The sequence below is a fragment of the Pogona vitticeps genome, chromosome 2, assembly GCF_051106095.1.
Source record: "Pogona vitticeps strain Pit_001003342236 chromosome 2, PviZW2.1, whole genome shotgun sequence".
NCBI lineage: Eukaryota > Metazoa > Chordata > Lepidosauria > Squamata > Agamidae > Pogona > Pogona vitticeps.
Window position 1 is genome coordinate 193,176,967 of NC_135784.1, and position 140,638 is coordinate 193,317,604.

At 43.2% G+C, this 140,638-nt stretch overlaps 3 protein-coding genes and 2 long non-coding RNA genes across 16 annotated transcripts; 3 read left to right on the plus strand and 2 right to left on the minus strand.

Annotated features, from left to right (window-relative positions):
• Window positions 1-7,026: 7,026 nt before the first annotated feature.
• Window positions 7,027-20,362, minus strand: LOC144586460 (uncharacterized). The gene is made up of 2 exons (XR_013541304.1): window positions 13,510-20,362; window positions 7,027-7,943 (listed from the first exon to the last, which is right to left on the minus strand). It is a non-coding gene; the product is annotated as an uncharacterized LOC144586460 (long non-coding RNA).
• Window positions 20,363-21,557: 1,195 nt separating this feature from the next.
• On the plus strand, window positions 21,558-67,265 carry PIANP (PILR alpha associated neural protein). 4 transcript variants are annotated; one of them, XR_012084179.2, is made up of 7 exons: window positions 21,558-21,950; window positions 42,924-42,993; window positions 43,909-44,477; window positions 44,649-44,730; window positions 51,586-51,810; window positions 53,849-53,980; window positions 65,400-67,265. XR_012084179.2 is itself a non-coding variant. In XM_078384732.1 (7 exons), exons 3-7 carry the CDS (start codon window positions 42,977-42,979, stop codon window positions 53,868-53,870), a joined length of 915 nt encoding a protein of 304 aa, XP_078240858.1. In that variant the 5' UTR covers window positions 21,558-21,950; window positions 38,694-38,941; window positions 42,924-42,976; the 3' UTR covers window positions 53,871-57,153. The 4 variants fall into 4 exon arrangements, 3 of the variants coding, with proteins under 3 accessions (XP_078240858.1, XP_020659774.3, XP_072847887.2); XM_078384732.1 differs by lacking the exon at window positions 65,400-67,265 and adding an exon at window positions 38,694-38,941 and having other exon boundaries at window positions 53,849-57,153; XM_020804115.3 differs by lacking the exon at window positions 65,400-67,265 and having other exon boundaries at window positions 53,849-57,153.
• Window positions 67,266-67,758: 493 nt separating this feature from the next.
• On the minus strand, window positions 67,759-86,682 carry LOC144586461 (uncharacterized). The gene is made up of 2 exons (XR_013541305.1): window positions 86,060-86,682; window positions 67,759-84,704 (listed from the first exon to the last, which is right to left on the minus strand). It is a non-coding gene; the product is annotated as an uncharacterized LOC144586461 (long non-coding RNA).
• A 9,052-nt stretch (window positions 86,683-95,734) lies between these two features.
• Window positions 95,735-119,255, plus strand: ZNF384 (zinc finger protein 384). Of its 8 annotated transcripts, none has more exons than XM_078384733.1 (11): window positions 96,100-96,231; window positions 97,556-98,898; window positions 100,853-100,923; window positions 101,023-101,263; window positions 102,119-102,449; window positions 112,296-112,520; window positions 113,087-113,269; window positions 114,102-114,180; window positions 114,966-115,124; window positions 115,305-115,628; window positions 116,545-119,255. In XM_078384733.1, exons 3-11 carry the CDS (start codon window positions 100,858-100,860, stop codon window positions 116,602-116,604), a joined length of 1,668 nt encoding a protein of 555 aa, XP_078240859.1. In that variant the 5' UTR covers window positions 96,100-96,231; window positions 97,556-98,898; window positions 100,853-100,857; the 3' UTR covers window positions 116,605-119,255. The 8 variants fall into 8 exon arrangements, with proteins under 8 accessions (XP_020659824.3, XP_072847888.2, XP_072847889.2 ...); XM_072991791.2 differs by having other exon boundaries at window positions 97,556-97,683; XM_020804165.3 differs by lacking the exons at window positions 96,100-96,231; window positions 97,556-98,898 and adding an exon at window positions 95,735-95,858.
• A 15,666-nt stretch (window positions 119,256-134,921) lies between these two features.
• On the plus strand, window positions 134,922-138,650 carry LOC144586462 (uncharacterized). Of its 2 annotated transcripts, none has more exons than XM_078384737.1 (4): window positions 134,922-135,299; window positions 135,786-135,887; window positions 137,609-137,687; window positions 138,153-138,650. In XM_078384737.1, exons 1-4 carry the CDS (start codon window positions 135,195-135,197, stop codon window positions 138,395-138,397), a joined length of 531 nt encoding a protein of 176 aa, XP_078240863.1. In that variant the 5' UTR covers window positions 134,922-135,194; the 3' UTR covers window positions 138,398-138,650. The 2 variants fall into 2 exon arrangements, 1 of the variants encoding a protein (XP_078240863.1); XR_013541306.1 differs by having other exon boundaries at window positions 135,206-135,379.
• Window positions 138,651-140,638: the final 1,988 nt, after the last annotated feature.

The window sequence follows — 140,638 nt, forward strand, 5'->3', positions numbered from 1 at the left end:
CTCTGACAGAGGGTTATCCAATTTTATTTAAAAAGCTCTAATCAAGAAGACTCCACCACTTTCTCAGGAAGTCTGTTCCACTATCATACAGCTCTTACCATCAGCTAGTCACTCTTTATGTTTACTTGGAATATCCTTTCTTAGCATCTAAATGCAATGGTTCAGGTCCTCCCCTCTGGATCAAAAGAGAACATGTTTGCTTCATCTTCTACATGAGCATTCTTTACATACTTCAAATGGTCTGCAGTGGTTCCCAACCCTGGATGACCCAGGTGTTTTTGGACTGTAACACCCAGAAGCCTTCACCACCAGCTGTGCTGGCTAGGGTTTCTGGGAGTTGCAGTCTAAGACCACCTGAGTTACCCAAGGTGGGGAACCACTGATCTATAACATCATCTCTTCCCAGGCTAAACCTATCTGACTCTCCCAACTGTACCAGATCCTTTACCATTTTGTCACCCTTTTCTGAATATCTTCCAGTTCATCTGTATTCTTTCTAAACTGTGGTACTCCAAACTGAACACAGTACTGTTTTCCAGGTATAGTTAGAAGAATAGAGTAGTATATTTCTTCCTTTGATCTGGACACTATCATCCTGTTGATGCACCTTAGCACTGTGCTAGCCTTTTTGTTGCAACATCACATAGTTGACTCATATTTAACTTAAGATCCCTAGATTGCTTTCAGACATTATGTTGTGAAGCCAGATGTTACCTGTTGTATATTCATGCATGTGTTTTTTTTTCTGGCCCAAATACAGAACTTTACCTTTGTCCTTGCTGAAATTCATTTTATTTGTTTTAGCCCATTTCTCCAATATATAAAAAAGCATTTGATGCTCAGCTCTGAAACTTAATGGATTGACTGATATTCAACAGTGTGAAAAGAGCCTGTTTCAAGCAGCACAGAGACTAGTTGCCTAAGCAGTAGTCCTAGTGAGAAGAAGGGACAGCAAGACATCTTGGCCTGGCATTGATCAACAAGTAATATGAGAACATGCTTGCTGTTCAAGAGCTTTTTCCTTCAGTTGAAAGGAAAACATCATTGGGTGTAAAAGGAACCCATCACAGAACTGAAAACCAGAGCCTTTCCTGTGTCTTCTGAAGAGTTCCATAATGAAAGATCAACCTTTATGTAACATTGCCATGACCCCTTTTGGCGACCTTTAATTTAAAAATGGATGAACGGACCAGCCTTCCTCCAGAATAGTCTGCCATGTTCAGGGATGGTAGCCAAGCTGTTGTTTTCACACAAGGACCAACTAACAATTTGTTTACTAAGAAAACCAGAATAAACACTTGTGTAAGCCAGAGCTACTTGGTGCATCCAAAAACAGCCACCCCACCTCTCTTCCTCCGCTAAAAGGAAGCTCTGCTTGCATTTGTGTTATGTCAGAATTCCCATGAATCCTACTACTTCAAGAAGAACAAAATGTGTTATATTGGAAAGCTATCTCCCCACTCTACTCGGTGGTGGTGGGCAAAGCATTTTGTTGCTTGAAGCAGGAAATATAAATGGCATTCCTGTCCATCAAATAAACCTTGAGATATTCCTTGTAGAATTCCCACCGACACAAATGGGAGCTGCATGCAAGGGTATGTTGGTCCTACATGCATCATACCACACTGCCTTCTAATTGCCTACAGTCTCAGTATGTTATTGCTACGACATCATCTGCCCTTAGAACTGCAGGGGACACAAACTATTTCTTCATCTGTTTGGAGTAAGTGATCTACATCATCACCCACCTCGTTCCAGATGGATGCAAGAAAAGTCACAATGTAAATGAAAATTTTAAAAAAATTAATGCCAAAACACTTGCACTCTTTTGGATTTGGAGGTGTACTACACACAACCCCAGTCCTTGACAGGGCTCCTCTACCTTCTCTCTCTCTCTCTCTCTCTCCCCCAAGCCTGCTTCTCCAGCTGCCTTCATTTCAGGTTTTATCTCTCCATCGATCCACTGCTCTCACATTCTCTGACACGCTTGCTGCTTTTCATTAGTCAGATAAAGCCAGGCAGTCTCAACATCCATTTTGGGCTGCCTCGGCCCTGGGCTCCCCCACCTTGCTACTTTCTGGTGCCTTCACCAGAAGTCTCCCCCTCTGGTCCTGTGAGGCCTTGTAAATCGCCCCCCCCCCAAACTGCCTTCCATAACTGCTCAATGCAACTTTTCTTTATTTCCAATTTAATGGCACACTATATATTTTCCCCCTTCATAAATCTCTGCTCCATAATTTAAACACTAGAAGAACTGGAGGAGGGGGTTGATTTTGATTTGTATGCCGTGCTTTAAGTGTGTAGTTTTGTGGTGGGTGGTAGGCCATTTCTGAGGCCTGCCTCATCAGGTGGCCATGATGCCAGTGCTGACATAACATAGTCACACTCCTGCGCGTTCATACTAGCAAAGTAGTACTACTGCTACTAACATAGCAACAACAACAACAACAGCCACTTCTACAACAACATCCCTGGCAATCGCCTCAGTCAGCAGATATGGGGTGTAATGAAAAGTCAGCAAATTATGGGTCAATTACTTGTATTTGCGAAAGCTTTCATGGCTGGGATCTAATGGTTGTTGTGGGGTTTCCGGGCTCTTTAGCCGTGTTCTGAAGGTTGTTCTTCCTAATATTTCGCCAGTCTCTGTGGCCGGCATCTTCAGAGGACAGGAGTAGCACTCTGTGCTCTGGTGCAACTCCCAAACAAACTGCACCAGAGCACAGAGTGCTACTCCTGTCCTCTGAAGATGCCGGCCACAGAGACTGGCGAAACATTAAGAAGAACAACCTTCAGAACATGGCCAAAGAGCCCGGAAACCCCACAACAACTGGTCAATTACTTGTTGTACTTGTATTCTTCCTCCTAGAGGTGGGAGAGAAGTGCTTGTGGGACTTTCTATTTCATCTATCCTAAACATGTTTGCCACCTTTGGGTGCCATTTACCTTGACTTGAGGGAATGGGATACATTATTCGCTGTTCGGCCTCAGGCCACAGAATATACTGAGCCAGCCTGCTTTTATTGGCTCCCACCATCCTCTGCCTAAGAAGTATCCACCCCAACATATCTCATGGAAAGGTTGCTTCTCAGCTTTGGTTTATTGTGAAAATCAATATCATGAAAAAAAAAAAAACATAGCTCACAGGGATTTTTTTTCAGCTGCTGTGGAAGCTTGGCTCCCTTATGGATTTAAAACTGAGATAACAGAGGTGAACATAGGCAGGCAATCAGATCATGCTTCTGGCCAGCACAATACATCCTACTCCTTGTTCCCATGCTTCAGGTAGACTGCCCACTTTTAAAACCACACTCACTGACCCTCGCACACACACACACACACACACACACACAGCAGAGAAGCTGGTTAGAGGCAGCTTGTATTAAGTACTGACCTTCACAGACTCCCAAGGCTGCTTTACACACAGACACACACACAGACACACAGTCACACAGACACAGACACAGACACAGACACACACACACACACACACACACACACACACACAAAATTGGTGCAGGGCAGATGTGATGCTATTTCATATCTATTTTGGATTTAAGGGTTAGTGTCTTTCAAACAGGATTAATCAATACAGATGTGGGGGGAGAGTCCTTTAGGCAGAGTAAGACAGCTACTATGGGAAGCTGATATGGGATAGTATAAAAAGGCAGAAAATAGTGATTGATTTAATTTAATACAATTCCACTTGAAGTTCCAAGGCTAGAGGGGTGGTTCTTACATTTTACATTTCAGTTGCCAAAATAAGTGGGTATCCTTGTTTTTCAATGCACTTTGAATTTTGGGTGGGGTGCCTGGGCACCATTTGCTATTTTACTTCAGGCAGCAAAAAGTCCTGGGCCAACTCTTACCACTAAGAATTTACAGGCTGCATATTCATTTTATTTTGCAGCATAGTCTGTGCCACATGTCCCTTTCATCTCCTTTGTCTGTTCTGTCTCCAGTAAATTTCCCCTTTGAAGCACCATAATTGAACACAATGTGTTATCATTTGGGAATGCTGGCTGCATTTTGCTCTAAGGCCCTGCTTGTGCACTGGACAAGTATGTAAGAAGAAAGTGGGGTATGCCGAATAACTCCACCCTTTGGCACCAAAGCATACATTGTGAAGATTTGTTAAGAGAGAAACTTCTGGTATACACAATACCTATCACGAGTGAACCTCATCCAATGTTGGCGAGATGTGTGAGTCCTTATGCTTGCTTCCTCTCCTTATGCATTAGCTAAATTGATTGACCCATTGTTAGATAGGGATAATTATCAGTTGCAAGATTATTTCCAAGTAAAAGGTGAGTGGTTTGGAAATGAGATTTTTCTTTGGACTACAAACCCCAGAATCCCTCCTCTACACCCTGCCACATCAGCGTGGCCAGTGACTGAGTGATTCTTGGAGCCTTAATCATAAGAAGTAACTTTTCCAGGGTATGGGCAAGGTGGAGATGCTCTAACAATAACTAAGGTGTTCAGGGGCCCCCTTACCACTGAGCAGAGTTAAGGAAACTGCTGCAGCAGATAGATGTGGAAGAAGAACCTGGATGTGGTTCATATAAACATGCCATGTTATGGGCAGCAACTGTAGTATAAATGCACAAGCACTCGTTTATGTACTTTTCCCAGCATGGATATGAATTTCACAGGATCTACTTTTTAATGTTGCTTCCTATGAAAAGGATGTAGCTGTGGTTGCACTATGCAAACATTCCCTTCCTATCCAGAGCAGTCCTCTAAACTGCAAATCTCTATTTCTATCCACTTGTCAAACTACAAAGATAAATGGGGTGGGAGGGAGGAGGCTCATGTATGCTGCCTGGAGTTACTTGGAGGCAAGATGGGATGCAACTGTAAGAAATACATAATAAACAAACTCCTGTTGCATAGTTACTCCTGCAGAAGGCAAACGGCACAACTCATCATGGCTTCTTACTGCTAATAAATGAGTCCTTGTTTAGATTTTCTGATACACATCAGTCCTGTAGGTTGGCCTGTGCCTGAAAATTCAGTTGAGGACTCATTCACAGACAGCAAAAAGCCGCTGTGAGTTATGCTGTTTGCTTCCCATAGCAATGACTATGCAATAGGATTTTGACCAACATTTACAGAGTTAACAATTGCATACATAAAATATACAAGCACATGAAAAACAAATAAATCAATATTAGGTGAATACTCAAAAAGGAATGTAGGAAGAGGTCCTTAATGCCACTACCAATTCCTAGCAGTCTGATGCCATCACACCAATATTTTCTCCTCTCTTCTTGTATAATAATCATGCAAGGAATTGGATTTTTGCTCACCCTCTTCCCCAGTTTTCAGAAACTTTACATCATCTTCCTTCTTTGCAGTGAAAGAAAATTTCACTGCCGTTGACAGCAAACCTGAAGAAAAATTCTATGTGTGGGGCATAGAAGAGGCAAAGTATATTTTTAGATGGAGGAGCTGTGTCCCACATGTTAAGATATCTCAAAGAAAAATGACACTGTATTTCACACTGAAACTGTAATTGATATTTGAGAAGGACTACTCTTTTATGCAATAACAAGAATGCAGCAACAGAGCAAAATCAAGGGGTAGGTGGGTTTCTTGTTTTGGGGGGGCATGCCCCTCCAAAACTGCATCCTCTTTTCTTCCCCCCCCCGAAACATTCCTGGTGTTTGCATCTTTTGAATCCTTGCCTTTTTACATTGACCTTTTTCCATGGTTGAATTTCATCATCAGCTCTGTGCTTTTCCAAATTATGGTAAACATACATAGAGAAACTGAGAAGAGCTAAAGATCCCTGAGTGTCTAAAGTCTCTTATAAAAATGCCTGCCTACCTGAGGAACATTGCTATATACCTTGATAGGCATGGTGTAACAACAGAGCAATATATCTTGGAACTGATGGTGGCCCCCGGCCCATCGGCTGCTACGGAGGTGGGGTGGGGTGGGGGGAGAGATTGAAATAGACTCTTTGAAGCTGCCTGCAGAAAGAGCCAAGCACAGTGTATGGATTAGGAGCAGAGTGTGATTTGTCAATGTGGCTCTGTACATATCCCAGGAGAGCTAGAGATGAAAAGACTGGAGAAAGGGAGAGAAACCTAGATAATCTGCAACATAAAATAGAGAGTGTTGGCAAAGTCCAAACGCTGAAACATGCATTCAAAAACCTGCACATAGTGAAAACAAACCTCTGCTGCAGTTTCCAGCTGCACATCCAACAGGCAAAAAGAAGGCCTCAAATTCACAGCAGGAAGGAGACCATGTTTCTGCACAAATGTGGAGAAACTGGCACATTTCACTTACTGAGAATTCTGGCTTCCCGTACACTTCCAGCCCCCCCCCCCAATATATCTCATTTTAAAACTCAAAGATAGATTTAGAAATGGATGGAGGAAAGGCACCTGATACTCGGGGGGGGGGGGATGGACTGTGAGCTGATCAGGTGAGAGCACACCCTGAAAAATGGGAGGGAGCCCCTTCCGCACACCACAGTCACAGAGCAGCTCCATGAAAATATGGTCCACAAAAATGTGATACTCCACAGAGACTGCCAAAACTTGACATTAATTTAAAAAACACAATTGTTCTTTATTTCAGATGTGGAGCCGGAAATGGCAGATGCTGTCAGTACTTGTATGTGTAGGGTGTATCGATGTATGCTTCAGCTTTTGGCTTTCTCAAGTGTGTCCTGTTTTATGTTGCAGATTATCTAGGCTTCTTCTCTTTTCTCCGTTCTTTTCATTGCAAGATGTCCTGGGACGTGTACAGATCTTTTACACTGACACATCACGACTCCTGCTAATCCACACATGGTGCCTGGCTCTTTTTTCCCAAGCAGCTTCAAAGATGATCTCTTTCTGTCTCTTTCTCTGTAGTATCAGCTGATGGGCCAGGGACCCACCACCACTTCCAAGAAACACTGCTGTATTGTTGTTACCCCATGCAGGGCAAAGTAGGGCAATCTTCCTCTTTTTATGGAAATTTCAGACAGTCAGGCATCTTTGTCCTATTTCATAGGGCCCCCACACCTCCCATAGATTTCTTTCCATGTAAGTAAAAAAAAAAATATTTATTTAAAATAGTTTTACCCCGCTATTCTCCTTAAAAAGGACCTGCGGCAACTTACATCAGTAAAAGACAATAAAAGCTAAAAACAGTAACTATTACAAATATTTTTAAAGGACCAAACAAATACTAAAAGGGTAAACAAAACTAGCATCAAAAACACATTCGAAGCAACAAAGTACAACAATCCATTTTCTTCACATTTATTACCTGCCAAGAATGGTATGGCTAGGGAAAGTAGACCTGCTTGCAAATTGTTTCACTCCTTTGATCTATTAATTATGCTTTCTCCTTTTATTTGTTAATTATACATTTGGGGAATAAGGATCAGCTCCTGTAACATTCTGACCAAAAGCATGAGTGGATTCACCAACCATTCCCCTGATGTCAGAGTCACCACCCTCCTCTGCACTAGACAGTGACCTGTGTAGCTTTTACAATATAGCAACCTCATGAGTCTTCCACCAGTAATTCTCAAGTGTTGCTTTTCTTTTTAAAACGTTTCCCAGAATTGCTTTCCATTGACTCAGCTAGCTGGGGTTTCTGAGAACTGAAGTCCAACAACACTTGGAGACCAAAGATACCTGCCCTAGACCATCTTTTAACATCATTGCCATGTTGTTGTCTTGTTTCCCTTGTCAAGGAAATATTATTCATTATATTAGATCATAGGAACTGTGAGTCATAGGGACTGGGGAAGCATTCTCACCTAGTTCACTGTGAGGTGGTAGAAGTGTAGCTGGGCTATACCACTTGCAAAAGCGGGGGGAGCCCCCAATACTAAATATTCTTCTAACTGTTTGAAACAAATGCCAGGAAGAAGTTCAGGTTAAGCGCCTCCAAAGATGTGACCACAGACCTTCCACGTCATGAGTAGTTTGATCCTTAATTAAATAATCTTCATGTTAGTATGGTAATACTTATGCATCAGTGCAAATTTATTTATTTTTAATTTGAAAATATATGATCTACTATGTAATGTAGCACCACACTCATGAAATTATGACATCTTATAGCAACTTGTGTGACAATGTATACAAGAAAACAAACAAAAAAAATATACATTTCAACCCAAATCTATGGTTCATAGTAAAAACTAACACTGGTCCATTTTTGTGTTTTAAACATTTAGTTGATGTTTAAAACTGAAGAAGTGAACAAAGGGGAAACGGAGTGGACATGTACATGGGGGAGGACAGAAAGAAGGGAGCAACATGGGAGACAGGTGGCTGGTATAGAAAAGAAACCCCATCCTCCAAGGGCTCAACCTCACCGACAAAAAGCACCTCCGTTGTACCGTGTTAGGCTGAAGACAACTCGATTTAGATTTTTGCGTACAAACGAGGCACGTGCACAGACGGATACTCTGCCAGGGGAGTGAGTTTTTCTGCTGTCCTGCCAAAGGTCTGTTAATTTTGAGATGGATTCCAATGAATCGATTCCACATATGTGAATGCCCTTGCTCCACATTTCTTTGGTTTCTTGACAGCCTCCAGTCAGCCAAGCCAAGCCAAGCCAAGCCAAGCCAAGCTTTCCTTCCCTCCCCATTCAGCTTTCCCCACCTTCTTCTTCTGTCCTGCCCCTCAACCAACCTCTTCTCCTCGCCTCCTCCCAATCCCTTCTGCCTTTTCTTCCCCTCAGTCACCTGCTGTCTCCACCCATGCATTCTCCACTCAGCTGATAGCCAGCAGGTGCAGAAGCAGGTGCAGCTTCAGGAAGGGAAATTGGACCGCTGTTTCGGTGCATGCACTTTGTGCGTGGTGCAGGGATCTGGATTGTATGTGAGCTGGAAAGGGCAGAGGAAGGAGTAATTTTGTTGGAATCTGCGTGGCTATGGCATGGCACACAGAGTCAGCCAAGAGACATGTTGGTGTGATCTAGGATGCAATAGTCAGCTTCGCTGCCCTGCTCAACTGTGGCATGGCCCCAGGAGCCAGGTCAGAGTAGCACCACTGTGCTCCAGGATTCTGCAGCCTGGCTTCCCCACCCATCAGCTGGGCAGTGCAGGGCCTGCTCAGCCACAGTGACCTGGCTTTGCTGCAATTTAGGATGCAGTGCCCAGCTTTGCTGCCCAGATCAGCTGTGGCACAATGCCAGAAGCCAGCCCAGAGCAGTGCCAGTGTGCAGTCTAAATCTTTGGGTCCCAGTCCCAAGCCTTGTGTCCTGAGTCCTGGGTCGTTTGCCCCCGGGGCAGGACAAAGGACTCAAGACCCAAGACCCAAAGACTGAGACTTGGACTTGGGCCGGAAGACTTGGACTGGAAGACTTGCCAACATCCATGAAATTATTATGAGTTTAATGCAATTCTTTCACCTCATCCATGGTATTTGAAGAGTGAGTGAATAGAATGTGTGCATGGTTAAAAAGGGTGCAAAGGAAAGATGCAGCAGATCAGTGACAACGTATAATTACACAGGTCATTAGATACCACACTTTAACAACAGCCTTCTCCAACTTGGTGCTTTCCAGATATTTTGGACTACAGATGCTGTCATTCCTAGCCAGCAATCTTATTGTGGCATTTGTATACATCAGAAAAATACCAGGTTGGAGAAGGCCATTTGCACTCACCAAAGGCAATTTCTAGAGAAACCACCAACAAAATGTAACAGTTGCAGGCAAGGATGATCAACCACGGTATTATATTCCATTTTCTGTCAACCCTATGGTTTCTGACATTAACATCAATGACAGCCAGGAGGAATTTGGACATGATTTATTTCAAAAAAAAAAAAAAGCCACAGCTGATGACATCATCAGCCTTCTGCAGAGTAAGTTAGCACTGCTGCATTTCAGGCATTGTGTTGCTTTTGTTTTTTTCATTTTGAAAGAAAATATGTACAAACAAAAAAGGGATAGTGATGAATCGGCATGACTTTCTTTGAGGTCAGATGGACCTCCAGCTGTGGGAGCACTCTGGCACTGGAGCCATTGAAGAGAAAATTGGACAACCATCTGTCAGATCTATTTTGATTTTGATTCTTGCATTGAGCAACTGGAGCTGGATTGAATGGCCTTAATAGGCCCCTTTCAACTCCATTATTCTATGATTCTATGATTAACAGAGAACAAGCTGGTCATCACAAACATTCTTTTCCAATAACACAAGAGGCGACTTTATACATGGAAATCACCAGATGGGCAATATTGAAATCAGATTGATTATATTCTCTGCAGCCAAAGATGAAGAAGTTCTATACAGTCAACAAAAACAAGACCTGAAGTTGACTGCGGCTCTGATCATCAGCTTCTCATAGCAAAATTCAAGCTTAAACTGAAGAGAGTAGGAAAAACCACTGGGCTACTCAGGTATAATCTAAACCAAATCCCTTATGAATACACAGTGGAAGTAAAGAACAGATTTAAGGAACTAGATTTGGTGGACAGAGTGCCTGAAGAACTTTGGATAGAGGCTCGTAACATTGTACAGGAGGCTCTGGTCGTGGTTCTGCTGGACGATGGTGGCATCTCCCCCCCACCTTTTGCTCATGCCAGTGGTCATGGCATGGGACCATGGTGGAGAGGATGTGAATGTATATGTACACAAAATTGGTGAAGATCAATTATGGGGTGCTGTTATGTCTATTTTATGTTTTAGTTTATTTTTGGTAGGTTGGTGGGAGGCAAGGTTATACACAGGACCTATTGGAAAGAAAAGTTTTGAACTCACATGGGTAGAAAAATAAGACTTGCAACTTTAAACGTTAGAGGCCTGGGATCAACAGTGAAAAGAAGAAGAATAGAAGCATTGTTGAGGAAAAACAAGCTGGATATTGTCTTTCTACAAGAGACTCATCAATCAGCAAATGGAGTTAATGAGTTAAAGATGAACAATATAGACATTTATGAATTTTTTTGGAACTTCTAAATCTAGAGGTGTAGCAATTATAATTTTCAAAAACTGTGAATTTAAAGTAGAAAAGGTAGTAAAAGATTGTAATGATAGATATATAATAATGCAAGGTAAAATGGGGTTGGAAGAATATACTTTGGTAAATGTGTACACACCTAATAATAAACAAGGAGAATTTTATGATTTGGTTTTTAAAGAAATGGAAAAGGTAAAGAAAGGTTATGTTATTATGGCAGAAGATTTCAATATGGTTATGGATAAGTTAAAAGATAAAACTGCATATGGTCGGAATGATATTTATCGTAGAAACACAATATTAAGTAAAAGATTAAAAAATAACCATTTGAAGGATATTTGGAGAGAAATGAAAGGTGATGAAAAAAGATATACTTATTTTTCACTAGTACCTAATACTTACTCTAGAATAGATCATATATTTATATATCAAGATTTAATTTCTAAGATAGTCAATACTGAAATAAACCCTATTAAAATAACAGACATGCATTGATGTTAATAGAGATTGAAATAAAGAAAGATTATAAAGACTCTGAAAGGTGGAGAATCGATAATAATATTTTGCAGTACCCAGAAATAATAGAAAAGATAAAGAAGGAATGGCTAGACTTATGGACAATAAATGAAACAGGAGGTGCTAAGCCAGGCCTGTTGTGGGACATAATGAAAGTAATTACAAGAGGAATAATAATAAGAGAATCATGTAAATTAAAAAAAATTAAGGAGGGACATGTGAAAATATTGGAAGAAGATTTGAAAAATTTAGAAAATAGATTTTTTACAGAAAGAGATAGAAGAATTTTAATAGAAATTCAGGCTAAGAGAAAGGAATTAGATAATATAGAAATAGAGAAAGTTCAAAGAGATTGGATGTATTTAAAGAGACATTTTTTTGAATTTAATAACAAAAACCCAAAATTGCTAGCTAGAATGTGTAAAAATAAAAGAGCAAAAAATTCAATAGGGATAATTAAAGATGGAACAGGTAAAAATTGTAATATAATGAAAGAAAAATTGAAAAATTTTCACAAAATTTTTCAGAAACTGTATAATGGAAATAATGTAAAGAAAGAATGTATAGAAAAATATATAAATGATAATGAAGGGGAAGATATGGAGGCAGTGACAGATTTTATTTTCTTGGGCTCCATGATCACTGCAGATGGAGACAGCAGCCACAAAATTAAAAGACACCTGCTTCTTGGGAGGAAAGCGATGACAAACCTTGACAGCATCTTAAAAAGCAGAGACATCACCTTGCCAACAAAAGTCTGCATAGTCAAAGCTATGGTTTTTTCTGTCATGATGTATGGAAGTGAGAGCTGGACCATACAGAAAGCTGACCGCCGAAGAATGGATGCCTTTGAATTGTGGTGCTGGAGGAGGCTCTTGAGAGTCCCCTGGACTGCAAGGAGAACAAACCTATCCATTCTAAAGGAAATCAACCCGGAGTGCTCACTGGAAGGACAGATCCTGAAGCTGAGGCTCCAATACTTTGGCCATCTCATGAGAAGAGAAGACTCCTTGGAAAAGACCTTGATGTTAGGAAAGTGTGACGGCAAGAGGAGAAGGGGACAACAGAGGATGAGACAGTGTCTGCGAAGCAACCATCATGAATTTGACACAACTATGGGAGGCAGTGGAAGATAGGAGAGCCTGGCGTGCTCTGGTCCATGGGGTCACAAAGAGTTGGACACGACTAAACGACGACGACGACGATTAACATATGAAAAACCAAATATGTCAAAATTTCCCCCCACCACATTTAGGTAAACAGATAAGATTTTCAAGGTCAGTCATGATTAATGAAATATGTTAAACCTTTCCCTCTAATGTTCTAGTAATGTTCTAATCTTCCAATTTTATATGGTAATAAATTCAGGCTTGGCTGTACTTTTACACTTGTTAAGAAACACCGTGGATTCTAGTTGTCTGTCTGTCCATCTGTTGAGTGTCATTAAAGGAGAATAGAACAAAAATGGAATATGACAAAGGATGAGAGAACAGGACCTCCCTTGAGATGTTTGCAACCTAAAATTCAATGGATGGAATGTGAAAGAAGAAGGAGAGTTAGGGTAAGCAGCATAGGCATGTCTTGGCCAGAGCAGAGATGTGTCTTCCCATTGCTGGGCTGAGATGCCTCCATTGCTTTTTCTACAAATGACCTTGGTGAATGGAGAAGCAAAACAGGATGGTTTGTTATAGTTTCTTAAATTCATTTGCAGGAGCAGAGATGGGCCTCTTCATTTTACTGGCCTACCTGCTAGGGCAGTGGAAATTTTTTGTTTCAGACACTGATACAAGGACTCACTTTCTAATTATTGTCAAACATAGGGGGAGATGGTCTTCACAACCTGCACTCACCACCACCACCACCACTTTGCACCATGTTGCCTTCCCTGAAATGACTAAGCCATGGCTGGGGTGTAACACACAGAACTTCCCAAGCATAGTATAGATATCAGTCCCATGTGAGGGGCCTTGCAGCCCAGTCTGGCATCCTCAGAAGCTGTTCAGAGAACTTTCAGTCCATGTATGATGAAGCAAGCAATGGCAGGACAGTTAGGTAATTCCCCTACCTGGAACATGCATTATGTAATTCCTCCAGGAGTTGCTTGGATGCACGTGACTCAAGGATGCAACAGAATTTACTTGGAAAAAGTATTCGCTGCCAAACCCTTATTCTGCCCCAATTACTTATCACATTTTTTAAAATACATGACGCATAGAGAGGGCAGAAAAGGAGATCCCGAATGGCCTAAATTAGCAGTTATTTCACTTCTGCAGTCATGTGAAGTGTAACAAATTCTGCAATGTAACAGCTGTGGCCGGGTGCTGGTGAGTAAAGAGTAATCAGCGGCCCATCCTCCAGCAAGGAGAAACGTCATGTGATACTGATAATTACTGCATTTCACTTTGGCTGTGGATATCATGTGATTCTATGCAGGTGCAGGGAAGGGGCAGAGAACAGAAAGTGATGGTGGGTACCGAACTCAGCTTCCTGAGAATCTTTTAATTTTTGTTTTGAAAAAGCCAAGTTTCTACTCCTATGACTTTGCTGACAAGGTGATGAGGAGGGGACCAGTGAATAGATTTTAACTGGTCAGGGGAGAAAGATTTTCAGTGGACATGTTCCTCTCAATGCCTGGCAAGAGCAGAGAAAATGATGTACAAAAATAAAAAATGTGCTTCTTCTCTCATATAGTAGATGAAAGTCACAGTATCCAGTTCATCTTTGTGCAAGATGTAAGGGCGTGGGCTGGTGATGGCATAGAACCTTGGCTTTGAACTTGTGTCATAGTGTGTGAGCAACAAAAAGAGCTACCATTCATTGGTGCTATGATCTCATTGGAACTTTCTGAAAATACATCTCAGGCCACCTTCCCTGACTGTGATTCTCACAGGCACAGCTCAACCCATGGAGGTTTCTTAAGGCTCCAGACCCTTTCAAGACCTTTTCTATTCTTTTCCTCTTTTTTTGTTTTTTTTACTGTGTTGTTTTTTTAAGCAACAACAACAACAAATATTTTTAAAAGGAACACTTGAAAGCAAAACACCAAGGCTTCAGCAGCCTGTTATCTTCATTTCCCCAGAATGCCTCTGGGCCCTATCTGTGCTTTGAAGCAAGCCTGGCCACCCAATAAACATGTTTGTTTGTTTGTTTGTTTTTAATTAAAAGGGACTGTGTCCTGTTGATCTTACGCCGGGAGGAAGCAGAATGCAGAGTATGCTTTTGGTGGTCAGGCGGTGCAGCTCAGAGACTGGCATGTGAGACCGAGGGGACGATGGAGACAAATAGGATGGCATCAGAGTCATATAATAGCTGGCAAAGAGCATAAGAGGAAATATGGCGCAAGAGTATATGCACAAGAGGGACAATAAACAGACACACACATACATCAAAGTGTGGTCCAATAAATTGGATGTCTTGAATTTGCTTGATTAAAAAAAAATCCCACCAAACACACCATCAATTTACTGATTTTATCCATTCCATGCAATGAACTGTAAAAACCCTATTCAATGCTGATTTGACAGCAAGTCCCCATCGCTGCTAAACAGTACTAAAAACACATTTAAAGTGGCTGGATACTCAGTGGTGTATATATGTCTGCCTGCAGAGCCAGAGGTTGGAAGTTCAATCCCCCAGTGGGCCTCCTGTGAGTAGAGCCAGCTTTTGTGGCCTTGGGCAAGCTGCACAGTCCCTGGGGCACCCCCAGAAGAAGGGAAGGGTTAACTGCCTCTGTGTACCTGGAAAAATTGACTTGACAGCACATAACTATTATTTAAAATAGATTTAAAAGCAACACATTTGAAAACAGCAAGGCTTCTTGTTGACATCACATGTAAAGATCACAAAACCCAAAAAGGATCAGTGCCTCAGATGAATGTCTTGGTGCCATGGTGCCGAATGTATGATTTTTACTGTGCATCATTAGATCTCAACACCAGCTTTAATTTGGGTGTGGTTTTATAACAGAGTGCTACAAAATCACGCACACTGTATGTCTCTTTTAATGCTACTGGACTGGGCATTTATGAAACCCCATGCCAAAACAAACAGTGTGAATGTAAGCATATTGTGAGTGACTGGTTTTCTTGGGGAAGGAGATGGTAGGAGTAGAAAATTCAGGAAAGGCTCTTTACTGAAAATGTAAAAAGTGCTCAGGGGCTCAGAAAATTTCGGCATCCCTGAACTAAGGCTAAATCACGATGTACATGAACAAATAACATCAGATATCTGTAGTGGGGATTATTCAAGACAGTGTATCATATACATTTTTGAAGTCTCACAGAACTTCTAAAAATGGGAGTGTACAGTCACTCTCCAGTCCATTATCCCCAGTCCCTTCGGCACTCCCACTGAATAAAGTCTGGTGGCATATATCCCATGGTTCTTAGCTGATTTCCCCTGCATTGCAAGCAGTCATTATCTGTGTGACAACGGAGGTATTCTGAGCATAATAGGCGCTAACAGTGGGCTGTGAATCCATTTAAGATGTAGCCTGTATTCAAATTAATGAATTCCTACTTCTGACATTTCTAGAAAGAACTGGTTTATCTGGTAAGATAATTGTGAGGAATGCTGGAAATTATAGTCAACACCACCTGGAGGGCAATACTTTGACCACTCTTACCCAAGGTAAAATGATTAATAGTTCAGTAATCCTATTCATGTTTACTTAGAACTGAATTCTGTTGAGTGTGGTGGGATTTAAGAACATAAAAGCTGTGTTGTATAAGACAAAAGATTTATAAAGTCCAGTATCCTGTTTTTAATAGTAGCCAATATTGGAAGCTTACATGGAGGATAGTATCACCTTCTCTCAGTCAGAGGTTGGAAGTCACTAGCTACATGTAACTTAGTTACCTTTGTTTAATAGGCAATGTAATGAGTAATAACACAGTTACTTAGGGTGTAACTTTGTCACTTTTACAGGACAGTTTAAGGCCTTTAAGAGGAATTTTGTCAGAATACTCCAAGTTTCATGACATTCTCTTATCGGTCCTAAGTGGCAAGGCAATTGTTCTTTGATTTTGTCTTTCTTAACTATTTTTATAAACATTTCCAAGCTGCAATATCAGAATTGGCTACTAGAAAGAACAAGAACATTTTTTGATCGGGTGATAACACCAATGCAAATTGTTAATAACAACACTAGAAGTTATTTGCACCACTGGAATAGCTATAATGGTAATGATAACCTGGCTGCTAATAACCAGTGAGCTATAATACCAAGCCATTCAAAATTTAAACTTCGTCATGATCCTCAGCAACTGGTATTCAGAGGAATACTGTTCCTGAAGCAGGAGATGATAGATAGATATGATGACTAGAAGCTACTGATAAATTTACTCTCCATCAATCTGTATAAGCCCCTGTTAAAGAAGTATGAATGTCTTCAGCTGGAAGGCTTGTAGCGCCTGCCTGCTCAAAGCCTTGAAGAGATATTTCATATTACCTTGTTTATATATGTGTTTGATTGTAAAAAGAAATGATAAAAGTAAGTGATAGGGGAACATGGGGATGTTACAAATAGGTGACACCTATGCACACAGCACAAACTTCTGTTAATGGGCATGTCTTTGGTACACACAGGAAATCTTTTTACTGAATGAAATGGTAACTGAGACTTTGATACTGGATCAGGACTGAGTGACTTGAAGGCTTTGTTAATGGGCGGAGCCTGTGTTGGGGAGATGAGATCCTCAACAAGTGTGCCTGAGTTGTTTGGGATTCCCCCTTTGAACTCTCCTTGAACATCAGACATCCCTGTTCAAGCAACAGCTTCTGCCATCTCTTTAGGCAGCAAATCTTCCTCTGTGATCGGTCCTCCTGGTCTTTCAGGCTTGATCACACAGGTCTTTCTCCTGCCTGCAATAGAGGATGAGTTCCCATACATCTTTAGCAATTCTTGTGCTGATTACAGTAGCAGAGGTACCATGGCATCCTTTGAAATTGCATCCTTGTGGATAAAGTGGGAAGCAATATCACTTAGAGCACAATCTTTAGATGTCTACTCAGAAGTAGGTTCCACTGACTTCAGAGGGCTTAGTCACAAGTAGGTGGATACAGCATTGCGGCTTTAATTATTTATGAGTATTTTAAAAGGGTAGGAGGGAGTCTCAATGCCAATGCTTATGTAACAGACTCAGTTCTTATTATTAAAAAAGTGTAACACTGCAATCCTATGCAAGTACTGTATACTGAGAAGCAAGTCCCATTACATCCAATGGGGTCTGGCCAAACTACATGAATGTGGGATTGCCGTTTAAGTGTCTTCTAACATAGTCTCCCTCCTCCATACAAAACATTTTTAGAAATATGTATCTTACTAAAACGTACAAATGAATAGCACATTTGGAGAAAAGGCAGACTCTATGTGCATCTAATAAATAAACAAGCCTAAATATAGGAATAAAAACATGGCAGGATGTATTTCTGAGCATATCTGTATCAGTTTGCATTGTTAGGGAAATTCAGTCCTATGAATATTTTTCCCGGGGAGTAAGCCTTATTGAAAATTGAATGTGACCTATTGGTGCATGATCTCAGAAAGCAGAACAGAAATAAGTGGATGGAAACCTGGCAGTCTTTGTTATTCAGTTATCCTTATAGTGCAAGGTTAAAAGATTTTTAATCAACCGGTAATAAGGGCAGCATGAACGAGGGAATGGTCTTTTGTGCATCAGCTTGGTGGTCCTCCTGTGCTCTACACACCATATGAGGCTTCTCATAAGTTCCAGGAAACTGAATTTTGGCTCCCTGGGGTATTGCTGTAAGGCACTTTGGAGTCAAGAAGCTAAAAGAGAGGAAGGTAAGCAGCTGAGATTGCAAGGGAAACATGAAAGGTTTTGGTGGGGTTGGGGTGGGAAATGGATTTTTCAAAATTCATGAAATCGTTTTCTTTCCTCTAAAGCAGGGGTCACCAAACTTTTCATCATGAGGGCCACATCATATAGTTTACACATTTTCGAGGGCCGAAGGAACTCGCGCGCACACGCACGGGCTGAAGAGAATGGACCCGAGCCTGCGGCATTCGCCAGGGTGGATAAAAAGGCAAGGAGGCTGGATGTGGCCCATGAGCTGTAGTTTGGAGTCCCCTGCTTTGAAGTCTTGTGGCACAGTGGTTAAACTGGGGTACTCCAGCCAAGACTCTGCTAATGACCTGAGTTTGATTGTGACAGGCTCATGTTGCTGGCTTGAGATTGACACAGCCTTCCATTCATCTGAAGTCAGCAGACTGAATACCAAGCTTGGGTGGGTGGGGGACAATGAGTAGCCTGCATAATTAAAATTGTAAACCTCCCAGAGAGTGCTTTCAGTGCTATGGAGCGGTATATAAGCAGCACACTTTGATTTTGCTTTTAAAAAGTGAAAGGGGGGACAGAAATTAAATCATGAACAGGATTTTTATTCTTTTTTCTGCTAAGGCTTTATTGTAGTTATGTAACATATATTTAAAGAGCAATGAAACACTACCTTAGTAATTAAAAAAACTGCCCTTTCCAACTTAAACATAACTGATTTAGATGCTGGGACTCACAAAGAGTTAAGCAAAGAGTTAAATGTTAACTAACTTATCACCAATTTTGTCTTTTTCACAATTTTTGCTCCTGCTCTCACACAAGAAGGGCAGCAGCCCTATGCATTCATTACTGGGAGTAAGACCCAGTGGATCCAGAGCTTCTCCTGTCTGAGTAAACATATGTACAGTCAGACTGCAGGAGTGAATAGGAACACAGCCATTCTGCCACTGTCAATGGAGTCACAAGTCTGCTGCCTGAGGCAACTGAAAACAAAGGTGGCATTTCGCATTAAGCACCCTCAGGCCCACAACTACTTTATCAGCTAGTTGGAACAACCATGTTGTGTAGGACAAAGTGAGCAGGGGGAGAAGTGCGTTAAGCTTACGGATACTTTTGCACTTAGCAAAAAGGGAAATGACCTCTTTTCCTTCTCAGCAGGGTGGACATCCAAGTCACCCTCAGTAGGATAATGCACAATTCACAATGCCCTGAAAGCCTGCGTTGCAAATGAAAATTTTAAACACGTGGCATGATCCTTGTGCAAAATTCAGAATTAAGGGCGGATACTTTAACTGAAGTATGAAAGTATCAAAAATATGCAGGCTTTCCAGTCTGACAGGGCTATTTGTCTGGCTGCACATTGCAGAGTTGGGCTAGGAGGAGAGAAAAACTGGGGTAGTGGTGGTGGTGCACAGAGAACCGCCTTAGCTGGATGCTGAAGCTTAAGGATCAGTAGCTGAACCTGAAGTTCCAAGATGGAGATTGGCAAGTCAGTCTGAGCTGTGCTCAGGTTTCCCATCAGGGGAGAGCCAAGCCAACAGTGGTGTCTCTCTTTACTCTGTGAAATCATCTGTTGCTCTATATAGAAAGAACGGTGCCCCAGCTTCAATGAGCAGCATAAACCAGGAGGAACATGGCAATTCCAGTACCAGAAACACAAACAATCAAGGTGGTGACTGGACTTTCTGTTTTCTCTCCCGACTCCTCAAGCTCTGCAAGGCCTGCCCTCAGAGAGAGGCCTGCAGAACGATGGTGTGTTTTGGATATTTGAGTAGTCTAATAAAGGCATCGCCCATCCAGATGTTTGCATGATGAGGCATGCACTTCTAAACACGTGTTTGGCACATTCACACTCAGGTTTTTTCGATCTAAAATTGGGGTGCGGGAGGGGGGGGAATATAAAGATTCCACAACTTCGAAGAGCCATAGGTCTGGACTCTGAATTCGATAGAATAACAAAATGTACATGTCCCCTAAATCTTACTGGGGGGGTGGGGTGGCGGAGGAAACAAAACCCCCAAAAGACAGCGCAACCCAAAAACCCTTCGAGGCAGCAGCACGCGAGCGAGAGAGCGAGCGAGAGAGCGAGGAGGGGGCGCGCGTGCCGACTTCTAGCTACGCGCCGTACCCTTCAGGCGCGCGCGCGGGGAGAAGGTCTAGTCGGGCTCGAGAAGGGAAGGAAGCGAGGGAGACCTTCCGAGGGAGGAGGAGGGAAAAAATAACCCACTGGAAGAGTGGTCGACGAGGACGGGGGTGGGGGGCGCGGCGGGAGCGGAGCGAGGGCAGTGGGGAACTGGGGGGAGGAGGGGGGGAGGGAGAGACCGTGGGAGCGGACATGGGGTGTCAAAGGCTCTTAACAGGGGCACCAAACTGCAGAAAGGGGGGGGGGGCGAGAGGAAGCGTCCACGCGCGCAAGAGTCTAGGGCGGCCACGAAGGAAGGCGACTGGGGAACCGGGCTCTCCCGCCTTGTCCCCCCTCCCATTCCCGGTGCTCTTGCTCCTGTGGTGCACGGGCAGCGTGTGTGTGTGTGTGTGTGTGTGAGAGAGAGAGAGAGAGAGCAGAGTCTCCCTGCCTCCCTCCCTGCAGGCTGGCTCGGCTGGAGACTGAACTGAGGCGGCTTCAGCCACAGGTGCTGCCTGGCATGTCCCTTGGAAACGCCTCGCTCCATAGCAACGCAAGAAGAACAAGCTGGGCTGGGAGGGATAGAGACGCTTGGGAGCGTGTGTGTGTGTGTGTGTGTGTGTGTGTGTGTGTGTGTGAGAGAGAGAGAGCCAAATCTGCAGGGGCAAGACCAGGAACGGGGGGGGAGGGCGTCGGGGTCAGGGTGAGGAACACCTTCGTCCCCTGACAGCTCCTGGGTCTCAAACCTGCCGGGAGGAGATAAGAGCGACGTACCTACCCTTTGCCCTGGTCGGAATGAACTCTGGTCCTTGAAGGGGAGAGGGACGGGATCCTATCTCGCCTCTTCCGTTGCGGGAATGGGGGCACACACTCTGTACATGCCCAGAGGCATTCTCTGAAGAATCCTCATCTTGGTTAGGTAACGGGCCCGGCAGCAGATTGAGCCCAGACGATGAGAGAGGCGTAATGCCCCAAGGAGCATCGTCTCCTCCACCCCGTCTAAGCATCGGTTTGTCGCTTCCCCTGCTCTGTTCCTAGGCGCCCTTTTCCGCCTATGGAACTCATAGACACACGATTTCCCCCACCCCTCATCTCATCTCCCCAAAGGCGCCCTTTCCTCCCCGCTCTGGTGGCCCCACCCCAAACCCCGAGAGGGCAGCCAGCCTTCCCTCTCTGCAGTTCCCGGGCTGGTTGGAAGGAGACCGGCGGCGGCGGCGGCGGCGGCGGCGCCCCACGCAAGAGATCACGCTCGAGGGGGCGGCCTGTGGTGGCGGCGGCGGCGGCGGCGTGCAGAGCAGGGAGGGAGCAGCCAGCAGCTGGAGGGTTAACCGCGACCAGCAGCGAGCGAGACAGACAGACAGGCGGACAAGACAGCCGCGGAGAGAGAGTGTGTGTGGGGGGGGAGGGAGACAGAGAGAGAGGGAGGGAGGGAGGGAAGAAAGAGGTTGGAGCAGCCGGCCCGCCACCGCTGTAGCCTCTTCCTCGCCAGCCTGCCTGGCCATGGAGAGTGACGCCAGCTGGGCGAAGAGCAGCGGCCGCCGGACTCCGCCAAGCCCGGCCAGGTTCCTCGCCGCGCCCGTCAGGAAGGTGAGTCGGTCGCTCGCCCGGCTGCTTCGCTCCCTCCGCGCCCGGAGGAGGGGAAGAAGCTCGGCTCGCCCAGAGCCGGCGAGTCCGCCCGCTCTCTTCGGGCAGCTTCTTCGGCTCGGTTGCCCGCCTCCCTTCCAGGCACGTCCGTCCTCCACTTCCCACCAGAAGGACTCGGCACCGGCATCGGGAGGAGGTTGTGGCTGCCGATGCCTTCTCCCCAGGCAGGTCAACATTTCCAAAAGAGGCACTCCAGAGTGAGGGGAGACGGAGGGGATTTTTTTTTTGGGGGGGGAAGTATTGGAGAAGCGGGTCTAGGCAGGGGGCTGCATAACTGGATGGCGCTATTGGGGGGGGCACAGGTTCCACGAGACTCTCCGAATAGGAGTGGGTGCCCCCCCGATCCCCTGGAAAGGAAGGGGTCTCCGCGCAGATCTCCCGACGAGTTGCGAGGTGGGGGGGGGCTCGGGCGCCGCTCGGGAGGTCTCGGCGGGCTCCGCTATAAAAAAGATGTTGTACGGGAGGCGGCGGGGGAAAGAGGTTGCCTCTTCCCTGGATTTAGAGGCTCGGTTCTGTCCAGAGGTCTCCGGGAAGTCTAAGCGGGAGAGGGGGGAGAATCATGGGATGTCTGCTCCATGGAGCTTGCTGGACTTGGGAAGGATGTTCTGTGTCCCTGCAGCCATGGATATGTGTGTGAGACAGTGAGAGAGAGAGAGAGAGAGAGAGCGAAGAAAAGGAAGAGAGAAAGAGGGCGAGTCAGGGGATATTTCCTTTGATCGAGGGAAAGGTGTCCCTTAAAGAACAATTTGCTGTTCCTTCTGCAAACCAGCAAACCTTCCCCAGCCCCACAATGAGCCCCAGGGGCTCTCCCTTCACACACCAAGACCTATTACTACTGACCTGTTGTTCTGCCCAGAAACTACTGTGGTCCAGGGGGAGGCAAACAGGCACAAGCGGAGGGGGGGGGGCTGCCTGCCTGCCTGAACCCGCTTGTGCAATCCTTGGTGTGTGTGTGTGTGGGGGGGGGGGAAATGAGCGTCCCATGAAGGGTGCAGACCAACCCAGCTCTCCGTGAATGCGCAACACATCAAGACATGTTACCGTTATCTTGAACTTGTGGGCACAGATGGGGATTCAGCCCCCTTGGGCGGCACCGTCGCTCTGGTTTAACAGCCCCTTTTCTGAACTCAAGACAACACATTCAGTTTCCGAGATTTGCAACGTACTCCCCCCTCGGCATTACTTGGAAAGTAGATCTCGCTCAGTTCAGTAGGATTTCTGTGCCAAATAGGCGAACAGTGGATTATATCCTCTCTCTTGCAAGCACCGGAAACCCAAAGCTCTCTCTCACTCATTCCTGCGCTTGTGAATTATTAGCTCGAACGGTGCGAGTGTTAAAAAGAGTCTGGGCTGTCTGCTCCACAGGTAGGTTGCAGTGGGGTCGGCTCTGCCAGCCCTCGAAAATCTGACTGCCTTCCCCAGCAAGCTCAGGATTAACACTTCCCAGCTCCTCACCCTCAGCAGCAGCGACACCATCGTAGGTGAGAGACCAGCCAGCTAGACTTAGCCTTGGTTCGCAACATCAGCTAGCAAATGCTGCTGAATTTCTGTAAACAGTACATTAGCCATGAAGTCACAACCCTGCTTTTTGGAAACAGCAAGACTCAAGACTTTGAGCAGGGATAGCCATGGTCTTCTCAGCCCCAGCTCCTTTCTGGCTGTCAGATCTGTAGAAGAATTGCCAGCCTGGATCAGACCAAGGGTCCCTCCAGCATTCCCTTCTTCTGGGGGGGGGGGCAATTGGGGACTGTGCAGCTTGCCCAAGGCCACACAGGCTGGCTCTTCGTCCGGCATTGTTTCTCAAAGTAGCCAGCAAAATGCTTGGCAGAGTATGATGTAATTAGCTATGCTTTGTTTGCCTAGTAGCAGCATCTGGCAGTCAGTGGTACACTACTTTTAATCCCGGAGGCTCCCTTTGGTTTATCTTGGCTAGACCCGTCTGCCATTAATTTTCCGATTCCCTTTATAAAAAAAAACCAAACAAATGAACAAACATATAGAGAAGCTGCCACTGCATGCTGTAGAAATGAATTCTGTAAATTAGTTTCGTATGTGTTTTGTGAAGAACTGCTCCTAAAACGATTGCCAATCAATTTTGCTGGGAAAGGAAAGGGAGGTCCCTTATTTACTCCCACACCTTTCACAATCTTGTACACCTCTGTCAGAATCTTCCCATCCTCCAGGGTGTCTTCCCTTTCCTTTTCTCCAGAACACTGGAGGATCTTCTGCAGCAAATTGTCAGTCCCACTTTGGGAGCTGGCCTTTAATCCTCCCACTCCTCCCGATAAAGGGTAGCAGCCTATTCATCGCAGCACTTGGGCAGTGTGGGATTTAGAACAATGGCACAGGATCCCACCCACCTTCCCTAGGCTGCAGGGCCGGTGGTGTTCTTTCTGCCTACGTTGCTATATTTATAGGGCTATGGAGCGTCCTGGCATGCAGGCAAAAAACCAGAAAAGACCACTGAAATTTAGAGATATTTTGGAACTTGAAGCAGAAAAACCCCAAATGGAAGAGGTCTTCCCTTCAACAGTTGATATAAGGCACAGCCAAAGAGGGCATTTTTGGCTGGGGACCTACAGAAATGAACAACAACAACAAAAAGGCACAGGGGTGTTCTTCTATGGCTTTAACCTATTCAACAGAGCTTACACAGAACTGCTCAGTGGTTTAAGTCTCTGGCTGTGGAGCCAGAGGTTGAGAATTGGATTCCCTACTGTGTCTCCCTCACAGGGGCTGGACTTGATGACCCCCCCTAGGGTCTCTTCCAGCTCTTCAGCTCTAAGATGATTACTACTATTATTAATCTCCTGGCTCCTTTTGCCCCCACATCACACCCCATGAGATAGAACTATCTTTTCTTCTGCCACTCGGGGTAGTGAGCATACCCCTCTTTCATTTCCAGCAGGGGCTTCTCTGAGAGTAGTTCTGCTTCATTGAAAATATACAGCAGTCCTGATCTGAATGTTCAAGATACTTTAATGCAAATTCCGACACACTCCTTGAGAAAATTGCCACAGTTAATGATATCCCTGGTTATTGTCTGGTGTTTTCTAAAAAAAAAAATGTATATGAAGTGTATGCCTTTCCTTTCACAACTGAATTTCCTTCCTCACGTTGAATCTTGTTTTTATCTACCAGATTCAAGATCTGTTTACTGTCAGAAATACACAGAAATTCTGGAAGCCTAGACAACATATGAGACTCATAGATAAATATTGTCAGGGAACAGTCAACTGTGGGATTAATAAGGGAAAGCGACACCTCACTGATTTATCCAAATTCTCTGAGGATGTCATGCAGTATGTAGAACAGGGTAAGCCAGTTGATTTAGTGCAATTGGGTTTTGACAAAGCCCTTCATCAGAGGCTTTTAAGAAAACAAAGTCATGCTGGAATAAGAGGGACAATCTTTTTGTGTGGATTGGTACAGTAATGAGTTTTTAAATATGGGAGTCCAAGCAAACTGTTCTCTGTGTTTTTTTTTTAAAAAAAACTTTCCTACAAGGGTTTCATTTGCATAAATCCTGCACCTTTTGATGCCCTAGTCAACCGTATCCACTGGGCAGATGGGGGGGGGGTATTTAAAAAAGCAGACAGTAAATGTAACCTTTTTTAAAAAAATCACCGTTTGGTTGTTCTGTCTCAAGTGCCTAACCATCTTGTGTTGCTTCTGTGTATTGTTGAGATGTGCTGTGTTGAGGGATAGAATGATGATGAGGTGGGAATGCCTAGCTGTCAAACTGAAAGAGCAAATAGGAGGTTGGAAGCAAGCACTTGTATGAGGAAAACGCTGTTAAACATATTCAATTGTGACCTCAAGAAAGGAGGGGAGGAATACTGAGGGGAAAACATTTACAGCAGGAAAGCTTTCAAGTCCAGAGGAGATAACTGTCTTCTGGAAGGTCATTACACAACTGGGTGACTTCGGCAATAAATTGGCAAATGAAAATTGGTGTGGGGAATTGCAAAGCAATACACATGTGCTGGACTGTGGTGGGTGGGGAATGAAGGAAAGACATCCTTGTTATAAATATTGGAATAAAGGCAGAGCGCGTATTTTAATGTCACTCTGTGAAACAAGGGCCCATTCACACTTCTTAGCACGGTGTCCAACACTGAGCCACTTTTACCAGCATCTCAGTCTGATGATTCTGAATAAAGAGGAAGGATATGGCGGAAGGGCAACGAACAGATCAGCAGAAGGGATCCCTTTTCATAATACTTAAGCTTAAAAATATATATTATAGGGCAAGAAAAGAGTGCCAAGGAGACATATGAGATAATGACGTTAACAGGAGAAAGTTGTTAATTTTGCCTTAACGGGGCTCCTGAAGAGGCAGAGAGGAATTTAAATAAATACTCAAGACTGCTGTTTGATCTCTGAATAGAACATTGTCACAGACATTGCTGTCGTGTTAGAATGTTAAATTGCGGGTGTGGTGGGTTCCCCCCCCCCCAGAAAAAAGGATTAATAGCACACCCTTGCACATGTCCTATTCAGAAGTACATCCCATTAAGTTCAATGGGGCTTGTACCAATAAAAATGGGGATAGGATTACAGTCTTGAACAGACATCCCTGGAGAAAAGCAAGGTCAGTAGCTGTTAGCTAAGATAGTAATAGAATACAGACTTGTGCTCAGGTGTTTCTAAAATCTCCCAGTGGTTAGAAGCTATGAGTAAGTGGCAGGAACGGAGTTACTGCTCCATAGTCTCAATGGTTTCTGTGTAACATTAAGCCTGTATATGTCAACTGTTCTTTTCCAAGTGAATGGGCTGTGTATTTAAGCATGTATATAATAATGTTTAGTGTTTGTATTGGAATGTTGGCTGTTTAAAGCGATGAGCCTAGATTACACTGTCTCTACAATAACTCTATAAAGCTAGGTTTGTAATGTTATCTCCATGCTGTAGATCAAAAAGCGGTTGAGGGAATCTGAGAGAGAGAGTGGATCGACTAAAGCCGTCTGATCCGGTCACAGCAGAGGAGAGATTCCAACCAGGAACTTTTCTGATTCTTAGCTCAGTCTCTAGGGCTATGATCCAAAACCACATATCTAGGAATTGTTATGTGCCATCAAGTTACCTCCAACATATGGCAACCCTATGAATGAGTAATTTCCAAAATAGCCTGTCCTGCCCTGCTCAGATCTTGTAAACCCAACCCTGTGCTTTCCTTTAGGGAGCCAGTCCATCTCGTATTGGGTCTTCCTCTTTTCCTGATGCCTTCCATTTTTCCCAACATTATTGTCTTTTCCAGAGAACCCTACCTTCTCATCATGTGCCCAAAGTAGAACAGTGTCAATTTCAACATTTTTGCTTCCAGAGATAATTCAAGCTTGATTTGATTTAGGACCCGCTTTTTCGTTTTTCTGGCAGTCCAGGGTATTTGCAAACTTTCCTCCAGCACAACATTTGAAATGAATAATTTTTACGCCCATCAGCTTTCTTCACTGTCCAGCTTTTACATCTACAAATGGTGAACAGAAACATAAGAGTGTGAATGATCTTGGTCTCTAGTGACACATCTTTACATTTCATGGTATTTACCATTCCTTCATTGCCACCCTTCCAAGCTTCATTCTTCTTCTGATTTCTTGCCTGCAGTCTCCATTTGGACTCATGATTGAACCAAGGTATCCAAAATCTGTAACTACTTCAATTTCTTCATTGTCGATGCTGAAGTTGTGTAGTTTTTCTGTAGTCATGATTTTTGTCATCGTAATGTTCAGCTACAGTCCTGCTTTGGCACGTTCTTTCACTTTCATTAAAAGTCGCTTTAAGTAATCGCTCTTTCTGCTAGTAAGATGATGTCACCTGCATATCTTCAATTATTGCTGTTGCTTCCATCAATTTTCACATCTAGGAAACATAGGAGTAAGCCCCACTGAACTCAAAGAGACTTGCTCCTTAGGTGCCTATAGGGCTACTCTTATAAATAAGTGCTGTATAGCTCTAGCTTTCAGCTGCAGCATCCCTACCACCCAAAAGGCACAATCTTATGTTTGCTCACCCAAAGATCCTGCATAGGTTTAATCCAGGGACCAAAGAGACACAGAACGTGCAGCTGGTACACAGTTAATACCACTGAATGGTCTTAGAAGCAGGGGTGTAAAGATTCGAACCAGACTACAAAGTTGCTCAAAACAGCAGCCTCAAGAGGACTTACTGTACATCACTTTTCACACACATGTACCATCAATTTCTGGGCTTTTGTGTACAATCTTTTCACACTATCCATGGGGGAGTTGTGCTAAGCCTGAAGAAGTGAAACTTTATCCACGAAAGCTTGTGATTTGTTTATTTTTTTAAAAAAAATGGTCCAATAAAAGGGTTTCACCTGCTCTTACATTTGTGAATACACAATATCTCACTGGCCTACCAAGCAAAGATATAAGGTGAATTAATTAAAAATCTAACTAAAATACATGTTTCTCACTCATATGTTGTTTATTGTTGAATTTCTAAAAAAAAAGTTATTGCAAACATCTCCCAAATTTCCTCCAGGTTTTATGAAGACTACTCTTAATCCCATAATGAACACTTGAAATTAATTGCCACAAAATATGGAGAAGCCACAAGTTCAGATGACTTTTTAAAAAATAAATAGACAAATTAATGATAAGCCCCAAGTCCTGAATGAACCAGACTAATATAATTGTGAAGCGTGTGGGGGGTGGAGACAGAGAAATGGGGTCACAAAGAACTGCATCTGAAGACAATCGTATGGCATTTGCTATCTGCATTCTTGGCATAATGTTCTAGCTGATTTATCTATAATAATAAAAACAGAGCCAAAACTATTAACACCATTGGACCTAGGTACCTGAAACCTATCATTCAAAAGCCATTCGTGGTTTTTTGCCTGAGGATTATGTCTAGTTTTTAAAATGCATTAATTAGTTTCAATTAATATTACGGTATCCTGTATGTTTGAGATTTGCAGTGCCATCTTTACTCACTAGGTGGCAGAGACGCACCCTCCTTTCTTCTTTGGGACATTCTCCCTCACTGGCATGGAGTGAGGAGCCTGCTATTACACCGCTCTGAAGAGATACACCATGGTTGACAGTGTGTGTCTAGATGCCAGAGCTTGAGCAGCTAGTAAGGTAAAGCTAAAGGTTCCCCTTGACATTTGTAGTCAGTTATGTTCGACTCTAGGGGGCGGTGCTCATCCCCGTTTCCAAGCCGTGGAGCCAGAGTTTGTTCGAAGACAGTTTCCGTTGTCACGTGGCCAGCGCAACTTAGATTTGGAACGCTGTTTACCTTCCCACCGTGGTGGTACCTATTTATCTACTCGCATTTGCATGCTTTCAAACTGCTAGGTTGGCGAGGAGCTGGGACAAAGCGACGGGAGCTCACTCCGTTGTGTGGATTTGATCTTACGACTGCTTGGTCTTCTGACCCTGCAGGACACAAAGGCTTCTGCGATTTAGCCCGCAGCGCCACCACGTCCCTTTTTGAGCAGTTAGAGCACACTGCAAAAGGAATAGGTACAATGTGCCCACTTCTTGACTGCTCAATGGATTGTCTTAGAATGGATTGAGGCTTGGAATGAACTGATTATTCTAAGCCTTCACCGTATCAGACTAAAGGCTGCTGTCATTCGCATGAGGCCAGGTGCTTTCACTAGCCAACCTTGCTGGATCTGAAAATTGCTCTCTAACAACATCTAGAAAGCAGGAGCAGAAGAACCAATGGGGGTGGCAGTGACAGCCCATACATACAGAAAGAAGAAGGGGAGGAGCTGCTCCTACCCCAAGCAAGACTTCTTGCTCCCCATTCTGCTTCTCAGTGCCTATCTGTGAGGGATTCTCTAAGCCAAGGCACTGTAGAAGAGGTGGCTAGAATGATGTTTATGGATGATTTGGGCAGTGGGGGTATATCCTCCACATAAGAACATAAGACAAGTTCTGCTGGATCAGGCCAAGGGCCCATCTAGTCCAGCTTCCTGTATCTCACAGTGACCCCACCAGATGGCTTGGGGAGCACACGAGACCACTAGAGACCTGTCTCCTGATCCCCCTCCCCTGCACCTGGAATTTTGAGGTACCTTCCTTCTAAGCCCAGAGATTATACATCCCCATCATGGCTTAAGGGTTTTTAAGACAGCATCTTAAAAAGCAAAGAGATCACCTTGCCGACAAAGGTCCGCATAGTCAAAGCTATGGTTTTTCCAGTAGCGATGTATGGAAGTGAGAGCTGGACCATAAAGAAGGCTGACCGCCAAAGAATTGATGCTTTTGAATTGTGGTGCTGGAGGAGGCTCTTGAGAGTCCCCTGGACTGCAAGGAGAACAAACCTATCCATTCTGAAGGAAATCAATCCTGAGTGCTCACTGGAAGGACAGATCCTGAAGCTGAGGCTCCAATACTTTGGCCATCTCATGAGAAGAGAAGACTCCCTGGAAAAGACCCTGATGTTGGGAAAGTGTGAAGGCAAGAGGAAAAGGGGACGACAGAGGCCAAGATGGTTGGACAGTGTCATCGAAGCTACGAACATGAATTTGACCCAACTCCGGGAGGCAGTGGAAGACACGAGGGCCTGGCGTGCTCTGGTCCATGGGGGGCACAAAGAGTCGGACACGACTTAACGACTGAACAACAACAAAAATCATGGCTTGTAACCTGCAGTGGACATTTCCTCCAGAAATCTGTCCAATCCCCTTTCAAAGGCCTCAAGGGCAGATACCATCACCACATCCTGTGGCAAGGAGTTCTACAGACTAACAACATGTTTGGTAAAGAAATATTTTGTTTTGTGTGTTCTCACTCTCCCAAGAATGGATGTCCCCTGGTTCTGGTATTGCGTGAGAGGGAAAAAGAGCTTCCCTCGATCACGTTATCCAGCCCCTGCATAATTTTATACGTCTCAATGATGTGTCCCCACCCCGCCTCAGGTGCCTTTTCTCTAGATTAAAGAGCCCCAAACGCTGTAGCCTTCCTCCACGGTGTCTTGATTGGAAGGACCACCAGACAGCCAAGCGTTATTTGAAGAGCCAGCTAGCTTCTAGCAGGGGACAGGAAATCCTGAGGAGAGCACAGGAGCAGGAGCATCTCATGGTCGCAGCACCGTTGCACTGCTCTCCGCACTCCACCACTTGAAATAACCATCTCAGTTACCATGGTAGGGTCAGCTCTGGTGGAAGACCGCAGTTGCCCACCCCTACTTTAAAAGGTTGTTTTCTAGTGGAATTTGGCCTTCCATTCCAAAGTTAGCAGGGCCAAAGGGGGGTTCCAGATTATCTGTGCCTTGTAGTCCTTGCCAGTCATTACTAGCTTGGGTTCCTTCCCTCTGACAGGGACTGCCCAGCCCTACCCCTCACCCCCTCATTATTGCCTTCTCGACATAGAGAGCAACATGTCTGTAGAGGAGAGGTTGCTCTTTGCGTGGAGGCTGTTCACAGGAACAAGCACCCCAGTTTTCCAGAGGGTCTTGCCCATAGGTAATGCCTGAATAGGATGTCTGCAGTTGTCACACTTGGGTGACTCCCTTTTAATGAGGCATCTCTAAAGTGGTGAGGGTATCAAGTGATTGTTCTCCTGTGATTCTACCATATCTTCCAGTAGCTTGGTGTGCATATGTATACTGCACAGATCTAGCACTTCGAATTTACTTAAAGTGCAATGGCTCCATCCTGTAGAGTCCTGGGATGTATCATTTCGAGAGGTCTTCTCTGCCATAGTTCAAGAGTGAGTGCTGGAGCTCTCCATCTGGGGAATTCGAAGTAGCTCACAAATCCTAGCTCCCATATGTTAGAGCCATGAAAATTCATATGGAATCCAACTGCAAGAACTGTGTAGTGTGGATAAACCTTTAATTCTTTTTTCTCAGGAAGAATAGCACAGTAAGAACTATAGTAATAGCTACAGATTTGGGTCACCTTATGTTCCATCGTGCTTCAGAAGCATGGTTTTGATGCTTATTTTGGGTGCCTGACCCTGTTGCTCGACCTCTCCTCTTTGGCACATGACATTTTTTTTTATTATCATTAACAAACATTAAAATATCTAAGCAAGAGTACTTAAGTGAAGCCGCACTCAAGGAGAAATGTAAAAATAGATTTGTAATAAATACGTGCCTTGGCATCATTTTAATGACATGACTTTTTCTTTTAAGAAAACCATTATTTAAGTTGCATTAAAAGACTAGATTTTAAACAAACTATATTAAAAATGTTAGCTCAGTAGAAGTTTAAATGGAAGAGCATGTTAATGCAGACTTAGAAACTGATTTTATAAAATTAAGCTCACTGCTAAAATGGCATTGCCGTTTATTGTTCTGGTGGTCATGATGCATCCCTGATGTGACACAGTAGGGATGTAGTCACACTCAGAAGAAGTGCTATAATCTTCCAAGTGCAGGACCAAATGTCCTTTGTATGTAACCTACAGCAGCAGAACAATGGCTATGTAGCACTAAAAGTAGAGTTGTCATTTCTCAGGACAACGGTTGCCATCTCAGAAAATTCCCATCCTTTCCTGGGTCTCCAGGCATGACTGAAAATCAGGGAAAAGATCAAAGGAAATCAGAGTTCAATTCTTGTGCGTGAAGGTATCTTTAAGGCGTGGTCACCATCTTCACCCATTCTTAGCTGATATCAAGGTTCACTGAGTCAGCATGAAGGTGTTTGCATGTGTGTTGTGCTTCCTTCACTCCCAGCTCTTGCCTGCTGCACTTCTGTGACATCATTGCCAGCCTCTGTGACATCATAAGAACCCACCCACCCTTGGCTTTGAACCTGAAATCCAAAGGAATGGGATGCGCCTGATTTTGGCAACCTACCTAGGAGCTGCTTGTCTGAGAGCACCTCAAAACACATCTATCCTGCATGTTCCCTGCTGTAGGGAACTAAAATACATGATCTGCTGCACCAGTGAAAGGTGGAATATTCTAAGTCAGAAGGGCTGCATACTAAGACTGGGAATTCTGGGTGCAGTAGAGTCTTGTGTCAGCTGAATACTTCTGGACGGCACCTTCTCATAAGTTTGGGAATGGCTGGCTTTTGTTAGATATGGAGCTTCCTAGACACTTAAAGAATTTCTTGTCGAAAATGAAAAAGTTGAATTTTTAAAAATACCAAAGATATAGTATCAAGACCAAAGTATGTCAAGAATTAAGAAGTGTACTTCTATTCTTCAACTGGGTGATTGATTTAGGTGGGAATTGATGTGGTCACGGAACCATGATTTGTCTTTAGGAAAGCCTTTCAGGGTGTTTCACATGAGATAATCAGGCTAGATAAATCTAGGCTAGGTCATCAGTTAGATGACAACTGATAATGCCCAGAGAACAGCTGACTCATTGACAGACTGCAGGCAAGAGGCAAGAAGTAAAGTTTCTTATGAGAGATCATTCTCAGTCCTTTTCAGTTTTTTAAACTGACAGTGAAGGTCATCTGTTTGTTATTTAAAAGATGATTCCCGTTGAATGAGAGGCAGGGTGTTCAGCAATTATAGGCCTGTGGTGCCGTATGCAGACTTTAAGTTTCTAATTTTATTTATTTATTTTTTTTACCCCTTAAGCAAAATTCTGTGCTTTCTGGATGTGAAGACAGGCTTGCAAGTCAGTGAGAAATGGATTGTGAAAACTTAGAAACCATAAAGGCGATTGAATACTGTTTGGCTTCCATTTTTGATTTGCTACTCATCATGCCAAATTGTGCAAACTAAAGACATTATAAAGAGATGGGCAAAACATACAGAAACAAAACGGTCTGGGTGCACTTTGAAGACAAACATTTTTTGGTGCAAGTCTTTGGTCAGCGGGAGGGGCAGAGGAATCCTACAGCTCTGTGTAAAGAAAAGGACTGAGTTCTGCCTTTTAAACATGTATTTAAAACAGCGAGAGGTTCAGAGGAGAGCAACCAAGACCATCAAAGTGGTTGCTGGCAAGACTTCTGCCAGAAGGATAAAGGCACTGGGCATGCTCAGGCCAAGCAAGAGGAAGTAGTCGGGGCAAGGTATAGACATTTTTTTTTCAATAGAGGGACTAATAGGAAAAATGAGAGTATCTCAAGCATAAAAACTAGTAAACAAACAACATCAGACAAGTGCATGCATTTCAGATATCTTGGATCAATAAGACTGGAACTGCTGGATCGCTCAGTGGTTTAAGTCTCTGGCTGCAGAGTCCAAGGTTGGGAGTTCGATCCCCCACTGTGCCTCCTTAACAGGGACTGGACCTGATGATCCGTAGGGTTCCTTCCAACTCTGCAAAGGAATTAATAAGAGAAGGAACATTAAAACAGGAAACAAGAGGCATGGCATGGAGTTAATTAGTGATGGCTGGCTTAGAACCTGCCAAAAAAGCAGAAAAGGCTGAGCGGAAAGAATAAGCAGTAGGTCTGGTCTAATTGCATCTTACAGGGGACTGTAAAAAAAAAAAAGAAGAACTGAAGTAGCCAAGAGGATGACAGCATCTGGAAAATAAGCTTAAATAGTTGTTACAAGGATTATCACCTGCTAATACACTTGACAGGGTTTGCATACTTAAAGATGCTGTGTAAATGTGATGTGGTATTTTTTTGCTTGTTTGTTTCTGTTCCAGCCCACCTCTTTTGCCTTTTTGTAGATAAAAGGAAGGCACTGAACTCTGAAAACATAAGGCCATCCCTTTGCTCAACTGTAGGGCCATCTTCCCTCACCCTTCTCCATCCCATCCCTCAGTTTCATCCCAGCATCATCCTGCCAGTGGGCAGCAGAGAAAGGCTCCTTGTTTCGCCTTCCTGCAAGCTCAAGGAAGCCCCATGCCCACCCCCATCTCTCTTTTTAAATTTGGTGTTCCTGCTGTATGTGGGAGTAGGAAAACTGTATTCATAGATGCAGGAAGGGTTTCTTTCTCATTCAACCTTGTTTAAACATTTAGCAAGAAACAACCTATAAATATCCCCCATAAAGACTTAAGTGTGAGGTATGCGCTTCTTCTTCATGGTGGCGGAGGTTGCTTTCTGCCCACCCTGCCACGTGAGTCTGGTTTGAAGGAGAGAAAGGGAAAAAAAGATTCTCCCAGCCCTAAAACGAGGGTGGGCGCTTCTTGGCTGCAGCGAGAACTGGAAGAAACAGAGGGATTTCTCACCTCTTAAATTAAAGGTTGTGAATGGCAGGAAAATACAACATACAGGTCAACGTAGAGTCAGGCATCATTCACACAAAAAGTAAGTGAGGTGTGCAAACTCTGTCTTAGTGGTGCCTGTAGGGGAGGTATGTGATGGAAGAAAAGAAGAAAGAAAAGCAAGAAAATAAATCTTCCTTGTTTAAAAAAAACAATGTTGAATCAAAATATTCCACTCTAAATTTATTTATTTATTTATTTGGGCACAGTAGCTTTCTGTGTGCAGTGGCATGCTTCCTATGCGTAGATATAAAGAGAAACTTTCAGCAAGGTGATATCCCATGTGCTGTAATGCACTTTGGAAAAAGATCTGCCCAATTACATCTGCAGTTTTTCATCGATTCAGCTAGTTAGTTACTGTGCCATCAAACTCACAGGGCAAAGGAAGCCTAGAATCAATAGCAGCTCAGAAGAACAGAAGTTCTTTGGGGTGGTGATGAGGCGGAAGGAGGAGGAAGGCCTGTACAATCAGCATGGAGGCCCAGACATGGCACATGCCATCTGGTACACTTAATCGGTAAGAAGCTTGCAAAGAAACTGAGGGCCAGGGCTTCAGCTCCTACTGCACCCAAGTATCTGTACAGTTGTACCCTCTGATGATGAAACACGTGATCAGTCACAGCTGAGAATGTAAACGACATTGTATTTAGAAGAGAATGTGAGGTGATTCAAATCTTTTGTCCGTGGTGAATCATGCAGACTAACATTTAATGCTACGCTGAATGGTAACAGCTAAAACAAGCTGTTGAGAAGCTGCTGTCACAGCCTTCTACAAGGTGGTGCCCTCCAGATGTGTGGGACCACACCTGTGAACAACCTGTAACCAACCGGGTCATTAGCCCAGTTGGGTAGGGATGATGGGAACTGCAGTTCAACCACATGGAAGGCACAAGCTTTTTGAAGGCTGTGAGAGCAGAGAAATCAAAACTCAGGGTTGAAGACTTTTTGTTGGGGAGAGTGTCAGAAGAAATGTTCGGTTTGACTCAGAACTCGAAGCAACTAATTACAAGTAGCTTAGTTACCTATAACTAGTTACTTTTTGGGTAATAAGCAATATAACAAGTAGTTACAATGGTACTCTTTAGATGTAACAAGTAGCACTTAAGTTACTGCTGTGTAAAGTTATGTGCGGTCAAGTTGGAACTGACCTGTAGTGACCCTAATAGGGCTTTCAAGGTAAATGAAATATTTAAGGAGTGGTTTTAACAGTTCTACTCCTCCAGTGAGCTTCCATGGTTGAACAAGGATTCAGATTCAAGCCTCCTGAGTTCTAATTCAGCACTCTGTCCACTACACCACATTGGATATCATGCACTGTGTAAAGAGTAATTCCTTCCAAACTTTACTTTTAAAATGTATTTTTAGAAACCATCTGACATATAATGAGTAGTTAGTTACAAAGGTACAGCAAAACAAATCTAACAAGTAGTTACGACATTATGTTTTAAATTTAATGGGCAACATCTAGTTACTTTCAAATATAACTTTTTAAGGCAATCCTAGAAGAGGCTTATAGGAGCTTTTCAGGTCTTATGCCATCCTCATAACAATCCTAAAATAGTAAGGGAATTATTATTTGAATTTGTCTTTTGCATTTTGTATGGCCATAATTCCATTGGTGCTTACGTATGGTTTGGGGTAATGCTGTGGTGAATGGAGGCTGATTGACAGTGGGTTGGGGCGCATCTCAGTTGCTCAACTGTGTGCATCACCAGGCACACAATCTACAATGATCACTTAATCACAATGAGCTATGACAAGTTACACGAACCTTATGTGAATACTGATAGGAAACTAGCTAATGTTTTCAAGATGCAATATTGGAATTGGTTGTTAGAGAGAAACACAGAGTATTTTCCTGAGCTCTTAATTACCAGGAAACAATGCATTAATAACACGCTACACAGCAAATTACTGAAAATAAACATTCTAAACTCTGGTTGAACTGGAAGGGCTAAATCCAACTATTAATCTTAACTGGAGTAGAACCATTTGCTCATAAGAGATGAGTTACCACTGATTTAGTAGATTTTCTTCAGTTGAGAACTGGATTTAGTCCAAAATGCCTAAAACTTCAGTTATAAAGCTGGCAGAATTAATTAAGGAATTGTGAGGTTTGTGCTTAAATAAGTGATGTTCCAGCTGCCCTAGACAGAATCAAACACAAGAAAATGACTATAAATGTAACATTTTAATAATTAAAGGAATGTGATTTTCCTTCTATAAGCTACCATCCATTTAACTATGTTTGTGAATAATCTTAGATGCTGTTAAACCATCAAAGACTTGCATGCAGTAGTTTGGGGGAAACTATATAATCCAGCCTCTTTTCTCTCTTCCTCCAAAGGCCACCTTGGTAGGAGTGGGGAACTGTTCGATTTTTCTCTCTGCCAGTCATCAGATTCATCTTTAATGTAGTTAAAGTGTAAGTGTATCTAAACACATCTGTCCCTTTTTTAGTCTGACCATTTCTATTGTTTCCTGCCTTCTTTCTGTTCCTATTTGCTTCTCAAACAAGGGAGAGTTTTGTGCCCAATGTGGCCAGATCTTTGGATGCAGACGGGCAATGTGCGTGCATATAAGGGCACCAGTTATGGATGACAGGGTGAGATCTGAGCCAGTGCTATTGGTTCTCATTGCCTTGTGGCCAGCTGCAAGGACCCTCATTTTGTACTTGGGCTGCAGAAAGTACCACATATGTACGTACATTGATAGGGTCTGTACTCAAAGAAAGGCATTTCTTGCGATCCAAGTGTTGTGTGGAATGCGACAGGAGTACCCAAGAGGGTTACCGGATAGTGCCTCTAATATTAGCGGTGATGAGCAGTACATCCTTTTGCCTCTGGCTCTATGCTTGTGCTATTAAAGTTTTATTTTAATGGTGGGTTTTTTTTTTGGTCGTTGTTGCTTTTACTTCTATGGAGACAGGGAGCTTGCTTTCCCATTTATACCACTCAAACTGGGGAGTTCTCATGCATCCATTAAAACAAACTAGGAAAAGCAGCAAAGCTACCTTTTCCCCCTAACAGCAATGTGCTGGTCTTCCATTTCATGCACAATTTCCCCCCTCCCTGGCTTTTTATGTACGGCTCATTCCCGTTCTCTGTTTCTATGCAGCAACCGGCACATGCAGTTCTATTCATGTACACGCAGCTGTGTGTGTGCAAGTAGGGAGAATACTGGGATGGAAAGGGGATGCCAGGGCCAGAATCCCCTTGACTGTGTGCAGCTTTGAGCATGAGAGGTGAATCATTAGTGCCCCACCTGGGGCTGCACTCCCCACTCCCCAAGATGGAGCACACATCTCTCATTATTTTTTTTAAAGCAGTAATTGGACTATTTCCTGCAGCTGGCTTGCTCTCTCTCTCTCTCTCTCTCACACACACACACACACACTCACACACTCTCTCACACACACACACACACACACACACACACACACACACACACACACACACACACACACACAGAACAGCTCTTTTTCCCTTCAATACATTGTGTAAGTAGGCACAGGCTATCGCTTGACTGTATGCTAGCACAGTCTAAAACTAAAATAACATCATTTTCTTATAGACATTTTAAAAATGGATTTCAGAATTTGCCTTGTCCAAAATGTAATGGAAGTTTGAAGCTGATTTTGGCTGCAAAGCTGTGGCTGAAAATCAGAAGTGGGCTGCAATAAGGATGAAGTCTGGCGTCAAGTTGCACGAGTGAAGGGCAGAAGGACTGAGTACCATTTATCTAGGAAAGAAAGAAGAAGGATCAACCAGAAAAAAAATTAAATATTGAAGAAAAGAAAAGAAATGTTCACTAATGGAAGGGTAATTTGTAATGGCAATTAGAGTTATTATTACCGTGTAATATTAATAGGGAAATGTTATCATGCAATGATAGTTTTTAAGCTAAACACTGAGAAAGACAACCTGAGTTAATGCAATGGAAAATAATTACAAATAATTGACTGGGGGGGGTCTGGGGTGGTGGTAGTGTAGAACCTACATGTTTGGAGGGAAACACCCTGAAATAATTGTTGACAGACATCTGTTAGGGACAGCTGAGCTCTAAAAGGAATGTTATTTTATGAGCTGTCAAGTTACATCCAGCTTATAATATCCCTAATAGGGCTTTCAAGGTATGTGCGATATTTAAAGAATTATTTTACCAGTTCCACTCTCCCCCCCCCCTTCCCCATGAATGTCTATGAACTAGTGAGGATCTCTGAACCCAGCTTTCCTGCATCCCAATCTGCCACTCTTCCCATTATATCACACTGACTCTCTAAAAAGAGGAGCTGTCATTTATATAACTCATTTGAGGAGTTCAAAGCACAGTGGTCGATCGTGTGCTCCTCTGGACAGGGACTTGTCCTGTTGTGTAACATTCAATGATGGCAGACATGTGGCATGATTTCCCGGCACTGCACATCTCCCTGCTTCACTGCTTCCTTTCACTGGCTGCTGATCCATCGGGTCCGCATGTTGAGGAGAAGGGGTGCGTGGGTGTGGGAGAGTCTTCCAAGGCATTACCAAACTTTATACCAGAGGGAGGAGAAGCAGATTGTAGGGTTACTCGTGTTGGCTGCAGCTACTCACCGTTCCATAAAGGGTTGGGGAAGAAGCAGATTAAACCTGAAATTGGGAACAGAGACTGGAAAAAGAGAGGAAAGAGCAGAAAGGAAGAAACAAGAAACAGCTCAGCAAATAACATCCCTTTCTAGAAGGAGAATGCAGTGTAAATCTAGGTACAATTGGATACAGAAGAGGTACAGTGGTGCCTCGCTAGACGATAATAATCCGTTCCACTGAAATCGCTGTTTAGCGAAATCATCATCTAGCGAAAAGCATTTCCCCATTGGAATGCATTGAAACTTGTTTAATGAGTTCCAATGGGGAAGAATTGTCATTGTCTAGGGAAGATTGGCCATAGGAAAGCCGCTTTGCAAACCGCCAATCAGCTCTTTAAATCGCTGTCTTGCGAAGGTTAGGTCCTGAAAACAGTTGTTTTGCGAGCGCGGAGGAAGCTGTCAAAACCGTCATCTAGCAAAAATCGGTGTGCGAAGCAGGGACCAAACATTGTCCAGCGAAATTCCCCCATAGGAATAACTGTTTTACGAATCGCTATAGCGATAGCAAAAAGTCAATGCCTAGCAAAAAAAACCTGTCATGCGGGGTAACTGTCTAGCGAAGCACCACTGTATATCCCTGTCCAATCTGAGGAAGGGAATCTACTCTCTCCCTCTTCATGCTTTTCCCCTTCTTCTCTCCCCATCTCTTTCCTCCTGTCTCCTGTCTTTTAGGTTGTGAGCCTGAGGACAGAGGCTGTCTATCGATCTTTGTAAATCACTCTAGGAATCTTTATTTATTTATTTATTTGAAGGCTGCAGTAAATGTTCTTCAGACAAACAAGTGTAGCTTTGGTCAGGCCTTAGTAATCCGTCTGTGGGAGGCAAAGGCGGGGACTTTTCCTGATGTTCTGTAGACCAGAGAGTTGCAGCTGAGACAGAATTATGAACAGAGAGCCTTCCATTAGCACCCTTAGCTACTCTCACAGGACTTGCCTCTCAGACTAGATTAATTCCTACATTGCAGTTGAAAGCATGCCTCAGGAAAACTTGAAACTGAGGATCATTCAAAGCGTTAGAAAAGTAATATGGCTGCTTAAATTCACCCATATCTCCTTCAAAATTCTGGGCAAGATTCTACTCATCTTGGCCCACCACAGAGGAGTTGTTTCCCCCTCCTCTTCCAGCCAGATCCTCATCTGTACTATGAAACAGTCAGTCTTCACATTTTGTGATTGATGTCCCTGGTGTCATTAGTATGCCAGTTACATAGCTATGCAAGAGGATTTCAGCCCTGCCTAAAGAATCTAATCAAAGGAATACAGTATTGGGGCCAAGTTAGTCATTATGTTACCCAACAGTCACAACAACCCTGTTGTGATTTTACTTCTGGGTAAATGAAATTTTAGAAGTCAGAGTGGCAAATTGCAGCTAACTAAAACAGGATGTTGCTTGCATCCCTGGTCACATGCTGTTTGCACAATCAGGCATGCAAACAGCATCTTGTTAATCAGCTGCAATTTGCTGCCATGTCCTATGTGATTTCAGCAGAGTACAAATAGGATCCCCCATCCCAGTATATATATCTATATATAATAGGAAAGGTAGCTTCTGTCTCTTCCATCATCCTGCCAGAAGGGTCTGTGCAGGGTTTCAAATGTGCATTTGCAAGGAACTGCATTTAAATACAGTATAAGTGTCTAATCACAACTGAATCATGTGCTGTGTGAGCATGTTCAAGAGATTAAAGTAATAAGACTGCAATAAAAGAGCTATTTAACTAGTTGTAAAAATGCACACCAGATTTACCAGAATATAAAGTGAGGAGTGAATTTATTTTCCAAGAGAGAAATTTAGTCTCTGCATTTTGTCGTATTGTGAAAATGGCCATCTGTTCTAGTTCCTCTTTATCTGTCCATTTTTGTCTCCCTCTACCTATGTCCCCCTCCCAACCTGGTCTCCTCCTTATCACTGGCTAAGTGTAGGCATACATCCAAAAAGGGACAGGAAGGAAAGGGGGAGGATTTTCTCAGAGTAGAACATTAACTGGCAATTCTTATCCCAGAAACAGAGGTCTGTCTGACAGCTACGGGGAACAAGTCAGCAAAATGTTAGCACATTGATTTTCCCTTCCACGTTCATTCATTTGCTGAAGACAAGAATTGTGTCAGCCACATGCCATTGTCTAGCACCTACAGGGAGAAAAGGCCTATGATATCTGAGGGCTCCTTTTGGAAGGCACTTTTGAGACAGAGATGATCGCCAGTCCTTGAGAGGGCTGCAAGATTTGCACCACCCAGAAGAACCTGATGGCATCTCCTTAAATTTGGAATCAGTGATTTTAAGACTGCAAGACTGGAAGGGATCCCCTGAGTCATTGAGTCCAGCCCCCTGTCCAGGAGGAACACTGGGGAATCGAACTGCCACCCTCTGAAGATGGGAGTTGATTGAAGTGGAAAGCTAGGCCCATAATACACAGCCATTCTGGACAAAATAAAAACCCAGGCAGAACAATATCAATATTCCAATTTGGTACTTTTTAAAAAAAGGATTACACAGCTCTGTGAGTGAGTACAGAAGGGGCAGAGATGAAAAGGGCAAAAGGGTAATGGTGGAATGCCATTTTAGCCTGGTAGAAAGTAAATACTAAATATTTTATGGACCCATTTTTCCTTTCTAAATTCTTCAGCAGGCTTGGATTTTTCTCGCTGATTCATTATTCCTTCTCACTATCTCCTGTGTTTATCATTCTAATTTTATTCCTGTTCTTTTCCTTGTCTCCATGCACAATTAAAGTGGTTCTTTATATTAAATGGATTACATGCTCTATGCTATAAATAAATGCAGGAATTAAGATTCTGTTCACTTGTTTAAGCGATAAGAAATCGGAGGCACCAAATTTTCCTTCTGACTCCCAGGAGGAGTGGCCCACGTGCTCGTGAGGCCCTTCTTTTGTATACATCTTCCTTTTTATTCCTTTCTCTGTGAGTGTGAAGAACAAATGCAACTCGTGGTGTAAATAAGCCTCCGGGGTGGCTTTTCAGTCTCTGTGTGAGTCCGAACTCTACTTGTGTTCATAACACAGGGTGGTGTGTTCAAGAAAACTGGAAGAACCCACTGTAATGCAGCAGAAGTCAGTGGTTACTAGGCAGCCAAATCTCAGCTGGGCTGCTGAAGGATTTTGGAATTGCTTTTTAAGTAACATGCAATTTACACCTTTCTAATTTTTATTCCCTTTCTAGTGAAGATTATGAGACGGATTTACTGCTGAGCAGAGGAACTGTTGCTTGTGGAGATGGAGACCGGTACCTGGTAGGTTTGGCTCATAAGACTGCTTGAGAAAAGTATGAATGAAATGGAATAAAGCCAGCCAGGCCAGAGTGCCTCAGAAGCTGGCGCAGAGTATGTTGCTGCTTCAGCAAACAGTCGCACCGTTTCATATGTGATGACCAGCAATTGTGGTAGAAAAAAGAAATGTAGGAGACCTGGGGATGGTGGGGGTCCTGGTCAAGGGGGGTGAGTTAAATCCATCAGGGTTCAAGCTCACTGTGAAGCATGGGTAGCAAGCAACTCATGGGTCGCATTCAGAAAGCCAGCTGAAGCTCCGTAAACTGTAGTTTATGACGCCATGGGTAATTATTTGAATATGAGCGTTGGATCTTAAAGGGGTGAGCACCTAGTGGGAATAAGGGAAGGGATCCCGAGGGATCCCATGGGATCTCTTACAGAAAAGGCAGAGGAGGCGTTGTTCTTGTAGAATCTGAGGAGGAACACTGCAGGACAGCCTCCTGCTGATGGTGTTGCCGCTACTTGCAGGCATCGCTGTGGTTGGAGGAAGGAGGAGAGGCTTTAAGGAGGATCGGCTGGAGGAGAACATTCTGTTGTGCCATCTCTAGGGTCAGCCCAGGGCATGTTGGTGCCTGACATGGGAAATCCAAATATGACATCCTTCTGTCTTCCCACAAATTAACACGGACCATGGTCTGGGTCAGCGTGTGACAATCTCATTCAATGAACAGAAGCTTTGCAGGAGGAGTGTGTGGGCTTTAAAAGGAGAGATTCCCAACAAAGCTTGTCCCAAATCCATCTGCCACCCCAAATGGTACCCCAAATTCCATGACCTAAGGGGAAATAGTTCCGCAGACGGGGAGTCACCAGATAAGTAACAAGACTAGTCATATTCTCTCTCTCTCTTTCTCTCTCTCTCTCTCTCTCTTCCTTCCACAGCAGTTCAGTGTTGCCCCTGACCTCTTGCTTCCGCCTGCTTCAGCTCTGGCCGTTCCTTCTTCTCGCCTCTGCAGTTCCTGCTCACAGCGCTTGGTCCCTTCGCAGCCGGGGTGCCCTGGCAGCACGGTCGCTCTGCAGCCATCGCAGCCCCCCCACCTCCAAATCTGTTTGCATCTGGGACAAGAGCCCACCCTCAGAGAAAGGATCTCCCTCCGCCTCACAGCGCCAACGCACCTTCCTTCCCAGAGGGGCCGGCTTGCGCAGCGCAGTGCGGCTGAGGCGTCAGGCTCAGGGGGGCCGGCCTGCCACCCCCTCCGGCTTTGAGGACGGCATGTCCTCCTCACAGTACCCCTGGGCCATAGTTTGGGGTCCCACAATATCAGTTGAGGATGGAGGGGATGCCAACTCTGCCAACCCAGGCTTCCCTCCTCTGGATTACACCTTTGTTTCCTCCAGTGGAGTGGCAACAGCGCAGCCTAATTCTCACTCACTTCTACACAATGAAGGGCTCAACCTGCGCCAAACGCCAGCCACGCTACGGCCCTTCCTCTTTGGGCCTCGGGGTGAAGGTAATCTCCATCTTCTTCCCTTTGTGCCTTTAGATGAGATAATGTTGACCCCTATGTTCCCTTAACAATGCTTAAAGACACACCGTAGTCTAGCAAGAAGGGGTCAGTCCTAGATAAACGGATAGATGGCTTATGTTGTTCATTGACTCTCCCTGTCTCTGTGTATTCCAGGTGTGGATCCACAGCTTTACGTTACTATTACGATCTCTGCCATCATTGTCCTAGTTGCTATGGGGATAATACTCAAATTCTGGTGAGTAGATTTTAGACTGCTGGAAAGGATCGTCCCACAAATCTATTGAAATTAAGCAAAATACCATGGGATATGGATAGGGTGTGTATGTTAGGTCGCAAAATGACAAATTCAGGTCTTCTAAAAATTCCTGGGAAGTCAATTTCTTTGGGCCTTTTTTATTCTGCAACCTTAGTCTGGGAGCTGGAAGTGCAACTAACTGCACAGGCAAATCCTTTAAGAAGTGGTCACAATCCAGAAGTCAGGTTGATGCTGTGCAGCAGTCCTAACATGGTACAGCACATGCATTCAGGTCTTGCACTGGACCAAAATAAGTACACTGCATGGTATACAGTGCAGGTATTAAAGAAGATTGCTGTGTTAAAAGTCCACAATATTTTTTATTTCACAGCAATTTAAGTACATCTCCTGTGGGCCCCTTTTCTGTCACATCTCAATTAAATTTGGATTGGGCCACATAAAATTGCACAGATCACAAGTTTGCTCTTATTACCATAGTGAAACGGAGCACGGAGGATTCTTCATGTCCAGCTCTTTAATACTGTGAGTTTCTGTTGAAGTCTTCCAGTTCGAAAAAACACTTGGAAGCTTTGAAGCAATTGATATTTGCAACCTCATAGGGACTCCTTTAGGTGTGGTCCCACACCCACTGGTACATGCGAATTTATGTGCTTGTGGTGCATGTTTTTTTTAGTACTTTTAATACTTCCAGTACTTCCTTGTGCACTATTGGTGCACTTGACTGTTGCATAATTTTTTTTAGAAGTGTCCTCTTTTTCAAGTGATTTTTTTTCAGTCAAGCCTCATTCCTGTTTCCTCTACATAACTAATTATGATTATTACAGTTCTGCGGTGTGTGACTTAGGATGTAGACAAGTGTAATCTTTGATTGCCACTACACTGGCCTTTGTGGAGTGGTCTGATGTGGTCTAAATAGGGTTATCTGAGTTTGAGGGGAGGAGCAATATGCCATTGAGTGCAATCCTCAAGCAACCCTATTTAGTTTGGCTCCTTTCACTATCAATTTCAAGTATCGTGAAGTGGCTTAATAAATGAGCCACTTCAGGGTGTCAGCAAATTCAACACTTCCTCTATTCCTCTGTGAAGGAGCAGGGGAAGTGAACTTTTTTTGTTTCTGCTAGACTATCGCTGCTGTGGTGAACCACTTAGATTAAAATTTAAAAAATCTTGTCTTTGGCTTGTGTGCAGTGCCAACTGAGAAACTGCCTGAAGCTGTGGTTTCAATTGGCAATTCACATAAAGGCGAATTTATTAAAAAAATAATTAATGTAAATGATGCAGTGCATCAGTAGTGTCTAACAGAGGCAAAAAAATTATAATTTTACTTCCTGTGCCCCTCCACACAGGAGTAGTGAAAGTGTTCATTTTGCCAATACCCTGAAGTGGCTCACTTATTAAGTCACTTCACAATACCAAAAACTGACAGCAGAAGCCTTGGCAGTATTGATGGCTGCAAGGCTAGATTTTGGACTGTTGGCAGTGATAGCATGCACTGGAAATGGATGAAACTAGAGTACTCCTACCCACACCAAAAATGTAGAAGCCCCTGATAAGGGCTGAAAAATGTGCCGTAGGGACAGTCTGGGGATGGATTGGTTTGCTCTAGATATCTGGTTGTAGGTGGGGGGAAAGCAAACCAACTCACCCCCCGCAGTACACCAAACAGTGGGACAAATACCTATCTGATCAACTCTTTTGTAAGCATCCTCACCACATTCTCTACTACTCTTCTCCAAGCAAGAGATCTAGGAGGACAAATCTATATGTTTGCATCAAAGGCCAGCTGTGGGCAGTCCTGATTGGCTAGTGCCTATGATGACACTAGCAGCTCCTCACTCCTATTTGAAGACATTTCCAACAATTTTGGCAATCTTTCCTTTGTGTGTAGTGAAGGATGAATGCACAGCCCACTAAAGCCGCCCCGAGTAGACATTGTCTAGAGGGGTGGGATAAAAATTGAATGAATGAACGAACGAACGAACGAACGAACAAACAAACAAACAAACAAACAAACAAACAAACAAACGGAAGGATTGTGGTGGCCCAGTGAAAACGAATGAGTGTGGCATGCAAAAAAGTTCCTTGTTCTATCCTCAGAATCTGTAGGTAGAGCTGTAAGACACCCCCACCGGAGAGACTCTTGGTCCATGATCAGATAGTGTTTACTGCCAGTCAGTGTGAACAGTACAGAGCTATACAGATCAATAGTCTGAAACATTACTTTGTTGGACAATGGCTCCCACAATCTCCGAGTCTAGAATTTGGGAATTGTCCAAAAAAGGTAATAGTAACTTTCTCAGGCTCTGAAATAAAGACTGGGTGGTGGTGGAAGGGTAAAAAGGGTAGCTGAACTGGATGGCAAGAATGCCTCTTTGAAATGCAGGGGTGAGAAACTGAGAGAGAGGTGAGCCAACCTTGCAAGTGGAGCACCCAGGGACATTTCTCTTTTATGCCTGTCTGCACCTTTAATGCCGTCTGTATCTATCCAAGACACAAAGTAAGTTGTTGATGGTTTGGTTTTCTCAGCCATCACAGTTAAGAGCCGGTTGAAGGGATTCTTCTCAGACACATTGGTTTTATTTATTTTGGCTTTCCCATCAGTTTGTTATAAAAGCACCATAAACTATTTGAAGCATTGGTGCTCACACTTTAAGTGTCAACATAGCTCTAAAAGTAGGTTTCCTGGCTTGTCATCTTCTCTTCCCAGTGCTAACAGGCGAGTGAAATGATTCAATTTTTTATCCTAGAAGACAGCTTTAAAACCTGTCTTTGCACATGCCATCTTTTCTTTTCATATAGCTTTAAAAGATGTACTTGGGACATAACCCATCTTGTCTTTCCAGAACTCACAGACAAGAGAAACAATCCTCTTTCCCCCCCCCATACTGGATTATTCCCAAGACATTAATTCATACCCATTTATGCAACCACTTATGCATGAAGAAACAAATTATATGTGAACCCATCAGATGGGAGGCGTGAGGTAGGGCATACAACCTGGCTTGCTGGTTGTCACATCTTGTGTATATAAAATTAAGAATGCTTTGGCTGACTGTCCATAATTCTTTGAGTAAGTCGACAGCGCCATTTTCACTTAAGCTGCTTGTTTAAATCAGAGTTTGGAAAAGTTGTTAAGGACCACAGCTTCCCACATTCCCCAACTAGCGTGGCTATGATGGGTGAGATACACCGAGGTTGTAAGTGAACAGGTAACTTTTCCAAACTTTGGTTCAAACTATGTAGGCAGCCTAAACATACATACCAGGCTGTTGAGCTATATGATCCAACTCACTATGAAATTTCCTGCTGCTGTGTAAGATATTATACAGTAAATGCATCTGAGGTTGTCCTTAGCCACCAGCTGTTCCCAGGTTCCTCAGATCAAAGGTAGGATGAATGAGCAAATGAGCAATCCCACATCCATTATGGGATTCTTCTTCTCCACCCTACTCTGGAACCCAAGACCAGATTCAGCCAATCTGATATCATCATATCAATATCCTCAATGCCAGCACAGCTCAGAGAAGGAAAGAGAAAGGTGTTTCTTGCCTCACCCCCTACTTCTATAGATCCTATTGCAGCTCTAACTTTCCTTAGGTACCTGAATTTTTGAAACGAGTGCCGAACTTGGCAATTTTTTTTCAGCTGTATCAAGCAAAGCCCATCCCCAGAGTTCGGGACATAGAGAGGAACCAGTTGTGGACACCCCAGAGCAAAGAAGGGCAGTCATGTGGCCAGAGGTCACATGCCTTAGAGCAGGGCCAGAAGAAGAGTGCCACGCCAAGCCTGGGAGAAGTGGATGGTGACCTGACAACACATATATTCAATGTTCAGACAATGATGGCCAAGGCACTAATGGCTTCTGTACCTAAAGTCAGATGTATCTAGCAAAAGCTGCGACTCTATGCAACACTAGAAACCTTGTACAGGTATTTCACGCTAGGGACTCTGTATGGATTTCTCTAGTGCCTGGAGCAGGTGCTGAGTACAAGCTGCATTGATTTCAGTCCAGTGGACATAATGTTAAATAATGTAGCTCCCTTCCTTGTGGGCCACTGCAATATTTTAAAAGGTACAGTGCAAAAGTGCAAACTCAGGAGCTTTCGTTTATTTCTTTTATGAGCGTCATATCTTATCTTTCTCCCCAAAATGGGACTCAGGGCAGCGTATAGTAATACTGATTAGGAATTCAGTTGAAACTCAAAACAAAGATCAAATATTTAAACAGAATCAAATCAATAGTAAAAATTTAAGCCACACATCTTAAGGGAAATTACAGCAGCTAGCTGGAAACTAGTCTTTTCCTCAGCAGATGGCTAGTTGCCAAAAAGGCTGCCTGAATGAAGAAATCTTCGCCTGCCAGTGGAAAAAAACCAGGGAAGGGGCCAGCCAAGCCTCAGAGTTGCTTTGAGTGACATCCCAGTGTGAGTCTTTCTGTAACAGCACAGATACTGTATAGCCTCCCCATAAAATGGCAGGCAAGAAGTGTAGGGAATGGTGGGAGGGTATTTTTCCGCTTCCCCCCCCAACCCTGGCCCACTTCCAAAGGGAAAAATGGACTCATTCTGTCAAAAGGAGGGGAGCACACAATCCCCCCCCCCAATAAAAATAAGGTAAGGGAAAATGATTAGCCGAGGTTTCTGTAATGGTGCCACATCTGTTACTGTTTAGTTTGTTAATAGCATCAGGCTTCAGAAACACTCCCATACAGCCAGAACGCACCCTTGCTTCTGAAAATAAAGCAAGGAATAATAAATTTTAAAGGTGATTAAATGGTACAGGCTTGAACAGAAAAGTGTTTTATAAAATATACAAGGCATTGTACAACCTCACCACCACAGTACCAAAAAAAAAATAAAATCCAATATAGACAATGTAACTGAGAAGCAGCGATCCTTATGATAATGATACCTAGGGAAGGTTCTCTCAAACCTTTTTTTTCATTTTTACTTTATGGTTATTACAACCACAGGCCAGCCATGTCCGATATACAAAACTAAAATACATTAGCAAATCTTATACCCTGTTTCCCCTAAAATAAGACCAAACCTGAAAATAAAGCCTAGTAGGATTTTTCAGGATGCTCGTAATATAAGCCCTACCCCAAAAATAAGCCCTAGTTAAGAGAAACCCCACCCTCCACCATTGTGCAGCAACCAGAATAAGATGACATGACTGTATTTGAATAAACATAGATTGTTGTACATGAAAAAATAAAGCATCCCCTGAAAATAAGCCCTAATAAGTTTTTTGGAGCAAAAATTAATATAAGTCCCTATTTTATCTTCAGGGGAAAAGTGTAGTATTTACAAGCAATACAGAGCAGACTAAAATTCAAATTGCAGTGAAGTGTAAGTTTCTAATCTGATTACTGCCATGATTTCATCATCTCTTTTCTTATTATGCAGAAATTTGCAGCCTTAGGTGTGATTTCACTTAAGGAATCAGAGATGTAAAATTTATTGGGTCTTGCAGCCAATGTTTAATGAAACTGCTAAAGAGAAAAGAGGGATAAAGATGTTGTAGGGAGGGCTTTCTTGAGCAAAGAATTCCAAAGAAATGGCGCAACGGCCATAGCTTTCCCTTCCTGCTCCAGGCTGGTGCCCACCTTTCTTTTGGAAAGGAGGGACTATAAAGTACCCATGCCACCTTGCCAGTCTTGGAGAGGGCTCAAAGGCTCTGCTTAGGCAATTGACTTCTAGGTCAGAAGGAGGAGAAGGAACCATTTGCCAGGTCATTTACTTTCAGCTACAATCCTGCAGGCACCTTGGCTTACTTCCTCAGCCAAATCTCAACACACTAGTTGGTATTACAGCAATTTTATACAGTGAAATGTCTGACTAGAAAGTAGTGGCTCAGACATTACTTCACCTCCACGTGGATTTTGTGTTCTCTGGCAAGGGTACAAGTGGACATTTAATCTCCTTAGAAATGAAAAGTATACTTAAAGTGCAACTTCCCTCCAATAGCAATAAACAGACTTATGGCATCTTAAAGACTAGCACATTGTGTCCAGCATAAAGTGTGCGCCAGATCAAACTAGTTGTCCTTTGTGATGCTACAAGACTCTTCGTTGTCTTCGCTTCAACAAATAAACAAGGCCACTTCACCCCAAATATTCTTTGGAACAGGCATAAAACCAGTGGTTTCCAACCCTGAACAATCCAAATGTTCTTGGACTGCAACCCTCAGAAATCCCAGCCAGGTACAGCTAGTAGTGAAGGCTGCTGGGAGTTGCAGTCCAAGAACCACCTGGGCTACCCAAGGGTGGGAACCACTGACCTAGAGGAAATATGTTCCTGAGTACCCTGAAACAAAGTTAATTAGTGTATAAGAGACAGTCCTCTTCAAAGGAAGCTTCTTTCATTAGGGCTGCAGTCTCAGGAAATTTCTGTGCATCTCCAGGTCTTCAGAAGGTTTGACAGATCTCAGGGTGAGCAGCGTCAGAAGAGAATGTTTGTATGAGATAATTTTAAAGCTTGGGGCCTCCATCTTCATTCATTCATTCATTCCCAGCTGGTACTACAAGCACACTGGCTTGCTGGATAGGTGTTCGCATGTGTGCCACACATATTATATTTGTGGGGGAGGTTGTGCAAGAAATCTACATTGTCTGTCTCAGTCTGTCACACACGTGCACACAGAGACATTATTTTGCTCATCCCCTGTGGTGTCCTGACGGCCTGCCCTTGTGAGTTCACAAGTACCTGCCTTCCATCTCCCAATTTGGGCCCTGAAATCTCCAGGAGTGGGAAGCTGGCAACCTGACAACTCAACCTGTTGTGACATTAATACCTCCCTCCTTCTCCCCTCTCCCCCCCGGTCCTCCTGCAGCTGGGACCGTAACCAGAAGCGCCGTCACCACTCCAGCCAGCAAACTGGATTGCAGCAGGGTAGCCAGCAGCCTCTGACTGACCTGTCGCCGGCTACCGTCAGCATCCTGGGGCCCTACAACGATTCACCCGTTCCTATGCCAGAGATGGCAGAAACTGGACCAGTCCTGGAAGGCATGGAGAAGCTTGAGGGACTAGGGAAGACGAGTGCCTTCCAGCTCAACAGGTAAGTGACCCTGTTATGAAGATAGAGGTGGAGAAGGATGTGGCTTGACACCAGGAGGGCTCAAAGGGAAAATTAAATGAGTAACAGAGCTGAGGAAATCAAGGGAAGACAAGCGGTCTAGCTGTGCCCTGGGTCTGTACGATACCTTACTTTTTAGTGATGCCATGGACAGCCCATGTGATACACACAGGCTAAATAAGAGTGGCAGTTCTATTGCAGGACTCCCCTTTTGTGCCTGGGAAAAGCAGTTCTTCACTTAGACAAAGCAGCTGTTGTAAACCCCTCACGGCTCAAGACAACCCTTTTCCTCATCGAAGGTGCCTCCCCATTTCATGGACTTTTTCTCACCTTCTGTCTTTCTGCATCTTTAGTTCTTTGGGGCTCTGCATTTTAATTTTGTATCCCCGCCTGCCCCCTGATATGAATGGTGATGTCTAACAAAATCCACCCTCCACTACCATGACTTTGAAAGTTTGTTGAGGCTTTAACAATCTGCTCTGGGCTGGGAGCATCCGCCTTGCAATGGAATACAACACGGCCGTAATTAACATCTCGGGAGGACGACTAGATTGAGATGTCTAGAGATTGAATGCATCTGGTGCTCTGCTCTCATTTTAGCTGGAAGACATAAACCTGGTATCCAATCAAAAACTAACAGATGAGGAGGGAGAGGGAATTGTCTTGGCATGCCTGTGTATAGCGGAACTACTCTCTCCATGTGTGTGTTTAAAAGCACAATCTAGATCGATCTGCTCCTGGGAACTGGAGGAGGAGGATATGCAAAGACTTAAGAGAAAATGATTTTAAAAAAGTGAAATCCAAGTATCATGGAATGATGGGGCATCACTAAAGGGAAGCCAGCCGTCATGTGCCTGCCCCTTTAGAAAAGAAAACAATCTTGGTGACTGCTCCTGCAACTAGAATGTTACAGCATAATGCTTCAAAAGTAATAATGAACTTTAAAAGTCAGGGTCACAGAAGGGAGAATTTTGTTATTTGTTGTCATTCCTATCAACATCAAAGGCCAATGGGTGCCTGCACAACAGACACAACCATATTCAGGCCCCAGTAGCAAGTGCTGGGCCACTTGGACGAACTGCATCTTCTCAGATGCACATTGGCACATAAAAAAAGCATTGTTCTCCACCTGGCCCACTGTTCATTCCATACTGGCCTCACTGGTTAACTTCAAGTCAGACTCGAAAGCAACACTACCATCACACAAACATATGACTTTGAAAATAAAGCATCAAGGAATAGGAACCTCATTTGCAGGTAGGTAAAAAAAATGCCTTCTTAGTCTCGAAGGCTGAAGACTTCTACTGAAAATAATACATTTGGTATTGACATAGATGATATCCCTTCAGTAGAAGTCTCAATTTTGAAGAGATCTGCAGCAAATGAAAAACAGCAGCAGCAGCAGCAGCAGCAGCAGCAGCAGCAAAAAAAAGTAGGACTGCAAGAAGACTTGGTCTGTTTTGATCTGTGGATTAATTCTGAGCATAGTAGATTTTAGTGGGGAGATAAGCTGCCTTACTGTGAGTGGAGAGTAACCTACACACACACATACGTTTGTTGAGGGGACCCTGCCCTACTCCCTACACGTTAGTTCCACATCCTGAAGTAGGCCACATTCCCTATCCTAGTGTGCAAGAGATAATAGGCCCGGCTTCCGCCCATCAGCAGAATGACGGTTGTATGGAAAGGAAAGTCACAGTAAGGCTCTTGAAGTTTTGATCATATGCAAACCCATTTAAATGTAATCAGCCAAAAGGGCAGAGTATTAATCAAGTACAATTTGTTCTCCCGAAAAGGATCTCTTGGAAAGGATGCCGTGGAGTGGTTTAGAATGAAGTAGAGCGGAGGGGTGATCTCCTCAAGGCCCCACACCCTGTGACTTTAGAACAACCCCAGATCAAGTGAAACAGGGCTACCCTTCTCCTGAACACCGGTGGTGATATTTTCTATATTTGCATTTATATATACATATATTTGTCTCTTTCTTTTTCGTACCCATCCATTTTTTTCCCTCATCCAGGATTCCGCTGGTGAACCTGTGACTGTGTCAGAAGCCGTGGGGCCTGGGCTCCTTTTGCGGCGCGAGACCAAATGCTGAATCTGTGGGGGAACTACAGAGAACTGGCAGCCTTCCAATTAGCCCCGTCATCCTGTGAGTGTGGTGCTGCCACCCCTCCTGACACAGCAGCAGACGTCTTGTAGATCCCTTTGTGCCATGACTGTCCATCATCCTTGCAGGCCCAGCCCAACGGTAGATGATGAGCTGAGGTGCCACCTGCCAGGCTGGGCTTCCCAGTGGGCCCTTATTACTCCAGGGGGTGGCTGGGCAATCTGACATGAACAGAGGGGCCAGGAGGCAGAAGAAAAAAAGAGCAAGAGCTGTTAGCGTCATAGTCACCTCAAAACTATGTACTCTACATCCAGTACATACAGTATACATAAAGACACACATACAGACATACACATTCATTTCTTCTTAAGCATGCTTGTGATCCGGGGCAGGATACTCTTGAGTCTCTCCATCTCTCCCATCCATAGCCCTTTTCCACATTATGTGATTGAAGAGCCAGCCCCTTTTTTGCAGACAGGTTGAGGGGAAGCCACCTCAAAACTGTATACCTGGGAGGAGTATCGGACAGACAGCAATAGCAGAAAACTGATATCTCTCACAATGTTATCCAGTTCCCCATGACCTGCTTCCCGACAAATCCACCTTCTTTGGAACTGCTATCCTTTTTTTACTCCAGAAATGCCACCGTTAGTGGAGATAAACCTTAACTCCAGTAGTAGCTACAAGCAGTTCCCAACTGAGCTTTCTAAGGGCTTCTTAACCTACAACTTAAACACTTCCTGGTTGCAGATGCATCCTGAGAAGCCAAAGTGAGGGATGTGGTGTGCTCTCAGATTATTGTCTCTCAATCATGCCCAAATAATTAATGCACAAGTAACTTTTATTCAGTAAAAACCCTGAGCAAGACACAAAGCAGTGTTAATTAAAAGTTTCCTTCTTACAGGTTCACAGCCAGTTAGTATTTCTGGATGAACAACCACACAGGATTAGCAGTGAATAGCTGTTAGTCCCTCAAGTACTACATCTTAAATGTGCCAATGATGAAAAGGGAACAGAAACAGGCAGTACCGGTAAATGGATGTAGACCTATAAAGAGGAAGCTTTGAATTAACATTGCTATGGAGCTTTACTGAACAGGACATAAATATTACAGGACACATTGAACAGTGGGAAAAAGCTTTGCTGGATAATATAGTACTATTATTAAGTGCACATGTGGAACTGCTGCTTACATCTAATTACAGAATAATTATTATTCAGCAGCAATGATACACTGCAATGTGGAAGTATTCCATGCAATTTTTTTGGTCCCCCTTCCTCCTTTTCCAAACACACCATTCTGGACTTGTTTACACAGCCCATAAAAACAATTACTGCATTTTTTTTAAAAAAAAGCATAAACCACAATCTTTCAAGTATTCCAGATTCCTCATAACCATTAATTTGGATTTAGTACTGAAACGTTTTTGAACTTTGCTCTCTCGCTTATCTTGCAAAAACAAACAAAGCAAAACTCCTAACAGTTTCCGTCTCCTGACTAGGTTCAAGGGATTGTGACTGGGCATCACAATAGTGCTGATCCAATCCAGTTCAGAGAAAATAGTGATTTAAAAGTGATTTAAATTAGTTATAGCAACTCACTTATCCTATGACTAGAACAAGGACATCCAACACAATCCCAAACACTTGGATTCCGACTTAAGTTTTCTCTGAGCTCAATGGGACTTACTCTGCAGTAGATGTTTAGGAGAACAGCCACTTCTTTTTGCTTCTCACAGAGGAAAAATAAAAGTTATATGGGAATCTTTATAATTAAAAAAAATACAAAACACATATATTTTAATGAACACAGAGCTTGGAACATTATTTTTTAAAATTAGTTTGTGACTCATAATAATTACATACTTTTTTTTAAAAAAAAATGCATTAATATTGCTTGTGGCTTATTATTTGAGGATTAAAATGTAAATAACATCATGAGCCGGTACCCTGTTTATGCTGTGCTTCTGTTTCTCCACACAATATCCATTTTGGAGGTGGAGATTATGGAAAATGCCCATTAACACAAGTAGGGCTTCTGCTATTGAATATTTCCTTAAGTACGTTCTGTTACTCATCAGCCATTCATATAACAGAGTGTTGCATGAGCCAAAAGAAAACAAAAGATCCTGCTGGTCTGAAAGTCTAGTAGAATCTTAAAGATAAAATCATTCTATTTGGCACAAGCTTTTGTGGACTGCAGGACTGCTTCAAGACTTTGTACATCCATGGTGGGCTACAGTTCCGCAAAAGCTGGCTGAAGAGCTCAGTGGTTTAGGTATCTGGGTTGGGAGTTTGATCCCCCACTCATGCGTGCCTATAAGTAGAGCCAGCCTGTTTGACCTTGGGCAAGCTTCACAGTTCCAGGATGCCTGAAGGAAGAAATGGCATGTATTCTCTACCTGGAAAACCCTGAAAAGGGTCACCATATGTCAGGATTCATTTGACAGCTCATGATGATGATGATGATGATGATGATTTTTCTGCAGACACTCTGGGACTCTTCAGCTGGACCAAGGCTACACATGCTGGTCGAGTTCCTGGCTGCAGAGGCAGAGGACAGGAAGTATGCCCTTATTACTTCACCCTTAATATACTCTTGGTAATATTATTTTTAAGATGGCACTACCAACCTCTGATTAACAGTTATTCAAAGCAATTCTTTTCCTAAATCATGTAAATCTCTTTAAACTCTTCTGATATGGAACAGAGCCATACCAGAGTGCCGAGATACTGTTGTGCTTTAATTTCAGAATTCTTAAGTAAAAAACTGCTCCTGCTTTCATGCAATCTGGGTCATGTTGATAACAATGCTATGGGGTCTTGGAAGAATGTAGCCTTCATGGTGCTCGGTTAGGTGAAGCCCTGATCAAGAACCAGAGTTATTGGAACCTCTGGTGGTGAGGAAAAGAAAGGATATGGGATGCGCCATGGGGGGCGGGGGCGGGGGGGCGGAGGTGGAGAGAGACCTGTCTTGGGTCCTTTTAAGGAGAAAGGTGGGGCACAACGTATTTTAAATAAATAAAGATTAAATAAGAGTGAGATTTCTGATAACATCTTGCTGCAACATACAGTGCTCCATATTCCAAAGTGGTATACAACATTTGTGAAAGCAGAGAGAGGAAAAGGCACAAATAGATGATTCGGGGCTAGCGTATACATGCCCATTATAACTTGAGAGCACAGACAAGTTCAATCAGAGGATTATCCCCCATTCTTTTTGAAGGAGTAGGCAGTTTGGTGCCTCAGTCTCACAAAATGCTTATCCCTCGCGTCTAACATTTCACCATACCATTTAGCTGTCATGCTAACAACCATTAATACAGTCTATCCTTATGGCTTTTTCTAACCCCCCTTAAAAAAACAACAACACGACACTACCTTTTGTAGCACCCAACTCCTCTGCTCTTCAGTAGCAAGGAATTAATTCATTTATAATAAGCTGTTCTTTATTTGTTTAAAACAGTTTACTGCATCCTTCCATGAAGTCAGGTTCCAAGGCAGTATACAAAGATGTTGATCATTTCTTTTAAAAACATACACGGCAGAATAAAACATGAACACCAGATAATCATAATAAGAAACAGCATATAAACATACCCAGGCAAACTAAGGGATGAATTAATTAAATGTGTGGGTAAATAAAAACATCTTGATTTTTTCCTAAGGAACATAAGTGTGTGAGTCTCTTGTAGGAAGGAAGGAAAGGAGGATGGACTGCGGCAGTCTAAAATCCAGCAGTTTTCTTTGACTTTCATGGACTGGTCTGTTCAAACTTGCACCTACAAAGTGTGCTGCCATCCATGAAAGCTTCTGCCAAATCAAATCCGCTAGTCTTTGAGTTGCCACAAGATTCTTCGTTACTTTTAAGGTTGTTGTTTAGGGAAGGTCTGCTTCTTTCTGATTACACTGATTCTGAACATGCTTCTGATTAGGAAGGCCCTTGAAGGAGCTCCTCGGCAGGAGATTGTCAAGACATGGGCATGCTTCTAAAAAGGCGGCGCATTTCTTGAACTACAGCATTTCCCATAAAATAAAACTACTTACCTGCCATCCCTCATCAGATCTCTCAACTTTTCTGCCTTTTAAAAACGAATGAATTATTAATTCACTCACAACAGCAAGGCAAACATGTATGTTGATGGATTCTGTACCTCCTTTATAGAATTACCTTCCATCATGCAAGGAAAATCTGAGGAAGTGCTGTCCTAGATCTGATATTCCTGCTTTTTTGCTACCTAGGGTAGGAAGCATCTAGTGGTAGTTCTCCTCTTTCTTCTAATCACACAAGATTAGGTTTTTTTTAAAAACAAACAAAACACGTTTCAGCTTTCAATACAAGACCTCTACCTTCCCTAAGCCATAGAAAGATGTTTTATGACCCAGTCATAAAACAGCCTGTACAAAGCGAGAGGTTACTAAATTACTCATTATGCAGATTTCCTGCTCTTCCTTCATGGAACTCTGGTCAACAGACAGTTCCAGGTCCCATTTTCCTCGCAATTCCTCATAATTCTGATAAGTAGACTAGACTAGGAGAGTGTGAGTGGCGCAAGATCACCCAGCAAGCTTTATAGGGAGTAGAGACTGAACCTTTTAAGGTCCAGATCCACCACTCTAACTGTTAGTTATGTTTCTTTCTCATTTGCAATACTATGCTGGCTCTCTTCACGGTAATTTTTTTTCTTTTTAAATGAGGAGAGAACTTACATTCCAGACTGCTTCAACTATTTAGAACACAGGAATGCATATTTACTTAAAAGCTTATTTCCTTTTGAGCTTCACACCTTCAGGTGTTCAAAGGAGGGGCCTGCTGAACCATTAGATTGAATAATTTGAGTTGTCCTGGCTGACTGGGGCTCTACCAGCTCTTTAACTAATCCACCTCTATGGGAGGTCTGCCATCTCTCCCTTTCTTGTTCTTTTTTCATTGCATTTTGCCTCAATGTAGAACTGCTATAAAGCATTTAAAATGTTCTAATTGTGCTGAAACTGCTCTTCTCCCCTCCCCTCTAGTATTCAAGAGACTTACAGCAATCATACCAAAAAACAGGGAAGCTGTAAGGCCAAGCTCCCGATGGATACTATCACGCACGCCCCTGTGGACAAACGGGCTAGCAGTTTTTGCGTTTTGCAATATCTGCTCCTTGCACCACCAATTGTGCAACTGGGACCCAACTGAAAGCGCAAAGGGCACCAGCAAAATAATAGGCTTGATAACTGCCTTTATGTGCTTAGTGACTCCAAAAGGAAATATAAAATCCAGTTTAAAATAACCAGCATGAAAATAATAAAAAACAACAACAACCAATTGCTAAAAACCCAGAGAAGTAAAGCCTGCTGTGTTTGGTGTCTGAAAGCTAATTAAGTTGCCATCAAATAGCAGATAGGTCAGGGGAAACAAAAAAATTTTTTTTAGTAAACTGAGAAGACTCTGGTTCCTGCCATCACACATGAAACATTACAGATCACTGTGTCTACAAAGTAATTTACTTTAAATAAAATGTAGGAAACTCAGGTTCCTGAAGATCTAAATTATCTTGATATGAAGTTTGCTGCTTGATTTGATTTGATTTGAGAATGCAGATGTGGCCAAGTTACGAAGTTAAATCTTCTGCCCTGCTGCTCTATCTTGGTTAAGAAGTACAGTAAGACTAAGAAAAATGCTTACGGAGTGGTACACCAGGAAGGACCATATTTTACACATCATCTGACGTCCATAGAGGAGCCCCATACGACACTGCAAGGAAGGGGCCATAGCCTTCTGTTGAACCAAGTCCTGAATTATTTATTTATTTATTTATTTATTTATTTATTTAATTTATATGCCGCCCACTCTACCCAAAGGTCTCTGGGCGGCTTACAACAATTAAAATTAGCAGCTGATCTAAGGACACTCACCGTACAGGAGGGGCTGTTCGGTAGGGGCATTCCAGTGCTCCCTCTTGCCCTTGATGGCAGTCTCTCCATTTTCTCTGTATGGAATCCTGAACACAAGGATCCCTTTGTAGCTTTGGGGTTTGCCCTTCTTTTTTATTGAATTGCAGTCCTCCTTAAAAGGAGCGAGAACATATCCTTTTCTCATTTCTTGCAAGATGTATGCCTATATTCTTGCTATATTGCTGCTATGTAACATCAGAGTTTCTTTTTCTTTTCTTTTTCTTCCTTATTTGCCTGCTTTTGTTTATTTCAACCCCTTCCCCCCTGCCCATATATATACATCAGGAGATGTCTTATATACCAGAGATATATATATTGTATGGGCATAGACTTGCAAAGTCGCATGACTTTGAATTATTCATCTATGTATTTTTTGGTCATTTATTCTATGCCACCCTTGAGTAAAAATATTTTCAAGGCAGTTCACAGTGCAGAAATAATACTACAAAAATTGTTCCTATGAGAGTTGGTCACAGTGACCTTCAACTGGATTGGAGCAATAATGTGAAACTTTTCTCCTGGAAAACATAACTGTTCACAGCTTATCACAACCTCAAATTGTGGTCTCATCTAGACAGAGCATTTGTTCCCCTTTATGTATCTGATGTTTACTGATATCATTATCTTACCCATCATTCAGATACTGCAAGGCTTAAATCATTCAGTGATGGCCATGCATCATGTGACTGCAAATTATTCAGTGATCTAACCGGAGCATAAGTAAAGATTGTGCGATTATGCCTTCAGTTCCAACAGTGGCAAAGGATGAGAAAAGTATTGGGTTTGTTTGTTTTTAACTATGTCTTCTAGGTGACCCCCCCCCCTTCACTTTATATTGGAAGAAGAATTAAGGTAGCAAAAGCGTCTCCATTGGAAGCTTTCAGTTTTGGAGCAATCTACTAAAACCATAACAAGAAAAATCCAGCAGAGAAGATCATTTCTAAAAGATGTTTTCAAGATTTTAAAGTTGATTTTAAAAAAAACCCAACAAATTTCCAAAGTGAGTTAGTAAGAAGTGTCAGTTCTGACTGGAAGCTTTCAATTGAATGGCAATCTACAAAACCATCACCACAGTGAAAAATCCAGCAGAGAAGATCATTTTTAAAGTGTTTCTTCCAGACTTTTGGAATATATTTGAGCGATCCCTTGACGAGGGGCTGATTTCTTAAAAAGAAATGAAGTTAGGTTTTAAAAATACATGTGGACTAAAGATCAATTTGCACTCATTAGGCATCAGCTGGCTTAAAAGAGGGAGGGGGGGAAATGCTCTGTCTGGATAAGCCTCAAATAGATTGTTGTGAGCCAGTTACAGGAAAAACAACGAGAGGCGAAAGACCTAAAGAAAGGGAGAAAAATGAAGGGGCAGCAATGATGTGGTATGTGAAAGGTAGAGATGGCAAAGGTGATGTGGGATTTATGAAGGAGGAAAGAAGTGCATCATCTTACCTGCATCAGATGGACATTACTGCCTTTTCATCTGGCTCTTTTTTGAAAACTCCCATGTCTTCTCTTTCTCCTATCCCAGCTCCTTCCCAGTGTGGCTACTTCACCTGTGACAAATTTCCTAAGCAACTGTTGCTTCAATGTAGGAAATAGCTGTCAGCTGTGGTAGTGAAAGCGAGCAGCCAGATAAGTATTGAGTTAGGGTCAAGAATAGAAGGGAGTGTACTCAATGGGCAAGTTTGGAAGTGAAGGTCTGAAGCTACAAAAAGCCAAGACCAACAGTACCACCCCAACTATTTATGACGTCGTCACATGCAATGAAGGCCCATATTGCTACATGTGCATGCCACAGAAGTGCACTAGCAGTTGAGGCTGCTTGTAGCAAAACAAAGGTTTCTGCCTTTGTAAGATCCATCAGTGTATATGATGTTTTCCTCATGTTGGAAGGGGGTAACTGTACAGAACAAAGACAGGAAATGTCCTGGAACCAAGGAAGGCTTTGTTGGCTGCGCTCTTTTGCTGCTACCGCTGCTGCAGTTGCTGCTGCATTTCTCTCCCTCTGGCAGCTCTCTGTGGTGTTAACAGGACCAAAAGGAAGAGCCAGGGTTTGCATGGCAGTGACTGCGACAGCATCAGAAGGGGATTTTGATGATTACATAGCTTTGGCAGCTACCCCATAGCTACTGCTTTTGGAGCAAAAGAAGGAAGAGTTCTGTCATTTCTTCTGTAATTTCAGTGACATGGTTTTGGCAGCCGTGGCAAATGAGCAAGACAAATGGGGCTGCCTACAGGTCACAGCTTGCCTACTTCCTGGTATGGAACATACGTCACGTGCAGGATCTCTCTGTGTCTTGTCCTTCCCCAGTTCCCGTGTGCACTGTTATGATATATTTTTGTAGGGTTCTCTTTTCCTTGTGGTAAAAATTCTTAAATTCTTGTGGGATGTTTTGTTTTGACATTTTTAAAATAAATCTCTGGAAAAATACCCAAAGTTTATGGCTGGTATTTACTGTTGATTGGTCTGCCTGATTGATGTGAACGGGCCTGTCCCCATCCCCCCCCCCCCCCCCCCGCTGATGTTAATGTTTCTTAATGACAGGTAGTGGCCATTTGATGTCTCTAAATAGGAGCTAATTGTTGGAAGATGGTCTCTTGATACAGAGGTACCTCTGGAACATTTGACATTGGAAAGCCATCAGTCTCTGGGAAAGGGGACGCCTCCCATTCCCTATAGCTAAAAGAAAGAAGAATGAATGTGAGTGTGTGTGTGAGAGAGAGTGTGTTAGGAAGCCATTTTGGAAGTGCCTGAGTGGAGAGCTAGTTGGAGGCTGGCCACATTCTGCGCAAGCTGCCTTGCCCTGGAGATTTGAAATAAGGGAGCAGGTCTGCTGCCTTGTAGGACTGTGTATGCTGCTTGCCTCGAGTAATGTTCTGCTTTTATATTTACTAATAAATCAAACTTTACTTTAAAAAAAAGTCCATTAGCCTCCACTGTTTTCTGCTCCAAGGGAAGCCAGACCTGAAGCCTCTTCCCACTTGGGAAAGAGGGGATTGAGTAAACCGTACATTGTTTCTTCACAGCAAGAAACCTGTCTAAAGAGCCAGCTGGGGAAATCTTAAGTCATTGCTTCGCTTATTAGCTCTCAGCAAAAAAAAAAAAAAGAAAGAAAAAAAAAGAAAAAGAAAAGAAAAAAAAAAGAAAAAAAAAGATAAATGACTGCAGTCCTGTATGGACATAAGTGGGCAGTTATGTATTATCGAATTCAGATTAGGCTTATTTCTGAGTAGGGTTGAGTAGAAAGTTCATTCTCTTATTTGGTTGCTTCTGGGCCCCTTGCTTGTGTCTAGCACATATAGTCCACGTGGAGACTCTCTTATGCTCATATTGCCAGACAACTCTGTAGGGCTTGGACGGGGGCTTTTTGCTACCCAGGGTGAAAAATCTAAATGGCATATTCCTTCCTGCCAGTTTGTAGGAGATAAATCCCACAGAGAAGTTCTGCTACACAAGCTTTGTGGCAGATCTTCCTGGTGGGTTGTGCTCCCCAGGCTGCCTCTGTCTGTCTCCTACTTTATTACTCTTCATACCATTGCAAATCTGCCACCTCAAGGAGCTGCCTCTGCTTCCCTCATGGGAGGACTGCCTCTGAATTTCCACACGCGGTTCTATAATTGCAGCTTTGCCTGTAACATACAATTTCCCATCCTAAAATCTTGGATTTTGTAACATTTTAATTTCAGACTGCAGCAGGGAGGGAGGAGCAAGGACAGAAATAACTGGAAGAAAAGGAAGACTGAGCAAGTGGAGGCAGGGAGCCGAACGCTTGCTCGCTCGCTTGCTCGCTCGCTCCATTCCCCACGGCTGCCTCCACGCTTTCTATTTAGGGCTCTTCCTCAGCCTTCTCTTTTGTCCATGCTGTGGCTGTGGCTGCTCCTGCTGCCAAACAAACCTCGGGCTTCCAGGGTGGTTCCTCCACTGCCCACCCTTGCCTCCTAAAACTCTTCCTCCATCCGGTTGGCAATCAATGCCAAGGAAAGGAGGGAGCATTGAGGAACTGGAGGAAAGCGGCTCCATACCATTTAGGCCTTGACTCTGTTAGAGGGCTTGGTGGAGGTGAGTAAAGAGAAGAACTCTGTCCAAAGAGCTTCTGGGTTCTGAAAGGGATTCAGGAAATAGGTTAGCCCTCAATGCTCAACGTGCTGATACCAAGAGAGTCTGGACAAGCATGAAACAGGCGGAAGTGGTCTTTAGACTCAACATGCTCAGGACCGGTTAGGACGCCATCCTTGGGTATCCTGACCAGACTTGTCTTGTTATTCCCATAAGAATTAAGGGGCAGCTGGGTGCCAGCTAGAAGTGGGTGTTTTAAGAGTGCCTTCTAAGAAAGGGAGAAGAAAAGGAGCAAACTCCACCCACACCCGATAGCACTGTTTTATTTTTATTTTTTAAAAAAAACTTCACCGAATGTGCTAATAGTTGCTGGAGCTCATGCTAGGCCAGAGAGCGGGCAGCTTCCGGAGTGCCAAGGACTGCACATGCCCAAGCCTGAAGGAGGGCCACACCTCCCCCTGCCCTGCAAACCTGCCCCTCCTCGTTTTTAAGGCTTAACAAACTTATAAAAAGGCTCCTTCACCATCTCTCCCTGGCATTTTCTTTTGTTCTTGTTTAAAAATGAAGCTGGTGAGGGACATATCAAAATTGCGTTCCATGCCTCCAAAAGGTACAAGGAGACTTTTTGAGCAGTAAAAGTGGTTATGGGGCCTATGCAGGGCATTTTGTCCACCCTTGGAACAGACTAGTCATGAGTTACAGAACTTCTTTTAGAGGGTGGGCGTAGAGATGGGCACAAACCAGCGAAATGGCAGTTTAGTTTGTTGAAGGTCACCAACCACGAGTTGATCTTATAAATAAGAAGAAGCAACTCCCCCAGAGGTCTCTGAGCTGCACATTTGGCTGCCCGATCTGCCAGTCCAATAGTCTCTAGGTCTCTCCCAAGGTTGCCTAGTGCTTCTGACTGCCACGAACAGGCTGTCGGGGGGCAAGGGGGAGAATGGGCAAATGAACCAAATGATCCAGAAATTGCTTCTTGTGGGTTTTTCGGGTTCTTTGGTCGTGTTCTGAAGGTTGTTCTTTCTAACGTTTTGCCAGTCTCTGTGACTGGCATCTTCAGAGGAGTCAGAACTCTGTCTGTGAGATCCCAGCCATGAAAGCCTTCGAGAATACGTTGATCCAGAAATTGCTTAAAAAGTTTGTTAGTTCGGTTAGTTTTGGTTCATCACTTTTTGACAAACCCAAACTGACCCAAACCAATGAACCAGCAATTTTTGATGAACTTCCTGGTTTGTTGTTGGGTCCGTGCCCATCTCTATGTGGGAATATGTACAAAGATATGTGGCTTTGCTACTTTGGAAGAAGCTCTCTCTTCCTTGCATCCACATCCTGGAGTCTTTCGGTCCTGAAAATTCCAATTGTCTTCTCCTGTTTGTCTTCCTCTTCCTGCAATGTGCCACCAATGCTTTAGCCAGTCTGTTCTCTCATGTTTTTTTTTTCAAATATCTTGCATATTTGTTCTTTCAGAACGTTTTGGGCACCATTTTAAAATAACATTGTGCATCACCGGTCTTTAAAAACAGAACACTAACAAGTGGAGATGGCGTCAATCCTGACACAAGGACCTACCAAACCAGCCACCGCTGCCCACTTAGAAAAGAATGTATGTAGAATATGTTCCTGTGATAGATGGAAAGACCAACCAGTCTCAGCCAGCACCATGAAGATCATGCTTCTTCTGGAAACTAAAACAGGCTTCCCCTCAGCAATGAGAGGAAGGTGGACATGTTGCTCTAAATGCAGTGAGTGCACATTCACCAGAGTCTGAATGCTCAAATTATGTAAAACTGTATACCTGTCGGTTGTCTAACTGAAGAGCCTTGTGGCACAATGGTTAAACTGCAGTACTGCAGCCAAGACTCCGATCATGACCTACGTTAGATCCCCACAGGCTCAGGTAGCCAGCTGAAGGCTAACACAGGCTTCAACCCATCCAAGGTCAGTAAACTGAGTACCCAGCTCATGAGAGCAATGTGTAGTTTGCATAATTCAACTGCAAACCACCCAGAAAATGCTTTCTGTTCATTTATTTCCAGTTCATGTATTCATAGAACTGTTTGAGGAGGGGGAGGGTGCACTCTCCAGGTAGTTTCTCCACATGAGCCAAACCCCTCTTCTGGGCCATGTGGCTCACATGAAAAGGCTACTCAGGCACAACAACCCCCAGCCTTCAGAGAATCACGTGTCCATGTTCAAAGTGATGCTGGGGATCAGACTTAATTCACGCTCCTAAATGCATGTCGGGCTCCATCTGCATCCTTAATGATTTAATAGGGCTTTAGTGACATTACTATCCACATGGCAGAGAGACTGAAATCCTAAATTTATAATTTTAACGTCCATAGGCACACATCCAGCTAGGGAGCGAGAGATTTAGTACAAACTGAGATCACTTTTATGGGCAATCCAGATGCCAGACTATTATTCTGGAGGAGAGCCAGCCTGGGTCGACAGACAGCTCAGATGATCTTATGATGACACTTCTGCAGATTCTATATGATTTGGACACTCTAGAAATACTGTAAAAAAAAAAAAAAACAACATCTGGGACATAACGGGTTATGTCAGCCCTGCAAAGTAACCCCTGAACAGTTAGATCCATTTTGGATGGTTGTGTTATGAGTGTTGTACAATATAGCCCAGTGTTTTCATTAAGTTTGCTGGCATGTTCTTCTCTGTAGGGAAATGCAGCAGTGGGATTGTAGCAATAGTGCAATTTATAAAGCAGCACTGGGCAATTTCATGAGGTGACAGTGACAAAGGCAACAGTAACCTGCCCATAGAAAGACATGTTTGAGATGCCAGACCTACTTGTTGCGAATTAATAAAGATGTAAACCATTCGGGGTTTCTCATTATCTTTATTAACTGGGATGAACCGATCTCCCCAAAACAGTAGATTTGTTCTCTGAAATCATCAGGATTTTTAAAATACACAAAATATGTTGTTGTTCCAAATCCCTGTCATACAGTTATAAATTATAACTGAATTGTAGTTATAATTTTCCTCTTACATCTTGTCCGCTTCTAAATGACACTGAATGTGATGGTAGGGATCAGAGTTTCTATATGCACAAGCAAAGAAAATGCACCAATGTGTTGTGGCAATGCATGCTACATATAAAACATATATTCACAAACAACTGCCCCACTCCTTCCAGGAAATAACACACACACACATTTTCATGAATGTCCTTAAGGTGAAAGCTGAAGGGGAGCACAGAGTTCAAAGTATATGTTAGAATTCTGTTTCTTTTTAAGTTTACAATTAATGGTATTTTGTTTATGTGCTGTTGTTATATTAAAATAATAAAAAATTAAAAAATAAGTGAAAGCTGAGATTCTAGAGTCTCCTTAAAAAAAACCTGAAAGGACTATTTCAGTTTATTCAGCAATATGATAGGCAAAAGAAACAGAGAGAGTTGTCACCATCTTTGATATATTGATTTAGACTAAAAATCCAACATAATGTCCAAAAGCGTGCATCTAACTGGTGTTGCAGAATAGCAACATAATGGTGTGCTATGCCAAGAATTTATGATTTCCTAATTGCATAAGAAGACTTTTGCCTGTGTGGAATGTGTGCTGTAAAATTTTTTTAAAGTACTGAAAATATCTGGGACAAAATCCTGCTTCTTCCTAGAGTGGCATAATAGTCCACCTTGCCCTATGCAATCTGGGATTGCCCTTGCATAAAGTCAGAAAACGCCCCACTGAAACAAATGGGGCTTACATTTGTGCAAGGAGGCACTGGGTATTTATTTATTTATTTATTTATTTATTTATCTATCTATCTATCTATCTATCTATCTATCTATCTATCTATCTATCTATCTATCTATCTATCTATCTATCTATCTATCTATCTATCTATTTATCTATTTATTTATTTATTTATTTATTTATTTAATTTATATGCCGCCCACTCTACCCAAAGGTCTCTGGGCGGCTTACAACAATTAAAATTCAATACAATAAAATCTAAAATGATTAAAATACAATTAAAATACAATTTCTCAACACAAGCTCAGAAAAGAAGCCCTTACACGAGTGGAGGGGAGCAGAAGCAATCTGCCTTTGAACAGTAACAAGCAAATTCAGGAATCATACATGAACAATACAGTACAAGATATTGATCTGTCTTATTTGAGAACATGTCCCAGTCTTTGTTGAAAGACATAATGAGGTGATTAAGACATCAGTGTCACCTTCACTCTCTGTTGGTCTAACTGCTGCTCTTGAAATCTGAATACCCAGGCATTATAACAGAGGGCATGGCATGTGATCCAGTGAACAAGTATATGGGGCCGAGTATAGTTTGGCAAATTCCATGCAGTTGGCCTTGAGTAATCTGAGCTTTGCTTCTGGTTCAGAAAGGTTTGTGAATGTTACAGGGGTAAGCATATGATTAGATTCAACAGAATAACCACCAAGTTGTACAGAGAAAAGAAATTGTGGGTGGCACACAATAGACCGAATTAGCAGTCTTGCAACATCATGCTGTGCCTTTTGAACTCTTGCTAATAACAAACCGGTGTGTAGGAGGAAGCTGTTCAGCTTGAGCTTGTTAATTTGTACAGTATACAGGAGCCAGCCTGGATCATGGACATGTGCATGGAACTTTTGACTCTATCGTCAGCCACCCTGAACCTTCTAGTTCTGTAGTTGTTGTACTGGATGATGGGGGTCATTGCTTCCTTCCTTCTGCAAAGAGCATCGCATTATAGGAACATATTGCAGCACAATTCCTTCATTTTCTCTGCAAATCATTGCATAATGTTGCACCCAATGAATGTGTGTTGAGCAAGTACCGTATTGCCTCTGTTCATTTCTGCCCCCAACGTGTTAAAGCACTATATTGATGGTCAGTTCCTTCTGCAAACAAGAAATGCGTGAAGGAGGGTTTCATATTGTTGACTCATAAATAGTAGTAGTACTACATGCCTACCTGGGGACTGAATTACAACCACAGCATCTGTATCATAAAGTATCATCTGTGCCGTAAAGTAGCATAAAGTTGTTGGCTTTTTAATGGCCGTGTTTACAGAGAACGCAGAACAAATGTGTTCTGTCCCATAATGGTTCTGCCTCCTTTTACCACGCTCCTTAAGTGGTTCCCCGACTGACAACTGCCACCTGATTATCTGACTGATTTTTTTTGTAAAAGCTTGCCAGCTGGATGGTCAGTTGTTTCAAAGAAACGTGATGCAGTGGTGTTTTAACTGAAGTGTTATGGAGCTCCTTTCAGGCTAGGCTGTTTCACCTGCCTCTTTTCATGATACGCGTCAAAGACAAGCCTGACATCATCCCAAGGGCCTGCCCTTTGAGAGCGTTTCTGTCGAACGTAAAGTCATTTCAGTCTAACGTGTTGGATGTTTTTGTTGGTTTGTGTCCCAGAACCATCCCATCAATAATTAGCACTTTCCATTTGGGTTTATTGCGACGTGCCCTTTCAAAGGACAGAGGCTATGTAATCAGTATTGAAAACTGGCAACCATAACTTTGCAGTACAGGCATTTCTATTTGCCCTGGCATTTAAAAGGGTTTCAAGGGTTGTGACATTCTTGTTCACCGCGTTGTTTTAAAGGACGGTGTTGCCTCAATGTGCTTTTTTTCCGGGCGTAGTCTAATTGCCTCTCGGTCTATAATTTTTATGAAGAGCCTCCTTTCTTCATATTTCTACTGATCTAGATGCCGTTTGATGAAAGGCTACAAAGACATCTTTTAAAGTAACGAATTAAATAAACATCATTTGCAATGTTCAAGATTATTGCCATTTGTGATAAGCTTATTTAGCTTTTCCTTCTGGTAGAAAGCTCAGCCTAGGAGATACAAATAAGGGCTGAATTAAAAAAAAAAGAACTTCCTATTTCCCAAGGCGTTATTTCAGATCAAGTCCTGGACTGGCTCCTACTGCAAGAATAAAGAAATCTTTGCAAAAAGTCTAGCTCCCTGTTTTATGTCAATCATCTTATCACCAGCAAAATTCACTTGAGGAGCACTCGCTGAATTGAATGCCTTCATCTTCATGGGTAATATAATCCCATACAGAAACCAATATCCAGTAACAAAGCAGAACTAGAGTAGGCCCATTAATTCAGTGGGGATTTGGCAAGGCAATTCCTCCAATTGATCCCATGGGCTTCCTCTCCTTGGAACATACGACTGAAATTCAGACAGAGACATTGCTTTTATTTAAAGTACAAAGTGTTTAAAACAGCTCTTTTTATTTAAGATGTGCTTTAACTGGGGCACCTGAGGCAACATTTAGGCCCATGGCAACTTCTAGGGTACTTGGCTTCATTAAACTGCCCCACCTTCTGCTTAAAAAAGAGAGAAGAAGCCACCACCACCCCCGGAAAAAGAAAAACCTACTGGAAACCTCCAAAAGCAGTGGTTCATAGTTTGAACGGATTGCAGCCTCTCCTCCTACTGTGTTTGACAGACAAAAAAAACCCCTCCCCATTAAAAAAATAGAAATAGATTTCCGACTGCACTTAGATTTTTCTTTCCTGTACACATGTTTTGGGTAGTCTGTGCACGGATCAGTGGATACTAGGAGCAGAAAACTGTCATCCAGACCTGTCAAAGTTGCTCACTCCAACTTAAAGTATCATTGGCTGAATGTTTAAACAATGCCTGTCCACTGACAGCACAATTTAGAACGTCTGCATGTTGCATAGATCTGTCTCTGTGTCAGAATGCCATGTGCAACAACTGTGCATTTTCTATTCCCGGCATTGCATATGGATCTTTCTGTGGACTGCTTGGAAATTTCATGATCCTTGGCTCTTGCAGTGTTGACACCCAAACAGCACAGGCCTTTCAATTCATCAGTTAAGCAGGACACTCCTGGTACAATCAAAAAGAACCTGCCGAGAGCTTTATCGTTCTGTGTGAGTCTTGCAACTCCTCCAATCATGTTCAGTTCCCAGCCATCACGTTCAAAGCCACTATCAGCCAGCTGCTTTGTGAAAGATATTGTCCCCATTGTGATAACAATGTGCCTATCAAGAAGTTCGTGCCAGCTTTTAGGATTCCCTCTTCCCAGTGGAAGCCTAATGAGAGTGAATAACCTAACTGTGAAGGCTGTGTACACATAAATATTTCACGGTGACTTCTTTCTTGCCCAGTGTAGAGAGACAGATCATTTTGCTTTATTGCTCCATTTTCTAATAAAAGGATCTGAAACTGTTTCATTAAGGATATTCATTTGACAAATTCTGCATCTCATTATCACTGGCTTTATGCCTGCAACAACTTCTCCTCCACATGCTAATCCTGAATTGACACTACAGATTTTAGAAGGGGTTCAATGAAATGATTTATGTTGTTATCTTGTTGCAGAACAGCTGCAGATCCTTCCCTTAACCAACTAACCTCCTTCCTCTTTCCTCACGCTCAGCTCTCTCTGGTGAAGCGAACAAGGCACAGGGACTGTCTTCCCCCAACCTGCTGCCCTTAGGGGAGTGAAGGCAGGAGAGTGGTATGTCTGTGCTGGTTTAATCTGAACTTTACAGGAACTCTTCAGGGTGCTGAATCATATCCTCCCCAATGGGTCTGGCATCTTGGACAGCTGCCGCAAAGGTCAGACCAAAACCCAGAACGAATTCATCACCTCTAGAAATTCAGGGTCACAAACCTCCCTTACCTTCAGATGTGTTGGATTACAGTATCTGTCACCCAGGCCAATGGTTGGGAATGATGAAAACTGTTGTTCAGAACAGTTGAAGGGCAATAAGTTACGAAAGATTGCCATCCTGTGTTAGTAGCATTTGCTGTGAGTAGTTTATAACAGGTATCTTTGACACATGAAATGGAGAACAGAGCTATTTTTTTCAGTCCAATGGAGATTTAGTGAGTCAGCACCCAATGGGCCTCCTCTTAACCGGTGGATTTCAGTCTTCTCCAAAAAAATCTCCTTCATGTGTAGAGGTCATAGTTATTGCACACATTTTAGCAGGTCACATAGCTTGGGCATTAATTGCAGCAGTCGAGAGTTTGTACCATCATTTTATGACTTTGAATGAAAGAGGAGGGGCACAATGGTGTAGGACTGCTGTGATCAGACACAGAGTTAAGGTTGCCAGTTCTCTGGTCACCAGCGGAAGGCTCTGGGTATTGCAGTGCTTTCTCTGGGTCTGCTGCTGGGGAGATAAATCTCAAGACAAGTGGTTCTAGAGGAGAAGAAAATTCAATTTTGAGGTATGACATGGCTTTAAAATTTAGACATCTGTCTCTGTCCATTTCCAGGTCATGTCAGGGTTCATTATGAAGATGTTTGAATGTTGTGCTTGCAGATTGTTGGCATGCCCAAGGGACTGAAATGAGGAGAAGATACATGGCATAAGAAGAGTGGGCATGTATGTGTACTCATGCCTATCATGCCATTTGGAGCAAGGCAGGGACCAAAGTACTGCCGTCACAACATGTCAGGCCTTCTTGTTTTTAAAGCTTCAAGCATGCACTGGGTAAGGGGTGGGGAAATTCCTTTGGGGCAACTATGAGTCTTGCCCAAGCCCCAGCCGCAGCTGCAAGCCTGAAAAACTCTCCATGTATTGTGTGTGTTGTAGAGTAAAGACCACACGGAGTATGAGTTATAACAGGAATGGCAGCAACCACTACAGCCCGCAGGTACCTCACCTGCCTGGACATTGAAAAAATTCCCCCCTCTGCTTCTGGATTGCCAAATTCTCTCATGTAACAGGATTTTACTCAGATTTTGGGCATACATACCCAGACTCGTCTCAGATCTGTTTCCATAATCAGTTTGCTCAGAAGCAGTTCAGAAGCCTGTGGTAAAACATGCCATATGATTAGACAGTGGAGCTGTCAGTTATTCAACCTCAGTTCCTCCCTTCCCACTGTTCCCCAGTCTAGGCATATTTTAAGAAACAAAGCTTAAAAGGGCATTGTTTCTGCTGCAGACTGCCTGTCTTTCTGAAGCCCTAAACGCTCATGAAGCTTCATGTACTTCACATATCAATTCAGACATATTCACAGTGAGCCCTGACACCAGCTGGCAATGAACAGACACCCAGATTGTTTCTGGTTTCTTTGACGAGAAGCCCACTTTGCCTAAGAAGGCATGAGAACTAGGGATGTGCATGGGGAAAACCTTTGGGTTTGATCTATTTTGTGTTGTTTTAGGGCGAGATGCCTCATATTTTTTCCAGGATTTTTATTTTACGAGTCTTTCCATTAAACATGAAAAACACTGGCCCTTTCAGGTTCTTTTATTTCATTATTCCCCATTCATGCTTTGTTTGGCACAAGTCTGAAAGCCCTAAAGAACCCTTAATATACTACAGGAAAAGCAGGGGCAAGGCAAGCAACAAAGAATCAATTAAAAAAACCCCAAAGAACCCCTAAAAACACAACAGAAACGAGGTGGGTGATCCACAGTAGACTAGCCACAGTAGTCAATTTTTAAAAACACCTCTGTGCAGAGGGGGGAAAGGCAAAAAAAAAATCCTCAAAAAACCACCCAAAAACAAACAAAAACCACAAAAGACGTATATTGCCCTCTCTCCCCAAAATCAAGAGAAATAAAGACACAAATAAAGAGTCAAAGCCCTCCTCTCAAGCCAAAATGCCGGGAATATGGAGAGATTTCTCTCCCCCTGCCAGTGACGTCTTCTCTTCTCTTCCTTGAGTCCACTACCAGCCTGCATGACAGGCAGAAGAAGAAATAATTCAAGAAACGGAAGGGGAGGGGGAAATCCCCAAGAAATCAGAGAACAAGGAGAATTTTTAAAAAATCCCAAGGAGCAATGCTGGCACCACAGGCAGCAGCAACCACAGTCCTAGAAAATGGAGGGGGGGTTCCCCCAAGAAAATTCAGAAAAAAAGCAAAAAATATCCACAGGAACAGATGGATGGCACAATCAAGATGGACAGCACTTCCGATCCCATTTACAAGGAAGGACTGAAGCAAAAAACATTCTTCAATGAGTTCCAGTCAATCCAGGCCCTTCTACAACTCTGAATTCCCTTTCCTTCCCCTTGAAAGCAGCTCTCACAAAGCTTCTTGATTAAATATTTCCCTACGACAGACAAGAGGAGAAAAGAAAGGGCAAAGGAAAGCAGGAAACACAAAAGAAGCTTTGCTTCATTAAAACCTGTGCTGGTGATCTCAAATACTGACTACTGTAAAGCTATCTACCTACATGGGGCTTCCCTTGAAGCTGACTTGGAGATTGCAGCAGGTGTAGAATGCTGTGGCCAGGTTGATATCTGGTGTAAATAAGTTTGTCCACATGTTGCTGGATCTGGCTCACCTGCATTGGCTTCCTGGGCCTTTCCAAGCCAGATTCAAAATTATGGTGCATAGAAAGCCCTTAATGATTTGGGATCTCGTTACCTGTTGGGGCACCTCCCCTGAAGAACTTCTGCCTACCTCACACTATCCTCTCAGGCTGCTCTCCCGAGCATGGTAAGTCCCATGTAGATAGTGTTACAGTAGTCAGTGTTTGAGATCACCAGCTCTCCTATAGGTGGCCACACCAAGAGAGGCAAAGGTTTCCCCTAGGAGCCAAGCCTTCTTGGTTGTGACCCCATCTTCATGGAATAGCCTCCCATTAGAGGTCGGTTAGGAGGCCTCCTGCCTCCCTTCCTTCAAGAGGATGTTTAACATAGAACTTTTTAAGGAAGCATTTGAAAATACTCTTTCCCCAATGTAGCTGCAGGATCCGGATTCACTATATGCGGCCATCATTTGTTTATTGAATTATTAATTTGGATTTTAATTTATAATTTTGGTATTTGATTGCTGTGTACTTCAGGGTTGTTTTTAAATCTTGGGGGTGGTTTGAGGTAGTTTATATATTGTTACCTGCTCAGAGTAGTCCATGTCACTAAGCTGGGCAGTATAAAAATGACTGAAATACATACATACATACATACATACATACATACATACATACATACATACATACATACATACATACATACATACATACATACATACATACATACATACATACATACATACATACATACATACATAGCATTTGGGTGTCTCAGGCTTTCTGTTGGGAAACAATGAAAGAACACAAAAATGAAAGTAAGGACTTCTTTAGTGTTCACTCCAATTTGCGTTGACCCTAAAGGTCCCATCTCTAATAAAGACTCGTTCAACATAGCCCAACTCAATCAAATTTAAACAACACCTTGAGTTCTTAACAGAAGATTCTGCCCACACAGCAAGAGTAGTTTAAGGATTAGAGGATTAGAATACCACTGGAAACACTGGATGTGACGATCGTATTTCTTACACATTTAAACACATCTGCATGCCCGTTTCAAAATATTTCATGTTGCTACTACTCTTACTCCAGCACTAAGATTACCCTAATGGGCACTTGCACCACAATCAGTTCACTGGTAAAGATCTTTTGCGGGAGCCTCTGCCGATAGTTTCCAGCATAAGAACTGCACAACTGCTATAAAACCTCTGCATGGATAGCAGGTACTGAGGGGCAAAGATGATGTTAGAGATGCTAAACAGAGCTGCATACAAATGAAATATACTTAAATATAGCTGACATAGCCCCACTAAATCTTTTAGACAACAAGCTAGCTATAGAAATCAATCTCATTACAAATTACATTTCGGAGGAAAATAAAAAAAAACAAAAACCATCATGGTTAAAGAGTAGGATGGCTATAAAATCAACCACTCAAGAGCCTGGAATTGCAGCGGCTTGTTCGGCCTGCCTTCCATCCCCTTCGGCACTTGGGAGGCTCTTTAATTATATTGCCACATTTTATTTCTCCAAAGAACCCAACCTCATTTAGAGCTCGGGATGGTCGGAACTGAATGAATGGTTAGCACTTCAGTATTCTTACTTGCACTCATTGTTGTAGATCTGGCCCCAGGCCTTATTTATCACAAACCATGCAAAGGATGCGTGGAATACAAAATAAGTCATTCCTTCATATTTGTTTCATTTCCATGTCCTGATCCCTGCAGTGCCTGTGCTTAATCCTCGCGGCTCCATCAATCATACCAACCTTGGCATTGCAAAGAAACCCTCGTTTATGATCTTACCGGACAGTTTCTTTTTGCTCTTTATCAGGTCCCATCTGTTTGCCATGAAGAACCACAACAGGCCGAGTGTCACGCTGTTGTTATTTTTCTCCTGCTCTCTCCGCAGTTTCATCACAGTCACCGAACACTCTCTAAAGAATACTCAAAGTAAAGTAAAATAAAATGAAATGAATTTTAAAACAACAACAACACCCCAGCGCTTGTGAGGGCTGGTGGTTGCTTCTATGATTTTGAAGGGCCATGCTTTCCCACTATATTTTGCATACAAGCGGAGGCATGTCTGTTTGAATTTTTCAGCAGAAGCCAAATTTGCCCATATTATCCCGGTGTTTGTATTTCATTTATATGCAGCTGAGCTTTGGGAGCATTTCTATTCTTAGACACCGGACAAGACAGAATTAGAAACCAGGTTGTGGTACTTGTCATCTTCTAGCACAGCAAATGCATAGAAGCTCTTTGAAGGGGGGGGGGGGGGCAAATAGGCATTTTTTTCTTAAATCAAGAAATTCCATCTGTTTCAGGGTACTGACTTTCTCCAGTGTTCAGAGCTCTCATTTGTTCGCTCCAGTGACCGCCCCAGGGATGCATAACAGCGCTGATTCCAGAATAATGTGCTGAAATAGGATGAAAAGTTGCCAGATTGTTGGTTTTTTAAATGTGTAGAAACATTTGAAATCACAAAACAAAAACAAAAGGGAAATCACAAGCTAGCAGGCAACAACGGACAAGGGACATAAGATAAAAATGTACAAATGACTCGGCATTAGGAGATATTTATTCTGTGAAAAGGAAGAAAGTGTTTCCCTTAAAATCAAGGCAATTTCTCAGGAAGTCACTGAACTTTGCCAGCTCCGAAACAGTTATTCTTTTTGTTTCTGTTTTCTGAAAACATATGCTGGCACAGGTTATTATTGCCAGCTGAAATGCATCACGCTTCTCTTAGGGACGACAGTCCTTTCTTTCAGCATCTTTTAGAGTAATTTTCTGTGTCGCCTCCTCTCTTTCAAGGGCTGAATGGTGCAAGTCTACATGAAAGACCAAGAGCCATCAAGAGGGAGGGCCTGGAGTCTCCTTGAAGCTGCTCATTGACCATTGGCACCTGGACAGTAGACTGAGCAGGCCATAGGGTCAAGGTCTTGAATCCCTAGAACTGTGAGATGCATTCTCTTCGTGTCTCAGTTATAGAAATTGTTTCTGACTTTGCATCTATACTTATAAGTTCGCATGCGTTAAAGCTCATGTTTGTTGTCTCTTGTGACGATGCCTCTTGTGGTGGTCCTCTACCCATCAAGTCATATTTAGAGCAGATGCCTTCACTGTGACCAGACCAAATTAACCCACTTCTGTCTGCATTCATACCATGGTTTCCATTCTGATATTCTATTCTTATTTTAGCCACAGCCAACCTTGCGTACACATATGATCGTTGTTGTTACATGCCATCAAGTTGGAACTGACTAATAGGCTTTCAAGGTAAGGTATTTAAGGAGTGGTTTTTACCAGTTCCACACACCCAGTGAGCTTCCATGGTTGACCAGAGATTCAAACCCAGGTCTCCTGAGTCCTAGTCCATCTATGGGCTATATGGGTACACATAAACACACATAATAATTAATAGAACTATTGCTTCACTTACAATGAATTTAACTGTGGGAGGTTGAGGAAACCATTTACACAGGGAGACCATCCTACTAACACTTCCTGTCAGGAATACCGAGTTGCAGCTTCCCTTTGCTGGTCCTCCAAAATGTATTATGTTAGCATTTCTGCTAAGACCATGTGTTTGCCCTTTGTTGCTTCAACCATTTCTATTTTTCTATCCATTCTACATGCTGCATACAGCATTTTAAGTTGATATTATAAATCCTTGCATTTAGTAGTTATCTTGCATCCATATTGGCTTCATAAGTGCAAGATTGATACTGCCTTTCCTCAAAACAATCTACATCTTTTCACCTGTGAGAACATGGACTACCTTCACCTCTCAACACTTCCTTTGTGTATGATGATTGCAGCCCACCACAAAGGGCATGTTTTTACCCTGTGTTCTCAGGGAGGAATACCCTTGATCAGCTACTTGATAACAATTGAGCTGTAATGAACTCTGGAATGGTTGAGAACAGATCCTGCCCATCCTCCGTATGTCAACCTTTAAAATATTTGAAGAGCTTGTTTGTATGCTTCGAATGATTAATGGCAGTACCATTAGTACATGCATATAATTTTGAAGGCAACATGTAATGTATAGATACTATTAAAAGGACAACCCTAAATGTGATATTGGGAAACTTGTGGCTAACTAAAATATATTTTCCATGTCCTATTTATATTTATTTAAGTCAACGGATTTATTGCTCCAAAGTGCCTTAATGATCTAGATCTGATTAAACAAATGCATTCCACTTTCCTGAGCATACATTTGGAATACCAGAGCATAAAACATTGGGTTTAGGTTTTTTTCATATATATAAACAAAGGATGTATTAAATCTCATTCTGGCTGAAGGCAAGCCTTGCATTGAGTGACTTTTGGGGGTTTTGGTGAGCTCCTGCGCTATGGTTAGGGACAGTGGGCTTTGGATCACTTCAACCAAGCGCTAATTGCAGTGCCACCGCTGACAACCCGAATGTCAAAAGGTTCTTTGAAACTATTAGGCGGTCCCGAAATTGGTGCGGAAATTGAAGTAGACATATCATTCAAACCATTACCATTTTTATTCATATTTAACAAAGGTGTATCAATGACAACTTCAGTGGGGATGAACGGACCCCAGTCGTTCAACTGACTATCAAAACACATAACATTATCAGAGTTAATGTCTCTTCTCAGTATTGGGGTGCCGGGCCAAAGCGCTCCTTGTCAGTGGGCTTCCTCAACGGGACGCTCCTTACCGCATATATGGTGCCACAACATGGGTGGCGGGCCCAATCCCCCTCTGGGGGTGGCTTGTTGAAAGTGGGGTCTGGGCGTACCCCTTTCTTCCAGGGACCTTGTCCCCTCGGGTAAACTACCACAGTCCATTCAGGCGTCTCCTTATTGGTCCCTCCTCCTCTTTCAGGTGATGAATCTGTTAACAAGCCCTCCACCTTCAGGTTTGGGAAGTCTCTTAATAGGTTGCTCACATAGTCGCTCTTCTTCTCTTCCTTTTCTTTCTTACTGGTCTCGATATAAATGTCCAGCACACCTGTTCCCACTTTTATATCCTCCTTCCACACATCGATCATTTGCTCCTCCTCTTTTCCCTTCCCTTCCTCAGTGAGGCAGACCTCTGTCTTAACCCTTTCTTCATCTCCCTTTGTCTTTAACACCTCCGGCTCTCTTTCCTTCCCCTTTACATCCTTGTTTTCTGGAGGAGATGGTGTGGCGCACTCTCATTCTCCTGGCCTTCACACCAAATAATGTGACTTCTTCTGGTCAGAGCTGCTTCCTGAAAAGCAGTGTGGGACATTTCTTTTTGTCTTTGTATTTCACATGGACTGGGACAAAAATACCCCAATGATAAATTGTAATGGATTTACTGGGACAGTTTCTGAACCAGCTGCTTTTTGCCTGGGGGAAATATTTACACCGCAACCAGCTGAAACCTTAGGATGCCACTGTTCAGGTGACAATGACTTAAAATGTCTATATTCTGCAAATCTTGTTCTGTTTGAGTTCTACAATACATGACTCTGGAGTACTATGTCTACTTGGATGAGAATTATTAATTTCACTTCCAAAAATAGTCTAGATATCCTGCAGCCTGAGTATATTCTATTGCTATCAACTTCCCATATAACATCTGTTTGACAGTGTAGTATTAATTGACCCTATAATTATCATACCCTTGAGAAAAATGCATAAATGCTTTTCCTGTCTTATTGGTTAGTTGCTTAACATATTTCCTTATGCAAGCTAGCTTTCTGGCCATAACCTCTGCATCTGCGGACGTTGCACTTAGTCAGCCACAACTGCACTGCGATCACCCAAAATGTCCTCCCTAGGAAAAGAAAAATCTCTCTTGAGCCTGGATTGATGGCCCATTGCGTGGGTTTTGCCTCCTGTCCTGTTGAGCACTGAGGCTAGGGAAGGAATGTCACCTCCAAGGTTGATCTATCAAGCGCAGGAATAAATTACATTAGATGTAGAGTGGGAAAATGATGAGGATTCATGAATATGCAGGAGGCAATCCGAACAACCCCAATTAATAAGGACATTAATTACCAAAGTGATTGGGGGGGGCAGTTCTTTTTATATAAATGCATCAACGATTGCCTCCTCATGACCCATCTCACTGGGGGTGGGGGAAGAGAGGATGTTGCGGGATAAATGAAGTCCCATAATCCTATTTATGTGAGGATGAAGTGTAGCTAAAAGACCCAGGGTCTTGGAAGGGTGAGGTCACCCACAGCAAACCTGGTGATACCACTGGAGGGAAAGCAAAATGAAGTTTCCTTCCTTCCTTCCTTCCTTCCTTCCTTCCTTCCTTCCTTCCTTCCTTCCTTCCTTCCTTCCTTCCTCCCTCCCTTCCTCCCTTCCTCCCTTCCTTCCTTCCTTCCTTCCTCCCTCCCTCCCTCCCTCCCTTCCTCCCTTCCTTCCTTCCTTCCTTCCTTCCTTCCTTCCTTCCTTCCTTCTTTCCTTCTTTCCTTCTTTCCTTCCTTCCTTCCTTCCTTCCTTCCTTAACAGACCTTTCAGATGTTTTGTGCCTCAGGCACCATGACATCTTAGCCATTTCTAGGCTATTGCCACATCCATAGTTATTGTTACGCTTCCCTCTCATCCATATGAGATTTATTGGACAAATTTATGTTGCCTCCCAGGATGAAGAGATTGCATATCTGTGAACACAAGTTGCTGAGGTCCAGGCACAGGAGAATCTTCTTGCTCTCACGTTTTTCCTTTGCTTGTGGTCCTCTCCCCCTCCCCCTCCCCCTCCCAGGCATCTCCTTGACCAGTGCATGCTGGAGTAGAACCAAACAGACAGATCCCTTGAAATAGGTGTTTTGTTTTGTTTTGTCTTCAAAAAAAAAAAAAAAGAACAATTAAACTGTTTGTTTACTAAACTTAAGAGGAGCCTAGGAATAAATCATCAAAACAGCTGGGAGACAGAGAGCAATGTGACACGTTCCCAATGTCAAAGCCAACCTGGCCTCTTTCTTATCTGCATGAAGACAAAGGAAGTTTCTCCCATTCTGACTTTAGATGTAACTGCTTCAAATAATAAATAATTCAAAACATATCTCTTTGTTCTTCAGGCAAGAGCTTCTTGTCCTTTCTACACTTTGTCTCCCCCAATTATTTTTACACAGGATGATCAGCTGTAACAATCTGTACCTTTATAACTAGAGAGATTCATCTCTAGAGTGTGGTGGCCCCCAGAGAAGGAAATTCAGATTGCTCCATATTCTGGAAGAAGGCTGATGAACAGCATTTGAATTTTTAGATAATTCAAACCAATCCATAAATAATAACCTGGAATGATCTGGTCACACACCCATGACCTGTCATCCAAATCAGCTTCAGATCCACATAGAAATGTCATCTTGGATTCTGCAGCTGACATGCTGTTGTTGTCAAGTCACCTCCAACTCATAGTGACTCTGCAGAAGGCTCAGAGGGTTGGATATTGGGATGCAGAGCCAAAGACTGGGGGGTCTGATTCGCCTCTGGGCATGCTGGGAAAAGAGTCCATCTGCATAGCCTTCAGCAAACTGAACGCCCCCAGGACTCCCCTGGAAGAAGAAGGGCATTCTGGAAAGGGTTGGCAGCAACTTGATAGCAAATAATAATAACAATAATTTATATTACAAAATACCCTATCATTAACAACTCTGCTCAGCTCTTGCGGACTCTATTCCAGAAAAAACAGGGTGGGTGGGGGAAGAGGCTTGGTTTCCTTCAGGTGCTAGTCCCTATGAAAGTTAAAAGCTCTTACAGTGGAGTTTTGCCTGAACCAACATGTGAACTGAAGACCACTAGATTTACAATAGGCAGGTTTCACCACTATGTTACCCCGCTTTATTGGACCTCTGCTACTTCCAACTGAAGCTGCAGTCACAGCACCCAGTTACCTGCCTCAACAGTGCTTATTTCGATTGGTCCTCTGATCTTATGGCTTGTTCAGATGTATCTGAAGAAGTAATTAAAATCCAATAAAGTCCTTTATGAAATAAATCTGTCAGTCTTAATGATGCCGTAATATCTTTGTCTTTGTTCTGACTTTGTTCTTTTTTTCTCTCCCCCAATTTATTGACAGGATTTTAATTTTGACAGACACTTGGGGTACCTTAAAGGTGGGCAATGATTTCTTGCAGGTAAACGCCCATAGACTGCAGTCCATTCATTGGATACTGGCAGCAGAAACCTTACACCCCCCCTTAACACCAACCCATCTTATTTGGCTGCTATCCATGGGAGTTTCCACTCTGCAGGTCTTTTAAGGCGATACAATTTTTGTTTTTGTTTTTGTTGCAACAGACTTAACAGAAAGCTTAAACCCAAACAGGGATTGGAACTCAGGTCTCCTGTGCCCTAGTAGCCCAATGATCTAGCTACTACAATACTGTACCGATATAAAATTCACGTTAAGTGTCAAGTAGAATTAGATTAAGAGAGTTTCTTTCAACATCTTCCATACACTTTCTGAGCAAAAAGAGTGAAGAAACATCTGAATTGCTTTAACGCTACAAAGGGACAGCTTAATTGCCCTTTCTTCGCTGTCCAGCTGGCACAGCACAACTGCGAGCTTTGTGCAGCATTGACAACCTGACGGGGAATTGGAGTCAAATAAGCATTCTGAACTCCCCCACACTCTCTACAGGCTGCACATGTAAGATACAGGCTCCCACATAAATACACGTCTCAGAACCTGCTTTGTCGACAAGTATTTTTCTTCTCCAGTTTTAATTACTGTAATTAAAAGGCACACAATTTCCTTCCTTGAACCTAGATCCCTTGTTAAAGGTTGGTGTTACATTCCTCTCCAGTCCTCTGATATCATAGATCTGCAGATGGATGATAATAACTGTATTATGGATTTTACTACATATCCATATCCAGTTTTAGCAATATTACCATGGCTTATATTGACAACAGAATTTGGAATTTTTTCTGTAACGGAGCTCATTGCATTATTCATTACTCTTGAGAGGCAGGGCACCTTTATTGTCACCTTTGCTCCATCTGTGTGAATAATTTGTTGTTAGTGCTGTGCTGGCCCATTGTCCTTATTCCAGGCCAGCAAAATACTCTCTTGTTCCCTTTAGTGGCCAGTTCTGACATTCTAACTCGCAAACATTGGCAAAAATGAAAATGGTAAGACTGCTTCCCTTTCCGCTTAGGATTGACAAGAGAAATGGCATAAAAACCTGAAAATTCTTGTGAAAAACACTTCTAAGGATGTCTGAAGATGCTCTTAATAAGTAACATTTGAAAGTAGGAAACATTGCCTGTTACACGACTTACTTGACACATTTCTTGCTGTAATTTTGTAACTCAACCTTACATAACTTGGATTCCAAAAATAACTAGTTATGCTACTTGTAACTAATTGCTATCTTACTCTGATGGATAGTGTTGTGCTAGAGTAATCTCCGGGGCATGTTATGCTATTTCAGTTAGCAGAGAGGCAGAACAACTTTGGCAGTGTGACATCCCTGAACCTGCCAAAACGTGGGGGTTTTAATTCACCTTTATTCGGACTAGAAATGCCTGGAAGTTTTCTTCTGATTTCGACCCTCCTGCCAGTCCCTGAGCCCTGTTTGAAGGGAGAATCCAAGACCATAACTCTCCATGTTTTGGGACAGGGAATTCCTGGGAGGAGTCGAAAGCCATTAAAGTAGATGTAACACCACACAAAGTCTGTGACCCACACAGCCTATACCTTTGTGGGCTACATGCCTATATGTCTAGGGAATCTTTCACCCAATCCTCCCACTCTGAGAGGCGGGCCCTAAGGCAGAGAAGGAGATTGGGTAGGACTCTCTGCAAGTTTTCATCCTACAGAACAAGCACCCTTCTCATCAATCACATTTATCAGTGATTTGATCTTAATCTCCCATTGTAACAGTTTCCAGAGGAAGAGTGATTATTAATAGGTTACAACCACCACTACGGAATCCACAAAATTATTTGTTATTGTTTTTATCTGAATCACTTGCCTTGCTTATCCCACTCTCTTCCAGTGGGCACCTGAATTAAAAATAAAAGAAAACCAGAATGTGAACAGATTTTAAGATTCGTTCCTTGGATGTTCAATATTCACTCATGGTGTTATATGTTAATTGGTCAAAAAGAGGGGGGGGGAATTGTAAAAAAACCCAAAACCACTGTAAAAGCATAAGGAGTTTGTGTTTGCTATCCTGCAGAGTCTGGGCCTCAGAAGTTTGCCATCTAGTGGAGTTTGTTGCACAAAAAGAAAGGAAAATATGCCTCAAAAGGCTAATAGGAATAAATTGTGTTTTGAGTTGGTTGAGGTTTTGTTTGTTTATTTTTGTTAAAGTACAAAGATGAATACATAATGTGAAATAACAATGAATTATATTTTGCCATGATTTGAAAAAGATTATTCTGTATGGATTTTTTTCCCATTCCTGTTGTCTTCCTCTGGGCATATTTCCATTGTCTTACATAAGCCACTGTGAATTTTCCTCAGGTGAAGTGATGTGAGAAAGGGAGGTAGTGGTGCACAAGAAAGTTATGGCTGGATTCTGCCATTTCCTCCTCCCTCCCCCAAAAAAGGCCCTGGAACGAAAACAGAGGTTTTTGAGGCCCAAAAGCAAAGAGTTCAAATGGTCAGTGTTGTAATATTGCTTGCAAGCCCCAGTTTAAAGGCAAACCTACTTCACACATCTCCAGTGTGTACAGAAGGAACTCTCAAGTGAGAGATTAAACAGATCACGCTGAAGGTACCTTACAAATGTGAACTAGACCACTCCAACCCCGTCTGGACAGGCCCACAGTGTTGAATTTAACTCCTGACCTACAGCTCTGCAGCCAGATACCTAACTCACTGAGCTATCCAGACAGCTAAAGGTAAAGGTAAAGGTTCCCCTTGACAATTTTTGTCCAGTCGTGTTCGACTCTAGGGGGCGGTGCTCATCCCCGTTTCCAAGCCATAGAGCCAGCGTTTTGTCCGAAGACAATCTTCCGCGGTCACATGGCCAGTGCGACTTAGACACGGAACGCTGTTACCTTCCCACCGAGGTGGTCCCTATTGATCTACTTGCATTTGCATGCTTTCGAACCGCTAGGTTGGTGGGAGCTGGGACAAGCAATGGGCGCTCACTCCGTCGCGTGGATTCGATCTTACGACTGCTTGGTCTTCTGACCCTGCAGCACAGGCTTCTGCGGTTTAGCCCACAGCGCCACCACGTCCCTATCCAGACAGCTACTAAACTGTAATTCCTAGATTTCCTTTGCATGGACCCACCATAATGGGACAGAAAGACCAATATAAAGGGTAGATATTCCCACCCCCCAATGGATATTTTCAGAAAAGGTGCAATGGAGGGACCGCATCTTTGTTGCTCACATCCTAGCATTCCCTAACAAAGAAAGGAAGACACAGGGGGCAACATCAATCTATTACTATGACTATAATGTAAGATTACATACAGTGGTTTCCAGAGCTTGGAATGTTGTCTTGTTATCATGATCATTCCAAGGCCTAAACAGAACCAGTAGTTAAGTGCTGTTATGAGCATAACTCGTATAGTTATACTTTTAAAGTTACTTCTTTACTTCTATTCTCTCAAACAGGGCTAGAATGCTTGCTTCCTTTGTAGTTCTATTAAAGAATGATAGTAATGGTGTGCCCTGCAGGACAAAAATCTTCTTCTCCCATCTTCTTAGTTGTCATCTCTACATCCACAACAAAACTCAAAGATGCAGCAAGAGCCGGCACTTGAAACATTCAATACCTCTCCCCATTATTTAGTGAGTCCATTTCCGTTTTTAAAAATAAATGCAAATATATGATTTGATTGCAGAAGGACTGAACATATTCCTTTTTTAATTTACTGTGAAACCAGGGATTGCGGATTTAACTTAACTTAGTTTCATTATCAGAAAAAAGCATGGCTCAGTAGTTTAGGTACCTGGCTGTGGAGCCAGAGGTTGGGAGTTTGATTCCCCCACTGTGCCTCCTGGAAGAAGAGCCAGCCTGTGCAGCCTCCGGCAAGTTGCACAGTCCCAGGGCGACCCTAGAAGAAGGGATTGGTAAACCATTTCAGAGCTCTCTCTACCTGGAAAACCCTGAAGTTAGCATTGACTTGATGGCACATCATCATCATCATCATCATCATCATCATCATCATCATCATCATCATCATCATCATCATCATCATCATCATCATCATTATTATTATTATTATTATTATTATTATTATTATTATTATTATTATTATTATTATTATTATTATTATTATTATTATATTTAATTTATTTATTTATTTATTTTATATCCCACCTATCTGATCAGGTCAGGACCACTCTAAGCGGCTAACAACCACAAAAAGTACAATAAAAATATATAAACAATTTAAATAATAAAAACCATACACAGAGTGAGAAAAACAAAAAAAGAGGAAAGAAAAAGACGTCAGGAATTGTCTAACGGGAAGGCCTGCCAAAACATCCATGTCTTTAGTTGATTCTTAAAGGTACCCAGCGAGGGAGCCCCACGAATCTCAGGAGGTAGGTTGTTCCAGAGGCAAGGAGCCACCGCCGAGAAGGCCCAATTTCTTATCTTTTCCTTCCGGGCCTCCTTCGGCGTTAGGCTCCTCAGCCTCACCTCCTGGCTCGCGCGAGTGACACGAGTAGACCTTGGTGGGAGTAGGCGTTCCACCAAGTAACGAGGCCCTAAGCCGTTTAGGGCTTTGTACGTGAGCATCAACACTTTGAAGTTGATGCGGAATCGGATGGGCAGCCAATGCAGTGCGGCCAGAGTGGGTGAGATGTGTTGGTGTTTTTTCACTCCACTAAGTAACCTGGCCGCCGCATTCTGCACCACCTGTAATTTCCGCAGCAGCCTCAAAGGTAGCCCCACGTAGACCGCATTACAGTGGCCTAATCTTGAGACTACCAGCGCATGCACCAAGGTAGTGAGTGCCCCCACATCAAGGTAGGGCCGCAGCTCTGCTATCTGCCTAAGATGAAAAAAGGTGGTGCGGACCACCGATGCCACCTGGGATTCCATGGTGAGCGCCGGGTCCAGATGGATCCCCAGACTGCGGACCCCATCCCTGACGGGCAGGGACACCCCCCCAAAAGAGAGGGAGTTTCCCGGATCCCCAACTGTGGGGGGACCCACCCTCAGTACCTCCGTCTTGTCCGGGTTCAACCTTAGCCCGTTCTCCTGCATCCATTGCAGTACAGTCTCCAGGCAGCGACGAAGGGACAGAACGGCATCTCCTGCAGTTGGCAAAAAGGAGATGTAGAGCTGAGTGTCATCCGCATACTGATGACACAAGGCTCCACACACCCCGATTATTATTTGCTCATAGGAGCACATTAATTAGATTCCAATGCATTCCTATGGGAAAACGCGTTTCTCAAGGCGAATTTTTCACAAGACAACATTAACCACGGAACGAATTAAATTCATCTTGCGAGACACCACTGTATCTGTTAAATATCTACACAGTATGTATGCTGCCATTTTTTGCAGCTCTGATGGTGTGATTTCTGAGATCTGCAACTGCTTATAGTACTATGTGAAATTTCTTGATATTGTTCCCAAAGCCCCAATGACTATAGGGACCACTGAAGTGTGTTTCTTCCAGAGGCAAAATGTTTCGATTGCTGGGTCTCTGTACTTTGTTAGTTTTCCCAATTGTTTATTTTCAACTCTGGCATCCCCTGGAATTGCAATGTCAATTATCCGGACATTTTTTCATTCTATTACTACTATGTCTGGTTTGTCATGTTCAAGGTATCTATGAGTTTTGATCCAGAAATCGCACAAGATCTTGGCTTCCTCATTTTCTGACACCTTCTCTACCTGATGTTCCCACAGGTTTTTGGAGGCTGGCAAGTTACATATATTTTTTTGCATAATGACCAGTGCACTAATTTTGCCACTCTGCCATATCTAACGTTGTAATCCATTTGTGCAATCTTTGGACATTTGCAGATGATGTGTGACATAGCTTCATCTTTTTCTTGGCAAAGTCATGCTGGTTGGGAGTGCTGGTTCTTGTGCAACAAAAATCAAGCCTTCGGTTTCTTTCTTAAGAGTCCCCAGTTTTAGCCATGCCCATGTTGAATCATCATCATAATCATCTGCTATCAGCTGTGACAACCAGAGCATTCAGTTGGGAGTTGATTTTTCAGCCTCCATATTCCACCTCACTAGATTAATGTAAGGAATCCATTGGATAGAGCCTTAACTCCATTCAGAAAGGCAGGCTATCTATGTGTTTAAGGGTGCACATGGACTCTGGCTTATGGGCAAGAACATAAGATTTATGTCAGCACTACAAAAATACTGTCATTCTTAAGGAAAGGCTACCCTGGTGTACTTTTTAATTTTAAAAAAATGTCGTGAAGCAGATAAAAATTATACATGAAATATTGATTAAAATGTTGGTGGTCTGGTTTGTGTAAAACACAACTGAAATGATAATAGAGGTCTACAACATAAGGAATGGGCCAAAGAAGACAATATTGACCAATTTGCTTGTTTTTCTTTCATAATAATCAGGGGTGTGTGCATGCATTCAGTGAATTCTGAAGGAGAAAATGATAGAGGCAAATGCTTTTTCATAAAACACATCTTTATCTTATGACAACTGAGACAAACCGCAATGAAGAAGCAAAAAATAGATTAGATATTTTTGTATGAATAATGATCATATCAACAGTTAGATGAAAGAAAAATTGCAAAGGAAATGGCCTTCTTTTGGAGCATAACCCAAAGAATGATGGGTATTTAGAAGGAAATTTCCCATGGGCTTATTTCTCTAACTGTCATCATCAATATTTTAAAGTTGTTAGCTTTCACTATAATAAATGTATTAGGCTTAAGAAAATGAAAGAAAGAAAACACATAAATTCCAACATAAGAGTAAACAGCTGATATGTTTTAACTACAGAAAGCAAACATGAGGCCCTCATATATTGAATATTAATATGTCTAGCTACATAAGAAATCTGACATTTAATTTATTACCACATTATTATTGAGAAACTGCTGCTCAGAATCAGTTAGATGATTAATGTAATGGGGCTGGTTGGTTTAAAATTTGCAGACAAATAAATAATGCCGACTGTTTCACCAAGAAGGTATAAAAATGGGAATATTTATCAATGTCTTTATAACTAGGCTACAAAATACGTAACTGAAGCAAATAATCTGTACAAAGTGGGTAGAGCGATTGCAAACTTTAAAGGCCATGACTTGACTAATGCAGAGATCAGAAATGTTATTGCACACTTGATCTTAGCCAAAAGACTTAGAAGCAATGAAATGTTGCTTTTTGCACTGCAATTTCCAGAATTTCCCAGCCAGCATAGCCACTGGTCTGTCCGAAAGGTTTTGAGAGCTATAATCCAAAGAAGCAACTTTTTTCAAGCTTTGGAGTGATGAGATAGCATAGTTGAGCAGAGATATAAATGGAGGTTTCTAAAGTCCAGCTTCTAGAGGATCAGCCTCTGATGTAGCAAAAACAACAGTATTATGACATCTTTAGAACTTTAGGTAAGTGTTTATGCCACAATACTTCTGTTATTTTCCCTCATCCAAATTAGTCCACATTGATTCTTGGACAAGCACATTCAGTGAGCTTCTCTTCCTCATCCCTGAGGTGCTCTGCATGTTCTCTGTGTGCCTAAAACAGCCAGCTCTAATGAAAGGAATTAAATTAAAACATCCCTCCAGGCAAGGGGTGTGCTCTGCGGGCATCAGAGGCCCCATTGTAATATAACAGTAAGGAGTAGGGGGAAAGACAAAAACCAAGCAGCCATTTTATCTTTGAGACTGCTTCTCTTTCATCCTTCCATACCCAGAAGGATGCACTGATGAACAATGATATATCTTTTCTGTAAACCTAGGAATGCATCTTGTACCCTCACAGTGACATGTTTGTGATGCTGTGATAATAGAATCAACATCACAGTTTTTCGAACTGATACATTCTGATGCTGATATCCTGAGGATTTTGTGCCCAGGAAACATAACTTGCTGTGCTTTGAAGTGTGGAGGTATGCATTCTGAAATACATCTATAGGACACAGCACTGAAGCAAGTAGAGATACTGGCAGACCAGAGGCAGAGATCACCCTGCCAGAAATTTTAAAATGGCAGCCAGTTCAGGCAGTAGGTTTGTCAAGGCATTAAAAGGAGGTCTACAAACACAAGAGAGATCTTCCTGGCTCAGATAAGGGTTGATAAGCAAATTGCAATTTAATCCAGACAAGACAAAAAGTGCTGCTGATCAATCAAAAGGGACATCAAGAAACAGGGATTCAACCTGTACAGGATGAGGTTACACACTGCTCTTGAAAACTCAGGTTCACAGCTTGGGCATACTCCTGGACTCACTGCTGTGCCTGGATTCCCAGATCTTAGCAGTAACCAACTGTGCATATCTGTATAGTAGTAGTGTGCCAGCTATGCCTGTTCCTTGAGATGTCTGATCCAGCCATGTTGTATCTGAATTATGGCAACTATAATGAGGTTTTCCAGGTATGTGAGATATGTAAAGATTGGTTTTACCAGTGCCACACCCAGTGAGTTTCCATGGCGAAGTGGGGACTGGAACACAGATCTCTTCGGTTCTAATCTGTCACTCTATCCAATATACCATGCTGGCTTCTGACATGTTTTGGTTGTCTCCCATTTCTTTTCTAGAACAATGTTGAATGTCTGTGTGGGACTGACTTTGGAAAGTGTTCAGATACTTTAGCACATCCAACATAAACAACCAGTAGGTTCTTTACTGGACTGTTGACTGGAGCTGGTTACACAGGGAATCAAAATGCCTTGTTACAACTCCACTAGCTACTGGCCCATTTCTGAGTACAAGTTGGAGTCTTAGATGTATAAATGATTTGGGTCCAGGTTACCTGGATAATTCCCATAAGAGCCTTCCATGATTTGAGATCTGGGCCACTAGTCTGAATACGCAATATATTTAATTACTTTGAATAGTGCAATTCATTGTATTTTCAGCTGCCTTAACATTTGTATTTCAAATAAATTGCAAGCCACTTTGGATCCCTTTAGTGGGAGAAGGTTTGAGTACAAATAAAATGCATTGCAGCTTTTCCTTATAGTTCCTTTAAAAGTAAACTGGAACTGCAGGTCATACTGTCTTCATAGACGTTCACAGAAAGAAAGGTGAGATATAAATCTAACCTACTGCACATTAACTATGAGATGTAGTTTGGCCCCCAATCTGACTGGAACTTTTTGGTTGAGTCCATCTGCTATCTGGGACTACTCTTTAGTTTGGTTCTATAAATATGAGGTTATTGCCCAAACCCATTCTCTCATGCCCACCAATCTGATCATTCTCAAGGGTGGGTATGCAAGCAGAACTTTGATCTGAAACCTCAAAGGCAGGGTAAACATTAGGTCTTTATTAGTTTGGTTCCAAACAGGTGAATCTTCAAAGGTTACATCCAAAAGTTTATACTGGGCTTGAAAATGCATCAGCAACCAGCCCAGTAAGTGCAGTATAGCTACATGGTCTTACCATCTTGACCCAGTTATGCTCTGCATTCAGAACCAAGTGAAACTCCCAAAAGGCAGCCCTCACACAAAGCGCATTCAACTTTTCCAACACGGATCACAACAGCAAGGTCTTTGCTTAACTGATAAGGCCACAGCCAGTGTACAAAACTGAGCTGGCAACAAAACCTTCCTGGCCACTGCTGTCACATAAGTATTCCCACTGGAGTCCAGGAAAACTCCCAAACTGCGTAAATGGTCCTTCCAAGGAGCGCATACATATCAAAGTTTGGCTTGTAACCCCTCAGAAGAGCTTTGCAGGACAACACTGAGAAGATGTGGTAGTGGTGGTGAAGAAAGATTTATCACCATCAACACTACAGAATAACATCAAGAATGGATACTTATCTCTGATTGATAGTATTTGCTCTCAGAAATATACCTTACTTTGCACTCTAATTACTTGTCACAGTAGCTATTAACATAGAATGAACTTATTGTTAGCTAAAACTGGTGTGATGTGCAACACAATTTTGCAGTGCATTCAGTTCAGAGTAACAACCACATTACTGCCACACTATTCTACATATTCCCCCAGGAAGTCAATGCACTTGCGGCATCTGTCCTGCAGCTTCGTAAGTCCCTGCAAATAAAATTCTTCTGACTGCTGGTGTAACCACTCATTAGCAGCATTAGTTGCCTCCAGAACACTTCCAAATCGTTGTCCCTTTAGGTGTTTTTGGAGTTTGGGGAACAGATAATAGTCAGAAGGAGCCAGGTCGGGAGAATAGGGTGGATGGGGCATCACTTGAAAGCCTAAGGAGGTCAGTTTTGTCATTGTTTCATCTGCAGTGTGTGATGAGGTGTTGTCATGCAACAGGATGACACCTTTGGAGAGCTTTCCTTGACGTTTTTCCTTGATGTTTTGCCTCAACTTCGTCAATAAAGCACAGTAATATTTTGCATTGATGGTTGAACCCTGTTGGAGGTAGTCCACCAGCAGAACTCCCTTCTTATCCCAAAAAACTGTTGCCATTTGCTTCTGCACCAACCTTTGCACTCGGAACTTCTTTGGCCTGGGGGAACCACTGTGCCTCCATTCCTTAGACTGTTCCTTTGTCTCAGGATTGTAACAGTAGATCCATGTCTCATCACCAGTTACCAGTTTGCCCAGGAAATCTGACTCATTTCTTGCAAAATGTTCCAAAACAGCCACCGATGACTCCACACGTTTCTTCTTTTGTTCGGTTGTCAGAAGTCTGGGGATCCACTTTGCTGCCAGCTTTCTCATTTCCAAGTCGTTGTGGATAATGGCACCGACTCTCTCACGTGATATTCTCAGATATATAGCAATACTTTTGGCTGATATTCGGCGGTCCTCCATGATCATGTCATGGATGGCTTTCACATTTGCAGGCACGGAGACAGAAACAGGCCTTCCACTGGGTTTCTCACTTTCAACACCGAAATAACCAGTTTTAAAATTGGCAACCCAGCGTTTAACGGTTGCATATGAAGGGCCACTGTCACCCAGAGTTTGTGACATTTCATCATGGATCTGCTTTGCACCTTTCCCTTGGAGAAACAGGAACTTGATTATGGTCCTATGCTCTTCCACACTGAACTTTTCTGGAGGTGCTGCCATGTTCACTTTGGACCTGAACATGAAAGATAAAATCATAGGTAGTTGATTTTTGCACCATTAAATACAGACAAATTGGCCAATACACCCTGCACTTTATAGCTTTCTAGCTCATTTTTTCTGGGAAGGGCTCAATACTTGTCAGCACCTGCTCCATCCATCCCTTTCCCTTTTTTCTAGCATTCCATGGCTCTAAATGTACAAAGTATACTGGTCTTCACTGAGTTACACAAATCTTCCTTCTTCTTTAGTTTTTTGTATGCTCCTGTTCAGCCTTGCCTTTTTCCAAGACATTCCACTCTATTCCCTTCTCTCCATAGTGTTTATTCCTTGTGAGTTGGGTACCTAGTTGCAGAGCCAGAGGTCAGGATTTCAGCTTTCCATTGAACCTATGAGGAGAAGAGACAGACTATGTAGCATTGGGAGAGTAGCACAATCTCAGAGTGTCCCCAGAGGAAGAGAATGGTAACTATTGTAACTTCTGAGTACTTCACAGCTAGAAAACCCTCAAAAGGACAGGGTATCACACCAGAGGTAAGAAAACCCTCAAAAGCATTGCCGTAAGTCAAAACCAACTTGACAGCATATAATTACTCCTCATTTTATTGCTTTGGCTTCCTCTCCTCCGTCAGAGGGTTTAATTTTTTTGCAAACCTCTAGATAGTCCCAAACCTGCCACCTCCTTCTTGGGCATGGATACTGATCTTTTGATTAGGCCAGGGGTCTCAAACATGCGGCCCGGGGGCCATTTGCGGCCCGCCGGATGATAGTTTGTGGCCCCCGCCTTGCCTGCCCCCCAAAGCGCCCACATGTCCTCTGCTGTCAAGAGTCAAAAAAAAGCCTCACCTCGCTCGCCAGCTCTCTCCCAAGACAGCGCCTCTTGCATCTTCCATCCAGAACTGCAGCCTGCCAGCCGGCAGACAGGCGGGCTGGCTGGCAGGCTGCAGTTCCAGATGGAGGGTGCAAGAGGCACTGTCTTGGGGAAGAGCTGGCAAGCAAGGCACGCTGCTGACCCTTTTCCCCGAGTGCCCGAGCTGCCACCGAGTGATGCCTGAGAGCGGAGCTCACTCCCAACCCATCCTCGAAGAGCGCCTTCAACAATGCCTCCAACAGCAGCTGCCGCCGCTGCCGCCTCTTCCAGGGAAGCGGCTCTCTGGCTCTCTTTCTCTCTCAGAACCCCCAGCACCAACCCGGTCAGCAGTTGCCTCAGCACCCGGTGGTACTTCCTCCTCCTCCTCTTTGTCCTGCTTCAGCTGCCTCGGCTCTGGAGGCTGCCTGGGCTCGCCTCGCAAGGTTTGCTCCTCTGTCGTGGTGGAGGTAGCTGCTGCTGTGGAGTATGCCTTTTTTTTTGAGGGGGGTCCCTCAGAGGAAGATTGCCAGACCTCCGTGTGTGCGTGTGCATCTGTGGGGGGGCCCTGCCCTGTTCTGTTTAATTTCGCAGGTACCGATGGGGGCTTTTCTCCTTTGGCAAGACGATTCTGTAAGGTTTTTTTTTAAATCTGATGCGGCCCAGCCTCACCCAGACTCTGCCTCCAGCGGCCCCCAGGTAAACTGAGTTTGAGACCCTTGGATTAGGCAAAGACTAGCAGTCAGAAAATTTAAGATTACTGTTAGTGTATGATTGCTGAGGGGAGATTCCAAACTGCCAAATCCCCAAATATTGAAGACAAACAATATTGAGGGATTTGGTGCATGTGCATGTGTGTGTGTATGAGAGAGAGAGAGAGAGAGAGAGAGAGAAAACTGGGGTTGGGCATCTGCAGCTCATGTACATATACGTACTCATAAGTCTCACTGAGTTCAGCGGGCCTGAATTTTGCAACCAAAAGGACGAATAAAATCCTGGAAAGAGGATCTTTTTCCATACTCCTTTCTCTCTCTCTCTCTCTCTCTCACACACACACACACACACAGACCGGACATAAAGCTTCAGGTATCAGGATGCTATCAAAATTATTTAATTGTCTTAAATGTTTTCAAGACACGGCGGATCAATAAAGAGCCTCAGCCTCGGTAGTCGTGGTCCAAAGAAACGGGGGAAGCCGGCCTCCCCTCGTATCCCCCGCGGAGGCCATTCACTCAAAGGAAGCCAACTGAAAATACCCCTCGCGTGGGGGCGGGTTAGGGTTTCCAAGCGCTGACCCCCCCCCCGCGATATCCATCCCCAAGGAGTTCCGTTACCTCCTCCTGCCTCTTCGTCTCCTATCTCCGTGGAGGAGCGGTGGGGGTTGGGGGGGAGAGGGAGAGCCTTGCTCCCCTTAAAAAGGCCACGCGGTGGGGGTGGGGGTGCGATGAGGGAGGGGGGGGGCTCCAGCGGCCTCCCCTCTCGGTGTCCCAGCCAGGAAGTTCTTGGGAAAGCCCGGCCCCCGAGGAGGCAGGTCGCGGGGGAGAGGGAGGGATCTTCTGGGGACACGCCTCTTTCGGCGCCCTCACGCTTCAAAAACTAAGACTCCGGCCGCCAACTCACGTCGCTTCCGGCAGGTAAAGGGCCCCGTTCGCCCACCACCGGCGGAGGTGCCCCGGAAGTGTTAACTCGGACTCCGCCTCTTCACCTCGGAAGTGAAGCCCGCTCCTTTTTCCGGTGAGGAGGAGGAGGCTGCCGTTGCCGCCACTTGGGCCAGAGCCGGGGGGATTGTCTCCGGGGGTCGGGAGGGACTGGGGAATGGGCAGCGGGCGGGAGAACATGAGTGGCTTTCCTCGGCAAGCGGCACTTCCGGGGTTAAGTCACCCGGAAGCGGAAGATAAGACGTGCCTGCTGTCCGCCTGGCTGTCCGGGGGAGCGGCGGTGACGGCGGGCGGAGGAGGAGGAGGAGGAGGAGGAAGCGGCGGCGGCGGCGGCTCCGGGGCGGCTTCGTCTCAGCTGGTGGCCCGTGCGCCGCTGGACTCCACGTCGGGCCGGCCCCTGTTCCCTGCCTCAGCCCGGGCGGGCCGGAGAGTGAGGGGCCGCGGGCGGGGTCAGTGCAAGCGAAAGGACGCGGCGGGTCGGTCGGTGGGAGGGAGGGAGGGAGAGAAAGGGGAGCCCCGGAGTGAGGGCCCCGGGTGGGAGGAGGAGGAGGAGGAGGTTGGTGGCCCCGGCATGCCGTCCCTTCCCTGTTATCGTCTGGCCCCTGGCAGTTCAGATGTGGCTCCTCTTAAGACAGGAAGGTGGGGATGGGCTCACTCCATGGAAGGGGTTGCTGTTGGATTCAGGAGAACTAGGAAAAGGACGTCAGTCTCCAAATAAGGCTTCTTTCATTTCAGGAATCTTCACCCACAAGGTGTGATAAGGTGGCTTTAAAAGAGGATAGGATGAATTTTGGAGAAGGATGTTGTCAGAGACTGTTAACCTTAGTTATGTGGTCCCACACATTCAGAAGTGGGTTATCTATAATGGACAAATAGATGGAGAAGCTGCTGCTCTTATGCTCTTCCTATGTTTTTTCTTGAGGCCTGTAACTGGACTTCATGGATTTGATCCAACATAGTTTCTGTTTTGTTCAAGGGAGTTGAGAGCTAAATTTCTTATAACAGGTTTCCAGGAGGGGTACCCATATTCCTGTCCCCCACCCCATACACACTCACTCACCCACAATTAATTTTACCTTCAGCATATTGCATATGATGTGGATGCTTTGTGTTGCTGACAAGCATGGTTTAGGAGTCTTGTTCAATATCCAAACTTTCACATTGGTGTAGACTTCTCAGGATGAAATTGGGGGAAAGAGGAGAGTGTTGCAGAATGTTTATATACAATATACTTTAAATAAAAAATTCACATTTCACCCACTACTTCCAACCTAAATTACTGACTGAATATTTGAATGAGTTTCCATCTGCAGTCTTACAGCTTTTTGTCCAGGTCAACTAAACATAGCCCATTGCTTTACCCTCGGAGTACAGCTTCTCCTTGAGAAACTGTCATTGGTACCATGTGCTAGTAAATAACTTGTTTGCACAGGAAAAGAACATGTGTTGTATTTAATCAAAAATTGATTAGATACTGTTCCTTTTTAATGATTTACTGCATTGCCATAGGAACTTTGAGCTCTTGTCTCAACCATTCCTAAAGCGTTTTGGTCAATTTTATATCTATCGATAAACAAGAATACTAGTTTCTTAAAAACTCTCACTTTATCATTATTCTTAGAACCCAGAACTCGTTCTTCAGCTAACACTCAGAGATCAGTTCTGTCAAGTAAGAATTGGAGGTTTCAGTGAGTAACAGTAATTTGTAGTAAGTCTGAAACTTAAATTTCAATAAGTAAAAACAATTTATATATTTTTTTCACTTTCATGCAGGTATTTGGCATTGGCTCTTTGTTCTTATTTGTATTGCATCTAAGAGCAGAAGTGCCCTGGTTTATCAGACCAAAGATCCATATAGTGGCCAGCCAGATGACTCCAGGAAGCCCACAAACAGGACATGGGTAGAATACCACTTTTCTTCCTCATGTTCCTAAGCACCTTGTATACAGAGCCATGCTGCCTCTTTTACTTGAGGTTGTATATAACCTTCATAACTAGGGACTGCTGAAAGCCTTATTCTTCATAAATTTGTCTAATTCTCTTTTAAAAGCCATGTCTTTTAGTCGTCATCACTACATTATGTTATACTATATGGTACATTTTAACTACATGCTATTTATATGATTTCCTGTCATGGAATCTGAGCTGTTCAGTGACTGACAACAAAACAGATTTTGGTGTTGTGATGGGAACATGTTTTTGACCTGAATCTTTTGTGGTTCAGGATCAATGGATGATCCTAGGTTCTACTATTATGATTCAGAGGGGAAAGATGCTTCCTATTTATGTTTTTCTATGCATACACTTACAATCATGTCTTCTGTTACCCCCTTTTTTCTTAAGATAAACAGCCTTTTCTAAGAGATGTAGGTCCTGTCAGTTTAGTTGCCCTTTTCCACACCTTTTTTTTAGTTCTGCAATATAGTTTCCTAGGTACGATGGTCAGAATTCTACATAGTATTTAGTGTGATTGCATCCTGGATTTGTTAGGGCAACATATTGGCACTTTCTCCACTCCCAGTCCCCAAGTATGCCCATTGTAGAATGATTTTAAAAAAAAAAACAGTAGCTGTGCTTCGGGGAAATATTTTCCTATCACAACACCCAAATCTGTTTCTTTGTCAGTCACTGAACATCTCAGATTCTAGCAACATGTATGTGAAGTTAGGGTTTTTTACTCTCGTATGGATGTGCCATTTTAATGCTTCCATCATGGAGACATCATTTTGAACATATTTGCAATCTATTCCAGACTTGCTCACAGCACACTAAATAATCTGGTGTTATCAGTAGTCTTGGGTGCCTCACTGCTCACCCCTAGTTCCAGATAGTTTATCAACAAGGTGGGAAGCAGTGGGCCTTATAGTGCTTGGGATGACTGGAGAACTCCCTTGTTGGCATTCTTCCATTGTTAGAACTGTCCATTTTTGCCTACTCTCTGTTGGCGTTTCTATTACCAATCCATAAAAGGGTCTCTTCTCTTAACAGACAACTTTTAAGTTTATGCAGGGGTATTTGATGAGGGAATTTGTCAGAAGTTAAGAAGTCTTAAGTAAACAAAATCAACTAGAGCATCCCTGTCCACTTAGGTATTGACACTCTTCAAGAACTCTAAAGTGAGTCAGATCTACCTATTCTTAGTTTAACATGAAAATGCTCAGTGTGTGGTGGTGTTTCTATGAAGTGTTCTTAAATTATTTGTCCGTACATTTTTTAATTAAAAGGACATTTTGCTTAGAAGCTCCAGAGAACTCTCAGTAGTTTAGTGGAAATGAAAAGGTTTATTTGTCTTTGACGATTAAAACAATAGATTTTTAGCAGAATATTTAGCAGAATTGCTTAGTGCTATTTATAATTTGTTTCAAACCAGGTTTCCTTGGGCAGAAATACCACTGAGTTTAAGGCAGTTTTCTATTTACTGTGCCTTCTGTCCTGTTAAACTTTCCATCATGGAGATTGTGCAAGTGTGAAACATCTCTTTTCTCCAGGCTTGTCTTCAGCCGTAGTGTAAAATGTTATTCTTTACTGGTTGTAGTTCTTATGCAGTGGCAGGATCAGCTAACCTTATGGCTAAGCAAACCCACTAGTGTGTTTTTCAGACATAAGAGGAAGAATTGTTGTACTGGGCTCTGGACATTTTTCAAAAATAAGAGAAAGTGATCAGTTTCTGGAATGTCGATGTTGTTCTATAAAAAGGCTGTAGAAAGTGCTAGGATGTGAACTTTCAAGGCTCCAGATGGTCCTTTCCAAAAATAAGCTATTTGGTTCAAATTTGCATTACACAGAAATTCACCATAGGTACAGTAGTTTATTCTGATATTTTGGCTCTCCTGGTGAAAATGCATGTCAGGCTTTTTCAGAAACCTACAGTCCTTAAAATACAGTATATCAGCAAAATATAGATTACTTACAGATAGGACTGTAGGTAGGGTTGTTAAACCAAGGACTGTGTATAAGAGGAAGCTTTTTATCTGCTGCCTGTACAGCTAAGAATTGTTCTGAAATAACATTATCACAGCTGACTGAATAGCTCAATGAGTTAGGTATCTGGCTGCAGAGCCAGAGGTTGGGAGTTCAATTCCCCACTGTACATCTTAGGAAAGCCAGCTTATGTTGCTTTGGACAAGCTGCAGAGTCCCAATATACCCCTAGAAGAAGGGCATGGTCAACTACTTACGAGTGCTTCTTACCTCAAAAACCATGAAAAAGGTTGCCATAACTTAGAATTGGCTTGACAGCATGTTATTATTAACATTATCAAAAGGGCAGCATTGGAGATAGTGTTAACTGTTCATTTTAGATAAATGCATGTTCAAATTCTAGTAATTCTCTGCATTTTTGTAATAGCACTCCACTTCTCTTTGTTTTGGCATCTTGGCCATGTATCAGAGAGAAGAAACATGGAGATCCTATATTCTTGATACGTCTGGTACCCCCAAAGCCCTTGTGTTTTGGGGAAAGTTCATGACTATAGATGGACATGAACCTTACCATGGAGGTTCTTCTCAGTTTGTTCCCTTCCCCTGGTTTCCCGGCCAATGTTCCACTCACGGAGTGCATTCCTCTCTTCCTCTTTGGCTGTTCAGCCAGTCCCTGGCAGGAGCACAGGCTTGCCTGTGCTGCCTCCTTGTCTGAGTAGGTGATCAGACAAGGAGGCAGGGCAGGGAGCCCATGCTCCTCCTGGGGCTGGCTGAACAGCTAAAAAGGAGGAGGAGGAGAGGAGTGCACGGCAACTTGTGAGTGGGGGAATCCAGCTGGGGAGATGGGGGAAGGGAATGTGCAACATCTGTAGTGCTGCTCTTGTGAACTGGCATGAACCTCCGAAACAAGGTTCCTGCCCATCTCTATTGACTTTACATGCAGAGCCTGCCCTAGAAGTTATCGTAGAAAGTGGCTAGGATAACTGGGTTTCTGAAGCTTCTAAATATGAGATGGTATTAGCAAAACTAGTCTGTTTAGCATGTTCATGGAGTCTCACAGGTAGACTTGTGACTGTTGAAATAAGAGTAGTGTGTTTTGATATGAATATTATCAGTTTGATATCGGGTCTTGTGTTTTGCTTTCCTCCAGCTAGAATGGAAGAATCTCACTTCAACTCCTCACCGTATTTCTGGCCAGGAGTGCCCACAGTCTCAGGACAGGTAAAGGAATGCCTGTATTCTAAAATGTTTTGTGTAAAGATTGACACACGGATATTCTAAAAATTCTCTCTTTCTCTGCCTTCCATCTTCTCACTCTAGATTGACAACAGTATGTTCATTAACAAGATGAAGGAGCAACTGTTGCCCTCGGAGAAGGGCTGTGGTCTTGCTCCCCCCCACTATCCTACCTTACTGACTGTACCCACCTCTGTGGCCCTTCCCACCAACATTTCTATGGATTCTGACACCAAGCCAGAACAGCTAACCCCCCACAGCCAGGCCTCTGTGACACAGAACATTACTGTGGTCCCTGTGCAATCTGCTGGGCTCATGACGACAGGTGAGAGGAACATGGCGAGTGCAGTAGTTATGCCCTGCTCTTGTTTTGTTTGTTTTAATTTTTTTAAATTGTATCCCACACTGCTTCTTAATGATTCAGAGTAACTTAGGTGCAAAGGCTAATGTTGTTAGCATGCCTTGCTTGGACAAACCAGATTTTGCAGTCCTCATCTCTGCCCACCAGCTTTTGGAAACAGCACGTGCTCCTTGCCATTGTCTAAAGGTCCAGTGTGCCTTCAGCTATTGCCAACTGGTACTTCCTTTCTTTCTGACCAGGGGTCAGCCAGGCGTTTAGTGGTTCAACAAGGCTGTTGAATGGGTCCTCTTTCCTGCCTCGGTACAGGAAAAGGCCAGCAGGTTACGATTGGGAGTCGCCAGCTTCATTTTGTGCTGCCAAGGCTTCCAAGGCACCTTTGGGCATGAAGCTGCTGAACAGTTGCCTGCCTGCCTGCCTGCTTTCTGTCTTGGGGAACGGGGGGGGCGGATGATCTTAGGCAAACTTCTTACTTTTGCAGCTTCAGGTTTGGAAGGAAAACTGGCTGCTCCTCATGCATGCCATAAGATAGTATTGCACTTACGATGGTGAGTGGATATTTTAAAGTCTGCGTTAATGTTTCTTCTCCCCCCCCTCTCCCCCCCACCAATTTTATTCCCTAGTAACTTGTGAGATAGATGAGAATGAGAGTCTAACCCAAGCTCATCTATTAGGGTTTGTATTTGGTTATATGAACATTGGTCTCCCAAATCCTGTTAATATTTTTGCTTAGACACAGCGAAAGATGGATGTGTATTTTTTTTCCTGTGGGGCTGGTATCTGACCCCTCCCCTCTTTCTTTTTGTCTGTCTCTCACTGCAGGACCTGGTCTTGTGATCACTTCTCCCTCTGGGTCTCTTGTGACTACAGCCTCTTCTGTGCAGACCTTTCCCATCTCGGCCCCCATGATTGTCTCAGCGCTTCCCCCTGGTTCCCAGGCAGCTCTCCAAGTGGTACCTGACCTTTCCAAGAAGGGTGCCACTGTCCTTTCAGAAGGTGGTGCAGTGAGTGGTGTTGGAGGTATAACTCCCAAAGGTCCTCGAGGTCGCAAAAAGAAGCGCCTGCAGGAGTCTGGCCTGCCAGAGATGAGTGACCCTTTTGTGTTACCGAACGACGACGATGAAGACCAGCACAAGGATGGCAAGACATACAGGTGGGAATATGGGATGAAGTTGCCTGTGGTCAGCTGCCATTACCTTTATACTGGAAGGGGTTTGTTTCGTTGCATTGTGTAGCATTCTTCTTCAGGGGGGCCACTTTGGTTCTGTTTCTGTAAGGATGTAGACAGGAAGATACGTAGTTGCAATAAAAGTAAATGAGGGGCATATAAGAACTCTTGGCTATCTACTGTTTAGTCTGATGTTCTGTTGTTTGCTCAGAAGGGTGGGATGTGAACATTAGCCGATGAAATACAATTTCCAACTAAATTCTTAAGATTGCTGCTGATATTGCCAAGCAGCTGTGCATCAGCCAAAGCTTCTTGAGCAGCTCATTCCTGCTGAGTGTTTAGACCTGTCAGGAATTATATATGTGGTGTGCATTTTTCCCCTTCAGGCAGCACTGGGATTTTTCCAGCAATAGGTACCAATTCTTTGATACTGACTTTCTAATACTAGAGTACTCCTTGACAGCCAATGGTGCCGGGAGAAGCTAGTCTCCTCCTGTTCCTATGATTTTGTTCTAGACTGAGTGTCGGAGTCCCATGCAAGCAATTGGTGAAAGCCTGATCTCTTGCAAAGATAATTTTACACACTGTCTGCTGGTAATGAAGTACAAATGGCAGTGATTAGATTATCTTACCTTACTTCCTGGGGTAGATTCTGAATATTTCAGGTTTAGTTTCAGTGTATTGGCATAACGAGCTGAACATGTTATAATGCTAGGAAAGTGCTTCTCAAATGACAATGGCTATGTCTGTATTGTGATTTAGCTAGACAGGTTGGGTGTGAAATGGGACACTTGGTGTCCAGTGGACTTCCGAGTCTTCCTCCACTAAAGACTGTCAGATTATTTTTACAAAGTAACATGAGATGGTATACTTGAGTCTTGCCGTTTAATTTTGCAGATTGACGGGTTATGAACGTTCCTAATTCTCTTGGTTCTACTCTCTCCTATTGTTCTTGTTTGATTCAAAGCAGAATTTATGTTCAGGTTCAGTAGCTATTGTGTACTTGTGCCTGGTTGTAGAGAGGCTACTGTTATGGTTTGCTAGCTCACAGTCTTTCTACATGAAGGGGTTTCCAAATAAAAAATTGTTCTTTTGGTTCTAGTCTGGTAAAGCTAGATGTGTATATGGAGGCTCCTGTACAAGTGGCCCAGCAAAGTAGATATTGAGTGCAGGAAGATACATCCCTCTACTGGGAAGATGTCCAGTGGCGAACATGCCAAAACACATTTTGTGAGGATGCATTTGTGAAGAATAACTCTGTACAGTTAACACAGAAGTAGACAGCTTCAGCAGCTGAGGCTTATACTGCATGGTAGGTGATGTGGTAAGTTGTAGCACTCTAGCATAATATGGTATTCCATTTCTGTATCATATGGGATTCTGTTCCTGTTGAGTTCACTTTCTGTGATTCCCTTTGTGTGTGTAAACGCCATACCCTGGGCTAGTAAATAACTGTGATTCAAAATGGTGGCTGAGTGCTTGTTAACAGTACATAGCTGATTGCGAGTGACCTTGTTGGTGTCTTGACTCTGTTGCATTGGGCCTGGATTTGAAATTGCTTGATGAATCAACTAGGACGAAAGTAAGAGCTGTTACTTCCTTTCTATTGGAGCTTGTCCCAAGAATCTGTCTCCAATCATCCAATGTATGTATACTTATGTGCCCTCTGTGGACTCTTGCAGTGTTGTATGCTGGAGGTCTGAGGGATGAAGCCCACTTATATCAATGTTTCCTAGTACAGTTATACTGAGTTACCCAGCTTTCTTCCTGGTGCTCTTACCATGGGAAGGAGGAGAAGCTGTTGTTTGACTCTGTACCTACCTCACCACTGATGATGGTCCCCTCAGATGTTGTTTCTGCACTGTGTTGTATTTTCAGTGCTTGTAGTTTTAGTGGGTATTGTGTTTGGATGTTTGTGGTATCTGTCAAATTGGGGCAATCTTTTCAGATGTATCAGTAATTTCAATGGTTTTGGCTTGATTTTCAGAAGCCATTTTACTTAAATGTGAATATGGATTAAGGAAGATAGCAAGCAGCCTCTTGTTCCTCAAAATACCCACATTCTCTGAATTTGTGGAAAAGTAGAGTTAATGCCCAAAGATTCTTGAGAAGGATGATGCAGCCCTTGAAGTGGATGATGGAAAGTTTCATTTTGGTAAATATGTTGCAGTTCTGTGGCTGGTCTGTTCATATGTCTTTTTCTGAAAGATCATCTCAGTGCAGAGCACATTCATTATAAATAATTACAATTCCTGTTGGTTTTTTCTGAAATCTTTTTGAGATACGGTTATATCCTTTCCTAGTACTGAAGACTTCAGTACCTAAACAAAGTTTGTGAATCTAAAATGTGTTTCACATTGGTGCATCAGTTTATGTAAGCAGAAACTTTCCAATACTGTATTCAGTAAGCATAGTCTGATAGCTTATTCTCTAAAATATGGAGATAATATTGGTCTATCTCATAAAAGTTACAAGGATTTATGTGACTGCTTTCAGTGCTAGATCTTGGTAAGGAGGCTGTTTTCCGCAGTGCAATACTAGCATTATTCTTGCAGTCTTCAGTGGTATGCAGTACTTACTGTTATACTGTTATTATATATGTGCATTCTCTCACTCTTCCTCCTGCAGACAACCATGAATCCTAGCTTAATATGACTGAGCTAGGCACCCGGGACTGTAATGTAATGGGTATAAAGGAGGGCCAGGAAGTTTGCCACTTGCATATGAAGCTGTTTTACCGTAAAGGAGAACAGAGGCCCTCCTACTTTATCCTGTCTCACCTTGACTCCTCTGACACTGAATCTTTCCCAGCCCTGCTAGAAATTGCACCTGGGGCCTCCGTACCGGGCATGTGTTCTGCCACTATGCTTAGAGGCACATCCTGATGTCAGTGTACTTCTGCCCAAATCACCTAAGGTATATTTGACCCTGCATGCTAAGTCTTACTCTCTCAGCCCTTTTAAGTTCAACTCCCTCTCTGTTTTTTATGTGCTCAGCAAGCACACTAAAAAGGTTGTGCTCATTTATCCATTTATTTCTTTTCAATGGCCAGCATCTTACTGGAGATTTTTACCAGAGTAAATATAATTCTGTAAATTGCAGCTGCATATTGCTGTCAGTTAGAAAGTTGTTGCTTACGTTCCTAGTCTTGCTCCAAGTTGTGTAATTGTCATATGATCAGGAATAGGAGCAGCAACATATTAGTGGCAATTTGCTCCTGCCATTTGTGCAATTGCATTTATGCTGGTATAAATTCCCCGGTAGCATTCTGCCTTATGTATTTACACTTCTCATCAAATAGATGGTTCCTAGAATGAGTTAGAACAAGAGAAATCAAGAATGACATTAATGTATAAATCCCATATAAAATTAGATAGGTTTTATATTGTCCTCCTTCTGATTATTTCCCAAGACTTTGATTGAGTAGAGAACACATTTTATAAATACTGATACTGATTGCATGTTTGTAGCAAAGAATGCCTACGAACCGCATATATGTTTCTTTCCATACGTAAATATGTGGGTACTTGCAAAACATGGCCAATCCAGAGCAGAAGTCTCCTAGTGGTCTCCTGGTAACCTAATAAGGATTCACTTTGTCCTGATGGTTGTGGGTTGCTGAAGTCATGGCCTCTGAACCACCTCTTGTCCCCTATTCTGTTAACAACATGGTGGTTGACCTTAGTACTATGGGGAAAAGTTTCATTTTAAACATGCAGATACAAATAGGCAATAATCCATTCAGGTACAGACTGAATATTTAACCTTTCCATTTTCCCTTGGTCTTTGCTGCTGAAATGCCACTGATGCATAGGAGGAAATGTTCCCATGACATCCATCTTCGTACTTCTAGTTGCGATATAGCTACGAGATAGAGATGTATTGTAGGGGTTTCATGTAGTAAGTCTGCCTGCTTATGAGTCTGCAGAAATTGTCACAGCCTGTTCATACGGCTACACAAGTTTAGTGGGAAAGAATACTGAGAATGTATGTTATGATTGGCACGATGGCATGGAGATTCTCGACTGACAGCAATTTTTTAGCCACTTTTTGTTTTCTAAATTGTCCCATAAGGAATGCTTGTACAAACTTTCCTGTAGGCCAGTTTTATTTCACCAGTGTTGTTGCTATGAGTTTCTTATGTGGTTTAAAAGGGGAAATGAGCTAACAATTTAGCTATGGCAAGAATTCTCTATCTATAGCAGATCCATTTTTGAGATCTTTACACTGAAACCTGTGGTCCAGTGGCTGTTCATGTGTGTTCAGTCTCCGTTTCAAAGTTTTTTGCATAATCCGAACCAGCTGTTGATTTTTGAAAAGACAGTAGAGAAGTTTTTTTAAAAAATTAATTCTGTAAACTTAAACCTTGTCTTTGTGTGCAGAAAGCACTTGGATCTTTTGTGGGAGAAAACCCCTACAGTTATCCTGATAAATATGGGAAGCCTTTCTTGAATTGTTTAAGGGAAAACAATACATCAGTTCAGTTGATTTTAGAAGATATTTTTAAATACTTTATTTTTCCATGTAGAAGTATACTTTTGGCTAAAATCTTTAGACTAAAAATGGAGGGCCGTCTTATACATGGAATTAAGCTGAGAAGAGAACAAAACAAATGGAGGGGAAAGCAGGGATCAAAGTGATCCTGCAAGGCTTTGATCCCTGCTTTCCCCTCCACTTGCTAAGCCCCACTTTGATTTCTTAATTTTGAGTTAGAAAATAGGGGGGGCATCTTATACATAGAAAAATACGGTAATTTGGCCATCTAAAAGGCAAGGAAAAATACTACTGGCTGTGTAAACATAGAATTTCTTTTGGCATACTGACCTTGGTTTTTATCCTGATTGTTTTCTCTTAAATCAAAGTCAGGAATCATTGGATTTTCCTATGTTTTAGACTACAGCTCACATGATTCTGGTTGGAGCTTCTTGAAGTTCAAATTCAAAATATTTGGAGAGCTAAATGTTCTCCACATTTTTTGAATAAGGGTGATGTTAAAGAGGAAACATATTAATTGTATTTATTTTTGTATTTAAAATATGTTTAGCCCACCTTTCTCCTTAAAAAAGACCCAAGGCAGCTTACATCATTAAAAGACAATGTGTAATGCTAAAAACAATGTAAACAATGTATACAAATACTAAAAAGGAACAAACCATTTGAGAAGTGGTAAACAAAAGCAATACTGAAAACACATTCAAAGCAGTAATGTATAACAATCTATTTAAAAATCCTACTCAGGCAGCCAGTCACTGAGAGAAAGCTTGCCTGAAGAGAAAGGTCTTTGTTTGAAGGACAGCAAAGATGGGGCCAGCCTGGCCTCTCGTGGGAGGGAGTTCCAAAGTCTGGGAGCAGCAGTAGAGAAGGCCCTCTCCTGTGTCCCCATCAGACGCACCTGTGAAGGTGGCGGGAGTAAGAGGAAGTCCTTTCTTGATGATCTTAACACCCAAGCAGGCTCTTAATGGGAGACACAGTCTTTGAGGTAGTTTGGACCCAAGCTGTTCAGGGCTTTATAAGTTAAAACCAGCACTTTGAATTGTGCCTGGAAACAGATTGGCAGCCAGTGGAACAGTGTTAACGGGGTGAGTGTGAATGTGATCCCTGTAACCAGCTCCAGTTAACAATCTGGCTGAAGCGTTTTGGACCTCCTGAAGTTTCTGAACACTTTCCAAAGTGTAGAGTATGTTACATTATTCCAGTTGGAATATAACTAAGGCATATTTCACGGCAGTGAGATCAGACCTCTCCAGGAATGGGTACAGCTGGCGTGCCAGTTTTAATTGTGCAGATGCACTCCTGGCCACCATTGAAACCTGGGCATCCAGGCTCAGAGATGAATCCAGAAGCCCATGCAAGCTGTGAACCTGTGTTTTCAGAGTGAGTGTAAACCCATCCAACACAGACTGCATCCCATTCCTTGATGCCTTTTGACTGACCAGGAGCATATCTGTCTTGTCTGGATTAAGTTTCAGTTTATTCACCCTCATCCAGTCCATTATTGACACCAGACACTGATCTAGAACCAAAACAGCTTCCTTGGATTCAGAGGGAAAGGAATATAGTGTTGGGTGTTATCCGCATACTGGTGACACACCAAACCCCAAAACTCTGGATGACCTCTCCTAATGGTTTCATATAGATGTTAAATAGCATATGGCACAAGATAGAAACCAGGAGACACAGGCTAGTGGCCATGGTGTCAAACAGGAATCCCCTACCACCATCTCTGGGTTCTCGCCTACAGGAAGGACAGGAGCCTCCATTTATTGTATATTTGTATTAAATGTATGGTACTATGAAATTGCAACAGGAGAAGAATGTTGAAGGTTTAAAGGAGACCCATGGTGCCTGAAGATGGTGAGAATAATAGTCCAGCACACCTGGAGGGTATAATGTTGATGAAGGCTTTTTAAAGCACCTCAGGCATGATAGATATCATGGCACAAGGAGTAGGACTGGACAGGCCCTTGGATGAGGATTTCTTTCCACCACAAATCTCTGCAGTTGAGAAGTCAGGTAGCCTCATCAACTCTGTTTTCAAAAAGAACCTGTTCATTGCCTCTCAATTTAGTGCCTTGAAAAGCTGTAGGACAGGGGTCTCCAAACTCCGGTCCATGATCCACTTCTGGCCCACCTTGCCTTTTTATCTGACCCAGTGTGCGGGCGTGCAGGCGTGAGTGTGTGCAGGTGTGTGCACGTCTTCCTTTGTCCCTCAAAAACGTGGAGCATATATGATGTGGTCCTCCCGCTAAAAAGTTTGGAGACCCCTGCTGTAGGATGTGACCTGCCCAAAGTGTGCAAATTGAGCTGATTGGTAAGAGCCACACTTCCTTTTGCAAAGGCTAGCAGTTCCTGGGTTTTTTTTCGTTTGTTTGTTTGCTTTTTTTTTTTTTTGACATATTTTTTCTGGTTTCTTTAGCCACAGAAAGGAGCAAATCTCTCTGCAAGGCATTGAAACTTGCTTGCTATCTTATTGGATAATGTTTTTTTTAATTCCCCTTAACTTTTGAATCTCAGCTGTTTTGTTCACCTGTGTAACACCAAGTATGTGTTCACAGTCATAAGAGCTAAACAGTTGCTTTTCAAAAGGAGGAAGGAGGAACCTGTCTGATGCGTGCAGTATTGCGCTTGGCACTTCTGCTGTTTGTGCCTCATTCTCACATATCTATGCTCTCAGTGAACTAGTTATCAAGGTAGGTTTGTCAAGAAGTAAAAGGAGCTGTATGTGTTCTGTTGAGTCAAAATGTTCCTCATTAAGAAATCAGTTGCATATCCTCTAAATATCTGGGGTTGTTGGAGGCATGTGGTTTGAGGACGAGGTATCCAGACATCACCTCCATGGTGATGCAAATAATTGCATCGTTAACTTCTTGTTTATTAGTTGAGGAACTGAGGGACAGCACGGACAGAAATCTGCTTTTCCTACTCTCCCATTGTGGCCCTTACTTGCTAAATTCAGTTGTGTAAAATGAAGGGGATTGGGTATCCCCCAGTGGGGCTGATTTTCCCCACCATGACATGTATGAATGAAGCCTGACAGGTGACCAGCTTCCTAAAGAAGTAAGCGGGTTGGTTGTGTATTGAGTACATTTATATTTCTTCCATTACAGAACACCAGATAAGATACAGAGACTCTCTTACCTGTTCCTGTGGGGACACTAAACAAGCTGAGGCTTACTTAGCTTTCGCAAGGTGACTTCCTCATGGGAACATGAGCCAAAATCGGGCAGCCCAGAAGAAGGGAAACAACGGGGAAATGATTTATCTTGTCCTAAGCCACCTTAATGACTTGGTTTGGCTCTCATAGCAAGGCATGGCTCTATGGGAACTGTGACTTCTTGGCGATGAGCAGCATGCTGCTTGTACTCTTTGCCCAAGCACTCCCACTTGTAGGAAGAGCGGCTCAAGAAAACGCAGGCTCCATCCATGGTTTGTCTAGCATCACATCCGTTCTGACCAGGAGCCAGCTGTCTGGCTTGTCTCTCTCATGACATGCGAACGAAATAAACCATGGTTTGTTCTAAAGTGGTTTTTCTGCCCAGTTGCTGGCTCCTGCCACATTGGATATAACCTTAAACCAATCATAGACATAAGGTCGGTGGTTTGTTTGTATCTATTTCCCCTACAAACAGGAACAGTGTGCTCTAGCCTGGCAGCATGTCCGCAAGATTTTTTTTTTTAAATGTCTGAACATGTCCATTGCCTTATGTTCAGTTTTGCTTTGTTTAAGGTGGCGGTTTTTCTTTCAGACAGGGAACCGCCCTGAGTATTTACAATTTTATCTGAATAAAAATGTGAATGATCAAATGAGTTAATTTTTCTTCCAGTGTAAGTCAGAAGCAACTTGGTGGCAGGTAGCAGACACCCATGATTTCCTGTAGGATTATGGAATGTTGTCTTAACAAGATATAAATGACTGTATACCTTTCAACTGAGAGAAAAAAATGTTCCCCCTCATGGGGGAACTGAAAGGGTCTAGGGGGCCATATTTAGCCCAACTCTGCTGTAATGCATCACTGAACCCAGTTTATACTGGAAAAGAACAGGCTGGAAAGTCAACATAATTACGTATTTCATTCTTCACACACAATGGGAATGTTTGGGTAGTGGTGATTCTTCTGTGTTTTTATTCTTACGATGCTCAGCCTAGTTAACTGTGACAAAATTCAAAACATTATTAAATCAGTTTTTTAGACACTGCCATGAGACAGAAATAGACTGGATGCCAGTATTGGGAAAAATTATCATCTGTTTATTAATTAGTTATTAATTGTTTCATGGGAAGACTCCTTAAGGCAGCTCTGCCAGTTGCTGCCGGTGGTTCCACCCTTAGATTGTGCAGTAAGCAAAATTGTTTCTTAAAATGTGCTGCCTACTTTCCTGTTGTCCTGGTTCTGTGGGCTGGGGAACATAGGAGCACACTGCTTTCGGGAAGGCTGTTCTAAGTTGTGGACTCAGGTTCCATGGTTGCTGAGGTGAAGTTCACATGGAATTCTAGGAAGCATTTGCTGTGACTGGATATTGTCTCTCTAAAAGCATTTGTTAAAAATATTTAGCATAGCTGATCTACACAGTAGCGTAATTACCAGTGGCGTAGTGATAAATTTGGAATTGTAGATGTTCTTTGTGGCAATTCCCATAGTCAAGCCTGGCCCTCCCAGAAGGCAGGAGCAAACACTTTGTAAAGTCAAGACAAAAACCATGCCTGTTCAAGACAAAAACAATGCTCAGATGCTTTGCATTACAATAGGAATAGTTTGCAACAATATATAGTTCTGGGGGAAATCCATTTCTCTCCCAGTTACTATGAGAATCCCAGCTCAGTTCAGAGGAAACAAGGATGCCTTAGGAAGCTGGCAGATGCCATCAGATAGCTGCTGAAAATGTGCCAGAGCTTTAACCCTGTGCGTCCTGGCCCCAATACACCATTGGTAATTATAGCTACCTTAAGCCTCATGGCGCAGCGGTTAAACTGCTGTACTGCAGCCAAAATTGTGCTCACGACCTGGGGTTCAATCCCAGGTAGCTGGCTCAAGGTTGACTCAGCCTTCTATCCTTCCGAGGTCGGTAAAATGAGTACCCAGCTTGCTGGGGGGGGGGGGCAATGTATAGCCTGCATAATTAACTTGTAAACCACCCAGAGAGTGCTTGAAGCGCTATGGGGCGGTATATAAGCAGCGCACTTTTTGGGTATCTGTACTTCATGAGAACAAACTTTAGGACATCTCAGTGAATTAGGGAATGCCGTTCTGGGATGGTCCGTTCCCTGGGTCAATCCACCTGGCTGCCCTTGTGTGACGCGGTCTTTCTCTTTTCCTCTCATCCTCCTCTCAGGTGTCGGATGTGTTCCCTAACATTTTACTCTAAGTCAGAGATGCAGATCCACTCCAAATCCCACACCGAGGCAAAGCCTCACAAGTGCCCTCACTGCTCCAAGAGCTTCGCCAACAGCTCATACCTGGCCCAGCACATACGCATCCACTCAGGAGCCAAGCCGTACACCTGCAGCTACTGCCAGAAGGCCTTCCGCCAGCTTTCCCATCTACAGCAGCACACACGGTAAGGGCCAGGGAAGTTGGGGTGGGAGGCATCCATGTTGCATGCAGCCAGCGTCTTAGCATGGTGCAGCTGCCCATGGGAGACTGCTCATGGCAGCTCTGCCATCTGTTGCCAGTGGTTCTGCCCATAAACTGCAAAGTAAGTGTTCATGGCCCTTAATGCTTGCTACGTGGTCCTCTTCCAAAGGACAGCTTATGATGAGTTAAGGGGCTCTTTTGCCATCAAAGACAGGGATGTGTCTTATATGTGGGTGACTCAAGTCTGTGGATGTAGGACCAATAGCTTCCCCTGTGCCCAGGACATTTGAGGGGGCAGCCCTCTCTGCTGCCCTACTTCAGCCTTGAGCTTCCCCTGCACACACCCTCTACCATCACCTCCTCCTCTCTCTGGCCTCCTGGCGTAGCAAGGTCTCGGTCTTTCACTCCCTCTTTGTGGAGTCCAGGGCAAGAATCCCACTTGGTTTTCCTCCATTGTAGCCAGACAGCATGGTGCCGTTCCTCATGTTGTCATTGCTAGCCAGCTGGCGGTCATGTCCAACTGCTGCCCCTGCTCCTCCTCTTCGGCAGGATCCACTCCAAGCTCCACACGGCGGTTGTCAAGCCACACAAGTGCCCTCACTGTTCCAAGAGCTTCGCCAACACGTCCTACCTGGCCCAGCACCTCCGCATCCATTCGGGGGTCAAACCCTACACGTGCCGTTACTGCCAGAAGGCGTTCCGCCAGCTCTCCCACCTACAGCAGCACACACGGTAAGGGCCAAGGAGGCTGGGGGCCCAGCCTGGCCCCCCGTACCATCAGCATGCACCTTTTGGAGCACACACGCCTAGCGTGCAAAGGGTGGGTGGGGGAATGTGACCAGCCCTGTCAATTGGAAAGACGTGGCCCACCAGAGAGGATGGAGTGGGCGCTGCCGAGGAGGCGCTGACCATGCCAGGGGGCAGAGGTGGGCACATTTTGGCCCCGGGGAAATCCTTTTTTCACTCTTCAGCCCCCCCCCCTTCCAGGGGGTCACAGAGAGAGAGAGACAAGAGACATGGGGTTGTGGGGTCCCAACCTATAGGGAACTAAAGGGTGGCAAAATGTGACTACGGAGGGTGTGGAATCTTTCATGGGTGTCTCGGGGCTGGAGGGTCCATAATTTTCTCAAGCAGTTTTGGCTAGAAGTTGTGCCTATGTGTGTTGGAAGTCAGATGAGCGGATCCTTGGGATCATCCTTTGGCATTGTGGAAGGCAGACTAAAAGAACCTACTGACCAGCTTGGACCGAGATCTTGTTCTCCTTGCCCTGGCACAGCCACAGATGACTGCAGTAACTGTGAGCTTGCCTCTTGCCCATGAGCTGCTTGCCCCTCTCCTTTGGATCTTGCATGCGTTTCCTCTTAGCTTACTGAGCTCAGTGGGGCTAGGAAGGAGGTGGCCTTTGCGTTCACCAGAGGAATGAATACAGAAGCCTGGTGGTGGGTGGTGCATCTCTTGCATTTCTAGCTCAGCTGTAAGGGATCTTCAGAGCATCTGGGAGTGGGATTCTGCTTTGGTTTCTCCTCTCCTAATCTTGCATTGGTGCTTTTCCTTACTCTTTTAGGATCCATACTGGAGACCGGCCCTACAAATGTGCACATCCTGGGTGTGAGAAAGCTTTCACACAGCTCTCAAACTTACAGGTAAAAGTGTAAATTTCATCCACACTGACCTCTAAAAGGGGAGAGCTCTATATTCTTCCTTCAGAGATGGGAAGGACTTTCTATTGAAGAGGATTAATGTCTCAATGTTATGCAACAGGCACAGGTGACAGAGAACTGTGTACCAACAACAGAGGAGCAGGCAGTTCATCCCTCCCTTTCTTCTTTGCTTAGCACTGAAATGCAGCAGGGGGGCTGCAAAAGAGGTGGAGCCTTGTCCCTGCTCTGCTAGCTGGCTGCAGGGCTAGTGTTTTAATTTTTCCCCCTTCTTTGACAGAGGGAGACATCTCCTCGCCACTCATCATAAAGTGCAGGAACAGTCTTATTGAACTCTTTGTCTCATCATCTGGGAAGTTGTCTTTTTGGATCATGCAAAGGAAAGGGCAGGAATATAGAGTTCTGGAAGCATGTGTGTACAGCTCTGAATAAGCAGGGAATCAGTGAAAGGATGAACTAGATCGGGGTTGTTCTGGTTGTTAGCAGCATTAAAAGGCTCAAAGAGGGGCATGCGGATAAAACGGACAAGAGCAAAAAAAGGAACCGAAAGAATCCACCAGAAGCCCTTAGAGTTAGAACAGTTACTGAGCTGCTGTGGCTTGTATTTGGTTCCCACTGATTTCAGTGAAACTGAATTTCAATTACTAACTCAGTCTGTGCCCATCCTAGTGTTGTTGCAATTCGTGGTGGCCTTACATGAATGTGGAAACAATGTCCTTCAGTCTAATTTCATTGCATGCCTTTTCTTTCCCATCCTTCCACCTCTGCAGTCCCACAGACGGCAGCACAACAAAGACAAGCCCTTCAAGTGCCACAATTGCCACCGTGCGTACACAGATGCCACCTCGTTGGAGGTTCATCTGGCCACCCACACGGTGAAGCATGCCAAGATCTACAACTGCTCCATGTGTAATCGGGCTTACACCTCGGTAAGAACCACCCTTTTGGTTTGGGGGCGCAGGAGAGGAGGCAGCAGGAGAATCAGGCCAGCTAGTTCTGCACCGGAGATCAGTTCCCTCCCAGTGTCGCTCTTGGAATGGAGGAAATGGTTGGCACTTCTGTTGGCATCCTTGTCTCTCATTTTATCTTTAATCTCCCTCCTTTCCCAGGAGACATACCTGATGAAGCATATGCGGAAACACAACATCCCTGACCCCCAGCAGCAGGTGGCAGTGGTGCAAGCCCAGGTGCAGGCCCAGGTTCAGGCCCAAGTGCAAGCTCAGACACAGGCATCGCAGCAGCAACAGCAGCAGCAACAACAACAGCAGCAGCAGCAGCAGCAGCAGCAGCAACAGCAGCAGCACTTCCAGGCGCAGGGTGCAGGGGCAACTGGGGGCCCATCTGCAGACAACAACCCCAACCCCCCACCCCAGTGCTCCTTTGACCTTACCCCTTACAAGACTTCGGAGCATCACAAAGACATCTGTCTCACGGTTAGCACCAGCACCATCCAAGTGGAGCATCTTTCCAGCTCCTAGAGACCTTGGCAGAGGGGAGTGGAAAACTTCTCGTGCATAATCTGTGCCCAAGGGCATTTCTTGTGTGATGGCCTCTCCTCATGCAACAACCTCTGGCCTCTTCTGCTACACAGCTTCCTTGGGGGGTGGGGTGGGGGGTCGGGAGGGGAATGGGATTCTCCCTGTTTTGTGGCCACTCCTTGGCTTCACCCTTGGTGCCTCAAAGGGCGCAATGTCGTCCTTTCAGTATAGAGGAAGGAAGGAAGAGAGCCCCCTCCTCGCAAGAGGGACCTTCCCCTTGGGAGGCATCTTTGGTTTGACAAGGGAAAGTCCCCATTTCTGTCTCATTTTATAATATGAAAAAAGAGCACCTGGTACTAGGGGAGCGACTGAAAATATGGGGAAGCAGGAGCACGAAAGGAGCACGGGCTGCTTCTTGGGCCGTGAAGGTCCACGCCAGGGAATCTGGGAGCGTTTCCCTTTGGGCATAGAGTGGAGAACATCTGCTGTTTTGTCCCACACTTCAGCCCAGCCAAGTCCCATAGATGGCTGCTGGGGAAGGGACTCCCTTCTCCTGGTCAACTGCAGGATGCATTACTCTGTGGGAGGTGGGGGTAAGGTTGCAGCTGCCACCCTTCCATGGCTTCAGCTCCAGCTGTAGACATAAATACAAAATTTGAACCAAAAACACAGTAAGTGGGTAAGAGTGCCAAAAGGAGCATTGGTGTCCTCCCTCCCCCAGAAAAAAAAAAGGCAGGAGAGGTGGCCCTTCTATCTCCCCTTCCCTTCCCCAAGAAATCACAGGCTGCAACCCCAGGCTTAAAGGAGGACATTTTTGAGGGGCCAGTGGGAAAGGGAACTGTTGATCTGCTCCTCTCTATCCATCATCCAGATGCTTCCTTCACTCTCCTTATTGCCAAGGCAGACTGGAATGAGGTGGCTGTGGTGGTGACACTTGGAGAGCAAGAATCAGAGGAATCTTCCCGAGGGTGGACAGTGAAGAAGAGGAGATGGTGCAAACCCATCCGTGCACGGAGAGACCAATGAGAAGGGGGAAATTCCCCCAAAACAGACTCGTGCCCCCTCCCCTTTTGAATTTATATATAAATATATATAAATATATATACAGATAGATAGATATATCTATTCACATCCCAACCCCATCCAGCCTGCTCTGTCCTTGCTGTAACTGTTTCTATCTGTGTTTATAAAATGCATTATCCTTGCACACTTCTATTTTCAATCCTTGGTTTGTTTGTTTGTTTGTAACCTCCCATGCACTCTTTTTCATCTTGAAGTTACCCTGCCCCCTTCTCTCTTTCCTGTTGTGATTTCTTGGCCATCATTTCAATGTTCCGGGTATCATGTGGGTCATGAGAGGCAGAAGTGGGGGGGGGCATACAAAAGCGAGTTGGAATTTTGGTGGGAAGGATGCTCTTAGCAGGCATGCACATACCATGGGGGTTGAGGGTGGGAGGTTGGGAGTACATTGGTTTGGATGTCTTCCTGTATGGGTGAAGGCGCTGGCAGTTTTGGGCAGCATGTCCAAATAAAGAATGTGATGATTGCATGTCCCCTCATCCATGAGGGCCAGCTCAGCGGGAGCATGTTGGGAGGGGGACTTTTGTCCACCATGCTCTGCTTCCTGGAGTGCAGAAAGGATTTGGTGGGTGCAGAAAAACTTCCAGGTGGCCTAATAATTCTGTATACTTGGAATTGACCTGGACTGATGGACATTTCCTTCCTCTTCCTCTTTTCTCTCCCAGCTCACACATAGACCCATTGAAATCAAAAAGGTGCATAAATATTTCAAGACTGGGGTTTGGTTGTGGGGACTATGGTGAAGTTGGCGTGGCCATGACTTCTGTATGTGTGCATGTATCGCTGCACTTTGTTTGTGCACGCATGTCCAGCAGCATCCTGCGTGCTCTTCCCCTCAAGGTGTGGATTGCCTGGTCTGGATTACACACGTCTGATCATTGTCTCAAGAATTGTTGGAGCTACAGGACTTTTTGTTGCCTTTTTTGTGTGCAAGACATAAGTAGAGTCATGGAGAGTGGACTTCCTGAGATTGGCAAACAGCATTTCATGGCCTAGGTCTGATTTTGAGAAGTCACTAAAGTTGTCCTGTGCTAATGTCCATTCGGTTTGTTGAGACAAGAGTTGTATTTCCAGCTTCTCCTTCATGTGTACATTTGGCAGTAGATTCTCATATTCAAGGCAGACATTTGTTGTGGATGGTTTTCTTTTCCCAAAATTGGGAGCCGAGAGCTCTTTCTGTTTCAGGACCGACTGATGCTTTCATGAACCATGAATAATGCTCGGGACAGGTCAGTGAGGACTCTTAAGGCTGGGTGCAGGTGCAAACTGTGTTAGGTGAGGTCACTGCTTCTACCTGTGGTAGATGCAGTAATGCCTCTCTTTGTATAAATCTGGCCCTTGGACAAATAGTTTTTAAACATGCAACATTTTTGGGTCAGAATGAGGCAAAAATGGTCTGTGTGCCATGGGCATCAATTATACTTTCATATACTTTCAGATTTCTGAAAAATGACCCCTAAGAACTCTTTCAGGGCTTGGTAAGAAAAATAATAAGAGGGTAAGAAAAGTGTGCACCGTGACTTGGACGTGGACAGAGATGAGTGAGGGAATCTGAGAATGGGAACTCTTACATGCTCTATGCAGCTTCTTAGAACTGTGAACTTGCTGCTTTTTCCATCACAATGAAATGTAAGCAGCTTTGATCTAAAGCCTGTTCTCACTGTGCACACTGTCAAGAGATGGCAGGGATGAAGGGTTCAGAAGTCTCATGATCCAAGTATAGAAGTTGGAATTTGGGGGGTTGCACCGGGGGGGGGGAGGCAAAGTCTGATATGGGCCACTGTGGCATCCTTGCACTTTTCAGAAGACTTGAGAGGGACATGTTGCCCCAAATATTAAAGCCTGAGGGGAAATTGCAAGAATTGCATCTTCCTGTCAGTGCTGGGAGTTAATGACTTTGGAAGTGCTGCAGTGCATCAGGCCGAGTAAGTGGTGGGCTATAGAAAGATGTAGATTTTGCTCAGAGAGAAAGAGCCTTCTTCCTTGCCAGTACCATCTTTTGTCCTTCCTGCATTATCTGAAATATTTTGGTCAGCCTCCCTACTTCTATGCCACACTCGAGAGAGGAGAGAGATGGAAGGAAAATGGACGGAGGTGACACAGCACACATTTCTTTATGGCGAATATAGAACACCTCTCAACAGATGGAGTGTTAAAGGCAGCCAGTGAAAAAGCATCAAGTCAAGAACTGCCAAATGTTTTTAAAGCACAGAGCTGTGTTTGTGCTTTCCTGGATATTTTTCTTTCTTCCATGAAGAGTACCAGTGGAATTTGGGTCAGTGAATATTAAAGGAGACTATTTCCTGTTTGCTCATACCTTTTGAAATTACCACATTGCTTCGATGTGGGTAACTTTCTGCTATGCTAAGAACCTTTCATGTTACATTTCCCAGAGGGAGGGGGTATTTTAAATTTCCAACCTTAATATTGCATTAGAACTTTTTGTATTTAATTTCATTACTTTTTTTAAAGAATAAATTCCAAAAGCCGTCTTAACCTTCATGGAACTGTGTTTATGTGTGGTTAAGTTATCTTTGGGGGAAAAAAACAATGAGCAGGAGTGGGTAGATGTTCAGTGTAGACTGAAAGTTACAACAACAAAAACACTTCAGAAAATGAACTGCTCAGAGACATACGGACATGAGAGTGCCAATGTGTTTGCGCTTGTTCTTAATGAGGTTTCATCTGTCTTCATACAACCGCTAAGTTTCTGTATCAGACAGTGGAGGCAGGGTGATTCTCCCAACTACCTGCTCACACTACACTGTCAGCATGCATGGATTCTCATGTCCCACCTTCTTCCTGCACTTGGCAGCTCTCTCTGTTCTTTCCTTTATTTTTTGTGCAACTTTGTCTTAAACCTATCAGAGAAGCACTGATTTGTTCTAGTTCGTGCACTTTTTATTTATTTTATTTATTTATTGGATTTCTATCCTGCCCATCTAGACCAAAGGTCTTTTTCCATCTTCCTGAGAAATACCGAGAGCTGGTAAAGGCATTGGATTAGGACTTGGGAGACGTGGGTTGAAATCCCTGTTCTGCCGTAGTATTTACTAGGGACACCAACGGTAAACCATCCCTTGAACACCTCACAAACTTAGACAGTCCTCTTGCAGTTACCATACATTTATTATTTCAACCTATATAACATGCGATAATGTGGGTGCACTTGGGACATTCACAACATATTAAATTATGAATATTGAATAATACGAAATACAATAAGTACCATGTTTCATCAAATTTGCTGGTACATAAGAAGTACTCAGATTTGGGTGTAGCTTGTGATAATTAGCATTCTGAGCCTGAGCAGCCCAAACTGAGCTGAGAGAAGTTGTATTTGAAGACTGTACAGTATGCAGTATGAATGTGTTGCCCTTTACCATTTCTGCTCCCAGGTTAACTGAAAACCGGGAATAGGCATTTAATAAATAACTCTCAGGCAAACTAAAAAGTTCAGGAAATAAAGGCTACTAAAGATAGTGGCGACATAAATAAATTGTCTCCATATTTTGAATTGGGCAGTGCCGGGATGTAGTAGAGCAGTAGGCTAGCACCAGCGTCTGAAGAATTGCAAAGGTGAGGCTCCACCATAACTGGAAAGGTCTTATATCTGGTTGTTGCTTGCCTAACCAAAGTAGATAGATCAGCATGGAAGTGAGGGAACATTGGCTTCTTTAAGCTCCAGGGCACTTAATATGCCAATATGACCAGGAAATGGAGTCAGAGACAGTGTACAGTATTTGTGTGTAAAACTGGTTAGATGACCTTTCAGTTTGTGCTGTATAGCATCACTAACCAAATCCCTGCAGATTCTTCAAAGGCAACACATGTGACATTTTTCCACAACTACAAATGGCATACTGGCTAGGGCTGGCATGGGAAGGCCTTCCTGGCATAAAGGTCACTTAGCCCAATATTGGTATCTTGAAGCTCATCAGCACTCCTGCAAACAGTGAACCTTAACATGCAAGACAGGCTTCATCTTGTAGAAGTCTCAGTCAGTCAGAGATTGTGAGACTTGTAGTCCAAAAATCTCAAAGTGACAGGTTGGAGAAGACTGATTTAGAGAGAATACAACTGTGAGTATAACAAATTGAAAACCATATCAAGGAGGCCCGCTCGCCCACCCCACAGTACCTCGTGTCAAGACTGAGCGCCAATGTATTGGCCACATCCAGTCCATGGCTTCTTCTAGACAGCACTTCCAACTCCCTCACTTGCATGACAAGGAAAAGAGAGCTAAGTATTATCGGTCTACAAGTGTCACCTCGGTAGATGTTTCCAAGTGCTTCATTCCAAGTTTCATGTGTACTGCCAGGAGGCCTAAGAGCATTGCTAAGTCAGTGTAGCAGGCCTCTGCTGTTTTCAGGCCTCAATGCCAGACTAAAATAGTCTGATCTCGGACGATAAATCAGTCCGTATCCTTGCTTTCAGAAGGGATATTTGTGTCCAGTTTATCATTTTTATAAAGTTTGGGGGCCCCAGAGAGTACTTTTTTTGGGGGGGAGTTCCTTTCTTGGAAGGGTGCATGGCCTATGCATTCAAAATCAATGAAAACAACAAAATCTGGCCTCCTGGATACATCTATGAATAGAACAGCAACTGGTCATAACCCAAGTTGAGACAGATTACAGTGACTTGTCTCTTGAAGTGTTTAGTGATCAGTCACGGTAGATAAACAAAGATTTAATTACGTACAGCCCTTGTGGATCAGTTTGTAGACCACCTCAAAGCACTTGACTGTTCTGCAATATGGGGCTCCACATACACAATGGGGGAAGTCCTTAGTGCAAAAAACAGTCAGTGCCACTGACTAAGCAAAAGAGAATAAAAAGAGCTTCCTTAGGTTTAGTTGGACTATCACAGGTTTCTTCACCGTTTGCATCTTCTGGTGTTTTTCTCCTTCCTTCAGCAAGAACTGTGAGCTCCCAAGTTAAAAATGGGTTGTCCTTCTGTTTAGCAAGCAAGAAGTGTGTATGTGTGTGTGCATGTGCGTGCATGCATGTGTGTGCATGCGTGCCATATTTGACTACTGCAATACAATATTTGTGCCTTCCATAAAATGGACAGGACTTTAGACTGAACCACCAGCCATGTCAATGGAATATACATCAGGAACAGTTGAGATTTCATCAGGTTTCAGAGATAGGCCTGTCCATTAGCCTAAACCATGTGAGAGACTCCATGAGAAATCGGTACACAATAAGCTTCCCCCCACTGTTCTCTCAGGTTATCTCTCAGTCAAAAGTACCAGATAAAGAATGTGATTCATCATGTGTATTAGGTTGGTAGCCCATGGCTTTCAGGCAGCTGAGGAAGCATCAAATTTTCTACATCAGGATGCCTTGACATGAATGATGAATGACTCTGCCTGTGGCCATTTTGCTCAGCTACTCCCCTGCTTTTTTTTTCCAGTTTCCACCAAGCATCGCTACATTCTCAAGGATGTTTTTGTAGCAACACGTGCTAGGCACTTTTTGCTTGCTTGCTTGCTTGCTTGCAGCCAATGTTCTCTATTCTGTTTCCAATTCTGTGCTTCCCACAGAATATCAGTCATTGCATGCATCTCTGGATAGTCCTATGATCAATCACACAGATTAAGACTTAGAAAAATGTATGCTTTGCAGACTAAAGAGCCTTCAAGGTGCACCCTGTTCCTTCCAGTTGTCGCCGATCTACCTCCTTTTTCCTTCTTTCCAAGCTGATGCAAGTATTAATATTTGCAGCTGTGTCTCGGGTGGACTGAGGACAGCTGTCTCCAACAGTGTTAACTTGGCTCCAGTCCTCAGCCCACTCTGTCTGCATCCTTTATTGTAGTACTGCTAGTCCAGAGGGTGGTCCTGGCTGTCAGCTTTTGTGGAACTTGATAAATTGGTCCTTCCCTAGAAAGCCCCACAGAAATAGCACTAGAGTGTAGAGGTACAGAAAGAAAATGCCCTTCCTATTTGCCTGTGAAGAAACTGTGGAGGAGGAACTCCTGGAAAGTGGAAGAAAAATGGGGCAGACTTGGTGTGCAGTTCCTTATGGAATCAATAGAGTGACCTGGAACAACAAAGAGCAAAAACTGGCCTGCTAGTGCTTTGGTTGGATAGATAATGGTTTGGCTTGGGGCATGTGTGCACCGCTGGAAGAGGAAACCCAAGCCCCAAATCTTCTGAGCTTTGCTCCAGCTGGCCTAGTTAATTATTTACAGTGGTGCCTCGTTTGACGATTACCCCATTTAACGACGAATCCGCTTTACGATGGGTTTTTGCGATCGCTATTGGAATCGCAAAACGATGTTTCAATCGGGTTTTTCCATTTGATGATGATCGGTTCCCTGCTTCGGGAACCGATTTTTCGCTTAACGACGATCAAAAACAGCTGATTGTCGGGTTTCAAAATGGCCACCCGCTGTGTAAAATGGCTCCCCGCTGTGCTTTAGGACGGATTCCTCGTATTACAGGCACCGGAAAATGGCCACCCTATGGAGGATCTTCACTGGATGCTGAGGTATTTCGCCCATTGGAACGCATTCAACCAGTTTTCAATGCATTTCAGTGGGCTTTTTCATTTCACTTGACGAGGATTTCGCTTAACAGCAATTTGAATGGAAAGAATTATCCTCATCAAGCGAGGCACCACTGTAATTGTACTTATAGGCTGCCTTTCCCTACTCCTCAGGGCCGGTGCCAGGCTTTTTTGTGCCCTAGGCAAGACTAACCACTTACACCCCACTCCCTACCAATTTTCAAAAACAGACAAATTGTAGGAAAAACAGAAAATACCAAAGTTGAAATTGTGAAAAATTTTATTTTAAAAAACTGATAACAATAGAACAGTCTTGAAGTTTCTTAAATACAAAACAGTTTTAGCACACAAATCATTTTGAACAATCCCATGAAATGTAATGTCTCTTAAATGTTTCTATTTTTTGCCACATCAAAATCTCATTTTGTGTGCCTTTTCTTTTGCAAATTTTGTCACTGATTCCTTCAGGTCAATGGCTGATGCTTCGGCATGTTCAATTGATACAGTTGCCAAACCAATTAGTCTACTTTGCCGCATTGTTGAGCATAACTATATTTTTACATGCTTGAGCTTTGAGAAACTGCGTTCACCACTAGCCACTGACACTGGAAGTGTGAGAAGGATCCTTAGAGCAACAGAAACATTAGGCACATTATCCAGGAGTTTTTGTTGCACTATGAAGAGAAGTACTCCTTGTGGTGACATAGACTTTGGAAGTCTTTGAGCTATTGCTATAAATTCACAGCACAGATCTTCAGCACCAATATCTTTGTTTCCATTGTGCATCAATGATTTCAGAGTAGCAGCCCACCTGGATGATATTCTATAAGCAAGCAAACAAAGCAAAGCAAAGCGTGCTGCTTATATACCACCCCATAGCGCTTCAAGCACTCTCCGGGCGGTTTACAATTTAATTTTGCAGGCTACACATTGCCCCCCCCCCCAGCAAGCTGGGTACTCATTTTACTGACCTCGGAAGGATAGAAGGCTGAGTCAACCTTGAGCCGGCTACCTGGGATTTGAACCACAAGTCGTGAGCTCAGTTTTAGCTGCAGTACAGCGGTTTAACCACTGCGCCACACTAGGGGTTGCAGCAGGGGTCAGCTGGGGGGGGGGAGACTCAAGGTACACAGTACTGGCAACTCTGAAAGTGCTTATTTATTTTTACCTACCCAGTGTTTTTTTTTTTTTTTGCTTACTTCCATTGATGCCAGGGTTGACATATGCAAATGAGCTATGCTAATGAGAGTACCACCACCCAGTTTTCTATGAAATGATCCCTGGGTTGCAGTATATAGAAAGGTTTTATAAGACTTTATAAATAATGATATTCCATAGAACTGTTGTCGTATTTATCTTAAAATTTTAAAATATAAATAGTTGCATTCTCTCAGGTCAGTTCTATGACCCTCTGAGTTCAGTTCTGCGCCCCTCTCAGGTCTGTGCTCCAGGCGGTCACCTAGTTCGCCTAGTGGTAGCTCTGGCCCTGCTCCACCTCCAACTTTATCCACACAACAACTGTACAAGATAGGTTAGGCTGAGTGGACTGCCATCGGTCAATGAATTTCATAGTTCAGTGGAGACTTGAACTCAGATATCCCAGATCCAGTCCAGATCTCTAATCACTACACACACCATGCTAGCTGCCAAAGTGATGCCATCTGCTTCAACACAAGCCTACCTTTTTTCCTCTTGAGTTCAATAGCCTTGCTTGGACTAGTGGACCATAAACACTCATTCCTTAAGCAAAATGCTAGGGGTGTAAAATAAAGAAAGCAGTCTTAATGCCACAGGGACTCAGCCATCAGCCATCAATCCTGTCCATTCCACTCTTCTCACTCACTCCTGCCTGTATTATGGTACTCTATCACCTATGCCAGCAGTGGGTGATCTCTGTGGGGGCAAAGGACAATTTTTTAGTTTTTGAACTAAAGTTTTTGAACTAGAGAGGCAGGGTGCTTTTCCCTAAAAGTGCAAAAAAAAAAAAAAAAAACTAGTGTATTCGCGAAGGCTTTCAGGGCCGGGATCTAATGGTTGTTGTGGGTTTTTCGGGCTCTTTGGCCGTGTTCTGAAGGTTGTTCTTCCTAACGTTTCGCCAGTCTCTGTGGTTGGCATCTTCCGAGGACAGCACAGTGCGTTAGGAAGAACAACCTACAGAACATGGCCAAAGAGCTCGAAAAACCTACAACCACCAAAAAATAGTTTGATTCACCACCAGAAATTAATAGCATAGCCTTACTACTGCTATTTTATGTGTAAAGTTATTTTAAAGTACAATGCTCACTGCTTTTATTTTGCTTTAAAACTATTGCTTCATACCTGAATTACCTTAACTAAGTAAGGTAGTCTTTTGTCAGATTCATTCCATGTTTCTTATTTTCTTTTTGAAAAATAATTCTATTTAAATCTATACAGAAAAAATATACAAAAGAAAAGAAAATACAGACTGTGCCAAAATACAAACTTAAGTTTAAAAAAGAAAACGTAGCATATGAAACAAAACAAGTTAAGCTATACAATTACAGAAACAAAAACAACTTAAGCTATACAATTACAGAGACAGAGCAACCCTCCACTGGGACCATTGGAGACATGTTAAATCGTTTTTCCATTTACAGAGCACTATTCCCCTTCCAAAACTGCATTGAATCTTGCAAAGGAATACAATCCTTCCCTTGTATTAATACATATTCAATAAAAATCCCCCAAACATCACTAAAAATACTCTTATTTATCAGCCCTCTTTTAACTTTAATATCACAGGTTACTTTATCATTAATAGCTATATTCCACATAGCTAGTTGTATAAAGAAATATGGAGCTGTTTCTTATTTTCCTATTCCAGGAAAACCCAATGTTTAGAAGCTGTTAGGAATTAGAGAAAATTGTACATAAATTCTCGGTATGTCTTTCTTTTAATAATATTTCTTTTTTTTTTTAAAGCTTTGCTTTTTAAACAAAGGTAAATGTGTATTTCACAGTGCCTGGATTTATTGTCCCAAATTGCAACTTTTGGCTTCATCTTTTGGCTGCTGGCTAGAAGAGAGTGATGGATTTTAGCCACCCTTACACCAAATGTCTTTCCCTTTCCCTTTATTTCCTTCCACAAAGCGACAGGAAACAAATGACACCAGGTGGAGGTTTACATGGGGCATGATATCTCAGGAGATGCTGAGGGGAGGATCTATAGCGAGCGCTCAACTGTGCTGCCATGGGATATGGGGCTTCTAAATAAATATTACAGCAGGCATGGGGAATATACAACCTTCCATATGCTCAGCTCTCAGCATTTCTCGTGATGCGCCATGCTGACCAGGATTGATGGGAAGTGGAACACAAAAACATCTGGAGGGCCACATTTCCCCCACCTCTGTTTAAACACACACACACATAACCATAACGACTTGACCTGATAAATCAAGGCATGCACAACCAGACAAGGTAGATGCTTTTCTTGTGTGCACCCATATTTTCTCTCCCGACCCTTGCTCCCAAAAGTCCCTCCTTCTGAACGAAGTCATGCAACTGGGGAATTGTATCATTCCATTTCCAACCACCCTTTTTCTTTCCCTTTCCTCCCCTCCATATCTTGGCCCTTCTTTTTCTGCTTTAACCTATCCTGAGCAAGACTTGAAAACTCTCAAAAGGAAAAGATAAGGGGGATAGGCACTGGGCCATTTATGACTTTAAAGATGCGGGCAAAAAAGTTGGTCTCTCTCTCTCTCTCTCTCTCTCTCTCTCCAACTCTCTTGGAAACATGGAGTTGCAAAAGAAGAAATTAGGGTCTGCAGGTATCCCGAAATGAAACAACAAGCTTTGACAAAATAGGCATTAATAGCAGGGGAGAAATACATTCTGCTCACTAATACAATCTTACACATAGCTACTTAGAAGCACTCATAGAAGAAAAAAAAGATGATAGACTTCCTGTAATAAAGCTGGAAATGATACTTTATGCATAATCTAAAACCGGAGTCAATAGTAACCAAATTGGATTGCTGGAGACAGATACAGTATCTAATTCCTTTAAAACTACGGTCTCAACATTCCATGGTAGAAGATAATCTTCCTCCAATCTGAAGCCTCCTGTCTGGACAGATCAATCATCTGCTTTGATCAAAGAGTCTGGAGATTCCTGCCTCACACACTATTCTTCTAAGTACTATTGAATATGATAATTCAATGGCCTCATGCCTGTCCATATTTTTCTCAAAAATCTACAGTGTACAGTCACACCAGTGTCTGAATAAGCTTGCATCAGGAATGTTGTAAGAAACATAAACATTCTAAATACACAGTAAGACAGGATGCAAAGGTGCTGGCAAGTTGCTTCCACCTCTGGGTAACCACACATAGTAATGACTTGCAAAAAGTCCTGTGTTTAATAGCCTTGCTCAGGTCTTTTCATCTAAAGGCTACAGCTCCCTTTATTCAGTCGATCCATCTCATGTTCTGTCTTTTGCTTTTTTTGCTGCTGCTGCTGCCTTCAAGCCTTTCCAGAATTATTGTCTTTTCCAATGACTTTCATCTTCTCATTAAATGTCCAAAATACTATAACCTCTAGACATTTTAGCTTACCAAGAGTTCAGCTTTGATTTGGTTTTGAAATCATTTACTTGATTTTGCTGGTTCATGGTATCTGTAAACCTCTCCTCCTATGTCACATCTCAAATTACTGTAGTCTTTGTTTTTTCTTGTCAGCTTTCTTCACTGTTCAATTTCATACCTACACATGGTAATCAGGAATACTTATGGGCAATCTTGGTCTTGGTCTACAGCTAACGTTACACCTAAGGATCTTTTCTACTTCATTTCTTGCTGCCCTTCCAAGTTTCAGTCTTCTTCTGATTTATTGGGAGCAATCTCATTTAGATTGATGATTGAACCAAAATATGGAAAACAATAATTTCAATTTTTTCATTGTCGTAATTAAACTTATATAATTGTTCTGTGTTCATGATTTTTGTTGTCTTGGTGTTCTTAATGCTCAGCTGTAATCCTCCTTTTGCCATTCCAGCTTTTCCTGGTGATTTATTTCTTCCAAAGGCTTTAAGAGCAGCTTTCACTTCACTTTCTAAAATTGCAGGTTCTTCATGAAACATTCTCTTGCATCTCTTCTGCATAATTCTTCTGTATATTGTTTCCATCTTGTCTTTATTTTATTATCATCAGGTAAGCTATCCCTCAGATTTTTCAGTATCCCTAATTTTGGTTTAAATTTTGCTTTGATCTCTTGGAGATTATGGAGGTGATCTGTTTCTTCCTTTGTGGTTGTCCTCTTCTTCTTTTTTTCTTTGTAATGATTATTATTACATTTAGGATTCTGACTCTTTTGTCACCTGTTTTTTCCCCCAGTTGTTAACAATTTAAAATGATTCATCACTCATCTGTCAAAGTTTTTCTTCTAATTTGGCTGTAGAAATAATCTTTTTGCATTCTTCCCTGATGATATCTCTGGTTTCAGCCCACAAGTCTTTTGGTTGACAGTTGATTGAGCATTGTAATACAAGCCTTATTAAGATCTTATTAATGAGAGTTTGTAGAAGTTTCAAATTATATTCCTTCAGAGGAAAAGAAAGGTTGTTATCTTGTTCTTCTTCCTGGAGTAGAACAGTTCTGCAGGCACAGGGCTTTGCCAAGCCCTGTCAATCTCCAGCTTATAGAAACACAAACCAAAGAACAACCCATTGCTTTAAATTTCTCTTCTGCAAGGGTGAAACATCGTGGAGCAGATATGAAATATTCCATTTAAAATGCAGTTAAATCCTGTTCAGCAGCACAGACAGAGTCCTTATAGTAGTTTCCATTCCAAATATTAGGGCTTTCAGTATTTAACGGAGAAATGGTTGACTGAATCTTTCTGATCTGCTGACGGAGTGTCCCTCAGAACTGGTATTGAGGGAATTTGGCATTCTTTCCAAAGTGGTTTGGGGCATACTGAAATGTGTCAAATTACTTTGGTTTATTTTTCCTATTAAATACAATAGGACAGCTCCTTACATTTATTGTGCCTGAATGATAGCCCCAAGAGGTTGCCATGGTAACCTTCTACAGCTGCTGAATCCTCTCTGGGCAGCAGGGGGAGGCGAATGATGGGGTCAGAAGAAACAGCTGGCGAAGCTCATGAAGCTGCCCCTCAGGTACCAAGGCCAGCCCACCCACCCCCACCCCAAAAGGGAGGGTGACTGCAGAGGGCGCAAGGCAAAAAGGAAACCGTCCTCCCGAAGAACCAGTGAAGAAGAACAAAATAAACAGTGGGAAGACAAGTTACAATGTTTGGTGTTTTTACTGATTTGTGTTCACAAGCATTTCTATTCACATGACTACATTGTTATAGCCAGATTAATATGCTTCTGTTCAGGAATCGCTTAAGCCTCTCCCCCCCATTCATAGATTACAAACACAGAGGATTCTCCTTGCTACTTAAGCTGTTTCCAGCAGGACTGTTGTTCTAATGCTGAAATGGGCAGGAAGTAGGTGCCTTCACAGAAATGCTGCAGTGTATAGGGGTCGGGTAATGTTTGCCTTCCCCAAGAGTCCTGTAGAAATATATAGACCTCTTCGGCAAAGATCAGAAGTTTATGGTTCATCATAGCTGACATTTATCCCAGTAAACGGTTAATTCCAGAATGAAACCAGACAATCAAAGACAAGCATTTCAAAATTCATCTGGGTATAAGTCTCTTCTTTGTCACCATAATTCCAAGCAATTCCATCTTGTCCTATTTCTACATAGCTTCTAGGTTCCATATTTCAAAAATAACAAGTTCAAATTTATTGAAGTTTTAGAAGAAGTAGCCATGTGAGTCTGTGCAATCGTATCAGGCAAAATCCAAATAAACAAGACAAGACAAGGAAAGAAAGTGGCACCTTTATATTTTAATGTAAGGTTTCGTGGATCATGTCTACTTCTTCAGACATATGGAATAAAATGGAATGCAAAATTAAATACTTTTTATTTAAATTACAGCATGTGAGATGTAACCACACACCCAAGGCTCTTAAAGCCAATGAACATTTTGAATGTTTTACTTGTGAATTCAGCATTTCCTTTTGTTTTTCATTTTATTCCATATGTCTGAAGAAGCAGACATGATCTATGAAATTTATTGAAGTCAGCCTTACAGCTGTGAGACACTGTAGGCACAAATACTTAAAATCCCAAAGTCTTACTGTTATGTAAAACAGTAGGTACGTAACTTAAAAATATATGAAAACAGAACTTATGCTTTGGGCAAATACTTATGTACAAAGATGAGATCAAAAGTACAATAAATACCAAAAAGAATGCTTCTAGTTACATTCTCAAAAACAGAGGTGCTTATAGCCTATAAAGGCAGACTGAACTACCAAGAATACGTTTCTATAGCATTTTATTTAAAAAGCAAAACCACAAGCTTCAAAGCTGCAAATGCTTTCTTAAAAATATATGAACAAGTATTAAAAATCTTATCATGAGGAAATATAATATGAAATGCATTATGAAGCCTCTAAGCATATTTCGACACACAGAAATACATTGCGAAAAGGATCTCATTGTGCCAAAAATCTGGAGAAAATTCATCCATGATGATGACTGGTGTTCTTTGATGCCTGCTGCCCAACATGGCTGGAGTTGCGATGAATGCCTGTTCGTTCATGACTGGGTGTACCCTCTCTCCATCTGTATACTCTGCGTTCTCACTAAACCCCAAACAGTTTCTGTATCTTATCCTGCAGAGGAAGTGGGTCACTATGGGAGTGGACAAGTCTATGAGCTCATAGCTACACCTACTGCCAGCTGGGGTTGCAATCAGCAAGGGGTGCTGATTTAAAGTAATTCATACCAACATTAATAGATGGCATTATTGGATAACAACTATTATATACTCTATGCTCTCGAGCACAACTTAAGTTACTTTTTAAACAGAACTCTCATTATTTTTGTTTTTCCTTTTCACATCACCCCCTTGTTTATGCTTTCTCCCGAAAATTGGCACACAATGAATGAAATACTTCTACCCATTCTTCCACCACCTTCTTTAATCATTTTAACACCCTAAAATGACATCCTTCCTGGCATCAAACCTGGACATCCCCCCGGCGGCTGAATACGTGGGCTTTGCTGGTAAATCTTTGTTCTTGAAAAAGTCCTGGTAAGGGTCTGACAACACAACCTTCTTCCTGGTGGGGTCCCCCTTTCTGTCCTTATTTTCCCATATATTTTGCTCTTTCTTGACATTTCACTCTCATGTCATAGCCCCTCTTTGCCTGTCATTCAGTCCCCCCCCAGTAGTTATCATGCCTCTCTTTTTAGCCCTCTCTCTCCTTCCATATACAGTGGTGCCTTGCAAGACGAACACCTCGCGGGACGAAAAAACCTCAAGACGAATGGTATTTTCAATGGCTATGGTGCTTCGCAAGATGGCTTCTTCTATGGCCGCTTTTCGCAAGATGATTTTTTTCACAAGACAGCGCTACTCATGGAACGAATTACATTCATCTTGTGAGGCACCACTGTATCTTTTTCCTTGCTCTGTCTTCTAATAGCTTTCCTTGGAATCACCCACAAGGGAAGGCGCCGCTCTTGAAGATGTTTCTAGCTGAATAGTGGTAATTAAAAGACTGATCATGAGCATATGCCAAGTGGTTCTGTTCATCACTGAGTAATCCTAGCTAGCAGACACTTATTGGAGAAAGGAGATGTGGGTTGCTTGTAGACATCAGTTCTAACATATGGTGACTTTTAGGCAGTCAGTTCTGACTTTTAGGCAGAAAGTATTCAGGACTGGTTTACCATTTTCTTCTTCTTAGGGAAGCCCTGGGACTGTGCAGCTTGTCAGAGGCCACACAGGCTGGCTCTTCTCCCAGGAGGCATCAAGTGGGGGAATCAAGCTGCCAACCTCTGGATCCACAGGCAGAGACCTAACTCACTGAACTATCAAGTCATGTGGTTAACCCATTCTAAATGGCCTTAACAAGTCAATCAAACTTCAGCATTTCTACAACACATTTGATTTATTGGGGGGTGCTAAGTGCAGTAGGGCTGAAAATTTGGCTGGATGATACAGAACAGGTATAACTAAAGTGATCCCAGGAGCTCAAAATATTCTTTACCAGGCCTGAAATCACCAGTCCAAAAAATTCACAAGCTATAAACAGATTTTGTTGGGTATCCAGTTGGAACATCAATGGTTACACACTTGTGGTAGTAGAGTGTCCTCTGCTGGATACAACGCAGATCACACTTGCCTCTGGTAAATCACTCTCCTGATTTTATTCCCTGGAAAGGCTTTGGGCAACCCTTTATTGTGTTCCTATGTGTGTAAGTGGAATAAGTCCTCCTCTTTTCCCTTTTAACTATTTATTGAATATTCAGTAACATTTAATGTTGGTGTTGCAGCCATTCCAAAACAGAACAACAAGACCCTTGTCAGACAAGACATTCTGTTTTAAAAATTAGGTAGTATCTGGCTGCCAAGTCAGAGGTTAGGAGTTTGATTCCTCCCTGTGCCTCCTGTGCGTAGAGCCAGGCAGTGTGACTTTGGGCAAGCGGCACAGTCTCAGGACGCCTCCAGAAAGAGGAAATGGGAAGCCTGAGTATTCTCTACCTGGAAAACCCTGGAAAGGGTCATCATAGGTCAGAATTGACTGGCCGGCACATGGTTGTTATATGATTAAAGGCTGTTATGATCAGTTTTTTATTATTATTATTATTATTATTATTATTATTATTATTATTATTATTATTATTATTATTATTATTATTATTATTATTATTATTATTATTATTATTATTATTATTATATACCACCCATCTAGAACATGTCTACTCTGGATGGTTTACACAAAATATTTAAAAAATTACGAAAATGTAAATGTACTAAGAAAAAGACCCAAATTATCAGCAGACTAACAGTTTACTAACACACCTGTTTCAAAAGCTAGTGTGGGATAGCCAGATTACATTAGAAATGACTATAGTGACCAACAGGTAGAGACTTTTTTTTAGTAACGTGTCATGTTGGAAGAGAAGAACCTTGGTGCAGGAACCATTACTTCCTTCAGCAGTCATTCTAAAAACACAAACATCAATAGATGCACAATATTTATTGATGCGTTTTATTGTTTTAATTTCTCTCATGCCTTTTTTCCAAGACTGGGACCAAAGCAGGCTCACAAGATAATTAAAAGAGAAGTAAAATGAGAGACTGCTCTGGATGTTCTGGATCCGGGGTGGTGGGGTGGGGGGCATAGGATACAGACCTTCATCGTTGAAGCTCTCTTGTCAATGCATGCCTACGCTTCCAGGAACTATCTGCCAAATGGATGCCTCTGAAGGCCAAGGCTTGTCCTGAGACCAGAAGGTCAGGCGGTGGCAGCAGCCCACAGCCATAAGCTGCTGGCTTTCCTTTCTTACCATTTGGATACCTTGGCACACCTGGCACAGGCAGCAGCTGGCAAAGAGCCCAATTGTCTTGGAGAATGCCTGGGTCAAGCAGTTGGGAAGGGAAGGACGGGCCCCTTCCTTCACAACAATAAACCAACAGGGGGCAGAAGCTTTATTTGCAGAAGGCAACCGCTTTCTCCACTCCCACAAACACAACAGTTGTTCTGTGTATTGCACGTGCACGCATGTGCACACATGCACACATGTGTGTGCGTGCGCACACGCACACACACGGAAGAACTGGAGAAACTGAAATAACGCTGGTGATGCTTTTGTGAATGTGGGCAATGCAGAACTCCCCAAGGCCTTATGTCCTCCCAGACGTGCATATGTTGTTATGTGCTGTCAAGTTGTCCTGACTTATAGAAACACTAATAGGGCTTTTAAGGTAAGTGAGGTATTTAAGGAGTGGTTTTGCAAGTTCCACACCCATAGTGAGCTTCCATGGCTGAATAGAGATTTGAACCCAGGCCTCCCGAATCCTAGTCTGTCACTCTATCCACTACATCACACTGGGTATCCTGGACATGCGTATACTTGTCTCCCAAACAGCCTGCCCAACTGGTTTCCCCCCCCCTTTCCTCTTATGGAATCGACCCCTGCCCACATCCTTTCACTGTCTTCCTCACGTTCATCTACAGCTCTGTTTTGATCCTTTATTTCAGACATTAAAGCGTATGCACATCTACATACTGGGAATATGATGCAAGGTTTCTTTATACTGAGTCAAATGGTCTCTCTAATCCACCACTGTTTCTATTCTACTTGAGAGCACCTCTTTTATGTCCTCCGCTGGCGTTGTTCCCTAAGACGCTTATATGAGATGTTTTATGTTATGCGTGCAACAGTCCAGTTTGCTCTACTTTGTGTTTCCCACTATTTAGCAAAAAGAATGGGTCTCTAAGTGCTTGTCTAGAATTCATTTCACAAATCATCCTGCTGAAGAGATGGGGGCTCCCTGATGTTACCCCGGCAACCCTAGGAAGCTACATGGAGGGCCTGATTGTTCTGCTTCAACAGAGCTATGCTGGCATTTGAAATTCTTCATCTCACCCTGAGCACAGATACAACACAGACCCTCCCCTCCAAAGACACACATACACACCCCGTCTGTTGCTCTAATTTCCATCTCAATGGCTTCCTCTTCCCTGTCCCTCTCTTTCTATTCACCCCTCTTCATGCTTTCTTAGCTTCTTTATCCCCCATCCATAAAGGAGCAGCTGGCTAGCCTGATATGACCCTCCATCCTTTTCAAACATGCCCTCTGGCCTGTCTCCCCCACTGTTTATGGGTGTCCAAGGCAACCTCCTTCCTGCCACTACACTCCTCCTTCCGAAATGTAAAGAGAACCCTTTCGCTCTTTATTGGCTGCCACTGTGGGGGGAAGAAGAGGAAGAAATGTGATTTGCACGCAAGATGACAGCTGTGTTCAGAGGTATCCTATAAATGAAAAGGAGAGAAGGAGGGAAATTTGAAAATAATTTTGGAGAAACAGGACAATGAGCCTTGCGAGAACAAGCAGCAAAACTCAGCTGATAAGGACACAGGGTTGCAACTGGAGGAAGCCAAGCCTGGAGCAGCCAAAGCGTCTGGTCTACAAAAAGGCAGGTTTTCTCCTCCTAACAAGCAAACAAGTGTTGGGAGGGAGTAGAGGTGAAGACTGGAACAATCACAGCTTCTAGAGGTAGTCCTACCGTGATGCAGCCGCTTGAGGTGGTGGGTTTGGGGGTACTGTTAAAGATAAATAGGAGACAGACAGATGGGCCAAAAGGAACCCCTGTGGGAGGTTCTCCCGCACAACCCCTGTTGCAATGCGCCTGAGTCAAACAAGAGAAAGGCAGGGATTGTGCATAGCTCTCTCTCTCTCTCTCTCTCTCTCTCTCTCTGCATTGCTCAGGAGAACTCCTTCTGGATTGTGCCCCATGTTGATTAGTGGCAGGGGAGGGAATAATTGGATTTTTGAATCAACAGACTAAAATGTTGTGCATGAGTCCAGCTGATTGCTCCCCTTTCTCTCCCCCTCCCCATTATCCTTGTCCAGCTTGACAAACGGTAGTTCCTCTACTAATGCAAAAATTCCTCACACACAGATCATCAAACCACTAATGGAGAAGAAACGAAGGAACCGAATTGCTCATTCTCTCAATCAGCTAAAGGCTCTATTGCTAGATGGGTCCAATCCAGGCAACAAGGTAAGGCCACACGTTGCTTTTATTTATTGTTTTGCTTTATCGGGAGAAAGGCAGCATATAAATAATTTTTTTTAAAAAAAAAATACTAACTTGTTAATGTACAGAAAAGTAAGTGCTTCCCGGACATCACAGTTCTTAGGAAGGTTCCATCAATAGAGACTAAAGGGTACAAGACTACAACTCCCAGAATGCATCACAGCAGCTTCTGTACCTCCCTGTCCACTTGTGCCCACAAGGGACACTGTTGGTTGAAATTTAATGAGCTATGAGACCTGTAGCAGAAGAACAGGACAGATAGGCCCACATGAACACATGTGTGTGCATGAACGCACAAGAACAGAGGGGGAGACTCACACACAAATGAAAACATGGACATAAAAAGGGAAATGCAGGCACTGAGACCAAGAGACTTAGAGATGCACACAGAGACATACTCATAGGCATGGCAGATGGAAGATGCTTCACGCAGAAAGAGGGATATATTTGCACGCATAATCATACAGAAAAATGGGAAGATGTGCACATAGTCACAAAGAAACATGAAACACAAAACACCAGAGAGATTGAGGCTCACTTGCCCATGCACAGAGGCAGAGAAACACAGAGAGATGTGCTTATTCCTGGACAGAAAGAGACCCAGAAACGCCTCCTAGGTCTTTCTGTTGAGACAGAGAGATGTACCCTCACAGGTGGAGGTGCGTGCATGCACAGAGAGACTGAGACAGACACAGATGCCTCTAACCCTTTAAATATTTGGGAGATAAATACATAAGGAAGGCAGGAAGATTCTTCCGCCACTTGGCTTCTTCCTCTCAGCGTTTTGGTTACCATTTGGGAGGAAGGAACATAATAATCTGATTTTGATTAGCAGCCCAGTCAGCTTGTTTCCTGTAGGTCTTCTAAACATGTATCATTTCCACACATGCTGCAATCTCTGTTTCTGAATCTAAGAAGAACTGAAAGGGGCAAATAACCAACAGCTAGATCCAATGTGGCTCTTCCTGGCACCACAACTGCAGAAGGAAAGGCTGTACATACAGTTCCTCCTCCAGTCACTCTTTCTAGAACAGCAACTTATACTTGGCCACTTGTTCCACAGCTTGCAAACAAGCTCTGCCATTGCTGTCTGTCACTTACTGTACACCTGAGAATTGTCGGCAGTGCCCAATTATTTACTGTGTCTGGGTGGAATACACCCCTGTTTTGTTTATTCTTGAAAGTTCTGGGCTAAACGTGCTAACTTGGATTAACCTCTGTGACTTCCTGCAAAGAATCCCGGGGCTGAAGTTCCGTGGATGAATGAAACTCCGCATATACAACAGAATATTCTCCTTCTCCCTCTGCAGTTCTCTCACCATCTGGTTCAGTTTTTAAGGGGGTAGAGAGGACTCATGGCCCCCATCTATATTCCATTAATGGAGATATTTTTGATCAGCTGAAAGACTTAATTGGGTTTCACCTGTTTTCTTCTCAGGGATTCTTAGCATCTTTGTAGAGCTGCAGTTTCCTTGGTACCCATGTAGAAGATTTGCAACATGAAAAATATTAAAGTGCTTCAAATTTGCAGTGGAAATGCAGCCTAGGCTCACAGTAATTTCAAACTTGGTATTATATGTTGTCCTTCTTCAGTGAAATGATTTCCTGCTGCTGTAGCTTCTCTCTCTCTTCTCCCATGCACTCCCCTCCAATTATCTGAAATAATCCTTTTCCCCACCTCTAAGGCTATTTCTAATTCTCGCATGGACAAGGCGGCTCTTTTGGAAATGACTGTAAAGCGGATCCAAACGTTGCAGTTAGCAGGTGAGTGAGGCGTATGTAAGAACGATTTACATATTTAAATCAATTTACATATTGACATATTTAAATATGGAGACCCAATGTTCTTGGACTACAATTCACAGAAGCCCAGCCAGCACAGATAGTGCTCCGGAAATTTAGTTGCATATTACATTATACTGTATGCCTTTTCAAAAGAATTGCCATTAAACCAATGCACTTCCCCTCACTTGCATGGCTGCTTCTCCCCAGGGTGGACAGTACTGTTAACCGTCAGTGTACTTTGCTTTGAATCAGATCTGCAGCTGCCAGTGTTATGCTACCAGTTTAGAAATTACAGCACACGCACAGGTTTTGCCTCCCGACACAGGTCTGTGATATTGGATAAATGCATGCCAGCTTTCTCCTCCTTAAAGCTAACCTCTTCACACAGTGTTAGGGTGCAGGGGTTTCAGGCAAGCTATTGATATTGTCCCTCTCTTGTTCAAGCGGCCTTCATCTCAGACAGACAGCAGTATCAGGAGACTCCGAATCAACTGGCCTCTGCATCCAGCTCCATTTGTGAGACCACCACCCTGGCAATCCCTCTGCCAGCACCTAACCTGGGAAGTATTTCCATCTGGAGTGGGAAACACCTGACTTCTGCCACCCTTCACTGTTCTGGAAGGTCTGTTCCTTCTGTGGTCCTCAGCAAAACAGGGTCTCAGGTGTTCTGGAGGCCTTGGTCTACATGAATGTCGTCTTATTCATGCATGGGTATGTGAAAAGAACCTTGCCTGTACTGGAGCCTCTAATTTATTTCTCAGTGGATAAATGTTTTCAGGAAATCCGTTCCTGCCTATGGTGGGATGTATTTAGCCTCTTGTTCTTGCTGTGTCTCTCTCTTGTCTTAACCTCCACATGCAAGCTGATTTTCTTCAGATACTGCTGTTTCATACTGTGCTTAGTATTGCTCATGTATTTTAAATAAAAATATTTACAGAAAAACAGTATTATTTGAAAATGAAATTTTAAATCACAAGAATCCTCAATGACTACATTGTTTAATTCTTTTGTAAGTGGGTCCAGTGCCATAAATCAGTGGGTCTCAATCTCGGGCAACTCCAGCCATCAAAGCTGGTGGTCAAGGTTTCTGGGAATTGCTGTCCAAGAACATCTGGGTTACCCAAGATTGAGACCCACTGCCATAAACAATATACATAAACACACATGTGCTCTTTAATTCCTTCCTTTTTTACCCTTTAGGGAAGCTTTTCATGTCACATTGAGGTAGAGACTGCAAGAAACACTGCTGCCTCTTGTTTTCCAATATTCTGCACTTTCTTCTCAGCTGGCATCTACTTTTGCTTCTGATCACCACCAACCATACCAAACCCCTTGCAGATTCCCATTTACAGACAGCTTAAACACTGCCAATGCAATGGGAAATAATAGATGAGATTGTGATTTGAGGGGAAGTATGAAATATGTGACATTAATGTGAATTAATCAGTGTCATATCTAGAATGTATCTGGTTCTGTATTTGCACCTTACACTAGTTTAGCAGTCATTTCCTCTCACTCAGGCAGCCATACGAATTGCAGTTGTACAAAGCATTCTTACCAAATCCCCAATCCCAGGATTCTTTGGGGGACGCTATGCTAGTTATACTAGTGAGTGACTCAAGTGTAGTATAGCAGACAGAGTGCTGGATTAGAACTCAGAAGTCAGGGTCACTTCATGGGAGATTGCGTCCAAGGAAGCGGTTTTATATTGCTGTTTGAAGGCACTTTGGGTCTCTGAGGCTCTACACCAACTGACCTACGATCAATAGTATATGATTCTAGTGCAAAGAGATTAGGTAAAGGTTCCCCTTGACAATTTTTTGTCCAGTCGTGTCCGACTCTAGGGGGCGGCGCTCATCCCGCTCTTCAAGCCATAGAGCCAGCGTTTTGTCCGAAGACAATCTTTCCGTGGTCACATGGCCAGTGTGATTTAGACACAGAACGCTGTTTACCTTCCCACCGAGGTGGTCCCTATTTATCTACTCGCATTTGTATGCTTTCGAACTGCTAGGTTGGCGGGAGCTGGGACAAGCGACGGGTGCTCATTCCGTTGCGTGGATTCGATCTTACGACTGCCGGATCTTCTGACCCTGCAGCACAGGCTTCTGCGGTTTAGCCCACAGCGCCACCATTCTAATTAATGAAACCAACTAGTTGCTGCTGTTAGCCAGAAGCTAATCATTTAAGTTTGAATTAAATAACTTACGAATTGCTCATCCTGATGTCTAGGATTAAAATACAGTACAAGTTACTATCTAAGGTGATAACAAAACAAGAAGTTAGCAGACAGGAAAAAGAAGTGTTATAATTCTGAATGTTTTGTTTAAAATACTGATAAGTCATGCAGGGTAGTCAGTGTGGTGAAATAGAGCAATGGACTAGGACTCTAGAGAACAGGGTTCGAATCCTCACTTGGCCAAGGAAACCCGCTGAGGTAGTGGAGCTGATAAAGCCACTCCTTATAATACCTTACCTTGAAAGCCCTATTAGACTTGTTATAAATTAGTCCTGACTTGACAACGCATAATTAGACATACAACACAAGTCAAATGTGACTACTCTCAGTGGCTATCTTGTTTGACAATTAGAGTGGTATAGAGACAGGGAAAATGGGCTTGGAAATCTCCAATTAACATTTCATCAACTTTAATGCAGCACACTACAGTATGAATTCTGAAGAGGAGGTGGGATGGGTGATGTGAGATTATGCTCCCTTCCCTGCACTAGAGAGATACTTCAGAAAGAAGCGGAGTTTTAAAAGGAAATGAATCTGAACTGCCACATGGTGCTATGTACAAACATTGGAGGCTCTTTGAAAGCAAATTTATCTATTTGCTCATCTAGTCCAGTATTGCCTATTATGATTGACAGTGGCTCCCTTGCACCTCAGCAGAAAACTTCTACATCATGCGTGACGATGGTTCAAATAC

Excerpts from the sequence above, each read along its gene's own strand:
- PIANP (XM_078384732.1), top strand. Across the intron at positions 44,731-51,585 it reads GGGATAATACTCAAATTCTG|CTGGGACCGTAACCAGAAGC; the intron begins GTGAGTAGATTT and ends GTCCTCCTGCAG. Across the intron at positions 51,811-53,848 it reads AGTGCCTTCCAGCTCAACAG|GATTCCGCTGGTGAACCTGT; the intron begins GTAAGTGACCCT and ends TCCCTCATCCAG.
- ZNF384 (XM_072991787.2), top strand. The coding sequence starts at position 95,940 with ATGGGCAGCGGGCGGGAGAACATGAGTGGCTTTCCTCGGCAAGCGGCA. Across the intron at positions 114,181-114,965 it reads CACAGCTCTCAAACTTACAG|TCCCACAGACGGCAGCACAA; the intron begins GTAAAAGTGTAA and ends CCACCTCTGCAG. Across the intron at positions 115,125-115,304 it reads GTAATCGGGCTTACACCTCG|GAGACATACCTGATGAAGCA; the intron begins GTAAGAACCACC and ends CTCCTTTCCCAG.
- LOC144586462 (XM_078384737.1), top strand. The coding sequence starts at position 135,195 with ATGAGCCTTGCGAGAACAAGCAGCAAAACTCAGCTGATAAGGACACAG. Across the intron at positions 135,888-137,608 it reads GGTCCAATCCAGGCAACAAG|GCTATTTCTAATTCTCGCAT; the intron begins GTAAGGCCACAC and ends CCCACCTCTAAG. Across the intron at positions 137,688-138,152 it reads CCAAACGTTGCAGTTAGCAG|CGGCCTTCATCTCAGACAGA; the intron begins GTGAGTGAGGCG and ends CTCTTGTTCAAG.